General features: G+C 34.7%; 12 protein-coding genes and 5 pseudogenes across 12 annotated transcripts; 9 read left to right on the top strand and 8 right to left on the bottom strand.

Annotated features, from left to right (window-relative positions):
* The first annotated feature begins 11,520 nt into the window (after positions 1-11,520).
* LOC120194046 (protein NRT1/ PTR FAMILY 1.2-like) lies at positions 11,521-16,543 on the top strand. The gene is made up of 4 exons (XM_039196448.1): positions 11,521-11,679; positions 11,916-12,133; positions 14,868-15,418; positions 15,518-16,543. The coding sequence occupies exons 1-4, from the start codon at positions 11,574-11,576 to the stop codon at positions 16,380-16,382; spliced, it is 1,740 nt and encodes a 579-aa protein (XP_039052379.1). The 5' UTR covers positions 11,521-11,573; the 3' UTR covers positions 16,383-16,543.
* Positions 16,544-18,463: 1,920 nt separating this feature from the next.
* LOC120194476 lies at positions 18,464-19,713 on the bottom strand (annotated as a pseudogene).
* Positions 19,714-20,812: 1,099 nt separating this feature from the next.
* Positions 20,813-42,059, bottom strand: LOC120193952 (annotated as a pseudogene).
* An 8,157-nt stretch (positions 42,060-50,216) lies between these two features.
* Positions 50,217-55,198, top strand: LOC120193981 (homeobox-leucine zipper protein GLABRA 2-like). Its single transcript, XM_039196390.1, is given in 12 exon segments — positions 50,217-50,413; positions 50,501-50,781; positions 51,366-51,483; positions 51,597-51,791; positions 51,889-52,266; positions 52,353-52,454; positions 53,157-53,366; positions 53,725-53,899; positions 54,000-54,271; positions 54,352-54,438; positions 54,514-54,831; positions 54,833-55,198. Coding segments are annotated over 12 exon segments (2,271 nt in total). The 5' UTR covers positions 50,217-50,341; the 3' UTR covers positions 54,896-55,198.
* A 646-nt stretch (positions 55,199-55,844) lies between these two features.
* On the bottom strand, positions 55,845-56,503 carry LOC120193989 (30S ribosomal protein S17, chloroplastic-like). The gene has a single exon (XM_039196396.1). It carries the CDS (start codon positions 56,443-56,445, stop codon positions 55,987-55,989), a length of 459 nt encoding a protein of 152 aa, XP_039052327.1. The 5' UTR covers positions 56,446-56,503; the 3' UTR covers positions 55,845-55,986.
* A 653-nt stretch (positions 56,504-57,156) lies between these two features.
* Positions 57,157-58,142, top strand: LOC120193990 (photosystem I reaction center subunit VI, chloroplastic-like). Its single transcript, XM_039196397.1, has 3 exons — positions 57,157-57,350; positions 57,452-57,578; positions 57,850-58,142. Exons 1-3 carry the CDS (start codon positions 57,223-57,225, stop codon positions 58,027-58,029), a joined length of 435 nt encoding a protein of 144 aa, XP_039052328.1. The 5' UTR covers positions 57,157-57,222; the 3' UTR covers positions 58,030-58,142.
* A 496-nt stretch (positions 58,143-58,638) lies between these two features.
* On the bottom strand, positions 58,639-60,777 carry LOC120193984 (annotated as a pseudogene).
* Positions 60,778-69,167: 8,390 nt separating this feature from the next.
* On the top strand, positions 69,168-71,090 carry LOC120193985 (hydroxyphenylpyruvate reductase-like). Its single transcript, XM_039196393.1, has 2 exons — positions 69,168-69,652; positions 70,422-71,090. The coding sequence occupies exons 1-2, from the start codon at positions 69,230-69,232 to the stop codon at positions 70,938-70,940; spliced, it is 942 nt and encodes a 313-aa protein (XP_039052324.1). The 5' UTR covers positions 69,168-69,229; the 3' UTR covers positions 70,941-71,090.
* Positions 71,091-71,723: 633 nt separating this feature from the next.
* LOC120193983 (protein disulfide isomerase-like 1-6) lies at positions 71,724-77,154 on the top strand (the record flags this gene model as incomplete). The annotated part of the gene is made up of 12 exons (XM_039196392.1): positions 71,724-72,247; positions 72,370-72,499; positions 73,352-73,514; positions 74,146-74,264; positions 74,779-74,859; positions 74,938-75,027; positions 75,144-75,215; positions 75,300-75,368; positions 75,768-75,848; positions 76,176-76,310; positions 76,700-76,753; positions 76,837-77,154. Coding segments are annotated over 12 exons (1,614 nt in total), but the record flags the coding sequence as incomplete, so codon positions are not given.
* A 365-nt stretch (positions 77,155-77,519) lies between these two features.
* LOC120194475 lies at positions 77,520-78,051 on the bottom strand. The gene is made up of 2 exons (XM_039196777.1): positions 77,700-78,051; positions 77,520-77,635 (listed from the first exon to the last, which is right to left on the bottom strand). The coding sequence occupies exons 1-2, from the start codon at positions 78,049-78,051 to the stop codon at positions 77,520-77,522; spliced, it is 468 nt and encodes a 155-aa protein (XP_039052708.1).
* A 3,128-nt stretch (positions 78,052-81,179) lies between these two features.
* On the bottom strand, positions 81,180-83,034 carry LOC120193991 (60S ribosomal protein L37-3). The gene is made up of 4 exons (XM_039196398.1): positions 82,950-83,034; positions 82,718-82,853; positions 81,564-81,665; positions 81,180-81,429 (listed from the first exon to the last, which is right to left on the bottom strand). The coding sequence occupies exons 1-4, from the start codon at positions 82,950-82,952 to the stop codon at positions 81,383-81,385; spliced, it is 288 nt and encodes a 95-aa protein (XP_039052329.1). The 5' UTR covers positions 82,953-83,034; the 3' UTR covers positions 81,180-81,382.
* Positions 83,035-84,554: 1,520 nt separating this feature from the next.
* Positions 84,555-85,493, top strand: LOC120193988. Its single transcript, XM_039196395.1, has one exon. The coding sequence runs from the start codon at positions 84,614-84,616 to the stop codon at positions 85,262-85,264; it is 651 nt and encodes a 216-aa protein (XP_039052326.1). The 5' UTR covers positions 84,555-84,613; the 3' UTR covers positions 85,265-85,493.
* A 1,345-nt stretch (positions 85,494-86,838) lies between these two features.
* Positions 86,839-88,599, bottom strand: LOC120193982. The gene has a single exon (XM_039196391.1). It carries the CDS (start codon positions 88,529-88,531, stop codon positions 86,999-87,001), a length of 1,533 nt encoding a protein of 510 aa, XP_039052322.1. The 5' UTR covers positions 88,532-88,599; the 3' UTR covers positions 86,839-86,998.
* LOC120194474 (transcription repressor OFP14-like) lies at positions 88,389-102,364 on the top strand. The gene is made up of 4 exons (XM_039196776.1): positions 88,389-88,396; positions 99,350-99,736; positions 99,946-100,485; positions 102,157-102,364. Exons 2-4 carry the CDS (start codon positions 99,354-99,356, stop codon positions 102,362-102,364), a joined length of 1,131 nt encoding a protein of 376 aa, XP_039052707.1. The 5' UTR covers positions 88,389-88,396; positions 99,350-99,353.
* Positions 91,354-92,632, top strand: LOC120193986 (pyridoxal 5'-phosphate synthase-like subunit PDX1.2). The gene has a single exon (XM_039196394.1). It carries the CDS (start codon positions 91,546-91,548, stop codon positions 92,428-92,430), a length of 885 nt encoding a protein of 294 aa, XP_039052325.1. The 5' UTR covers positions 91,354-91,545; the 3' UTR covers positions 92,431-92,632.
* A 142-nt stretch (positions 102,365-102,506) lies between the features above and the next one.
* LOC120194473 lies at positions 102,507-104,244 on the top strand (annotated as a pseudogene).
* A 1,014-nt stretch (positions 104,245-105,258) lies between these two features.
* Positions 105,259-106,273, bottom strand: LOC120194471 (annotated as a pseudogene).
* Between the last annotated feature and the right edge of the window lie 4,297 nt (positions 106,274-110,570).

The raw sequence follows: 110,570 nt of genomic DNA, 5'->3' as shown, positions 1-110,570 counted from the left end.
CCAGATTAGTGAGAATGCGAAATAAAAGCGGAAAAATAATACCCGAAAATTGATAACGGAGTTCAGCCAATTGTGCTTACGTCTCCGGGCTGCTGCAGATCTTTTACTAAGAGAGAAAATTTACAGGTGTTTACAAAACACTCACTACTCACAAGAAAGCTCTCTAGTATAGGAAGAAAGAAATGTTTTGGGATGATTTTGAAGCTAAATAGGTAAGGGTATTTATAGTAGAAACTTAGGGACTAATCTCCATTAAAATTCATTATATAAATTGATTTTATATAAATTGAATTTACCCATTCCTATTTTCAACAAACATCTACCAAAATTTTACCAAACTTTGAAAAACATTTTTCAAAGAAACATTTACCAAACTTTGAAAAAAACATTTTCCAAAGTTGGTTGCCAAACTTTGAAACTTTTAACAATATATACACGTACACATAAAACTAACATTAAACATGGTCAAGGTAGAGAACATGTATCTAATCTCCATTAAAATTCATTATATAAATTGATTTTATGTACAATGTCTAGCCTCATTGCCACAGTTGCATTGTCTTAATAATTTTGTGCATAACACTATGAATAAACTATTAGTTGATCATCTAATTATATAGAAATAGTTACTGATCATAGGGAAACAAGTTTATTCAGTTAATTAGTTTAATTTGCATGCTAGCATTATGTGTAGACGATCAAACTTGTATAGGCATTGTATTTTTCCCTTCTTCTTTCTCCATCAAACGTAATTGATATATTTTTCAACTCCTTGACCTTAGGGTAGCATTAATTATGGAGAAATGAATGATTTGTCTTTCGAAGAATAGCCGCAACATTCAAATAGTTTAGCTACAAGTCATAAAGGAGCTAGGGTTAAATTTCTTTAGCAGCATTTGAATGTATATATGAAATTAATATATATTTCAGACGTTTCAGTATAATCCACATATGATGATATAGTTTGAATTATTGGCATACATGTCATGATGTTATGAATGATTTTTATGGAAGAAAGAGTAAACAAGTTTCAAACACACCATCCATGATTTTTCCCTTTTCTTTTTGTTTTTGCTGTAATTTGTTGAGGCTTGAGAAGGGAACTTTCAATGAATACTCAAATCATAAAAACTGGTGGGAGAGGCAATGGCAGTGGCCGACCAGTCATGTGGTGAAGCTGACACCAATACGCCAAAGGCAAAACGGACTCCATCGCCATAGCTTTGGTGGTGTCTTAATATTTCTTCTACATTACTTTTTTGTTTAGGAAACACACAATCAAGTGTCAAATTGGGGCCACCCACTCCGCTGCCACGGCCACGGGTGCACTTCCGCCCTCGTAATCCTGACGTTGTTTCTTACATCACCACCACCGCTCCTTTTTCCTGTATTTGTAAACAAATGGACGCACTTAGATAATTTGGGCCCAACGTTTTAAAATCATGTGGAAGACCCACTGACCCTTAGCCGAAGCCCCAACGTACAATAAGCATAGACTTATTTTCTCAAAACAATAATAATAATAAGCATAGACTTGGATCATATGAAAATGAAGTAGGCCTAACCCCTGCTTTAAAACAATGCATGTGAAGTCATTGTGACTGTTTTCTCTTCACGTGACCATAATTAAATAGGAATTCAGTTTAGCATAAACAAAAATTGAATGTACATATACCATATATATGCTTATATATTATAATCTATAATATATATAGAAAGTACGAGACAAATTTTCAATTAAATCAAAATATTTTTATATTATAACTTGTTAGTTAAGATTTTTTACATGTACAATTGTTTCAACTTCAATCGCAATGTAATGACAATTTTATCCTTCAATATGTTATTTAAAAATCAATTTAAAAGATGCACAAGTTCTTTATCCTGCTTTTTTTCAAGTGTCAATATGGTTTAGTTCTTTATACGGTTTGGTCCTTATCTGAATTAATGTATAAATGAATGTAATATCATTAATTATTAAAAAAAAACTCAGAAATTTGATAAGGGGTGAATTGGATTTGGGCCATACAAAAAAGAGTAATCTCAGTCCCCAAATGAAAAATTCAAATCCGCTAGGCCAATCCCAACCTTCTACTTCGGTTAAAGGACCGAAGATCTCGGATCTAACGCTAAACTATTAAGAAAATTGAAGAAAAACTATAAGAAACATGTAAAGTTTCAAGGGTAAATTACGAGTTCAGTATTTAAATTATCAGTTTTGTCCGTTTTAATATTTAAACTTTTATTTATTTTTTCTATAATCATACCTAATGTTTAGTTTTGATTTCATTTTAGTATCTCATTGTTAAAAAACTTAATGGACGGGCTGACGGGGCATAACTCTGATAGACAGACAATCAATCCGAACAACGGACCATGAGAGAATGATGAGACAATTAACTTAGTTTAATTTCAAGCCCATCTAATGGTTGACAATGGATATTGAAGGATGAAGAAGTCAAAAAGTCAATTGTCTTTTTGGAGAGATTGACGTATTTTCTAGTTAAATGGAGGTCGGAATCACATTCAAGGGGTCCAAAAAGGTGAGGGTTGGAAAGTTTGAGCTTTACTGACCAACGGATGTGACGACCAACGACTGTAGACGCAGCGACCGATGAGCCCGTCCATTAAGTTTTTAATGGCGGATACTAAAATGAAACAAAAAACTAAATGTTAAGTATAATTTGAAAAAAAATTAAGTACTACAACATACTAATACTAATAGTTTAAATACTAAACGCACAATTTATCCAAGTTTAAATGGTATATTTCATTCAATTTTCAAAGCACAACAACCAATAATTAACGAATTATCACTTTTTTATTTTATTCGTTTAAATTTTAAAAATAATATTTTAATTATTTATATTATAGATTTATTATAAAAATGTTACTTTAATGTTAATTCTCATTATATTAATGACATCATATGTTACTAAAATGATTATTTTTAAATTTAATCATTTACTTTTATAAAATATCAAATTCATATTTTCTTTTTCTTTTTTTAAAGGAGAAGTTTTGTATTGATTCAAGAGCATAAATATACAAAATAAAACAATGACAAATGCCTTATTAAAAAAAAATTCCCTAATCTTAAGTGGAGGAAAATGATTACCTTAAGTAAATGTTGATTCAATATTTCACTAAAGATGGCAATGGGTCGAGTTAGGGTCGGGTTTTTGGTCAACCCGACCCGACCTGAAAATTTTATATCCTCCACCCGACCTGACCCGAAAAATATATACCCTCCACCTGGCTCCGACCCGACTCGACCCGATATAAAGTAAGGACTTAATTAAATAATAAAACAAATTTAAGGAAATTACATTATTATCCTTGGGTCAGGTCAGAGTTTTTATAATATCTTGAATCCTGGGTTAATAGTTCGGGTCAACCCGAGATATATAAGTTGAGCCCATTGGATCTTCTATAGCAGTTTGGACTAGTTTAGGAGAGTGTTAGGCCTAAGTTTGGCCCAAGAGTATATGATAAGTGATGGTTTTAAATGGAAATAAAAAGATGAAGGATCAAAAGTGTAGTTTACCCATAGTTTGGTTTAAAGGATAAAAATCCCTTAAGCCAATAGTTTTTTCATGTGAAACCTCAAAGCTCCTAAAATATCTTCTTTTTCTCTATTCTTTTCCTCCAAGAGCAAGAAAAAAGCTTTAAAAGTTGAAGGAATTAAAGGACTCAAGTTAGTTTTAGTAAATTTAAGTTAATTAGAGTGTTTCTAACTCAGTTCTAACCCCAAATAAGTTAGTAAATTCTAGTCTTGCTTGTGTTTAGCCAAAGAGGTAGGAAAAAGTTTTAAAGCTAGAGGTAAGGAAAAAGTAAATCTTAATTGATTCGAGAGGAGATTTAGCAGTCAAAGAAGTCAGGTAACACACTCACAACTCCTTTATACCCTTAGTGGGTCATTATAAATACAAGAGATCTTATGAGATGATATCGAACATGTTGAGTAGCTTTTCATGGTAAGATGCACGTTTTAGACTTATGAGATGATATCGAACATGTTGAGTAGATTTTCATGGTAAGATGCACGTTTTAGAGTTATGAGATGTTTTAAAGCCTTATTTATGACCCTTAATATTCACATAAGACTCAATCATCATTGGGAAACCTCAAGGTAACAAAATTAGAAGTTTAAGGGGTGAGTTTGTGCCTAAATAAGGCATTTTTTTAGGGTTGATATTGATATGGCTCAGTATCGATAAGGAAAGCATAAAATCTGAGTTTTTGAGGAGCAGTATCGATATAACTTGAAGGAGTATCAATACTGAGGGTTTGGTATCGAGACCAGAGTGCTCGGTATCGGGACCGGGATTCCAGTAAGCTATTTTGGTATCGGTACTCTAGGGAGTATTGATATCCAAGGTCCTAGTATCGATACTCCCACATGAGTATCGATACTTCCTTTTCTTTCAATGAAAATTTAGAGTTGTGGTATCGATATCTTGGGTTGGGTATCGATATTGAAGAGAGAGTATCGATACTATAAGTCTAGTATCAATTCTAAGATGATGTTTGGACCTTAAAGCAAGGGGAATTATAGAAGCAAGTGAGGTTTCCCAAAAGTTTATAATTACTTCCAAATAAGACTACAAGTGAGAACAATAACAATATTTATTTCAAATGTAGAAACGAGAATAAAGTATGATTAAATAAGACTAGCCTTGTGTGAATGCTTAGGAAACGATCAGGACACCTGAGTTCATTTATAAATGATAGCAGGGTCGAAAGTATATATGCAGTCCGAATATCTTTAGGTAGTGCACGAGGCACTTTAAATTGACTAACTAGGGAACGAGGTCCGACACATGAGAGGGGTGAGTTAGTCGAGGGGGTTGACTGATGCAGAGATTTTGAGCAACCTACCTCGGTAGACTAGAGGGGTGTGTGAGCTCCGAGATGCAAAGATCCCTCAGCCGCACCATGATGTCTATCCTAGAGTAGAGAGTGAGTATCATGAGGATACTCACTAATGATTGAGTAGCTTGATGTATTATAGTGATGCACTTTTAGTATGAGCTAGTTGTTAGTGTGGCACTGAGCTTGTTAGCTCAGCGTTTGGAATTTGTTTCCTTACACAGATTTGGTGGAGCAGTTGAGGAGACCCAGAGCAGATTAAAGTACGTCTCAAGTTTTGAAAGGGCATGTATATTGATAAACCCTAATGTAAAATTAAGTCATAAAGTCAGTCAATAGATGGTATGTATATTTTTTAGATTTATATATTATTTTCAGAGCTCTTCGATGTAAAAGTTTTAAATTTGTATTTTACGAATGATTTTCTAGTATAAAATAGTCGTATTAAGAAAAAAGAAATAAGAAAAATGTTGGTTAGCCACCCTAGTGGTTTCGTGTATCATCCTAACCGGTCGACTGTGTGTCGTACGAGTTTAGAGTGTTAGAGTTTTCACCCTCAACCCGAACTTGACCTCACCCCTAAAAAATCGACCCACACACAATAAATAATATAATACATTAGCCACAAAGGACCTTTACTCCGAAATGCTCACTCTACTAACGGAACAAATAAAACAATAAGAACCACCGAGGACAAACCAAAAACAACCACCCTACAACACTATACTCCACAACCTGCCTTGATACACCACAATCTAAACGAGTTTTAAACAGAAGATTTAATACTTACTCAACCAGAACACCCACCCATGATGCACTAAGTCGATATAGGAAATCGACGCCACTGGTGGCCACAATTACAGTCCATTTTGCTTTTTCGAACACGCCAATACCAGCCGAACAGGATTGCTGAACAACCCTTGCCAATGTACGGACTCAAAATCCCGAGATAGAGTTAGAACCAGCTTTACATCACCCCCTACATACTCAAACAGTTCTCCAGGACCTAGGATCAACTTTTTGCAACAAAGAAAAACCAACGGCCAAACCCACTCAAACAGATCAACATAACCATCAAACTGAACAAAACTCGGCAGTAGAATCAAAGGACCAAGAAACTGAAAGCAACCAATTAAACCAATTCTGAAATAATTTTAAAAATATTTTAATGAAACTTTAAGTTTTTTTTCTTCCAGCCCACATATTATCATTGTCACTTCAAATTTTCATTATTATCGAATTTCAATAATAAGTCAGATCAACCAGGATATCTATACAGTTTTCTCTTTTCTCCCCATCTTTGTCAATTTTAGTTTTTGTCTAATGAAAATACTTAGATCCTATTTTATTTTTCTATCTTGTTAACTCCTCTCTTTCTTCACATCATCATTTATTGTTGTTATGAACATCTCCCTTCCTCTAGCAACATCTATACTTAGATTTGACTGGCAATTATTTTTAAAGGGACTAGCTTTAAATCAAAAGTAAATTCTTTTTGATATATTTATGCCATTCGTCGTTTCTTCTAGGTGAGTTCAAGATAGCTTATTTCTTAGTTTTACTTTTTCATGTATTTTCACCACTCAGATTAATGATAGTAAACTTTAAAAATCGAAAGAATCCTCCACTCATTCACTTGATTTTTACAAGTCATAAATAAAAAAAGAAAAATAATATGTTTTCACTTATAGAATTATGATGGGAAAGTAGTAAATATAGAAGGTGACAAGATTATTTTTTATGAGATGAATTAAATAGTTTAATTTTAAGATTTTCTGATAACTAACGAGGGACGGACGTAAAAATTTATGTTAGAGGGTACGGATTTAAGAAGTTATATTAAAATTTTTAAAAAATATATAAAATTAGATAATTAATAAAAAATAAAAAAATCTAAAATATAAGAGAATTTTAATACATGTTCCATAATTTTTTACAAACTTTTTTGAGAAATCCAAATCCGAGAGAAAAGAGAGCGAAGGGAGTAGACCATTAGATGGACAGGCAAGTGATTGGATGGTATCAAAGAAAACACTGAGTTGTTATTTCTGATTGAGAGAAAGGGTTAATGTCTTTTCAGAAAAAAATAACCGAGTTAGAAAATAAAACCTTTTTTTAGGGGAAAATGAGTAAATTAATAATTTTAATAAAATTTTAATTAAACTGATATTTTAGCTTAAATGTAGAAGTTAAATTATCAATTATTTTTCTGATAATATATCACGTTATTAATAAAATGGTAAATAATATTTAAATAACTATTTTATAAAAATGAGAATATAATAATTAAAGTATAACTTATAGAAATTAAATAATTAAAATAAAAAAATTTCATCAATGTAATTTATCAAAAAATAAAAGAACCAGAGAGCCCAATTGCCCCAATGGTCCTACGTTTTTAGTCAAACAGAGATCGAATTAGCCTACTATAAATGTGGGTTCCCTGCCATGTCTTCAGACATTTTGTTTTCTTAACCCAATAAATAAGAGTATAACTAAGTCTACTTGTTTTCAACATGGGACCAAGTCTTTACCTACTACTATACACAACATAATTTTAAATTATAAAATAAAATGCATAATTTAGAGAGAGAAAATAAAGTTCCTTCTCCCCCCCTAATTGTCTACTTGTCTTGGAAATCATAATAAATATTTCTTTCAAGTTTTATTTTCATTCGATCTATTCAGTTAGGTTTATTTTATTAGTTTAACTATAAAATATTCAAAAAAATTATAAAAAAAAATTATGGATAAACCTAATTAAAATCGAATAAATTGTAAGTTTGTGAAGTAAATATGTTTTTTTCAATTATGGGTAAGAATTGTTTAAACTTATTGAACTGATAATAAATTTGTACAAATCTAGTCTTAAAAATGGATTTAATATTCCACAATTAAGCCCTTTCGAAACATTTTAACAATTCACCTGCTAATATAACTTCATGTGGGGATGTTTCAATTTGTTTTCAATGAAAACACCTGAAACTGCAAGATTTTCCGCAAAATTAAAGTAGTTGATGCTGACTTTTTGGTCCCTTCAGCACGTGAAATGTTCGTTCAAGGGCCCTTTTCATGTCAAAAATAGCAACATAATATTTTTCCCCAAAAATAAAATATTCTCGATTTAGAAATTAATATTTTTAAAAATATTTTTTTACTTATGACACACGACATATATATATATATTTTTAAATCCACCACTAGATTTATTTTGTTTTGTTTGAATTAACATTAAATTTAGTTACAAGTTTAAATTGTTATTTACATTTTTTTGTTTATATTACTATTTTAATTTATAATGTATTATTCATCTAAATGACCTTTTTCTTGTTTAACTAAATAATATGAGGATATAATTCAATATGCATCAATCTGAAGTCAAATTCAAAATTGAAATAACAAATTAATCTTGAATAATATATAATTCTATGTATTGTATGTGAATGATATTGTGACATATTAAGATAGTAAGATAAGATATAAGATGAAGGACCCAAATTCAGCATCATTTGAGTGGCTTTTTCCTCATCATCCCCACAAACACTTTTGTTCGTGTAAGAGCTGTATTGGAATCACTTTGTTTTGGTTTACACTTCACATGCTGTTGAAAAAACCACACCATTGAAAGAAAAAGAGAGAAAAAGGACATGACTTTAGGGGAAATAATTGCAGCACGCAAAGCCTAAATTGCTATAGAGGTATGGTTGTCCTTGTTGCCTTGTCTCCTTCATGCAATCAATGCAAGTTCCTTTGCAAAAAATAATTATGAGCCATCCCTCCTTTCAAAACCCTACATCTTATTTACTATTTCAAATATATTTAGTGGACATATGAGATTAGTTGGTTTGGGAGAAGGTGTGTATGTATAGTTAATTCCATATTTAATTCATATTCGATTGTTGCAAAACTTTCGGCTACGATTCATCCGGTTTTAGTCCTTTCTCACAATTAATACGTTTCATAACATATGAATGAATGAAGCTACATTGTAATATTGGAATCTTTAATGGTAAAGAAGAAAAGGACAGTATAAATGGAGCTGGGTGACACTCTTCCTCTGCCAGCGCTGTAGTTATTATTATTATTATTATTACTATTACTGTCAGAAGGCTAACACTCGTGCAGTTTTCATGGTAACTCCTGGCCGAAGAAATTGCTCAATCGTGTCGTGTTTGGGGTTGAGATATGGCGAAATTTGCTCTCATGTATACTTTTCACTTCCCATCTTTCATACGGCTGACAGATATCTGACAGCTGAACACTCAACGGTGGGTGAACACTTTGGATCATCTGAACTATGTTTTGTCTTTTGTTTCACTTTATTTTATTTCTGTTCTATTCTATGTTAGGTTTTTTTCTCTGTTTGTGACTTTGATTTTCTTATATTCTGTTGCTTTACTCTTTTTATAAGGAATCGGATGCTACCTTTCCAAAATACAAACAAACAGTGGGCGAAGCGCGAACTTGAATGGTGCTGTAAAAAGAAAAAACCTTTAATATATTAGAATATCCAGTAAAGTTATTTTTTGAATTATTAACTTTTTAAGATTATTTTAGATTGGTATATTGAAATTATATTTTTACTTACGTGACAACACACTTGAAAGAATCTGTAAAATAATAAAAATATAAGAAATGTAAAAAAAGGGTTAAAGAGTAGTATCCCAAAAAAACCAAATATGGTAGGCGTCAAGGATATTTATCTGAGCGAACATAAATTCAACAACAATGATAAGACGTATATGTAGATTTTGTCATCAATCACTCAATAATATAGGTATAAAATATCATATTTAAACATTTGAAAAAATTAATATCTTAACCATATGAGATTTAAGAATTTTATAGTCAAAATGTTTGATATTGAATAGTCAATGTCATGTTCTAAACTTAGGCTCATTTTAGTACAACAATGAAAGACATTTAGATAGTATTAAATTCTGAAGTATTTCTTCCCCTTCAATTTAGGCTGATATGTTCTATTTTTTTATAGACTCTCAACCATTTGACGATCAATATTGCAATCGTTGGTGCTTGAACTCATTACTTCTAAAAATAATAATTATCCCTTTAATCGTTAAGATAAATTGATGCATGCAAATATGAAATATTTCAAAAAGATAACAGTTGACATATAACTTATATTTTATAGGGTAAATTACGCGTGTAGTAATTAAACTATCCGTTTTGACCCGTTTTAGTATCTAAACTTTCAATTTTTTCAAAATCATACCTAAAGTTTAGTTTTTGTTTCATTTTAGTACCATCGTTCAAAACTTAACGTTAAGTTTTGAATTTTTTTAAAAGTTTATGTACTAAAATGGACCAAAACTGACAGTTTAGGTACTAAACGTATTAAGTTTTTAACAACGGGTACTAAAATGAAATAAAAACTAAACGTTAGGTATGATTTTGAGAAAATGGAAAGCATAGGTACTAAAATGGACAAAAACTGATTGTTCAAGTATTAAATGCGAATTTTACCTATATTATATGTTACTATGTAAATAAATTAAATTAATAACGGTAATATTTTTGTTTTCTAAAAAAATAAAATATTATAATACATTCCCGTCTTTCATTGAATTTAATTTCAATTCAATCTGTTGAGAAAATAATAATTTCAGTTCAAATTAACCAATCCTTCAAATCCATCAACTTAATATTAAGAAACAAAATCTTATAGTGCTTCAATTACCATTTTGACAACAATATAAACCACTGATTATGGAGATCTTAAAGCCAAGTATCTCGTCTCAGCATTGATAATGAAAATTTTCCTCCAAACCACCTATACTTTTAAACCTATTTTTAGGTGAGCTTTTATGGTGACATTCAAGTAAAACTGACATTTTTTTAAAGTAAGTTTTAATTTCAATATTTCGAATTCGAATTCGAACCTTTCATTAGTTTAATGTAATAATCCTAAAAATAATAAGATGATTAATTTTACTTGCTCATTCACTATGAATGTCTCGAGCCCTAAAATACTTGGTCGTTTGTATCGACTTATTTTTTTTTCAAAGTTAAAAGACTAGGTTGAGAAGAAAAGAAAATTTGTTATAAAAAAGAAATTAAAAATCAAGAAAAAATTATTGTCAAAAAGTAAGAATTGAAGTTATACATATATTTAAAAGTGTTTTAAGAGCACTTGGTTTAAATTTGATTACAATAGACCTAAATGAAGAAATAAGAAAATCAAAGACCAAATTACAAAGTTACTTAAAATTGTATGATTTTTAAAAACATTTTTGCAAAATTTTAATTTTAGAAATATATTATGAATTTCTAAAAACAAAAATATTAGATAAATATCAAAATAATATTTAAAAGACCAAATGGGATATTATCAAGTAATTTTAATGTACGACAGCATTTTTAACAAAAGGATCTTATACTCATTTTAGACAAAGATATATATCTAATTTATAGATTTTAAAAATTCGGTACCAAAAAGAACATTTTAAAATAATTAAATAACCATTTTTTAACTGTACCTCCTTTCTTATCAGCTCATTACCATATGTATATATCATGTTTTTCTTGTTTATTTATCAGACGTTACACAGTGTCAGCTCTTCCTTTTCCGGTTTAAAAACCCACAACTGGAGAGCTTTCAAAACTTGAAAACTTCATTTCATCTGTTTTCTCCATTTTTGGTCACCCTGTTTTGTAAGGAGCAAAGCTAGCAGACTTCGGCTATGGAAGATTGTAAAATGGAGGACTCTTCACATCAAAGAGAAATATCTCAACAACAAATGCCTGGAAGACACAAAGGTGGCCTCATTACAATGCCATTCATAATAGGTACTATGTGTTTGCTCAAGTGCTTGTATGAAGTTTTCCGGTGAATCCTTTTTGCTTCAGTTTTAGTTTTCAATCTTTTTTTCTTCTGGGTTTTACCATCCTTTTCTGCTTAGTGCAAAAAGCTTGGTACCCACATCAAATAGTTTTTTTGAACAAACACATCAAATAGTTAGAAGTCTTTTCAGGGCGATTTCGAAACACCTAAATGTTGAGATTTTCCACTTTCTGAAACGTAGCCAATGAATCATTTGAGAAGGTGGCAGGCTATGGGCTGGTTCCCAACATGATACTGTACCTGATCAAAGATTATCACTTGGGAGTTGCTAAAGGCACCAATATCCTCTTCTTCTGGCAAGCTGCTACCAATTTCACACCTATTGTGGGTGCTTTCGTCGCTGATTCACATCTGGGTCGTTTCCTAACCATTGGCTTCGGCTCCATTTGTAGTCTCCTGGTAACACCCCCCAATCTTTTTCTGATGTCGAGTTATAGATGGATGGTCTTATAGTTTTGTTCTAAATGGTCATTGTTTTCCATGTGTAGTGTAGTCGGAAGAGCAGCTTCAAAGTGAAACTAATCAATAATTATAATATGTTGAAGAAGTACTAAAACAATAATATTAATTAATAAGAAGATAATGGCCGGCTTTAGCTTAAGGAAGAATGTCCCTTGGGATCCTGTTTTATTTTATTCCGTTTGCTAAGTTTGCGACTGTCACCAAGGGTTTGCCCCGGCAGCCCACGTGAATATAGAAAACATCTGATTTTTTGGGGGAGGGGGATAATGGCATTCGTGCCGAATAAAGGAGTGAGGACCGTCTCTATCTATACTTATTTAGTTTAACGTTCATTCATATTTAGTGTAAGCATCTGCCACTCGAGCTAAAAACACTTGGGTAGTTGAGGTGGGTGGAGTTTGCTGCTTATTGCCTATTGGGTCTAGAGTCTAGACTCCACTAAAATAGTGCCCTTTCTTGAACCAATGACTCCTCCTCCTCCTCCTCCTCCCTCCTCCTCCTCCTCCTACTTCTCCTTCTCCTCCTTCTCCTCCTTCTTCTCCTCCTTCTCCTTCTCCTTCTCCTTCTTCTCCTTCTCCTTCTCCTTCTCCTTCTTCTGCTTCTTCTCCTTCTCCTCCTTCTTCTCCTTCTTCTCCTTCTTCTGCTCCTTCTTCTCCTTCTTCTTCTCCTTCTCCTCCTCCTCCTCCTCCTCCTCCTCCTCCTCCTCCTCCTTCTTCTTCTTCTGTAACATAGTGTCATTGAATCAATTCTTTTTCTTTCAAACAATAAGACCAAAAATAATATAATTTATTTCTTCTTCTCCTCCTCCTCCTCCTTCTTCTTCTTCTGTAACATAGTGTCATTGAATCAATTCTTTTTCTTTCAAACAATAAGACCAAAAATAATATAATTTATTTTTAAAACGTAAATTAAAAACACAAAATGATTTTTAACTCACAAATATTATTACGAAATTAAACTGTAGGTGCAAATATTTTTCTAACATTAGCTACAGTTAGTTTACATATAACACACACACACACTCTACTACTACACTTTTTTACTCGACTTATAATTCTCATAATTCACTTATACACAATTAAGATATACAAACCATATATACACACACACACACACACTAATAACTAACATGATAAAATTTCTAGTTTTTACTAAAAAAATATGAAATATCAATACATAAATATATTTTTCATGTGATTTCTATATTAAATTATCATGAAATTTTCTACCACACCCGCCCCCCTCAGTCCATCCATGCTTACACTTTACAACTTTATTTTCTTACTCAACTTACAACTCTCTTAATTCACTTTAGACACAATAAATGTAAACATATTTTTAATGTGATTTCTACACCAATATGATGAGATTTATACTTTCTACTAAGTTTTAATGAAATGCCAACACACACATATATATGTTTTTTTTCAATTTGATTTCTGCACCAAATTATGATGATATTTCTATATCGATCCAAATCATCTTGTAGCTGTGTTACCAACTTAAAAGTTCAAATTTAGTTTAAATTCTAATTAAGAATTTGAGATAAATTTAAACAGTAATACTTTATGCTATCAAATTTTACTGAAACTTTTGATAGTTTGAATTTTTACACAAGTATCTATGTTGGTAGTGAAAAATGGCATGAATTTTAGAAAATCCAATGTTAAAGATCAGTTTGCTTCTTGCTAGCTTCACAATCGAAGCACAACGATTCCTTCACTTATGTTTTAAAAGAAAGCTGGGCATGGCCCCCTTTCTGCTTCTTTATTACCCATATATACAGACTCTGCATCGTATGATTCCTTTACCACTAAATCTGTAACAATATGTATATATACACACAGGGAGAGAGTAAAAAAAAAAACTACTAAGATGAAGGGATGCTAAGCATGATTTCTAGAACCTTTTGCTGAGTTTTATGTAGGCACAAAATGGTACGAGCCTAAATCAAAGCATATTTGTTTTAAGGACCAGAGAGTGTAATTAGCTAGGCACCTTAGTTGATATGTATTGTGACTTGGACCATAGGTGCTTACCAAAACGCTTCCAAGTGGACCTACTTGGTGCAACAGTTTTCCTTATAGACACCCTGACACCAGCTGAGCTCTGACTACACTTGTCAAACCAAAACAAATTGAGACGTTGTATTCTATCAGAACTGGACAGTTTCGTGCGATAGTTACTTTTTGATTATCTGACTCAATTATTAAGGTGGGCGAAGAAAAATCTGTATGCAGAGTGTTTTTCAACACTGGTACAGCCTGGTCTCCTGGTGCAATCACATCCTCGTTAAGGGGGGTGACCTACTTGGCTTAAGAATCATATGATTAGGTTCTCCCTTGGGGCCAAAACGAAATAGTGCTGGTTTGCTTTCTTAGTTCATTTGGCTAATGGTGTTGTTTGTGGTAATGAAGACTATGGTATTGATTACAATTTTCCATTTTATTCGTCTGGTCAAATATAGTATGATCTCAATTATTTCTCTTAAGAGGTTTAGACACTTATTTATAATTCCAACAAATAGATACATTCACATTTCCAATGCATTATAAATAGTTTCCCTTAATTTTAAACATATTGATCATATAAAATAACTAGCTTCAACCACTTGTTTGTCCCATTTTATTATGCATTTTCAAGAGAATAATCCTGACCTTGTACCGTATAGGGGATGACACTTTTATGGTTAACGGCCATGGTTCCACAATCAAAGCCTTCATCATGCGACATAATGACCCAAAGCTGCAGATCTCCAACGGCGGGTCAGATGACTCTAATGTTCTCCTCATTTGTTCTCATTGCCATTGGAGCTGGTGGTGTTAGACCATGCTCCTTGGCATTTGGTGCTGACCAATTGGACCGAAGAGATGATTCAAGAAACGACAGGGTCCTAGAGAGCTTCTTTGGCTGGTATTATGCTTCTGCAGCTATTTCTGTTCTAGTTGCATTGACAGGCATTGTTTACATTCAAGATCACCTTGGATATAGAGTAGGATTTGGAGTTCCAGCAATCTTAATGTTGATCTCCGTACTTGTGTTCTTCCTTGCTTCTCCCTTATACGTTAAGCAGATGGCAAGCAAGAGTTTGCTTACTGGCTTTGCACAAGTAATTGTCGTCGCTTATAGAAACCGAAATCTGACATTTCCACTTCCAAACTCAACTGGAAGTTACCACCACGAGAGAGATTCAAATATTATTGTACCAACTGACAAACTAAGGTACAAATCATTATTGCATTATCCTTCACTATTTTAATGTTGTGCTTCAATGTTTTTGATTAACCGGTTTTTATTGCGATGTTGATGTTCTGCTCTTAGATTTTTAAACAAAGCTTGCATCATCAAAAATCCAGAACAAGACATTGCCCTGGACGGCTCAGCCTCCAATCCATGGAGTCTGTGTACAGTGGAGCAAGTAGAAGAGCTGAAAGCACTTATTAAGGTCTTACCATTGTGGTCTACAGGGATTATAATGTCAATAAATTTAAGCCAAAATACATTTCCCGTGCTTCAAGCTAGCTCTATGGACAGACACCTCACAAAAAAGTTTCAGATTCCCGCTGGCTCGTACGGAATGTTCAACGTCATCTCCCTCGCGCTATGGGTTATTCTTTACGATCGTGCGATTCTCCCTCTGATATCAAAGATGAAGGGTAAACCAGTAAGGATTGGTGTCAAACTAAGGATGGGAATTGGACTATTTCTTACCTGCATTGCCATGGTAGTTTCTGCCATTGTCGAGAGCGCAAGACGAAGGGAAGCGATTCGGGACGGGTTTCAAAACAACCCTCAAGCAGTTGTGAAAATGTCTGCTATGTGGCTTGTGCCACAGTTTTGCTTGAATGGATTAGCTGAGGCTTTCACTGCAATAGGGCAGACAGAGTTGTTCTATTCTGAGTTGCCCAAGAGTATGTCGAGCATTGCTGCTGCCCTCTTCGGTCTCGGGTTGGCAGTGGCAAATTTGCTAGCTAGTGCTGTTGTGAGCATCATTGATGACATTACTTCAAAAGGCGGTCATGACAGCTGGGTCTCAACTAACATAAACAAAGCTCGCATCGACAACTACTACTGGGTTCTTGCCATATTGAGTTTCATCAATCTATTCTATTACTTCCTCTGTGCCTGGGCTTATGGACCGCCCGGTCAACAATCGAAAAAGGTTAATTCCTTGCCGGGAAGATGATCTGTCTAATATGGGCACCGAAGATGATTAGAGATGATCAATCGTTGTTAGTTTGACGAGTGTTTTGGAATCACCGTCGTAGTTCGAATTTGGCTACATATAAATTCAGTGTTGGTGCTTAGTAAGTAGGAAATATAGTTTTTGAAACCATACAGAAGAATCTTTTACCTGTGTGAATTTCTTCTCTGGACTCTTCCATATGCCATTCATCACCTTCTTTTACATCGTATTTATTTTATCAGTGTTTTTATCATTTCATTGCATTGTTCACTCTCCAAATGCGAGCAATTTTGTGATTTTGATCTTTCTTGTCTACAATATGCAATTAATCAGTTTAAATTCACATTCGCTTTCTAATCATAACAAGACAATGATGATCAGAGATGAATCTAAAGAGAAACAATCGTTCTTTTAAAAATTTTGAATTATTATATATTTTAGATATTTTATTTATACTTTTGGTTAAAAATCGGTTTCTACCTTCTAAAATTCTATAAATTTTATAAATTTGACGTGTGGATGATAATAGACAGAGACAAAGCGGTGGTCCTCACTATTTTCTTAGGAGCCAAACGCAAGCAAATATTATTAGTCCACGTTCTATTCTCCCTGTACTCATATGTACAATCACCATTTGATTTTTTTTTTTATCGAACGAACATCATTTGTCTGTATCTATATTTATATACTAATAACACAAAACATGCAGAACTCAACCCGAACCGTTTAATTTTATATATATAGTTGAACAAATTATTATAATTCTGAAAATTATAAAATTTGTTACCAAGTCTAAAATTATTAATAAATACATTTTAAAATATTTTAATAATTACTATTTTTATTAAAATTATATTATGCTACTATTAAATATATAAAATAATATTCCTTTAGATGTCAACAATGCTATTTTCGCCCAATGCAATATATTGTCCTTTATTGAAAATAAATACATTTTATTGACAAGGAAAACTGAAAGATGAAGAAAACATGTTTCGAAAAATGAAAAAGATAAAACAAACAAACGAATAAATTGATTTTATATTCTAAAATATATATTAGAAGTCTTCCAAATATTAGCATCTATTGATAACAAAAATAAAAATCCATTATTTCTTTATATTCTTAGACCAAGACTTTTTGCTTTTCTACCAAAGAGTAAATGAAATGAGACCAGAAGTGCACCACCTTTTTCCTTCAGGAACCACCAAAGCTAGTTCTATCTGGGACTCTATTCGGGTGAAAAGGCCTAAAGTTTCCTGGCAGAAATTAATTTGATTTCCCCTGCATATCCCTAAACACAGTTTGATAACCTGGATGACTTTTCTTGATAAACTCCCTACCAAGGAAAGGCTACATCGAATGGGGCTCATTAATGACTTATGTGTTTTTTGCAATGCTGAATTGGAAACTAGAGAGCATCTCTTTTTAAAATGTCCTACTGCTACTCTGCTGTGGGAAGCAGCTTATTCTCTTTTTGGACTGCAGTTTACTGTCTGTTCTTGGGATGTTTTTGTGGCGAGGGCTAGCGCTACATGGAGAGGAAAATCCCTGCTTACAATGGTCATGAAACTTCTCCTTAACGCTCTTGTTTACTTACTCGGGGAGGAACGGAACAAACGATTGTTCCAAGGTCGTTTAAGGTCTGTCAGTGACTTATTAAAGACTGTCAAAGAAATTGCAAGTTTTAATAGAGTAGATAGTGTGAATATTACTCTTTGCAATCATTGGGATATAGTTGATCATTGATTCTTTTTGTATGTATTGTTCTGTTTTTGAAACCTGATTGTATTTTGTAGCAATTTTGCTAATTGGATAATAAAATTCTGAATTATCCACAAAAAAAAATGAAAACATAAACAGAAATGTCCGAAAGAGAAGTTGTTGCTCGGTCCTTGTTTACCCTGTGATAAGCTTACGATGATTCAGCAACGTCATATCATAAATTCCCAAACTTCAACCCCTCTCTCCGGAAGACTGCTTAACGTCAAATGTTTCTATACATTTTAATAAATATGATGAACAAAACAAGTCTAAATATGATCGAAGTTAGGTTTAACAAAACAGATGCAAATATAACCAACCCCCGAGACTTATCATTATGTACATTATTCATCATCAAGAGATACTTGGAGGTCTAGTAAGAACGAGATGGAAAAACTGAAAAACATCACCGACCTCGCAACCGGCTCCACAAGGAGGAAGTGACACCTTGCGGGGGAGGAGGTGTGAGCAAGTCTAGCATAATTTACTTCTCCTTGGGGGTCAATGGAACATCTCTAACAAGGTCCAAAGCCATGATGTGCACATTAGTCTTTTGTCTGTGTTTCTTGTAAGCCCACACCCCTGCAGCAGCACCTGCAACAAGAAGCTGTCCCCAAAATCTTTCCGTTTGAGGTTAAATACAAAATACAGGTAAAAATTACAATAACACTGGAAGTCCTAAGATTTTACACTAACCGGTGATAGCCACAGAGCTGCTGTAGATCAAACTTCTGGGCATAAAGTACCGTCTCGCCATAATCCTCTTCAAGCTTTTTATAAATCTCTTTGTCACTCTTTCCAGCTAGAATCTCATCACGAATTAACTACAATAACAAAATAAAAGCCGGAATTTTATCTTTTCAAGGTTGCTATATGATAACCATAGACAAACAAATATGACACAGTATACTAAGAACTGAAGGAACAGAACAAGAATATCTTCGGAAAGAAAGCTAGCAAATGGTTGATTTTGCAATCAAAAGAGAGTTCACAGTTTTAATTATTCAAAGAGTAAGCAACACAAGATTTTCATGGAATGCAGAGAGTTCAGAATTTTAGAAATGTCGGAACATGTAGAAGTTCATTAACACACAGAACAAGAAATGATCCAATCGCATATATACAGATTAGAAGCACACAAAAATTATGATTAAGACAACAAGGCCTAAAATCAAGCCAGTAACTCACAAACTAATAGTTCAACTTAAGTAACAATGTCATCATGTTGACGAAAACGTGATCAGCCAGTTCCACCAACTTCTGGAAGGGAGTACTTTTATTTTATTTGATGAGATTATAACAGTTAAATTTTGTTAACAAACAGATTTCATCTTGCCGCTGAAGCAAATAACTTGGATTTTTACAAAACCATTTGAAAGAGAATAAAATAGTGTACCTTTCTGAGGAGGATTGCGATATCTGCTTGTGAATCTTCAATGGACTGACTCCCACATTCTGTACATCGCACGTTGTGGCTGATATTTCTTGCCCTGGCTTCCACAACTTGTTTTCCATTCTCAAAATAAATCACTGCAGTCTCAAACAAACTACCAAAATCACGCACAAAACGGAAACATCGGCAGCATTACAATTTGCTGGGCTTTCTTTTTCGTCAGTGAAGCATTTTATCGAACACTTCGCCTGAGGAAAATGAAGAATAAGATAGCATACCAGATCGACACCATTGTTCTTAAGCGTTTTCTTATAATCGAATGATCCAGTTTAAACCCAAAGTCAGAAACCCCTCAAAATAAATTACTTAAAAAAGGTCGATTAAGTATAAATATACAGACCTTGTTCAACTGAAGTTAATAGTTTCCTATTTCTAGAAATAAAATATATGTTTCTCGCTCACTTAGAATCGAGCACTTGGATTCCTTTGTCTTTGATATTTTCATCAATTAAATTTCTAAAGCTTTTTTCAGTATTGTTTTCCATTCTCTATTTATTTTCTGGGTCACCCAAACTAGACAACAAAAGCATATAGTATAGAAAGAAGAAGAAGAAGAAGAAGAAGAAGAAGTGAACATCAGGAAATACCTTATTGGATTGTAAACTCAGTGGCTGATGCTCAATTTTGGTGCTTGCGATTTGGATAAGAGGTTTGGCTTATCAAAGGGGTTTAAGCTGTGTCTTCGTCTTCGAACTTTTAACAATTCCTAAAATAAAATGATCTTTTATTAATTTTTTTAAAAATTATTTCCACACTTTTTATGTTGACGAAGTTAATATTATATTAAGATTATATTTTGATTTAAAATAACTATATGTACGAAATTAACTACATCTGCAGTATATTAATCTAAAATTTAGACCAAATTTCAAGTTTATTTCTCATAATTCATTGCCAGCCTCAGCAGCTCATGAGAATTAACAAAACATCAAAGTACTCAAGAACTCAAGAAAATGAGGTTCTATCATGGATTGAACTTACATTGAAATTCAAAAGTGCAAAATATTCGAAGTGAAAACCAGTGAGTAGTGTGTACCTATAAATAATGCTACATCGAAATTTCGAGCAGGAAAATGCACCAAGTATTCAACAAGGAGAAACAACAAATAATACATTGGGCTCTGGAGAGTGATCACCTGGTGAACATGTCTCATTCCATCGGTTCATCTATGACATCGTTTAGCGAAGTCGGTATCTTTGGATTTGTATCCCGAAATAAGTTTGATGCAAAACAAACGACTGCAATTAACAACTTTGATATTCAGCAGCTCCCTGCAGAGTAACATGGCCCCCTAATTCAGTTGTGGACTTTGACAGAATCCAGTTGTAAAAGCTCTCCTGTAAAACCAGTAAAAATTCTAGAATGTCTACATTCACATGTTTTCAACTTAATTCAGTGTAATTGTACCGGTGTTGAACATGAATACTTCAGAAAAATAAACAACATAATACAAAACAAATTTATAATAGAGTTCAGTTAGCTATATCTAACTTAATATACTCTGTTCACCCGGTTCTGAAAATGAGAAGAAACTGACATACCTGGTGGAAGAAGTGCAAGTTCTATCTCTTGAAGTGTTTTGCCTTTAGTTTCCAGCACATTTTTCTTTACAAATATTACTGCCAGCGAACAAAAGGTGGCAAAAATTGTATTCAGGAACAATGGTCCAAGCAGCTCCAGTAATCGTAAAAACAAAAGACCGACTAAGAAATTAAGCAATTGTTACAAACACCAAAGACAGTCACGTGCCTGTTCGCCGTACATATTAATACGAAATGCATTTGAAAAGATTGTGTGATATTGTTTGCACATTTAAGTCAAAAGCAACAACAACAAAAAAAGGTCTAACGACAAGATTTTTAAAGAGTAAGAAGGGTTAAAACTGGTTACCCAGCGGATAGCCATGCAAATTGACATCGCCTTGGCTCTAATCCGACTGGGGAACATTTCCGATAGGAGAAGACCAGGCACTGGTCCACCACCCATAGCAAAGGTGAAGACAAACCTGCATTCTCACACCAAGTTTGTGTTAAGAAGCAACCACGCCACAAAATGATGTTGCTGAATATAAATGTTTCCTTTTGTTAGGTATGGCTCATAAATATACCAGTAAACTTACAAAGAAAGTCTCGTTTGGGGTTACAAATTATGTGGGTTGGGGGTGTGGGGGCGCAGCCCCCGCGGTACGGTACAGGGTTGATTTTGTAATTATGTACCAGGGTTTTCTATTATAAATAGAGATGTAACCTAGACCTAAAACATCATTGAATAAAACTTCTAGCGCCGCCTAGGCACCGAGGACGTAAGCACATTGCCGAACCTCGTAAAATTCTCGTGTTCTTTCGTTTTCTTTACCCGTTTTCGTCAACAATTGGTATCAGATGTCAGGAGCAAAATTCGAAGTCGCGAAATTCGATGGTCAGGGTAACTTCGGATTATGGCAAACGAGGGTGAAGGATCTATTGGCGCAGCAAGGGATCTTGAAGGCTTTGCGACCTACAAAGCCGGCGTCGATGGATGAGGAAGATTGGGAAGAATTGCAGCAGCGAGCGGCAGGAACCATACGATTATGCTTGGCGGACGAGGTCATGTATCACGTCATGCATCTATCGTCTCCAGACGAAATTTGGAGGAAGTTGGAAAGTCAGTTTATGTCCAAATCCTTAACGACAAAACTGTATCTGAAGCAGCGGCTGTATGGGCTGAAGATGCAGGACGATCACGATTTGGCGCAACACGTGAATGTCTTCAATCAAATCGTTTCTGATCTGGCTCGGCTTGATGTGAAAATTGAAGATGAAGACAGAGCGATGATTCTGTTGTGTTCGTTGCCTTCCTCTTACGAACACATGGTGACTACTCTTACATATGGGAAAGAGACTATCAACGTTGAGGAGATTACTGCAGCCTTGTTGGCTCACAACCAGCGGAAGCAGAATGCAGGGGAAAGCTCTCAAGCCGATAGCTTATATGTCAAGGGTAATCGAGATCGTGGACGGAAGCCAGAGAAGGCAGGGTCCGGGAAGCGGAATTCCAGATCCAAATCCAGGGATAAGAAGACGATTCACTGTTACAAGTGCAAGGAGGCGGGACATATGAAGCGAGACTGTCCAAAGTTGAAAAAGCAGACCGATGAGAAGCGTGATGGCTCATCCAAGTCTGTGAACGTGGTCGAGGATGATACTTCTGATTGCAGTGAGGGTGATATGCTTTCTATTTCAACGACACAATTGACGGATGCTTGGATTCTTGATTCTGGATGTTCTTATCACATCACGCCAAATAGGGAATGGTTTTCGACATACAGGCCGGTTAATTCTGGTTCGGTTTATTTGGGTGATGATCGATGTTGCAATATTGTTGGTATTGGTGATGTCAGAATTAAGATGCACGATGGCTCCGTTCGGACGTTGAGTGGTGTTCGACATATCCCAGACTTGAAGAAGAATTTGATTTCCTTGGGCACTTTGCACAAGAATGGTTTTATCCCTAAGGCTGACGAGGATAGGGAAACCATTCGGATTGTTAAAGGAGCATTGACTGTGATGAAAGGCAAGATGACTGCAGGGAATATCTACAGATTGTTAGGGAGTACCGTTGCAGGTGGAGTTCACTCTGTTGAGTCCTGTGATGATACGACAAAATTGTGGCATATGCGCCTTGCTCATCTTAGTGAACGTGGTATGGCAGAATTACACAAGAGAAACTTGTTGCATGGTGTCAAAAGCTGTAAGCTCGATTTTTGCGAGTATTGTGTTCTTGGTAAACAGACTAAAGTCTGTTTCAAGACTGCGAAGCACACAACTCAAGGGATTCTTGATTATGTGCATTCTGATGTATGGGGGCCTTCCACGACATCGTCTTTGGGTGGATCTAGGTACTATGTTACTTTTATTGATGATTTTTCACGGAAAGTTTGGGTGTATTTTTTGAAACAGAAATCTGAAGTTTTTGAGAAGTTCAAGTTGTGGAAAGCTGAGGTAGAAAACCAAACAGGACGAAAAATCAAGTGTTTGCGGTCTGATAATGGTACGGAGTACACAGATTCACAGTTCCTACAATTCTGTAAGGAGCATGGGATTCAGAGGCATTTTACAGTGCGCAAGACACCACAACAGAATGGTGTTGCGGAACGAATGAACAGGTCGTTGAATGAAAGAGCCAGATGTTTGCGGTTGAATGCGGGGCTTTCCAAACACTTCTGGGTTGAGGCTGTTAACATGGCGTGTTACCTTATCAACAGATCGCCAAGGGCATCGCTGGCTGGGAAAGTTGCAGAAGAGGTATGGACTGGTCATGATGTTAGTTTTGATAACATACGGATTTTTGGTTGTCCTGCTTATGTGCATGTACCTGCTGATGAGAGATCCAAACTTGATGCAAAATCGAAGGAGTGCATTTTTCTGGGTTACAAGAAAGGTGTCAAAGGATTCAAGTTCTGGGATCCAGTTGCGAAGAAAGTTGTGATTAGTAGAGATGTCGTTTTTGATGAACAGTCTATGTTGCAGCAGAAGCAAGACACGACAGTGGTAGATTTCGAGCAGTTTCCAGTTGAGAAACCAGAAACTTCTCAACCGACTTCTGGTGGTTCCACTACGGATGATTTGCAGGATTATAGTCTCGCCAGAGACAGGGTGAGACGGACGAATATAAAGCCTCCGAACAGATTGGGTTTTGAAGACTTGGTATCTTTTGCACTTACTGTTAGCAGTGATGATCCAGTTACTTTTCATGATGCCGTTACTAGTCAGGAAAACGACAAGTGGATGGCAGCCATGATTGAGGAGATGGAGTCTTTGAATCACAATCGCACATGGGAGTTAGTTCCCCTTCCTGAGGGTAAGAAGCCGATTGGTTGCAAATGGGTGTATAAGAAGAAACCAACAGTAACAGAAAAAGAGGGGGAGAAGTTCAAGGCTCGTTTGGTAGCGAAGGGTTTTTCACAGCAGAAAGGAGTTGATTATGATGAAATCTTTTCTCCTGTGGTCAGGCACACTTCAATCCGAGCAGTACTTGCATTGGTGGCTAGTTGGGATTTGCATTTAGAGCAGATGGATGTTAAAACTGCTTTTTTGCATGGTGATTTAGAGGAGCAGATCTACATGCGACAACCTGAAGGTTTCACTCAACCTGGAAACGAGCATTTAGTTTGCAGATTGAAGAAATCTTTGTACGGGTTAAAACAGTCTCCGAGACAGTGGTATAAACGGTTTGACTCCTATATGATCAAGATTGGCTACAACCGATGTGAGTATGATTGTTGTGTCTATGTTAAGAGCCTTGATGATGGTTCTTTTATTTTTCTATTACTGTATGTTGATGATATGTTGATTGCTGCAAAGAACATGGATGATGTTATCAGTTTGAAAACTTTATTGAGTCAGGAATTTGATATGAAAGATTTAGGTGCTGCAAAGAAAATTCTTGGAATGGAAATTTGCAGGGACAGAGACTCAAGGAAACTGCGGCTATCTCAACGGGGTTATGTTGAGAAAATGCTAGAAAGGTTTGCGATGAGCAGCGCGAAACCAGTTAGCACTCCATTGGCGAATCACTTTAAGCTCTCATCATAACAGTGCCCTAAGACAGATAAGGAAGCTGAAAATATGGCAAAGGTTCCGTATTCTAATGCTGTTGGCTGCTTGATGTATGCGATGGTATGTACTCGTCCTGATTTAGCTCATGCTGTTAGTCAAGTTTGTAAGTACATGTCTAAACCTGGTAAGCAACATTGGGATGCAGTCAAGTGGATCTTTCGGTACTTAAAGGGTACTGTGGGACATGGAATTGTTTTTGGGAGTCAGCGGGATAATCCTTTGGTTGTAGGATATGTGGATTCAGATTATGCAGGTGACTTGGATAATAGAAGATCTACGACAGGGTATGTGTTTACTCTTGGTGGAGGGCCTATTTGCTGGAAGTCTACTGTTCAATCTGTCGTGGCACTATCTACAACTGAAGCTGAATACATGGCAGCGGCTGAAGCTGCAAAAGAAGCTTTATGGCTTACTGGTTTAGTGAAGGAGTTGGGTGTTCAACAAGGTGGAGTTCAGTTGCTTTGTGATAATCAAAGTGCTATTCACTTGGATAAGAATCAGGTGTATCGTGCTAGAACTAAACATATTGATGTAAGGTTCCACAAGATCAGAGAGTTGGTTGCATCTGGAGAGGTTTTGTTTCAGAAGGTACATACTGATGAGAATGCCGCTGATATGTTCACCAAGCCAGTTACGACAGACAAGTTCAAGCATTGCTTGGACTTGTTGAATGTTTCGAGTTGTTAAAGAAGCAAGGTAACCCAACCCACATTGAAGTTTCCAAGGGGCAGGATATTCGCCAAGGTGGAGATTTGTTAGGTATGGCTCATAAATATACCAGTAAACTTACAAAGAAAGTCTCGTTGTGGGGTTACAAATTATGTGGGTTGGGGGTGTGGGGGCGCAGCCCCCGCGGTACGGTACAGGGTTGATTTTGTAATTATGTACCAGGGTTTTCTATTATAAATAGAGATGTAACCTAGACCTAAAACATCATTGAATAAAACTTCTAGCGCCGCCTAGGCACCGAGGACGTAAGCACATTGCCGAACCTCGTAAAATTCCCGTGTTCTTTCGTTTTCTTTACCCGTTTTCGTCAACACCTTTGAATAGCCTTCGTGAAAGTGTATAATAAGGTCACCATAGATATCCATTCTAATGCATTCAATGGTCAGATATCCATCATGAAAAAGAAATTTTATACATCCAAAGTGACACTATGCCTCAGGGGTTTAATAAGCGTATCCCACTTTAGAATGGAACATTTAGATGTTCAAAAGGATTAACAACTTACAACATCATGCCTCCAACAGAGATATAAATTACATTGCTTCTCGCGATTAAGGAGCTAGCTGAAATTGCCTGAATACCCATTGCTACTGCCTGAAACACAAAAGCATGAAGGAAAAAATCAAATAAATTGAGTATAATACAAATTGATATGTTCAAGTTAATAGACAGAAAATATGTACCGTAACTCTTCTAAATTGTCAAAAAAGGCTACAAATTTTATTGGTACAACAAAGTCCAATAATGCTCACGCTTTCGGCGATTTTTCCAAAAAATCACCCTGACATATTTTATATACCTGTCAGATACCCTTTCATTTTTATTTACCGATCTAACACCCTTTGCAGTAAAGCGCCACTGAGGCGCGACTTACGTTGATCTGGCGCCACGTGGGGTAAGGCGCGCTCCCGCAGCGCGTCTTGAGAAACATGTAAAACAATTCGGGTGCTAGTTTTGTAAATATTTTTAAAATTATGATAAATATGTAATTAATTTCTATTAGAGTGATATTTCTATAAAACGTCAACCTTATTTATTTATTTTTGTGTGATATTATTTTTTAATAATAGTTAATAATGTTTATTGACTTTTAATATTAATTGTTTAAAAATATAAAAATATTAAAATAAACTTTTAATTACAATTGATAGATAAAATGAATTATTATTCATTTTTTTAAATAAAAAATGCAATAAAAATTAAAATTCAATAAAAAAGAATATGAAACTAAAAAATATCAACTCTTTATTTAAAAATATTCTTTATAATATTAATTTTAAAAAATATAAAATAAATATTAAATTATAATTTTATTAAAAATAAATAAACATTATTAACTATTGTTAAAAAAATTAAAAGTTTATTTTAATATTTTTTATATTTTTAAACAATTAATAATGTTTATTGAATTTTAATATTAATTGTAAAAATATAAAAATATTAAAATAAACTTTTAATTACAATTGATAGATAAAATGAATTATTATTCAATTTTCTAAAAAAATAATAAAAATGTAATAAATCAATAAAATTCAATAAAAAGAGAATATAAAGCTAAAAATATTACATCTTTATTTAAAATATTCTTTATAATATTAATTTTAAAAAATATAAAATAAATATTAAATTCTAATTTTATTAAAAATAAATAAACATTATTAACTGTTGTTAAAAAATTTAAAAGTTTATTTTAATATTTTTTATATATTTTTAAACAATTAATTTTAAAAGTCAATAAATTCTTCAAAAATATATAAAACTTATAATTTTTTAAATTATAAAATATTTATCGTCGTCGTCGTCATTATCAAAATTTGTGTGATATTATTTTTTAATAACATTGTGTAATTTCATGCAAAAATCAAAATTTGTCAAGTTATAAAATAATTTGTAAAAGATTTTAATATAGATTTTTTTTTCACACACAAAAAATAAATAAATGAAGTTGACGTTTTTACGCAAATATCACCATAATATAAATTAATTATAGAGAAAATAACCTCAGTGACCAAAAATGCCTTATAATATACGATTTTAACCAACATTTTTTTGGATTTGCCAAAATGACCAACTAAATCGCAATGCGATTAATAATTCGCAACGCGATATTCGGTATCGCAAATCAGTTTCTATATTCGCAACGCGAACTTCGACTATCGCAATGCGATTTACATATTCGCATTGCGATAGTCGAAGTTCGCGTTGCGATTTTCCAAATTCGTTGCGATAGTCCAAAATCGCAATGACTGGTGGTATTGTATTTGTTTATTAAGAATTTTCTCTAAAAAGATAGTATTCGCGCGGACGTGTCGAAGACACGTATTACCACGACCACGAGACGAACGGCGGCGGCGGCGGCGTGCGAGAGTCCCCTTGTTCTCTATCACTCAATAAGGAAGTAGGAAAACCAAGCCTTAAATATCATTCCCAATAGTGTTTCCAATACTATGTGGGATTGAGCATTACCAACACTTGTTTCCAATACAATGTGATTATTCAGGAAACAATTAACAATCATGCACCTTAAAATAACTGAATCAGCAACCAATTGCATTAGTATTATACGATTAAATATGTCATAATTAAAAGTCAATCTACAATCAATTGCAATTATTGCAATTTTAAGCAAAACATTCAAAAATAATATCACTATTTAAGGCTCAATCCCACATAGTATTGGGAACAAGTGTTGGTAATGCTCAATCCCACATAGTATTGGAAACACTATTGGGAATGGTATTTAAGGCTTGGCTTCCCCACTTCCTTATTGAGTGATAGAGAACAAGGGGGATTCTCGCGCGCAGCCGTCTCGTCTCGTCTCGTCTCGGGTCGTGGTCGTGGTCGTACGTGTCTTCGACACGTCCGCGCGAATACTATATTTTTAAAGAAAATTCTTAAGAAACAAATGCAATACCATCAGTAGTTGCGATTTTGGACTATCGCAACGAATTTGGAATAAATCGCAACGCGAACTTCGACTATCGCAACGAACTTGGAATAAATCGCAACGTGAACTTGGACTATCGCAACGAATTTGGAATAAATCGCAACGCGAACTTCGACTATCGCAACGAATTTGGAAAATCGCAACGCGAACTTCGACTATCGCAATGCGAATATGTAAATCGCATTACGATAGTCCAAGTTCGCGTTGCGAATCTGGAAACTGATTTGCGATACTGGAGATCGCGTTGCGAATTATCGATCGCATTGCGATTTAGTTGGTCATTTTGGCAAATCCAAAAAAAGTTGATTAAAATCGTATATTATAAAACATTTTTGGTCACTGGGATTATTTTCTCTTAATTATATAGTAGCCATCATGTTAAAAATATTTATCAAAGTAGCACCTGTATTTTTTACACATTTCACAATGTGTATTTCAGAGGAGCGTTTTTCTGAGAAAAAAAAGGTGTTAAATCGGTAAATAAATATGAAAAAGGTGTCTGACATTTATATAAAAATTGTCAGAGTGATTTTTTTGGAAAAATCGCCCATGCTTTCTCAAATAGAATTCAACATTTAATGCAAAATTATAAATGCCACAAACAGCTACAGAAAATAAATTATATTAGAAATTTTGACATCTTATATATGCTGCTAGTGTGTACCGAACCATAAACGACAAGCCAAATCTGTTCTCTTTACCATTCCTGAAAAACTTGCAATGAGAAGAGCCTTCCTTCCCAGTTTATCCATTGAAAGCAATGCAAAAGTGGCCCTGAAGACGTATAAGAAGCAAATTTTTAAAAAAAAATATTCCGGATGCATAAATTAGATACATGGTGAAGTAGCTACTTATACCAAACAAATTGGCAATTCCCACACATATGTTTGCAGACTGTGAGGGTACACCGGCACTTTTAAAGACAGAAGATGAGAAATAGAAAACAGCATTTATGCCAGATAGTTGTTGTAAAGCAAAAAGCAGAGATCCAATGAAAACAACTGCAAAGGAAGATGTTAAGAAGAAAAGTTTACTAAAGATCTTACCGAAAATTATTGGCATGTTCAGAGTTTACCTTTACGATGACGGCCAAAAAGTAGCTTGGAGAGCTTGACTGTATCTGACTCATCCCCTCTTTCTGACTTTGACAATTCAGCCATTGCAGCTTTGACATATGGTTCTCCCAGAAGTTTCTCAAACACAATTTCAGCATGAGCACCCCGTCCTAGCTGAAGCAAGTTTATAAAGCTTATGAGAGGCTACTGACACAGCGAAAAATCTACTTGAAGATAAACGACGAGAATTGATCATATCATTCGTCTTTTTTCATTTTTTTCCTTAATATATATAAAGGTTGAATTTCACCCATAGTATGAAGCAATGATTTCAGGATAGAGTAGCAGCCATAGCTCAGAAATGAACCTAGCTTTCATGTTAGGTTATTTGACTAAACTGACACGCCTTTAACTCATATTTATTTTTTTGGTACCGTTTAATATATATTTCTCGAAATGACACTCTTTCAGTTGAGTTGGTGAAAGGCGCGTCCTCAGGGACGTGCTTTACCCGTATTTTCGCTAAGTTAGATGCCACGTGTGGAAGGCGCATCCCCGGGGACGCGCCTTTCGCCAGCTCGAATGCCATGTATTTTGTTTAATAATAAATATTTTATTTTTATTATTATTATAAATTAATAATATATTATGTAAAGTGTTTCGATTATAATGTAAGAATTATCAAATGTATTTTGTTAATGTGTGTTAAATGTGGAGTGAATTATCTACATTAATATGATATAACAATATATGAAAACCAGTTTTGACTTTATTGTAGTTATAGGAAAAATGTATGAAATTATAATATTACACATATGGTTATATTATTATTTTTTATTTTGATTATCGATCTATTAATTTTATCAGTTAATTATTTAAATGTTATCAATTTAGACATCTCTTATCAATATTTAACGAAAATATTGATGCATAAGTTAATAAATTAGTATAATTACATATTTAATCTTCAAGACTTACATATTTTATGAAATTAGTCTTATTGAAAATTTAATTTAATAAATTTAATCCTCCAATCAGAACATGAAATGCGTCATCGTATACATAAATTTTCTAATAACTTTTAATTTGTTTAATTTAATATTTTTTCTACTTATAAGGTAGAATTCTTATTATATTTAAAAAAAATTATAACTACTAATATTAATTATTATATTAAATAAATATATTAAAAATATTTATGTATTTAAAAGTTAAAAAAAATTATTTAGGTGTACATACATTGACAAATTATATAAATGCAATAACATTAAATTATTAGAAACAAAAACATTCATTTAAATACAATATTAATTACATAAGAGTTAACGGTTATATGATGATAACAGAGCTGGACATTTTTTTCTATTGTGCCCGATGTTTCTACAATGCCCACATCGTTTTTGTTCTGTTGACTTCTCCCGAATATCCATATCACAATGTATTCTAGTAGATTTTGGACGACCTGAGTCCCTTAATAGTAATGGATCTGGTACAATTGTAAGCCAAGTTTGAATCTCATTTGGGTCTCTTTCGTTTCCTATGGGCGGAATCTCAAATTCATATACCTTGAATACTTGTGAAAGTTGGTATACGGGATCAACATAATTTTTGTAGTCCAAATGCGAATGTGAGCAAGCAGCAATGACATGAGAGCATGGATATTTGAGTGCTTGAAAGAAACCACAATCGCACCACCTCTCTTGCAGATTAACTCTGAAAGAGTTAGCTCAAATCCCTTGCAGCGGACGTGGCATTTCGGTTACACGAAACAATTCACGGATGCGAGAAAAATTTGTAACTAACATACCATTTGATGCAGCCACTTTTTTCTATAAATCAACTACTAGTCTTGGGTGGTAAATATGTCCGTTTTTCATCCAAGTAAGAGCTTGTCCACCGAGCTTTGCAAAGAGTTGAATTAAACAAAAATAAGTCGTTTTAACCAACGCCGTGACTGGTAAATGACACGCCCCCTTTAAGGTTGAATTTATTGCTTCAGCCAAGTTTGTTGTCATATGACCATAGCGATACCCCCCGTCATATGCATTTGTCCACATTTCTTTGCTGATGTCCATAATGTACTCGCACCCCTTCTTATTTTTGCCAAACAGCTCTTGTAGTATCGACTCAAACCTTTGAGGTAAGAGTTCGTAACCTAAGCCATTAGGAATATGTAATAGTTAATATGAAGTATAAATAAGTAATAAGAAATTGATAGAAAAATTGGGAAAAAGTAACATACCCATCCGCACGACTAACTGACGTTCATCGTTCTTCTTGTATTTTCCGTAATAGTTTGCAGCAATATGACAGATACAATAACGATGTTGAACATGTGGAGGTCTATACATTGTACCCAAAGAGTCCATTGTTGCTTTTATCCCGGCTCCTCGGTCTGAAATAATGCATACTCGTTCCCTGGTGACAACATGTAAACGTAAATTTTTAAGGAAAAAAGCCCAAGACTCAGTGTCTTCTCCTTGAACGAGGGCAAACGCAACAGGAAGAATATTGCGGTTTCCATCTTGGACCACAACCAAAAATAAAACTTGCTTGTATTTTCCATACAAGAAAGTACCATCAATTTGGACAACTGGTTTACAGTACTTGAGTGCATTAATACACTGAGGGTAAGTCCAAAAGACACGGTAAAATTGGCAACGATCGCGAACAATTCGATCATTCACGTAATGATGTTGAGTTTCGAACTCAACAATTGTCCCGGGATTAAGTCTTTGCACAACATGAAACCAACTGGGTAGCTCGTTGTAAGAGGAATCCCATTCACCATGAAGTTTGCAAATGGCATTCTGTTTTGCCAACCACGCTTTTTTATATGAGACAGTGTACCCATATTGTGACTGTATAGCAGAAATCAACACTGCAACAGCTATATGAGAGCTTTGCTTCACAATGGGCATGATTGCTTGACAAATAATGTTGGAGTCCAAGTTGGGATGATCCTGGTTTATACCTGTTGCACAACATGTATGAGGACCGTTGTATCTGGTTAGTTCCCATAAGTTGTTCTTCCTCTTTGATACACGGACCATCCATTGACATCCGTTGCCACGTTGGACGCAATAACAGACATATTTCTCCGTGTTAGATCGATCAACTCGGGACTTAACTGAGTTACGAATATTATAACTCTTTATTGCCATCATTGCTTCCTCCTTCGATGCGAACTCCATTCCAATATGTAAATTACCGTCATTGACTAATGATTGAAGTCCATAGTTGCCAACATCAGGAAGATCTGGAAATTCAGGCTCATACATTGCATCATAATCAACCTCATACATATGTGTAGGAAGTTCAGCTGGTGTTGTATTTATCGGAACGTCATCCTCGTCATCATCAGAATGTATGTTAAATTGTGGTGAGTCAGGTTCAACGAATAATCTCGTTTCAGCACCACCTGCACCTGGCTCCCGAAAAGGTTCTTCTGGTGGAGATGAGGGTTCATCCGATAATCCAATGTTGAGGTCAAATAAGTTCCCGCTTGTGTGCCCTCCCCTTGAACTTGAGGTCATTGTATCATGTGGGATGTGAATAGACTGTCGTCTCGTTGGCATTTCCATATGTAAGTCGAAAACATTGGCAGATGAATGCCTGCCCCTTGAAGTAGAAGAGATGTTGCCATATAGATTATTGGTGAAGCCACGTGGGTTGAGATCATAAGCAGTTGCAGATGAATGTCTTCCTATTGAACTTGATGGCATGGTATCTGGTGTTGGATCCGCCATTAATGATATGAAATCATTACAGATCAGTTGTGTCGGGCTATCAACTTGATCAGTTTGATATGCAATGCCAAAGTAAGAGGAATATGAGAGACCACGAGTTGCACGAACCTCAATAAAAGTGGCATACATTTCAATAAGAGATTGTGAACTCCCTATATGAGCATCAACCATCATAGAAACATCATCATCGTTTGAAAGCTGAAATGATGTATACGTGAGTGGAAAAAGTTCAGTAGGAAATCTGTACTGAAGTGAAGATAGTCTTATCTGGCCTGCTACACGAATCTTTAACGAAATTTTTGTGATTAACTCCTCAATTATGATGTTTCTCTTTAAGGTTAAGGGGATAAAATGAGCTGACTCAAAAACAACCCCCTCTTCAGCTTCCTTAATTTCTCCATCATACAAAACAACAGCAGAAAGACGACTCATTTTCAGAGATTTTGAGAATTTGAAAGCTTGTGAACTGAAGTTTGTTTTGAAAGTTTATAATATGTTGCATATAATATTGTCTATAATCGGAGTACTATTCACATGAAGGCGCATTCCCGGGGGCACGCCTTCCATTATTTTGTCAGAGAATATGTTATCATTGCCTTATTATGTCACTCATGTCCCTCGGGGACACTAGATATATCAGTACCTATAATCGGAGTACTATTCACATGAATGCGCGTTCCCGGGGGCTCGCCTTCCATTATTTTGTCAGAGAATATGTTATCATTGCCCTATTATGTCTCTCATGTCCCTCGGGGACACTAGATATATCAGTACCTATTATTTCTCAGGGGACTTGAAGGCGCGTTCCCGGGGGCGCGCCTTCCATTATTTTGTCAGAGAATATGTTATCATTTCCCTATTATGTCACTCATGTCCCTCGGGGACACTATATATATTAGTACCTATTATTTCTCAGGGGACTTGAAGGCGCATTCCTGGGGGCGCGCCTTCCATTATTTTGTCAGATAATATGTTATCATTGCCCTATTATGTCACTCATGTCCCTCGGGGACACTAGATATATCAGTAAATCAGGTAAATTATAACCAAAATTTAACTTCTTTTGAAAGTTCAGCAAGTTAAGAATAACTTAAATTAAAACGTTATGTGAAGTTTGAATAAATTAGATAAAATGTTATGGATAAATTGAATAAATGTGAAGTGATAAGTTGATTGTGACATTGAAATTGTATGGAATGAGCATCAAGATGTTTTTACGAATAAATGTGAAGTCATAAGTTGATTTTAATGTATACGTTTTAGTGTGAAAACAATTAATAAAACAGCTTTGAGCGTGGGGGGAATCGGTACCCCCTATGGGGAATCGGTTCCCTAAGTGTAAAATTTAAATATTTCGACCGTTATACAAGGGGGAATCGGTACCCCCTATGGGAGAATCGGTTCCCTCCGAGCATTCTGGAAATCTCGAAGCCAAACCATTCAGGGGGAATCGGTTCCCTCTTAGCAATATGGAATTTTTGGCTTTGAAATGGTTCGAAATACTTTGAAAGATTATTTTGAAATTGTTTTAAGATTAAAACTTAATTTTACACTTAAGTAAGGATTAAAAATGATTTTTGAAATATTTGGAGTAATGTTTTGATATTCGAATAATTATATCGAATATACTTAGAAAAACATTTGGAAAATCTTAAAATTCATTTAACTTAATTTGTTATATCGAAATATCAAAATGTTTTCAACAAAAATGTTTTCAACATATATGTTAATGATAAAATCATATGTATGGATAAATTTAATTTCAATTTAAGTATTGTGAACTATAATTGGAATATAACTTTTAATTTCGAATACAATTGGAATATTAAGTTGAAATTTAATGTTAAATTTCGAATACTATAATTTATATTTTAAATTTAATGTTCGAATAATATTATTTTTATTTTAAATTTTGAATAATATAATTTGTATTTTAAAAACATTTATCAAACATTTAATGTTAAATGTGAACTAGATATAACATTAAAAATATGTATGTAACAACCATGAAACATTTAAATAACATAACCAAATTACATAAAATTCTGAAATATAACTATTTAAATAACATTAAATACAACTGGATCACCGATGTCGTCTTCTCGAATGAGTTCCACATGGCGGTGGTTGTCTATTTCGTGGAGGATTTATTCGTGGAACTTGTTCTTCAGTCTCCTCATCTTCACTATCATCATCATCAACATTTTCTTCATTTGGTGTAGATGACGCTGAAGGGGCTGAAGGGCCTGTATAAAATAACGACCCTGGAGGAGTGCTAGTAACAATCCCACCGCTCCCCAAGAACTGTGAAAATTGTGGAAACATTGGCATCGATGTCTGTGATCCAGATGGAAATTGAGGTGTCTGCGGAGAAGCACCACCAGCCAAATAAGATGCATATGAACCATATGTTGGATCATTAAACATAGTCGTATATGTACCTCCATATGGTATAAAACCCTGCGGGCTAGGCATGTAACCTGGCGGGCTAGGAATGTAACCCTGCGGGCTCGGAATGTAACCCTGCGGAGATGGCATATAAACTGGTGGGCTTGGCATATGAAGTGGAGGGCTGGGCATGTACCCCTGCGGCATCGACGGATAAGGATGTTGTGGTGGGACTGATGCAGAACCGGTAGCGCCTTCTCTCTGTCCACGCTTCGGGGGACGATGATATTGAGACGGTTGACGTATTTCTCGACGCCTAGGAATGTTAACCCCTCGTGCTTCCGCCGAAAGTAGAAACGGCTTCCCATTTTCATTAAACTAGTCCATATAGTTATCCGTAACTATATGACTAGTTTCAGCGTAATATTGTCGAGGGGCCAACAGTGTATATCGGTTATCCCAAAGCGCAATCCAATCTATGTGTCTCACCACCCAGTTAACATCTTTCTTTCCTCGTCTATCTATGTTATGCACGTCGTCTAAATTCCTAGGTGCTCCAGGAATATATTGCGTACAACCATACTGACAGAGCACGCGATCAACTGGATGCCACTCAATAATAGCATAACATATAAGAGGTATAACCGATATCCATACCTCTAATGACCCACTAAGGTGGGGTGGGATGCAAGCTTTCACTTCATCGCTCGCATAAGGTATCCACTGAAACTGAAATATAAATATACAATTCAAATAAATAAAATATTCTAATTATATCTAGCATTTTAAATTAAAATATTAATAATTAAACAAATTTAAAAACATACCTCAGACCCAGCTTTCGTATCAATAAGTAAACGAATTTCCTCTAACCAGTAGTTATACTTTTATGGTCATTTCTTTTCATCGACCACCTATGAAATATAATATAAACTAAATATCACCCTATTTAATTGAAAATATTTAAATCAAAATTTAGTTCGAAAATTACCTCAACAATAAGGGGAATACGTATGGTTCATTCACGATCGGGCATAAGAAAGACATGCGGAACCACGCCCATGATTGTAGAAGCAGAAGACATCCACCGATAGCAGTTTTCTTATAATTCGTCGCCCGACACATTTCTCTAAAGAGAAATGCCAAAACTGCAGCGCCCTAACTATATCTTCCAGCTTCATCAAAATCGATCAGATGCCGCAACCACATACAATGCACCTGGTTGCGAGATTTGTCGGGCATCAATATTCCTCCAATTATTCGTAGAATATATGCCCGAGCACATGCCTTTGCTTGATCCTCTGAAGCATTTTCATTTAAAACCTCAAAATTAGCTTTCAACCAAGATAAAGCTATTCTACCTCCATTAAACTCTGGCGGAGCAGCTCCAAGATAATCAATGCACATTGATTGCCAATCACCATCCGCCATACCACACATATTATTCCGTCGACGGGAAGCCCCAGATGCATAGAGACATCCTCCAATGTAATTGTGGCCTCTCCACATGGAAGGTGAAAAGTGTGTCTCGGGCCTCCACCTCTCAATCAGTGCAGAAATTAGGACAGGTTCGAGTTTGCAACCGCCTATAATTGTTGCAATATACCCGAACCCGGCAGAAGCCAAATATGGCAAAATACGTTCCGGTGTCGGTATACGTGGATTTTTAATAAAAGTCTCTAAAATACGATAAGTATCCTAAATAATATATATTATAAAAAATAAAAATTAATATAAATTCATAATAACTTTAAAATAAAAATAAATTTAAATATTAACATTAATTATAAAAAATATTACTATATCACTAAAATGTCTGGAGATATGATCAATATCCAATCGCAACAGCATTTCGTTTTCCATTATAATTGTAGACAAAACAATATAATTAGCAAAAAAATTAATAATTCTAAATAAATAATAATTATATAAATATTATTTTAATAAAAATAATAATATTTACGTAAATATATTAATATAAAATATAATAACTATTTAAAAAATACTAACATAAAAATAAATTTCTTACCAATAATAACAAATTTAAAACTCAAATAGTTGGAGAATTTGAGTTATATAAGAGAAGAGAATATGATTTTGGTGTGAAGAATGAGGGAGGGTTGAGGGGGTTTATATAGGGGAGGAGGGGGGTAGTTAGGGAAAACGGATGGGGGCATTTATGACATTTAATGGAAGGCGCGTCCCCGGGGATGCGCTTTCCACATGTGGCAGTCGAGTCAGTGAAGGCGCGTCCCCAGGGATGCGCCTTCCACACATGGCAGATAACTCAGCGAAAACACGGGTAAAGCGCGTCCCCGGAGACGCGCCTTTCGCCAGCTCAGCCGAAAGATTATCATTTCAGAAAATATATATTAAACGATGTCAAAAAAGTAAATATGAGTTAAAGACGTGTCAGTTTAATCAAATAACCTTCGTGTTAGTATATTATAGATTCTCCTTTGGTCCATCAGTCAAAGTTTCAGCCTCCACGGGTCTATTTAAAATAATAAAATGCGTCTGGTATCCTATCTTAACACCTAGAGGCTAGAGCACCTGCAGGCTGCATCATAGTCACTTCTAAGATCTTACTTGACTACCTAGTCCAAACTTTGTTCAGTTGAATAATTTTTCAGAAAGCTGCTTCCATAAAACGGCTTTATATTCAGATCCTTAAATCTAACTACAATTGAAATCGAAGCTATTTTAAGTAATAGTGGTAATTCATGATACATTGATATATGTGAAGCTAACTATTTGCAGTTCCAAAGAATATAACAATATAAAATGTGAACATAATATGGACCCTTTTTTCAAGATATCATTACATCTCTAGCCGGATCCAATTTCTTTTATCACAAGATGAAGTTAAAGGATGTTGATCATGTAATGCGGGTACCTACAATTACTGTGAGTATGAAGGTAGAGCAGACAGCCTTGAAAAGCCAATGGGAACTTTCTACAGAAAATTCCATAAAAAGAACAAGTATAGCAGCAGGAGCAACAGTGCCCAAAAACATATGCGCCACCTGTGCACATAATGAAGTTATGAATTATGTTATCAGCCTATGTGTCAGAAAAGCACAATCCAAGTTGTCAAAGTATGTTTGTCAGATAACTTTTTTCTTTTGAAAACAAGAATGGAAACCAAGCACATCATCTTGTAGTGCCATCCTAAAAATTGCTTTGCTTCAAATAACAATAAACATATTAAAACAAGTTTTTTTTTTGTTGATCATCGTCTTCATAGCTACGGCTACTTCTAATTCACTCATCATTTCGACAAAAGTGATTAAATAATGTAATGGAAAAAAAATTCTTCACATAGTACATTCGAACAATTATTTGCTTAAGTAGGGTGATTGTTACAGTGACCAATATAGGTCTCCAGGAACACATGGCCACCTATGGAGTTATAATTGCGAGGGAAGAGAGAAGAGTTGCTGCAACAAAGGAGGCTTTGTCGCAAGGAGCACTTAGTGACTTATGGAGCACTTGGTGACCTATGGAGCACTTAACGACCAATAAGGTCACTGTAACAAATACCCCAGTTCAAAAAATAATTTGATTAGAGCCCATATTTTTTTTTCAACGCCCTACATGGGCGAGGAAGCCCATCATTTCTTACCAACCCTTGGTTTCCTTAGCAGGGAATCCCATAAATAGAGCACCTATCAATCCTAAACATGTAGCGATTCGACTGCAGCATCCATATGTGCCTCTTATATAAGGTGGAGAAACCTGGGCATGGGTCGCATTACTATGTGTAAAAAAGGGAAAGAAGAGAAGAAGCCTTACAATATAACAGAAAAATAGTACATTAATACCTCTGCCATATTAAGAGCTGAAACAGGAGGGCCAATACGCATTCCAGTCCCAACAAATAACCTCCCTAGAAGCATGCCCCAAAAGTTTTTTGCCGTTGCACTGCAAGAATTATACAATGCAAAATGAAGACACGATTATAATTATTAAAAGATTACAAAGCAAGATGCCAAAAAACTCCTAACTCATTCTATATAATTTAATTTGTTTTATGCGAACCAAAAGAAAAAGGTAGGAGTGACTCAGTATCTCTCAACAAAATGGCTCAGGAAATTAACTAATGAATTTTTCAGTTAAACTGAAATTTTGCCTAATTAATTTTAGCTGAACTAAAATCCAAAAAAATCAAATTCAGAACAAACCCTCCAAGACTTTCATATCGAGTATAATGGATTTCCTATTTGAGATAAATTCAAAGAACCCCCCCCCCAACAAAAAAAAAGCTAGGAATTAATATTGCAATTACCTCATAGAAGATCCAATTATCATATGTAAAGCACACAGCTGGAATGCCCTGCGACGCCCGACCCCATCTGCAATCAAACCACTGAACAACGATTCCACAAAGGCACCCCCTAAACATGTACTTACAACCAGGCCTTCGTTTCAACAAAAAGAAAACACACTACTCATTAGAGTGATTTTTCAAACAAGACGAGCTACAAAGTTCATTGCTCTAGTACCTTCAGCCTTGATATCCCCATGAAAGCCGAGGTCATGTGAAATACTTTCTAGCGTTTCACTAACTACTCTGAATCAACAGTAGTAAGCATTAACAATACATTGTCAGCAGAATGTCCAGATTAACCCAAAAAATCAAAAAATGAGCATACCCAAGATGGTAACCAAATAACAAGGAAGATAAGGTTGCCAGGAGTACATACAGATCGCTTCCAAGGAGGGTTTCCAATATCTTTGTCCACTCCATTCAGTAATCGTACTTAAAAGTCCACATAATAAAGTAGAAAACTGTCAGCACCTACTGAAACTAATAAAGACAACTTCATTAAAAAATATAAAACTATATAACTATAAGCAGAAAAAGGGGGACTTCAAGCCATTCCAAAAAGATCAAAAGCATGAGGATAGAAATGATACTAAAAACTAATAACAAAAAACTTTGAACTTCTTGCAACTTGCCTTTTTCTAAAAAGGTTATATAAATTGCTTCATGATAACTAGCCAATTTTATTAACTTGCAGCGCCAGAATTAATAGTAAAAACTCGTGCTTAATAAATTCGCTACATAAGGGAAATTGATAAAAAAAAAACATTTTTTTCTTATACGTCATAAAGAAATAAATGGAAAAATTGAAGAACCCGTGAACCTTGTTCTTTGTCATAGGCATTGATAATGTGGTATCTGCTACCACGCATGTACATGGAATAAGAATCAGCGTGTCGTCCCCGCATTTCGACGTTACTATAAACAATCTCCCCAGAACTTAACACAAAACTCTCTGATGTTAGCTGCAAAAAAAAGTTCGAAGACCAATTATAAACTAACTCGTCCAATGTTATTATTTAATCGCGAGCATTGACAAATCAGAGATCAAAGGAAAAGTTACAGAGAATCGGAATTTTATCATTTTGCTTAGCTCCAATCTTTGTACAGAGTTCTTTAAAAGACATAAAAAAACAAATTTCATTAGACTTCGTCTTTTCAGTAGCGACCGAACAAAGCTAATGGAAACGTTGTCGTTTCAGCGGGATCAGGCAATACAGAAAGAGCAGAAACAAAAATCAAAATGATAAATGAATAGAGGAGGGGTGAATTTAGCTCAAAAAACGGCAGCGTTTTCTGCAAAATAAAACGTACAGAACTCGCAATGTTTAGCATTAAAAGAAGGAAACAGATTTAAGGGAAAAAAAAGTGGGAAGGAAACATTTGTACGTGCCGAAAACTACAGAATTTAAAGATAGATAAAAGCGTTGGTGTAATATAATAAATAATACGAAAACGATACGTCGTTTAAAGAGTTAATAGATATACCTGTAAGATAGAAATGAGATGAGAGCATTCGCTATTAGCTTTGAATTTCGGAATGCCACGACAATGGCGATTTTTCCCTTCTTTTCTTGAATGTAACCAAAACATGAAGAACTTGAAAACGAGTGAAAAGACGGAAATCAAAGATGAAAAACAGACATCTACTAAACTGCAACGTGAAGGACGACGACTGGTAATTGTTGCCAACTTATACACGTCTGGTTTAACTTTTTCTCCTCCATTCTTTTTTCTTTTCTTTTCATTGGTTTAAATTTGAAAAAAAAGAGAAGAGCACCTGTGCAGTGCATATGGAGGGAGAAAACGGGAGGGAAGATCTGATAAGTTATTTTTTTCTTATAAGTTATAATTTCCAATTAATTTCTCCAATTAATATATAATATTATATTTTGATGACATATACATACATTAATTTTTTCTTAAGTTATTATTATTATTCGAATAAATTGAGTATTATTATCCAAGAAAACAGACCCCTAACAATGAACTAACTTAACTCCTACCCGTGTGACCTCATTCCCACAAATGAGATTCAACCTTTACATAAAATGCGTAAACCACCTCCTTGGTCCCTTTAACTTTGCCCTCAATTCAAAAATACCCTTTTAAATCTCTATTTGGGCTCAATTCAAGCCCAAACCAACTCAAATTTGGTCCAAGGCTTCTTACATGGCTAATGGATTTATCCAAAACCCTCTCGGTTTAGTCCGAAACTACTAACCCGATATTTGAGGTATTGCAATTCTCTTTAGTGATTTTAAGTTTGAACAATTATATCTATAGAATGTATGCATTATCAATAACGAAGAAAGATTACAATTTTTGTACACTAAATGTAGTAATCTTAATATAATGTTAAAATAAGATATAAATTAGGAAAAAGGGTACCTAAGGCCCTCATACTTAAAAAAACAATGTGACCCTCCACTTTTTTTACACCCAATGTGGCCCTCCAAGTAAAAAAAAAAACTCAATGTGGTCTATTTACTAATGTTTTTCGTCGTTGACCAATGGCTCCGTTATTTTGTGCTGACATGGCATGTTAAGCATGCCAACATCCTATTTTTCTCTCAATCTAGCCCTCCAACTGAAGAAAATAACTCAGTATGGTCCTCTTATTTTTTATCTTATATTTTGGTACTAAACTCTAAAAGTTTTCAACTTAATCACTCAACTTTTGAATTACTCATGTTTTAATCATCATGATTTTGATTTATTAATATTTATGTATAATGTGGCATTTATTATTCCTGTTTTATTAATATATTATTAAAATAATATTAATTAAATTAAAATTTTAAAATTATATTGAAACAAAAAATTATTCCCAAAATTATAATTAAATTGAAAAATATACCCTCTGCTTGATGTATTTCCAAATCTCCACTCTCCTCCTTTATCATCTCATTTCATTTTTCTTCCTTTTCAACCAAAGATTTCTTTTTTTTTTCTTTCATTACCCGATCAAGTAGCTCATTCCTAGTTTTTTCAATTTTTTTACAAGTTCAATCTGGGTTCACTGAATCTGGTAATGAAAAAAAAACAAATCTTTGGTTGAAAAGAAAAAATGCCACATCATGCATAAATATTAATAAAATAAACCATGATGATTAAATCATGAGCAATTCAAAAGTTGAGTGATTAAATTGAAAACTTTTAAAGTTTAGTGATCAAAATAGAATAACAAAAATAATAGGGATAGATTAAGTTATTTTCTTGAGTTAGAGGGCTAGATTGAGAGAAAAATATGATGTTTGTCTGCTTAACATGTCATGTCAACACAAAATAACGGAACCGTTGGTCAAAATACCACATTGAGTGTTTTTTTTTTTACTTGGAAGGCAACATTAGGTGTAAAAAAAAGTAGAGGGCCAAATTAAGTTTTTTTATTGTTTGGGTGTAAAAATAATATTAACTCCATCACTTGACACTATTTATAATGGAACATTTGGATGGACGATTGGATTAATTTTAATAGAAATAGAAATAATGATAAAGTTAAATATTACTAAAATAGAATAATATAACGATAAAATTAAAATCAGTGAAGGGAAGGGAAGGGTTGGGTTAAGATTTTTTTTTAAGACAAGTGCCACCAAACCAAAGGTAAACCCATGCACTTATGATTGTTGTAAGAAATATCCACATGAAAAATCCATCTGCCATTGCTTATCAACTTGCCTTAATAATGAATATTAGAATATAGTATATGACGGTGAGTTCGTTGTGGACTGGTGGTTGCTTTACATTTATTTTTGATGTGCCAATTAATCTGAACTGTCAAATTGTAAAGTCGCTGCTATTGTTCAAATCAAACGCAGATATCTTAAAAATACGACTAAGATATATATAGTTGATGAATCTGATTATCAGGGATAAATAGAGAAATTTATGTGTGAATTTAAGAATTTATATAAAAAAAATTTAGAAGATGTAAAATTATAAAATTTTAAGATGTGAAAAAACATACAATCAATAAAAATATAAAAAAATCTAAAATATAATTTAAAAAAAAAAAAAATTTAAGAGGTGCAATCGCACCGACCACCCGTTAGTCCATTTCTACTTATTATGATAAGATTGTCAAAACGAATAAGAAGCTTTATAGGTTTTGACCCAACTTTAAGTTTACACGTAAAACTAAGTTGGGTTTTGTCTAGTCTCATTGATCGAATTAAAATTTCTCTTATATTATTTCTCTTTCTTTTCTATACTTTATCTTGACTACTTAATTAACAATTAGTAGTTCAAAACTCAATTTTATTAGTTTTGTTGTTACATTTAACTTGTCTGTTTTATATATTTTTTTAAAAAAATACTCATGGTTTGTTAAAATAATATATATGATATTTACTTACTAACCCACCATTTTCACCTACTCTTCAACAACCGACTGTCACTAGAAATTGTATATTATAGGAACTTCGAAACTTTTTTTCTTTTCTTTTTGTTGGGTGAATCTTTCTTTTGAATATATAGAATGACAGGATTTTACGTTTACTGTATTGATTTTATACGTTTTAATGGTTTATTATTTAGTTTTTTAAAAAGTCAAATAATTTTATTTTTATTATTTATTTTTAAAAAAAGTCAAATACAATGTATTATCTTTTTAAAGATAACTCTTAATCATTTGACACTTGACGCTCATAATATTGATATTTTCGGTGCTTAAACTCGATACCTCAAGGAATAATAATAATTTTTTTTGTCACCGAAATCATTAGATTCGTACTATATATGTAATATACTAACTAATGTTTAAATTTGTTTTTTTTCTTATTTTAATAAAAATATAGAATTATAAGTTAAATTCAGATATTATCTACATATCATTAAAAAAATAAGTAATTATATTATTCAACTATTCTTACAAATTGCATGTTAGGTTTTATTTAAACGTGTCGAAATTTCACTCTTATTTAACTTGGTTCTCTATATGGTTTCTTTTTAATTATTAATGGTTCTTCGATAGCCTATACGATCTATAGTTCTGCGTAATCTTATTCCTTAGCGTGACGTATTAGGATTTATAGTTAACTTGAATTGGCGTATGATCCAACCGGTGTTAGCCTATGCAAATAACTATACGGAAGGCGTTTCGTTCATTTTTGTGCTTAATTGCAAGAGTTATTGTTTTGTTGTGATCTTAAAGTCCCAAAGAACACACGGAAAAGAAAGAAAGAATTAAATGTTCATATGGGACGAACACATAAACCACGTTAAGGGATGTGAATTTAAGAAGTTATGTTAAAAATTGTAGGACTTGCAGAGTTATAAAATTTTAGGAGTGCGAAATTAGATAATCAATAAAAAATACAAATAAAAATACCGCACTCAACCTCCTTGGTCTATCCCTGCACACCATCTACCTTTGTTTCAGCTGATTAAATTAAGGTCTTCTGCTTTTTATCTCATATCTAAAATAATTTGTTTATTTTTCAGTGAATTAGGATGTGAAAAATCGAAAATAATTATTAAGAAGAAAATCAATTTTCGTCTACCGATTTCACTTAACTTCTTGTAAAATACAATTCTGTTTAAAGCATTTAACATCTAAATACTAATTATTCTACTTTTCTGTTATTCTATAATTTTGCAAACTTTGCTCCTTTCTTTTGTAGCCTTTTCAATAACCTCATCATTCTTATATGTCTTTCCTACCATAAATATATTGAAATTGTCACACCCTTTCCCAACTTTTCTCCCCCTTAAAATTTCATTTTATTTACTCTACAAAACTTACATCGTAAGAAATCTTTCAAAGAAAAATGTCAAAATTTTTAAAAGGACCTTGTACAATTTATTTTATAAATTTAATCATTTTACTTTTTAAATGTATATCTTTATCCTAAGATCAATTTTTATTATTAATTTTTGTCAAATAATTTGACATGATTTAATTCATTAAAGCATATGACATTATGTGTACGCATTAATATTTTTTTGGTATATATTTATCAAACTGTACAAAAAATATACTATATGTTTTGTTACCTCGTGTTTTAAAAACATAAGCTACGTTAAATTATTTGAGAGAATACACATTTAAAAATAGTATGAAACAATCAACTTTAGTAATTAAGGGATTTGTTGTTACCCGTGAGGTGTCGAGTTTGAGTATCGCGTATGTCAAGGATATGAACACTCATTGTCAAAGGGTTAAGAGTATTTGAACATATATTATCTTGTATTCACCCCTAACTAGGGATGAAACCCGACGCAAACCCAACCAGAAAATTTTACATCCTCTACTCGACCCAACTTTTTGAGCTAAAATCCGAACCCGACCCGACTTGAAATAATATATTTATTAAAAATATTATTTTTATTGAATAAAAATAGGGATTTAATTGAAAAAATAATATATAGGGGGATATTAATGTAATTATCCCTAAATATATAAGGTAAAATTATTTTTTCTCGAGTTAGGTCGTGTATTTTTCACCCTACAACCGAATCTGACCCAACCTGAACACAATCTCTAAAAAAACCCGAACCGATTGGGTCGAGTTGGATTGGAACCCACCGGTTCGGGTCCTATGCCCATCCCTACCCCTAACTTATTAAAATAAATAAATAAAAATATTATAACTATTTTTTATAGAATCAACTAATTTTATTCAAAATAAGAAATATCTCAAATTATAATAAATATTTACAATCACAATCGTAAATTAAACACATAACTAGAAAAATTTCCTATAATAATTGAAACAAAACTAGCAGCTTAAGATCACATAAGGATCATACAATGAAAGATTAAATTTAACCAAGAAACTCGAAAAAAAATATATATACAAATAAATCTGATCGCATCGGCAAACGAACCACTAAAGGGAAACAAGCTATTGAAAGACCACAGACAAACTACAAATCAGATTCGAGCAATGTGAAAAGCTATCCACGAACGCATATCTGGTATCCAAATCCAATCTGAGGGTTCAAAGCAGAGAAAATCAATAAGATATCAGATAAGGGTCATCTTATTAGTCGTGGCGATGTCATATCAACCCTTGAAAAAAATGAAAAAAATGCTAAAGAACCGAATAACATGCCAAAAAGTATAAGAAAACATGCCATAAAGCATATGAAAACATACTGGCAGTCGACAACCAATCAGACTTATTGAAAATAAAAAACAAAAGAAAATAAAGATACGATATAGAAAGAAAAAGACATTAAAGAATACTGGCAGTCGACAACCAATAATAAAGTTTGTATTGTCACTGATTAATAAAGACTAAAAAAAAAGATATGAGCGGCACACCAATAAAAGAAAATTAAGTTTTTTTTAATCCAAGTACTTTTAACTATAAAAAATATTATAACTAATTAAATTGTAGAGAGACTATATTTGTCCATAACACATAATACGAGGACCTTTAATACAATTGAACGTAAAGGAAATAACTTTAAAAATTAAAAAAAGAGGATATACACCTTGGTTCTTTCTTGTAAGATATCATGGTCCTCTCCTTTTGCCTTTTCCCATTAGACGATGAAAAAATAAATAAAAAGGTGTTAAGAAATGTATGATAAAAGAGAGAGATAAATGAGAGAGAAAGAAACCCAAAATAGAACTCAAATCAACTAATAGTATGCAAATATATAATTTCTTTTCCTTATGAAGGAACCACGTGATTGCTTCATATTTCTACCACTCCCAACTACCAGTGCATCACAACTTCATATGTGTCTAAGTTGAATTGCAGATGAACTTCATCATAACCCATACGCACATAAGCACTTGAAAAAATGTTAATGATTATGGCAAATATATACTCAATGTTGTGGGAAAACATTTCATTTTTTAAATGTAGTAAATTATTACCCAAAAAAATTCTAAAAAATGATCATTGAAATTATGGTGAAGTCAAGGCCTCGTATTAATGTTTACATACAAGATTATCTCATAAAATTGTTTAGTAATATAAAACATAATTTTAATTAATTTTCAATCTAATTTATTTCTTTTCTAAAGAAGATTGCTTTGCTAAAAGCGTCATGACAACCTTAGCTAAACCCAGTTTTGTCTGATTTAAAGGGTCCATATTCTTAAAGATTAACTAATAAAATAATAGCATGGTGCTTATGAAATTCCCCTTTATTCCCGTCCATAATAACTGCTTTTCTGAGTAACAAAGACAACAAAAGCTTTTGATTTTTCCCCAGTTTAAATATCAGTGAATTGATTTTCGAATAAAAATCTTAAATAAAATACAGATCATATTATATTTATTAAATGTCTTGCATATATCATGCTATATGGTGCGCGGCACAAATTCATTCATATGCAGTTATAATTATAAAACTAGACTTTCCACAACTTTCCAAGAACTAGTAAAACCGAAAGTGGATTATCTTGCCCAATAAGATTCTAGCTTGATGCTAAAAATTGTTGTTAGGGAGAGGTCACTTTCCTCGCTACCCAAAATTCCATTTTAAACAATATTTTTTGGTTAAAATTAAAAAAATATATATCATATTTTTCGCATTTATACTTCACCACTTAATATTATCTCATTCAACAATGTAATATTATACTTTAACACTTATATCTCTCTTCCAAAAAAACATGTAAAATCAAAAACTGAAAAACATATAACTTTACTACTCAAGCATTTGAATCCTTGTCTGTTACTGAATAATAGCAGGATTTAATTATTGTACCTAGAGTCTAAAGATTACAAATTACTATTTAAAAAATAATAACATTTCACGAGAAAGGGTTATTTTGAAAATTTGAAGAAGTTTGGAGTCAAATACATTAAATGCATTTCACTTATTTCAACTCTTAAAATTGTATATATAAAGACACATAGAACCAGAATAAAAAATAATTCATAATAATTAACTAATATTATTGATGACGATAAGAATACTAATAATAAAAAAAGAGTAAGGGAGTAGCAGACAACTTACATAGCTCACAAACTTCACAAAAATACTCATAATCAAATGACTGTAGGAGTTTGACTTTTACTGATCGAGCGAAGCTACTCCTATAATAACTCAGCTCAGCGTAGCTTAGCTGATTTTTTATATAGATATTGCCAAGGAATCCTTTTATATTTATTTTATTAAATTTAAAATATTACTCAATTGAACCATTCAATTTTTTATTTCATCAATAAAAACGTGATAGAGTATTATTGCATCTGTGACTGTAACTACTTTTAATTTTTTATTAGACTTGAATCGAAAGGAAAAATAAAAATATATTGATTGGACACGTAATTTTATATTAATGTACGTATCAACTATCTATAACCTTCGTTAAAAGATATCCCTTAAATGAGCGGATTTGATTTGTAGAAGCTTGTAATATGTCAGCTTACTAAAAATTATTTTAAAAATACAAAAATGATGTTATATTAAAGTCTTATTTTAAATGTACAAGTTGTCCCATTTTAGCGACATCTTCATTGAGATTAACCAAGAATTAAATGGATCTCATTTAGATTTCTAATTACCTTTAATGATTTGATAAAACCTGAAGTTAAATCGTCCATTTTACCAAGATTCAATATCTACTACAGTGAAACAAAAATAACTGTAGCCAATTGGTTTAAGCCAGCCAACCAGCCAGCTGGAGCCAGTAGCATTATATAAACTGAAAATACCGTTGGGGAGCTCAATTCAAGCATTCAACATCTTAAAGTTAGTTGGGTTTTTTCACATTTGCATTTCTAACAGTCAACTCCTACCGGCCTTTTTATCCTCTTCTTCTCCTTCAAAACTCTAACTATGGCAGAAATTCTCAATAATTATTTTTATCCTTCAGAACAAATAAAAATATATATATGAAAAAGTGATGCTCGAGTTCATTTTTGTTTTATATCCTTAAAATCCATGAGACCCCACATTTAATTCCTCCATCTCCCCTTTCTCTCTGCACCTTAAATCAACCATTTCATCAGCTAAACCAAAATCTCACATTGCCATGGGCGTCGTCGACATGACTAACCCACCCACCAAAGATTTCTTTGCTTCTCCCGCTCTCTCCCTTAGCCTTGTAAGTAATTTTAACCCCATTTTTTTTCCATATCATGCAGATATCTCATATAATGATGTTTCTGCTTTATGTCTGTGTTTTATAAAGGCCGGGATATTCCGGGATGCCGGTGCGACGGCGGAAGCAGCTGCTAGTATGGAGGTGGAGGAAGGAGATGAAGGAAGTGGCGGCGGCGGAGAAGGAGGAGTATCAGGTAATAAAAAGGATGACACAGTGGAAATCAGTAGTGAGAACTCGGGTCCTGCAAGATCAAGATCCGAAGATGACTTTCACAACGATGACGACGACGACGATGCTGATAAAACCCAAAAGAAGAAGAGAAAGAAGTATCACCGTCACACGGTGGACCAAATCAGAGAAATGGAAGCGTAAATCTCCCATTTCATTTCTCTATTTCCCTTTTTTATGCAATTTACGTCTCAAAAACTTGAATGCAATGATATTTCGTAAATTTGAAATATTAGTTGCAATCAATATTAAGTTACTTCGGGTAATTTCAATTCGAAGTTCGTCAAACTGTTTTAATTACAGTAAAATTTATATATATGCCAAACTCTCATGTAAGTACATACACTACCATGCATGGAGCAGTTATTTGAGAAATATTTTTAATACTGAAAAAAGTTAGTGATATGCTTACAGAAGAAAACAAGATTATAAAGTTAAAGATGACCCGAAATTTTATGGTGACTTTAGTTACCTTTTCTACCTTTGTTTTTACTCGAAAGACATGCACCAAAAGCCGTATTCTTTGTTTTCTAGTTTTTCTTTTTCTTTTTCTTTTTCATGGCTGAAATAATGTTTCTCCTGTTCTCTAATTGCTTGACATTAATTGCTATCCACGTATGATCAAAGTTTATGATGGGATTTGTTGTTTTTATGTCTTTAACAAATTAAAAAGATATGTTGTTGATTTGTATGAAGATGAAATACGTATAACAAACCTTTTCAGGCTGTTTAAGGAATCACCCCATCCAGATGAGCAGCAAAGGCAGCAATTGAGTAAACAATTAGGCCTTGCTCCAAGGCAAGTCAAGTTCTGGTTTCAAAATCGTCGAACACAAATTAAAGTAATCCCAGTTATTCTCTTTTCAAGTTTTCATTTCTTAACTTCGGTTAAAATCAGAGTATTTGAATTTTGTGAATCATCTTTGCTGGTGGTAATGGAGTAGCCGATTTGCAGGCTATACAAGAGCGCCATGAAAATTCATTGTTGAAGCAAGAGATGGAGAAGCTCAGGGAGGAAAACAAAGCCATGAGGGAGATTATAAACAAAGCTTGTTGCATCAACTGTGGCATGGCTACCACTACCAAAGACGGTTCCATTATAGCTGAAGAACAACAACTACGTATCGAGAATGCTAAACTCAAAGCCGAGGTCTAGAGACCTATCGATAAAAAAATCTCTCTTTGCTTTCTCCCTTGAAAAATCTTTATTTAATGTTTACATACATTCGATTTCAAAACATTTGCAGGTAGAAAAACTAAGAAGAGTAATAGGAAAATACCCTTTAGGTGCATCAGCGACCGGTTCATGTTCAGCTGAAAATGACCAAGAAAACAGGAGCTCATTGGATTTTTACACTGGGATTTTCGGGCTCGAGAAGTCGAGAATCATGGAGATTGTAAACCAAGCCATGGAAGAGTTGCAGAAGATGGCTACCGCGGGTGAACCGCTGTGGGTTCGAAGCGTCGAGACGGGACGAGAGATACTTAACTACGATGAGTATGTCAAAGTGTTCTCCGTTGAAAATTCAAGCAATGAGAGGCTAAAAAGATCAATTGAGGCCTCTAGAGAGACTGGGGTTGTTTTTGTTGATCTCCCAAGGCTGGTTCAAAGCTTCATGGATGCCGTAAGGAATAAATATTCATGTGTAGAATCCATTTCCATAGTTGACAGTAATTTTATTTTTGTTTTTATTTCTGTTTGTGTCAATAGAATCAATGGAAGGAAATGTTCTCATGCATAATCTCTAAGGCGGCTACTGTTGATATGATTTGCCATGGCGAAGCTCCAAATAAAAATGGTGCTGTACAGTTGGTAAGTTGCCTTTGTCTGTCCGCAGTTCATGTGTTAAGTGTCCCTTTTGTGTGCTATTATTTTATATTTTTTAGGGCAATCGTACGAAGTGCTTTTCAAGGTAACGTGGAGTGGACTAGCTGTTATTTAACACTGAAACGAAAATATAATGTCTATTGAAAAATTTCTGTGTATATTTTAATATTGTTGTTCAATAAAAATGCGTTTTGGTAAATGATCAATCAAAATATTAATGCATAACGTTCATCCCTTTCTTATATAATAATATTTTATTTATTATATTAAATAAACTGCAATGAGATTATTAAGCGTTCATCGTTAAATGATTTAGAGTGTTTAGAATAAATATTATTTTATAATCACCTTAATTTAATAAAAAAATAAAATAAGCCTTTTTCTTTTCTTTTTTATGTCTCTACCCGAATAAACTCAGCGGAAGGTCAAAGCCATTGTACACCGGCTCTTCTCGTAATTAGCTATTTGTCTCGGTAATTAGATAGTCCAAAAAAATAATGATAATTTAGTCATTTTCTTAATTTTGAATTCTAAATTTAATTCAATTTATTAATAGAATTATTATGCTTAAAGATTATAATTAATAAAATTCAAATTAGACTGGAACCTTCTTTGTAAACAAAAAACATAATTTCTTAATTAAGTTTTAGACCTTGTATTAATGGTTTGGTACTCTGAATTAAGCAGATGTTTGCTGAGCTGCAAATGCTAACGCCCTTAGTACCTACCAGAGAAGTTTACTTTGTCCGGTATTGCAAGCAACTGAGTGCTGAAGGATGGGCAGTGGTCGATGTTTCTATTGACAAAGTTGAAGAAAATATTGATGCGTCCTTAGTAAAATGCAGAAAGCGTCCATCAGGTTGCATCATCCAAGATAAATCCAATGGCCATTGCAAGGTGTGTGCATATATATATGGGGCAAAATCCGTTCATACAATCAGTATAAAATTAAGAGTTTTATACCTCGGATCATTGAACGAGAGAAATCAAAGACTGAGATTAACAATAGTAAATGATAAAATATTCACTAAGAAAATAGTTAATCTCAACCTTTAATTTTCCTAAATCCAACGATCCTAAAAAGTTTAAAACTAAAAAATTTTGTAAGTGAATCATAACCTTATATATATATTGTGTGTGGGAAATTTTGACGATTTTCCAAAAAGTTTAGAACTTTATGTCTTGTTAAAACCATATGAACTGATATAATTTCATTTTGATAACAAGCTTAAGAACATTTTTTTTTTAATTTCAGGTGATTTGGGTGGAACACCTTGAGTGCCAGAAAAGTAATGTTCATACATTGTACCGTACCATTTTTAGCAATGGCTTGGTCTTTGGTGCGAGGCATTGGATGGCAACATTGCAACATCAGTGTGAAAGGCTCGTTTTCTTCATGGCAACCAATGTTCCTACTAAGGATTCAACTGGTAAGCTTAAATTTTGTCCATTTTGTTAAACAATATGCATGTTCTTTTTTTTGGTGAGCAAAGAAAATTTTCTGACTAATGCTTGTTATTAAAATTTTAGGTGTTGCGACACTGGCTGGGAGGAAGAGCATTTTGAAATTGGCCCAGAGAATGACATGGAGTTTCTGTCATGCAATTGGAGCATCGAGTTATCATACCTGGAATAAAGTCACCAGCAAAACCGGGGAAGACATTAGAGTTTCTTCCAGGAAAAACTTGAATGACCCTGGCGAACCTCTTGGGGTCATCGTCTGTGCTGTTTCTTCCGTTTGGTTGCCCGTCTCTCCGACTATTTTATTTGATTTCTTGCGAGATGAATCTCGTCGCAATGAGGTACTTTATCAATTAGAATAATAAAAAAACAAGTACTGTTGTGAATACTCATTTAACGATCTTTCCTCTGCAAACTTTAGTGGGACATCGTGTCAACCGGAGGTCCAGTGCAGTCCATCGTAAACTTGGCCAAAGGGAAAGATCGTGGCAATGCAGTAACAATTCAAGTACTTTCTTTAGGCATTGTTTCCCCCCTCTGAATCATATATAGCATTCTAAGTTGCACCATACTTTCTGTTCAGACAATGAAGTCGAAAGAGAACAGCATGTGGTTTCTCCAAGATAGCTGCACAAATGCTTTTGAATCCATGGTGGTCTTTGCTCCTGTGGACATAACTGGTATACAGTCGGTGATCACAGGATGCGACTCCAGCAACATGGCCATACTACCTTCAGGGTTCTCCATTCTTCCTGACGGGCTCGAGTCAAGGCCATTAGTGATCACTTCTAGGCACAAGAAGAGAAATGATACTGGAGGATCCTTGCTTACAATAGCTTTTCAAATCCTAACAAACAGCTCCCCAACTGCTAAATTAACCATGGAATCAGTGGAATCTGTCAACACAAATAATATCTTGCACATTGCGTAATATTAAGACAAACTTGCAATGTGAAGATGGCTGATCAAACTACCCTTCCTGGTTAGGTAGATATTAACTGTAAAAGTCATAGTTTTATTTTTTCTCTTTTCACCCCCACAACTTAGAGGTTTAAGCAGATAACCTATTTTTGTTATGTGGGTTTGTTTCTATTCCTTCTTTGGTTAAGCACAGATGGTTTGGACTTCAGGCATATTTATGGAGGGGCAAGTGGATTGACAGAGTTGGATTTCAAAATCATTTTAGATCTAAGAGAGTGAAATATTCCTGATGTATATAATTACTGTTCATTTATGCAATATTGCGGCTTTCTTTATTGCTTTACCAACTTCTTAGCCCGGAAATGTGTTGAATTATCCACTGGTTTTTACAATGGATTTATGCTAAAATGCATCTCACAGATTGCCAAAGACGCCGCAGTTACAAAGCAATACGCATTACTTAGGACTCAGTGCCAACAAACAAAAACTAAGACCTTTGAAGTTTGAACCATCATGGAGATGCTTACAGTAAGGTTTATTAGGACTACATTTTTTGTATGATCACTTAGAAAGTTTGGCACTTCCAGTTTTCATCACCGATATGAGATAGTATTGTTGGACAAGTCGGGTCGGGTTGGTTTCGGGCAAACAGTAACCCTCAAATATCCCCTCTCCTATTAATAAATTGTCAATCGTGTGATATCTTTGCATTGCTGCTTAAGTTCTCAGACCAAAACAAGAACAGAACAACTCCGTTGCAGCTTAGCTTGATGATCATTGCGATCCAAGTAAACCAATTCTAAGATAATTCATCCTTAAAGCAACACACATTATAGTACTACCATAAATTATGTCATTCACAATTTAATCACTTCCTTCGATAGTCTCTCAATCCAGGTTTTTATCACTAAAAACATCAACTTATTCATTAATTACGAAACGAAACCCAATTCAAATATACCAATCAAGATTAGAACAGAGAACAGGGGTCATGACAAACTCAAAAAGCAAGCCACATCCTTGAAAAACAACAATTGTTACATTAAGAAAAAACAGTTTTTGAAACTGTGAAAACACTTGCAAAAGATTATAAGTTTACCCAACACAAAAGAAGCCCACGCCAAAGGCTTTAATACTAAGCTTGCTGCTCTTGAGGCTGTTGAGATTCCAATGGAATCCCAAGCTCCCCCTTTTCCTCCTTCTCCTGTTTCCCAATCCTACTTGGTACAGGCACCGCAATGAAAGTCTTGGTCTTGCTAATCGGCCTGCTCTTTTCAAGCTGCACATAGTCACCAACTTTGAATTGGTTATCTGGGTCATGAGCCTGGAACTTCTTCTTCATCCTAACACGCCTCTTGTATTTTGGATGAGGGGCTAAACGCACCACTTCCACCGACACTGTCTTGTCGTTTGTAGCACAAATCACCCTACCTTGCAAGGATTTCATTGCCCTGATTGGGGGGAGAAAAGCCGGGGATTTGAGGGGTTGCTGAGAGAGAGTAGAATCGGGTTTTGAGAGGTGAGAGAGGGAAGTTGAGCCATGGAGAAATGGGGATGAAAGCTTGAGAGATTGGAGAGAAGAAGTTATCCACATTATGGAGTGTAGTCTTCGGAGCTGGAGAAGCAGCAGCTGATAAGGACTTGCGAGTTCTTCTATTCTGTGTGTTATGTATCAGACATATGGGTTGGGTTTAGGAGTTGAAAATTTTCATGGACCTACTCATGGCTGTCTTACGGCCACTCCTAAGCCTGGTCCAGTTCTAGGTTGATTCAATCATAAAAAAAGATTTTATTTTATTTTATTTAATGCTTGAATTTTAATCTTTGATTCGATTATTATGCTTGTATAAAAAATATTTTAATATTTTTTTTAAATAAACATATTGATTATCCAAATAAATTTATTAGCTAAAATTATGAATGTTCATCAATGGATACTACTAAGTGCTAGTGGGTGATGAAAATTTGCTAGGGATATTAAAAATGATTATAAGTTTTAATTGAATTAATAATATTATTTAATAACTATAAAATAAAATAAATAATCTGATAACAGAAATATAGAAATATTCAAATTGAATATTATGGAAATAGTATAATTTTTCTAAAATAGAATGATATGACAGGGCTTATTAATTGGATTTTTGAGGCGATGAACATGGCCCATCAGTTTTTTGAAGATCATAAAACGGATAGGCTTATCTAAGTTCGGCCCACGTGTCACGATCTAAATGGAAATTCATATCTCTATAGGAAAAGTCGAATTTACCACGTGTCCATTTGAGATCAACTGCAAAGATCAAAAACCCGAACAGCCACTGCCAACTGAAAGAGAAAGCAGTTAGGATAGGAAGAAGCAAAAATAAAGGCAATGGCTTCTCTTGCAACCTTAGCTGCAGTTCAACCAACGACCGTCAAGGGCCTTGGTGGAAGCTCTCTCAATGGAATCAACCTCTTGGTCAAGCCAGCTCGCCAGAGTTTCAAGCCCAAAAACTACAGGTGCTACCAACCTTAATTTCTTACTTGCAAATCAATACTGTTTAATTTCAACATATTTATACAGATTAAAAAAAAACGTCTTTATTTTTCTTATGTAATAGGGCCAGTTCTGTGGTTGCAAAGTATGGTGATAAGAGTGTGTACTTTGATTTGGAGGATATTGGCAACACAACTGGGCAATGGGACTTGTACGGGTCTGATGCACCTTCACCATACAACCCACTCCAGGTTTCACCTTTGGCCCTCATTTTGTATTTGAGAAAGATTTGCAGAGTACTTATACACAGGCTATTCTCTAAAATTTGGTTTCTTTCTTGCTATTAGTTTGTTGATATGTTAATTTCCTCTTTTTTTTCTGAGAGAAACATGGAAACACTGAAGGCAATGGTTAGGACAGTTAGGTTTGCAACTGAATTATGATGTTGAATGAAATCTGATGTCGCCAGGTAGCTTTTAGATCGAATCAACTAACAGTTTGCACGAATGTTTGGAATTGCAGAGCAAGTTCTTTGAGACATTTGCAGCTCCATTTACCAAGAGAGGACTGTTGCTCAAGTTCCTCATCCTGGGAGGCGGTACCCTCGGTCTTTACCTCAGCGCCACTGCTTCCGATGACCTGCTACCGATCAAGAAAGGTCCACAACTTCCACCAAAGCCCGGGCCCCGTGGCAAGATCTAATTCACTGCAACTTTTTTAAGCTTTTCATTGTATGTACCTTGTTTCAGTTTTCAAACATGTAATCCTAAAATGCAACCTTCATTATCGATCCAATGACATTTGTTTCACGCTTAACTGGTGCATTGCTTTCCGTCTTGAAATCTCTGCTCTTTGACATTGATCCTTTCCCTTTCTGATTACAAATAAGAACTGCTAATGAATAACTAATAGTCTAACAGTATGTCCATTGCCATTGCAATTAACAAATGCGGAAATGCCTAATTCTCTGGACAATTTGTTTATTTTGTAAGCTGATTTCTTGTAATAGATCAGAAAGCAGATCTACTGAGTGAGTGGTACACTGTTTAATAATCTGGGAAATGTTGCCAAAATTTACAATGTCACAAGAAAATAGAATAAATAACCATTAAGAAACATGAATTCTTTCAATGGATATTAAACAAGAAACCCTTTTGCTGGTTTCTAAAGGTATTAATATATGGAATGACTTTAAAGTACATAGTTTTAGTTTACTTCCCTATTTACAAAAGGAAGTCATAGAAATACAAAATGAAACTTACGGCCTACTTTAATCCCATCTAGGTCGAAACACCTTTGTGATTGGTCAGGCTTTCTCACACTTAATATTCCTATATCTATAACACTCTATCTCTCTATATCTCTATCTGCTTCTGATTTCCATTGCATACTCCGTTAATGGCGTGCTGTAGGGCTTCGTACTCCACCCAAGCTCTCAACATAGGAGACCTTGTTTGTCACTACGTTTAGTTTTTGCCCGTTTCCATTATCTTTATATATTCTGCTGCCTTTCATCAGAGTCGTTTTGATCTAAACTCCAAGTAAGTAAATCTGAGAGGATCTTTGCGCTCATTGCAGATGTATCGAAACTTGGACTTGTAGTCACTGAACTAGGCTGGCTTTCATCCTTTAAACTGCTCCGTTTGCATGGTTGTGTATTTGGATTTTGGGTCATGTTATCGGCATGGAGGACATCTTCGATTCTAGACAAGACTGTAAAGGCCAAGCTCTCCAGTATTCTTGAATAACTTGAGTTACCACCAATGTCACAGGATACTAAGAAAAAGCAATAGTACATGACAATGATTGCAGCACTCAAATGAAGAGGGTCATTCCGACATGTCATAAAGTTTCTATCTATCTGCAGTTCTGCACAAATGACTTACCCGGTTGTATTGGATCTTGCTGATGTCTAGTGAGGATTGAGGCAACCCCGGGAACCGATGTTTGATGATGAGCAAGATGGTCTCAGCTCTCTCCTCGAATTGTTCTCTCTTCTCAAAGCTAACAGCAGAACCCCAAGCTGATTTTCCATCCTTTTGGGTCATCTTCCTCTTCCATATGACTATAGATGCCTCAAGTCTATTCTTGAGGTCTATAATCTTGTGCTCGGATGATAAGTCCATAGAGGAGAAAAATTGATCAGGATCAAAGAATTCAACCGTGATGCTCCTATAAACCGCATCACCGAGACTAACTCTCCCATTCTAAGAAAACATCAATAAAGTGTGACGGTGAAGGGATTATGGTAGCATATTTTGATGCAACTATGTATTATACTAGAAGAGCGCAAGGCTTTTAACCTTGTGGTCGTGGGATCGAGTCCCACGGTGGGCAATTCATAATTCTGACTGCCGGAGGTCTTCCACGGAAGCTGCTCTCAACATGGCATTGGAGGCAGCCTACTACCTTACCTCCCCTCACCCCGGCGTTGGAGGCAGCCTACTACCTTACCTCCCCTCACCCCATTACATATGGGAATAGGGTCAGCTAATTATGTATTATACTAGAAAAAATTTCAAGCTTTACCTTTGGGAGGGCTTCAATGTAGTTTTCAGGGACCTCAATTTCTGAGAGAACTTGAGCATTTATTGACATTGCTGCTTTAAGCACTTGAGTCACAGATTCCTTTTGGCTCTGCAGATTTTTTCTGCACTTATCTGATAGTCCATCTTGGGGAACTTTAACAGTAGGCAGCCACCATTTATCATCTTTTCTCTTGTTTTTACCCTAGTCTGGAGCATCTTTTGACAAATAATAGAATTCATTTTGATCCTTGAAGTTATCTAGACTTTCCTGACCATTGCAAGTTATCATTAAATCAGGAACTAGCCTGTTGCTTAATTATAGTAACAGAGAAATTATAGCTCAAATTAGCTGAAAAAACATATATAAACGTATCCATATCCTTACAATCAGCATCGTGTCAAGTTTTCGCAGGGCTGGAATGTTCATATGGAGATCTATTCGTTGCTTTGTGACCATTATCTGCAAAAATAAGAAGCGAAAAGAAATTGCATGCATATTGAATATGTATACAGATATATCGCCTTGTAATTGCTCCGATGCAGGTAAAGGAAGAGAGCGAGAGATCAGAAACCTCCATGTTTGTTCCATCCTTGCTCTTCTGTTGGGATGGAACAAGTTCAACAACGTGATCAGCTACAGACAATAGCCAATCTATTTCCTTTCTCCACCTTGCTTTCCTGTCAGGTTTCATCGGCTCTAAGCGCGATTGTTCGCCAAACACGGAAGCTGAAAGCCATTTGGAACCGAAAATCGGATAAATTAATTCTCCATTAAGTCATCATATAGGAGAGAGTGGAAGAAGAAATACCAGCAAGGTTCGTAAAGGCGTTTGACAGTGCTAAAGCTGATGAAACTCCCTTTCCTCCACCAGACATCCTCACCCAAGAGTAATTTTGCAAACTTTTCCTTCATCTGCTCCATATCTGCATTAAAAATCAATGCAGAAGGAACTTAGAGATACATATGTCACCCAGTGGCCACTTGTACCGTAAACACACATTATATATATGAAACTTACCAGTTAATAACTGTTTTTCTCTGATTTGGAATGCAGCAATTACTTCTTCCATTGTAAGATTCATCTTGGGACACTCTTCGCTTGAAGGTTTAGATCCCTCATTGGAGCCCATCTCGTCAACTTTACACGCACTGTCAATGCTTAAACTCTTGGCATGTGTTGCTTTGTTCTCATTTGCAGACCTTAAACTAATCAAATGAGACCAAAGATTGTCTTGTTCTTTAACCATGTTCAATGGTTTTCTGTTCTGAGTTTCAACAAGAACTTGAGGCCAAAAAAAAAAAAGGAAAGGCACAGAACAAGTAGCGAAAGTGGGAAAAAACAAGAAAAGAACTAAGAGTCCCCTCTTCGAAACGATTTTAGGGACAGAGTAGGTTTGTTGGAGAATTTACAAGTGCGGGATGTGATTGTTTCGTTGATTTTTTCCATTTATGAACAACGGATTGAACGTGGGGCGTATGTGTTTGAGACCCAGTGGGGTGTTGGGTTAAAGGGAGAGAACAGATTTAGATTATTCTATATATGTTGAAGGTTCAAGTTTCGTTTGATTTATGTAAGGTGAGTGAATTGGATGGTTCATTTTCAATTTCAAAGTCAAAAGCCTGCAAAAAACGAGGAAGGATACAACAGAACGCAAGCGTTCACGTATGCATATTACTCTAATATTAGAACAAACCCCACCGAGGCCACATGGATGGTTTTGATGGGCTGAAACTTAATGGGACGGTTGAAGAAGGAATAATTCCCTAAATTAACAAATATTAATCTAATATCCTACATTTTACTTTTGTTTGTATGTTAATCCGTTGATGTGTACTTACAATAAATAATTAGTAAATTAATTACTCAAATTTGGATCCACGTCACAAACACTCGTATTTATATTGATTAAGGATGTAATTGGGGCGTTTTTACCTAAAAAAAAATCATCCTAACAATAATTAATTAACTGGCATATACCGTTTCGTCCGAGCTGACGCTACATCATGAAAGGCGTGGATGGTCATCCGCGTCTTACCCGAGCTGGTGCTACACAAGGAAAGGCGTGATTCGTCATTTGTTCCTTTCTAGGGTATCTGACACGCGCCTGTAAGGCGCGGATAACCATATTTTATTATTGGTTTCGAATTTCTCGACCTTTAAACTCTCTCTTCGCCTATAAATAACACTCTTTCAACAGTAAACATCACCACATCAATTCCTCATATATTTACTTCAAAGTTCCTTCGATCTTTTGTTGTAAGGTAATTTTTTAATTAATTATATTTATTTTATATATGATTATTTGAAAAACATTTATTGTACTAATTATTTTCTATTATTTTACGGTTATAAAATTAGAAAGTTGGATCATACGTTGAGACATTTTTACCGATACGATAACAATATACAATTATATTATTTAAATTATTGTGAAAATTTTTAAATTTTTTATTAGGTTATATTTTAATTCATATACTATATATTTAATTATGTGTATTTAAGCAATTGTTTTTTCATATATAAGACTCTCAATTTTTCAAACTCTTAGAATGACGCATATTTCAACTATTGTTTACTATGATGGAGAAATTCGGGAAGATGGAACCGGTGTCGCGATCACATCAGATCATTCTGTAAAAATATTCTTCAAGAGAAACATAACTCTTGAGGATATGATAACGTAGATTTCAAGGAATGTTCATGTTGGAAGTACTAGAAGATTGTCCTCGCTTAAGTACAGATTTCCAACATTAGTGTTTTCATTAACTTATACAGCGTTTGAACTATCAAACGATGACGATGTTGCAATGATGGTTGATTCTCAAAATCATTATTCAGACGCCGATACATAGATGTATGCGAAATTTGTTGAAGTGCGTGTTGTTCATGCTATGTCATTATGTTCCCACTATGGGCTAGCTCAACAAGCTGATCAAGTTGAGAGCCCAACTACAGTAATGTGTAATGATTTTAACGCCAAAATGGGAAATCTGTATCATGGTGCCATCCCATCAAGTTCAATGGGGAGATATTCATCAGCAACTTCTTACGATCTGTATTGAGGCGACTCCACAAACAATCCATATGGCAACATCACATCTAGTTCAAGGGGAAGTCATTCATATGCCAATTTCTTTGACCTGAATATGGAGATGCCCTCGACGTAGTAATCTGTGCAGTACTCATTTAATACAATGCCTTCAAGCTCTAGGGGAAGGCATTCAACTGCGAGCTTTTTCGACCTCAATGTCGAGATGCCTTCAAGTTCAAGGGGAAGGTATGCAACTACTAACTTGTTCGACCTAAATGTTGACAGCGTAGAAGAACCCTCATCTTCACTAGAAGAACCTCTTCGTGAGTCAGGTGCTGAGACTAGACTATTCGTTCACCCAGAATCATCGCAGTTCAACATAGACTCCGATGATGATGATGTAGATGAAGTTCCCATAAATACGATACACACTAAACCTCCAGCACATATGTATGAAGTTGACTATGATGCAACGTACAAGCGCATGTCAGTGAATATGGATTTAACTTATTAGTCAATGATTGTGAGTTATATAAAGGAAAAGATTTTTCATGCAAAGAAGAAGTGATAATGGCAATTAAGAATTACAATATTCATAATTTTGTTCAGTCCAGAGTCGATCGCTCTACCACCGAAAAATATGTCTTTCATTGTGTACAATGTGATAATGGATACAATTGGATGGTTCGTATATCGAAGAGGAAGAGGAAAAACAATATATAGGAACTAACGATATACAACGGTCCTCACACATGCTGTGCTTGAGGGATAAACCAGGATCATCCAAACTTGGACTCTGACATGATCTGCCAAGCCATCATGCCCATGGTAAAAGCAAACTCTCATTATGATTATTGCCCATGGTATACCGTCTCATAGAGAAAAAACATGAAAAGCAAAGCAGAATGTCATTAAAAAACTTCACGACGAATGGGATGCATCTTACAACGAACTACCAAGTTGGTTTAGGGTGGTGTGCATATTGAATCTTGGGATAATTATAGCCTTCTAAACTTGCCATGCATACCACAATGATTGAGTTCTTCACGATCGATGCCAATTCTACCAGTTTTTTTGGACTTACCCACAATGTATTAATGCTATGAAATACTGCAAGCTCGTAGTCCAAATCGACGGGACATTCTTGTATGGAAAATACAAGCTAATTTTACTATTGGCAGTCGTCCAAGATGGTAATCACAACATACTTCCAATTGCTTTTGCCATTGTTGAAGGAGAAGATACAGATTCTTGGACTTTTTTTTTCCAAAACTTACATTTACATGTTATCACGAGGGAAAAAATATGTGCCATATCAGATCGCGGAGTTGGGATCAAAGCATCAATGGAGTCTTTGGGTCTAATGTGACAACCACCTTATGTCCAATATCGGTACTATATCCGACACATTGATGCAAACTATCATGGAACGTTCAAGAAGAATGATGAGCATCAATTACTTGTGCGCATGGGTATGTCAAAATGCTATTTTTTTGTCAATCATTTTATTTTTTTATGGAAACAAAGTTAGTAAGTTTCACATTTGATGCTCAGGTTACGAACTATTACCTCAAACATTTTAGTCAATGCTTCAAGAGTTGTAGGGAAAGAACGAGGAATGATACAATTACATCAGCCTCATCAATAAAGAAATGTGGACAAATGCATATAATGGTGGATATCGATATGGACACATGACGACCAACTTGGCTGAGGCTATCAATTCGACCTTAAAGGGGTACATCATTTACCAATAAAGATTTTTGGTAAAAAGACATATTTTCTTTTGGGGGTGTTTTTTTGTAAAGCTCGGGAGACAAGCTCAAACTTGGATACAAAATGATCATGTCTATCACCCTAGATTAATTACAAATCTACAAAAAAAAAAAGAATTACTACATCAAATGGAATGTCTGTAACAAGCTTCTCTAGAACCCATGAATTATTTCATGTCACAGAGATTCCGCGACCTCTTCAAGGGATTTAAGCTAACTTGTTCAGAGTTAATCTACGAGACAGATGGTGCGACTGTGGGTTTTTTTAAGCTCTGAAGTATCCATGCTCTCATGTCATAGCAGCTTGATCGCATACCCGTTAAGACTATAATCTTTTTGTGGATCCCGTATACCTACTATCAGAAGTGTTTATGGTATATATGAATTTGAGTTCCCCCTCATAGGTAATGAGAAAGACCCTAATGAGGTTCATAATTGGCTTCTGATTATATCGGATCTGTCCTTATTGAGGGAGCTCGGTCGTCCAAAATCCACTCGAATTCATTGTGATATGGATATTCGGAAAACGTTTAGAGAAAACAAAAGATGTAAGCATTGTAGAAACCCAGGACACAGTAGGAAAAAATGTGCATCTCTTTTGTCATCAAGTAACCTTTGATGTTGTGCTTGATATAGTTGTTTTTTATGAATGCTAAGTTTCTGTAATTTAATTTACTTTAAGTTAATGACATTTGAGCATCATCGATTAATTAAACAAGAAAATGATACAAGAAAATGGATTAAAAAACACTAAATAATAAAAGTATTCGCTTGAATTAAGTAATAAAAAATAAACAAAATAAATTAAGTAATAAAAGGTAAATAATTAAAAAAATTCAATTGTTGGTAAATAAAAAAAGTTAAATACAAAAATAATAAAATGTATGAATCTATCGATTTCTGCATTTTGAATGTGTTCCGTAGGGCGGTGGCTGTTTGTATCAAGGAGAATTTCTTCGTATAACTTGTTCTGAATCCCCACTCTCATCATCATCATCATCAAGAGCATATACATTTTGTTGATAAGGGACGAATGACGATGTAACACCTCCATAAAATAAAGAACTGGAGGTGTATAACTAAATATCCCACCACTCATATAAAACTGAGAAAACTGTGAAAAGACCGACATCGACGAGTGAGAAAAATGTACAGAAGGTGATGTGCGGCGGCCATCGATGGTGAAGCTGGACCAGTCAAATAACCAGTATATGAACCCCAATTTGGATATGCAAACATGAAACTAAAATATCCACCAGGAGGGGTCATATAACTCTACGGTGGCGGCGGCATTTGATATGGTTAAGATGCCATCTAAAATGACTGCGGAATATACAGTGATATAAATAGTGACTGTTGTAAAGGTTTCGGTACTGAAGCTGAGGATGAACCGGAAGCGTTTGATCTTCGTCCACGAGTCAGGGGACGATGATGTTGTGACGGTGGACGTCTTTACCGACGTCGATGAATGTTCCCACCTCGTGCTTCCTCAGAAATCAGGAACGGTTTTCCGTTCCTGTTGAACCACTCGTAATAACCATCTGCAACCGTCAAATGGTCCACATAAATGGGTTCTGTACTGGAATGCACCCACGTCGATCCTCACATATCATTACCCACTCATAGTGCTTCAGTAACCATTCTACTTCTTTTTTGTCGCATCGATTGATGTTATGCAAATCGTTGAGATTTTTAGGTGCTTCCAGAATTGATTGTACAAAACCAAATTGGCGAAGCACACGATCAGTGGGATGCCACTTGACAATCACATAATATATCAAAGGGACCACCGCTATTCAGACATCTAATGGGCCCCCTTAAGTCGTGTGGGATGCTAATCCTCATCTCTTCAGTACAATAAGGGGCTCATTCAAACTAAAACATATATAAAATTCTTATCAAAATAATAATCTAATTATATAACGATAATTAAAAGTAGATTTTGTTATTTAAATATATACTTCTGTGTCAACCTTCTGATCAATACGTAGCCTAATTTCTTCTAATTCATTAGGTAAATCCCGATGATCTTCCATTGTAGTTGACCACCTATTCAATTAAATAATTTATATTATATACTAAATAAAATTATTAATATACGAAATCAATTTTGTAATTACTTCAATAATAGCAGGAAGACCAACATGTTTTTCACCATCGGACATAAAAAGGGTATGCGATGCCACGCCCAAGACTACAGTAGAAGGAGACACCCGCCAATATTTTTTTATAGTCAGTAGCTCGACATATTTCCCTATAGAGAAATGCTTAAACTGCCGAGCCCCAACTCTGTGTGCCAGCCTGATGAAAATCGGTGAGGTGACACAACCACATACAGTGAACTTGGTTGTGTGATTTGTCCAGCATCAGGAGCCCTCCTATCATCTATAGTATGCAAGCCCGTGCATTCATTTTAACCTGCTCCTCCGAGGAGTCGCTACTTAAATGTTTGAAAATTGTATCTAACCAATTTAACAGAATTCGACCACCGTTGAAATTAGGCGGGACGCCTCTAAGATACTCCTGGTACAATGAATGCCAGTCATCGTGTGACTTCCCATAAAGCACATCTCCATCTACCGGAAGCTCCAAATGAATGAAAACATCCTCCAGCGTAATTGTGTACTCTCTATACAGAAGATGGAATGTGTGTGTCTCTGGTCTCTACCGCTCGACCAATGCAGAAATCAGGTTGGATTCTAGGTTACAGTGCCCTTCGTATCTTTCTACGTAACTGAATCCAACCTCGACTAAATACGACCATATACGGGTTGGTATCCCTAACTTAAAATTACGGGTGAAGTGATATAATATACAATCTCTCCCCTAATTTAATAAATATTATAGAAATTAAAATATAAACTAATATTAAAAAACTTAAATAAATAAAATATTAACAATAATTAAAATTAAAATAGAATTTAAAAGTGTTACCGTATTAGCAAAATGCCTCGAGATATAATGTACATTTAAACGAAGTAGACCGCCTTCCATTTTATAACTGCAAAAAAAATAAAAAGTTAATATAATACAATTTAATAAAATATTAATTTATTGTAATATAGTAAAATATTTTTACATTCTAAATAGAATTTGATCAGGTTTGGGCTTTGAGAGGATTTAATAATTTGGTGTGTGTTTGAATGAAGAAGGGAGGAGGTATTTATATGGAGAGGGGAGGGGTTTGGTCGGATGGGGTAATTAATGTGGGATGTGTGAACGGTTGAAAATTAATTGGAAGGCGCACGTAAGATACCCCAGAAAGGCGCGGATGATGATCCGCGCCTTTCCTTATGTGATGTCAGCTCGGACGAAACCCTACAAAGACGCAGATAACGATCTGTGCCTTGTTATAAAGAGTGTTAGATCGATAAAATTTGGCGAAATGGTATATAACATATAATTAATTATTGTCATGGTGATTTTTGGGTAAAAACGAATATATTTGCTTAGTTTTATTATAAGAGAGAATATTAAAAGGCTATAGCACACTAACATATCAAATGACAGTAATTTTTATGATTCGAACCCACCACCCATTATGGTAAATAAAGAAAAAAAGGCTTAATATGAAAATTCAAGCTCATATTTTACTCTTTTTTTCCAAATAGGTGTTTAAACTATTTGTTGACTCATCAATGTGCCTAACGTTACAAACGATACTTATTTAGGTGTCTGGATCATAAACGGTGTTAATTTCTCCATTAAGTGGCACGTGTCACATTTTGTTAAATTTAAATTTTTTATTTAAAATTAAAAAAAATTAAAATTATATAATTTTTAAAAAATAAAACACAAAATTTGAAATAAATCCATCACTTTGAAAACCTACATTTCAACCCCTAAACCTACATCAACCGTCGCCTTTTTTCGTCGATGAAGCTCTACCCGACCTCCCCCGTGACCAAAACCCTATGAAATCGTGAGCGATCGACGATCGATTAATAACAAATCGATATTTTATACTCTGCGAACTCTAAGTTGAAAATCGCAATTCCGATAGCCAATCGACGGTAAATACGATGACATATGACTAAGAGGATGACAAGGGCTACGTCCGCGACGGTTGTTGTGGACAAAAAGGACGGCATCAGCGAGTTGAGATTAGGAGTTGAAGATTTTAAGGATTTGGGGGCTATTTTATAATTTAAGAGAAATAATTTTTTTATAAATATAATAATATTTCTAATATTTAAAAAATAACTTTCAAAATATCAAATTGTGACATATGTCACTTTACGGTGAAAATTAATGTCGTTGATGGCTCGAGCATCTAAATGGATAACGTTTGTAACGTTAGACACCTAAATAAAAAAATAATTTAGGTAACTATTAAGGAAAGTGGTATAGTGTGGTCACTTATTTTGGTATTAAGAAAAAAAAAAGTTAAATGTTGATTGAACAGTGACACCTACCCTTTTTCCATCAACGTTCTCCGCCTTTAATTTTTTTCTAGTGGTTCGCAGTCCGCAATCAATCCCCATCACTGCTCTCTTATAGTAGTAAGATTCCACGCTTATTGGGCTTTGAAATTCCGGCTTACCATCTCTCACAATTCAACCAACCATGGATTCAATTGGAGTACTCATGGCTTGTCCCATGAACTCTTACCTCGAACAACAACTCGATAAGCGTTTCAAGCTCTTCAGGTTCTGGACGGTGCCGGACAAATCATTGTTTCTGGCTTCTAACAAAGATTCAATCCAGGCGGTCGTCGGCAACGCCTCTGCCGGTGCCGATGCTGAGCTCGTCGAGGCGTTGCCCAAGCTGGAGATTGTTGCCAGCTTCAGTGTTGGGCTTGATAAGATTGATTTGGCAAAATGTAAAGAAAAGGGTATCAGAGTTACCAACACCCCTGACGTTTTGACTGAAGACGTGGCAGATTTGGCGATTGGGTTGATGTTGGCGGTGTTGAGGAAGCTTTGTGAGAGTGATCGGTACGTGAGGAGTGGCAAGTGGAAGAAAGGGGACTACGTGTTGACTACTAAGGTTCGTTCGTTAACATTTTTTCGCCTCATTGTGCAGTTTGGGTTTATTTGATAATATGTAGTTCGTTGAATTCGTCTCAATTTGTTAGTTTTTATGTTTTCGACTATTTTTTTCATGATATTAGTGTTTCTGGGTTGATCTTAGATTCTGTTGAATTCGTTTCTATTTGTTGGTTTTTATATTTTCAATTTTTTTTATGATATTGGCCTTTCTCGACTGGTCTATATTCTGTTGAATTTGTTCTAATTGATGATAAAATATTGTTGTAAAACTCAATGATACAATATGTGATATAATACATTTGATATATTGCGCTCAATGGTCATTGCTTCTGAAATTTCACCCTGTGATACTAATTTCCTCTATTTGTGTTTCAACATGATGACTATACTACATTAATTCTGAATGGTCTATTGTGATTTATACGATGAACTAAAATTTGAAGGCATGGTGAGCAAAAAGGGGAAAAAGTCTTTATAGTCCCGTTGGAAATTAGATTTGTAGCATATATATGGATTTGTTATTGTCTTATTTGGATTTTGGACATCCGTGTAAATACATGTTTGCATAAAACAATTATACACGAGTCTGTATTGTACTTCTGTGTGATCTGTGATTAGTAGAACTGGGGGAGCTAACAATCACGGTTCATATTCCCACCCAATTCTCAAATGATTGGCTCCTCACCTTTCTGCTTTTCTTGAGGTTTTAGTCTGTCGTTCATGTCATTGGGATGGTAAGTCTATAACTACTAGTTCCATTATTTCAGTTCACTGGGAAAGAAGTTGGCATTATCGGTCTGGGAAGGATTGGCATGGCAATTGCGAAGAGAGCTGAAGCATTTAGCTGCCCCATCAGTTACTACTCAAGAACCAAGAAACCCGAAATCAATTACAAATACTATCCGAGTGTTGTCGAGCTGGCTGCCCATTGTGATATCTTGGTTGTTGCTTGTCCACTGACTAAAGAGACCCACCACATTGTCAACAGGGATGTCATCAATGCATTGGGTCCAAAGGGTGTTCTCATCAACATCGGGAGAGGCCCCCATGTCGATGAACCCGAGCTGGTCTCTGCATTAGTTGAACACCGATTAGGAGGTGCAGGGCTGGACGTGTTTGAAAACGAACCCTATGTACCAGAAGAGCTTTTTGGGCTTGATAATGTGGTTCTCTTACCTCATGTGGGGAGCGGTACGGTGGAAACCCGGGAAGCTATGGCTGATCTTGTGATTGGGAACTTGGAGGCACACTTTCAGAAGAAACCACTGTTAACTCCTGTGGTTTAATGGTGCCAATGTTAGTTAATCGCCAACTTCAGATTGCTGCTCTCATTTGTATTTTCATGATTTTATGAACACTGAATGGCATAGATTATATGTAGATGATTGTAAAACCCTTCTTCCTGTGGGGTGAATGTTGTTTGGTTGCAAGTTGAAACTGGAATAAAAATTTAGGGATCCTTTTTGTTGACTCATCATTCAAATTGAATGAATCAAGTATTTACTGATCTCATATATTTTCCTTTTTATGATTAGACTAAACTTGTTCTAAGATGGAGGGATAAGTTGTTTTATCTGGGTGCGACTTAATAAATAAGAAGGATTGAATGTGTAATTACATAAATTTATTTAAGTACCATATTAACAATCCAAAATAGAGTAAATTTTCAGTTAGTTTAACCTATGTTTAAAAAGCAGCGTTGACCATAACCAAGATGTACAATGCAGTTCATTCTTTCAAAATACTCAAATCTGGACTAATTAAATTCATTTAATAAAATAAAAGACAGAAATGAAGGCCCACCGGCGTCCAAACTCCAAACAATTTTGACTGACAAAAATGTTTACACTAGCAAATCTCTCCTCAAATTTAGCGTCAGCTCCCCTTAATCCGCGTTACCAGCCTATCCTTTAAAAGCATGTTCCTCATTAAAGGGGGAAAAATGTACTCCCACAAAAAACCCAGAAAACCAAAAACATCACTTCCGCCACAGATCTGATCCAAAAACTTTCACATTTATTCAACCCCATTGCAAAATCATCCAAGAAAAAGAAAACCCTCCTTTGTAACGAGGTCACCATGCTTTCTACCAAAGACCCACTTCCAAATTCCTTCTTCTCACTCTCACCTTTGTTCTACTACTCTCTTCTACCATAAACATCAATGCCTCTGATCCCACCAGCTCTGAAGCTGATTCCGATGAACTTGAGCAGCTTTTAGCCCTGGATGAACAAGAAGATCAGCTACAACAAGACCAAGAGTCTATCAGTAGATTTTCAGAAGCAGAGGTGTTAAGTAAAGCACAAAGGATAGTTCTTGAACTCAACAGTGATATTTCCAAGAGGGTTATTGACGAGAACGAGTTTGTTTTGCTTTTGGGGTATGCTCCTTGGTGTGTGAGGAGTGCTGAGCTTATGCCCTACTTTGCTGAAGCTGCTACTTCTTTGAAGGAATTGGGAAGTCCAACTGTGATGGCCAAGCTTGATGCTGAAAGATACCCCAAGGTGGCTTCTTTGCTTGATATTAAAGGATTCCCTACTCTGCTTCTGTTTGTTAATGGCACTCCTCAAGCTTATAGGGGTGGATTTTCAGCGTAAGTTGCTCTTTTCTTTTATGTTGAGTTGTAAATTAATTTAGAGTGGATCATACGCTTTGGAGAACTCATATAATAGACAATTGTGCTTACTGTATTGTCCGGTTGATTTCTGATTTCAGGGAAGAAATAGTAATATGGGCAAGGAAGAAGACCGGTGTGCCTGTCATTAGAATAAGCACAATGAATGAGGCAGAATATTTTCTTAAGAAGTATCATATGTTTGTGATTGGTCATTTTGAGAAATTTGGGGTATGTTTACTTGAATCGTTTTACAGATCATGTATACATATAATTATAAGTCATTTTGAGAAATTTGGGGTATGTTTACTTGAATCGTTTTACAGATCATGTATAAATATAATTATAAGTTCTATGGTAAAGCCTGATTTTGGGTTATAAATTTCAATTATTGCCCAAGTTGGACACCTTAATAATGCAACCGTATTTTTTAATCCTTTGTTTGTAATTGGTCTTCTTGAAAAACTTGTTAGTTAAATCTTCATGTTTCTTGACTATTCTGTATGGCTGCGCTGTCTCTGCCTCTTCGGTAATATTGAACAACTTGCTATCTAAACTATTGACATTCTGGGTTATTCTGAAGTTATTCTGCAAGTGCAAATTCATAAATGACTGTTTAGAATATGTCGATAGCATGTAGGCACAAATATTGTGACAAGATAAGTCATCATTCAGGTTCATTGTGTTTGAATCGGAACTCTAGGTTCTTTACTATCATCTTCTTTAGTCCATTCTGTTATGTGGTATCAAAGTCTTCTTTGATGTCGAAAATAAGAGCTTGCAAGCATTCATTTATATGAATTATTCCTAAACACTTGATTCCCAAAAAACCTAGTTTCAATTCTGTTTTCAGATGATGACTACATTTACAAACACTCTTTTTGCTAAATCACTTTGATGTCAAGTGGGACCACAATTCTAGACTTCTGAATCTTTCAAATTCATATTGTTTATCCTTTGTTTTGATATATCTTCGACACCACCATCTTCTAAGGTGCATGACTAATATATTTAACATTGTCTTCTAGTGTCTTGAATTTGCTGATGCACTTGCGGAATTTAATTATCATGCTTTTTTTTCAGGGATCTGATTATGAAGAATTTGTAAAGGCAGCAATGTCTGACAATGAAATCCAGTTTTCTGAAACAAACAACATTGAGGTTGCAAAAGTTCTCTACCCTGGTATTAAAGCTACTAATTTCCTTGGGATTGTTAAAACTGAACCCGAAAGATACACCGCTTATGGTGAGTTCATAATCTGGAAAACTGCTTTTTGTGAATGATTTTTTAGTTATTTACTTTCTACTTTTCCTTCTCCTTTATTTGAGTGGCTCATATGTGAATATGCAAATTATTTTAACTTTGAAATTTTGAATCAGTGACTGTTAAGGAGTTAAAGGCTGTTAAGGAGGGTTTAAATTTCTTTCACTCAGTGAGAGGAGGTATTAAGGGTCGGTTGATTATAGAATCAGATTGTAAAATGGTAGTGGATTGGATTAAGAATGGATCTTGTTGTCCTGTTTTCTATGCCTCCATTGTTAGGGAGGTAGCTGTTAAACTCAAAGAAGTCGAGGGAGTTATTAGATGGGTGGCTAGGACAGCCAATAATGAGGCTGATGGGTTGGCTAAGTCTGGTATTGGTTAATTTTACTTTGTTGTTGGGGTATTTTATTTTGGGTTTTTAGGTTGTTTGTAAGGGTTTTATCTTGTTATTGTAAATCTTATGTATCTTTATTAATAAAGTTTAATAAATCAGTGACTGTAAACTTATGGCCTAATGACTTTCTCTGTTCTTGCCTTCTTTTTTTTTTGACTGCATATATCTCTCAACCAGAATCATTGACTAGATTAATAACTCATCTGTCTGGTTTTGCAGAAGGTACTTTTGAGATGGTGAACATTTTGCAGTTTCTGGACTACAACAAATTTCCATTGGTTACTAAATTGACTGAACTAAATTCAGTCAGAGTTTACTCCAGTCCTGTCAAGCTACAGGTTTCCATGCTTCTTGTCATTACCTTTGATTGTTTACTATGATCAGGGTTTCCATTTTCTTTTCCTTTCTGTGTATAAACATTTCATATTTCTTTTTCCAAATGCTAACTTATTCAAAGCACTGGTATAGCAGTGAAGGTATTGGTTGCAGATGGGATTGTTTGTAAAATTCTTAGGTTTTGCATAGTGATTGAAAATTTCTCCAGTGTATATGTAAAATTTTGTTTACAATTTGGTTAGTTTTACTACATCATTTATCCTGATGAGTTGATTTGGGCGTAACTGGAACAATGACTATCATTGAATTTTAGTATAATGTACTGAGAAACTAATTAAGATGAGACAATAATACAGAAGTCAATATGGGTCAACTTTCTGATATGTACCCTTTCTTTTATCTTTTATTTTCCGTTTGTGGTTGCATATTTTGGCCTTCATACAGTTGAATAAAGTTTTCACTGTATCTCTTGGAAACTAAAGTAGTATCTTGAATTTACCATGCCTTATCCATCAGGTATATGTCTTTGCAAAAGCTGATGATTTCAAGACTCTTCTTGAGCCTCTTCAAGACGTTGCTAGAAAGTTCATAACAAAGGTATTTAGATTGACTGCTTGACAGTCTGATATTTTGGTATGACTAGCTTCATGCTTTCTTTTTTCTCTTATGGTGCAGTTAATGTTTATTTATATCGACATCATGGATGAAAACCTTGCAAAGCCCTTCTTGACCTTGTTTGGGCTTGAGGAATCAAAGAACACTTTTGTGAGCTTTTCTTTCTTTTAAATGATAGTGATAGTGTTTTAACTATCTTATGTATCTATTTCGAAGAGTTTGACTGAACCTAAAATTGATGCAATTTATTTCTGTTTGCATGATAGGTGACAGCATTTGATAACAAAGGCACCTCGAAGTACTTGTTGCAGTCTGATCCAACCCCAAGCAACATTGAAGTAACGATTCAGCTCTATAGATTTCACCTTTAAGGAGCTATCTCTTCCGAAAACTAATATGGTGTTCTGAATTGGCCTTTACAGGAGTTTTGTTTGGGCCTTCTGGATGGTTCTATCTCAACATACTTTAAATCACAGCCAATACCAGATAATGTGAGTGTCAAACTTTATTTTGCCTCTCTTTTCTCTTGCATATTGTTTGACGGATATGATTTAGGCTCAGCTGCTTTGTCATTGCTGTCTTCTGTTTGAAACTATAATTTATTTCTGAATCTGCTTATACGCTTTTGAGTCTCTTCCAAAAATTTGAATGCTGTCAAAATTTTTCCATGCATTGAATGTTGTAGTTCTGTAATTCCATCAGTTCTTGTGAAAGTTGACGAAATGACAAAAATAAAATGTGAGTGTCATCGTTTGCATCATGTCGATGCAAGAAGTTCCTTTCTATGCACATCCGAAAGATATCTTCCATCTGAGCTCCTGAAATTTGAATTTAATATATATTCTAACATTTCCGACTCCTAATGAACTTTTGTGTTATGAAATTTGCAGAATAATGCAAGTGTACTAGCTGTCGTGGGAAAGACATTCGATGACTTGGTGTTGAACAGTTCCAAGAATGTTCTTTTAGAGGTATCAATCTTCTGGACCTTCCGTGCTTTTTTTAGCATATGCCAATGAGATATGCAGGCTAATTAATCCCATTAGAGCTGCATCTAAAAAAAGAAAATACAACTTTCAAGAAAAGAAAAAAGAAAATACAGGATGACTGGATTCACTGCACACGTGGCATCAATGCCCCTTACTCTTATATTTTTGGATACACGATTAGTTGATGGTAGTAATATGCAGCATTTTAACTATATCACCTGCCTATATATTAATTTAAATCAAAAGTGAAGTTTGTTGTGTAATATACCCTTCACTCTAAAAAGGTCTTATTTCATTGTTGCAAAACAGGTGTATACACCATGGTGCATCAATTGTGATACCACAAGCAAGCAGGTTGAGAAATTGGCTAAGCAATTTAAAGGTTTGGACAATCTAGTTTTTGCGAAGATTGATGCTTCTGCTAATGAACATCCCAAACTTCGGGTATGCATTTTTCTAAGCAATCAGTCAGCTTCCTATGCCTTAATTCTGAATACCCTTTTTTAGTTACCTCCAAAAGATAGCTTGATTGTCAAATGAGAGTCAGTTACCATGTTCGACATTCATTTCCGCAGTTGGACTGAAACTCCAACAAGATACTTGTGTTGTGTATCAAGTAAACATCTTTCATGCTTTTCTGATTAAATTGTTCTTTTTTTTGGGTGTGTTAGCTCTCATATACTTCATGGTTCTTAGTTTAGTGTCGGTAGAAAACCAAGGAAACGCATTAGTCACACGCGGAATCCTTTTGTTATTTTCCGTCACATTCAACATGGATTATACATTGATGACTGTAAGGTGTGATTCTTACTCGACATTGTTTATCATTCCAGATCGATGACTACCCGTCACTCTTTTTGTACAAAGCCGGTGACAAAGACAATCCGGTAACTGTTAAGAAAATTCACTTCATTTCTATTCTCTTATTTGTTTAGCACCGGATAGTAATCCATTTTTTTGTGCTTTACAGATCAAAGTTTCGACAAAATCTGGGTCAAAGGAACTAGCAGCCTTCATTAACAAACAAGTGAGACCCAGAGATCAAGCGGCCAAAGATGAATTATAGGGAATATACAGTGAAGATTACCTAAAAACTTTTATGGCAGCCCTCAAGGCCTCCCAAAATTATAGGGAATAAAGGGGCTCTTAATTTTTTACAATAGACGATAAATTTTTTAGGTCCAGATATTCTTCCATACATAGTGAGGGCGTTGGAAAGTTTTAAAACTAATAATCTGATTGTATTAATTTGACTAATTGATGCGTATGGAAATTATTGTTAAAGCAACAACACAACAAAGAACAACAACAACAAACCCTCTGTCATTTCTTTTCATAATTTAGAGAAATTTGTCATTCAAACCCCAAACCCTACTTCAGATAAATGGCAACCCATATACCATGGACTATGAAGCAATTCACATGAATTGTAAGGAAAGGAGCCCACCTAACCAAATTTTCTAGGACCATTCAAAACTACGTTCCCTAATTGCATTTTTTTTTCAAAAAAAAAAAAAACAGAAAGTAGAATTAGTGAATATAAGAACTGCTTTATTCTATTACTACAACAACGGCAGCAAGATCCGTTAAACCGTTCAAAAGGAAAGAAAAAAACTGTAAAGAAGAGGAATACATCAAGCTTGCAGGAGGATTTTACACCAGACCCTCAACCAGAATTGGTTTTTCCTCCTCCCTCTCGTCATCATCATCCTGCTTTTCACCCTTCTTTTTCTTTTCATCTCCAATCTCCAAACCCTTCAGCTCATCATCTAAACAACCCCTTCCCAACCATGGCTTCTCCGTCATCACCACCCACAATCACCACATCCTTACCTTCACCCCATCCCTTTTCCTTCACGCAGCCGTCCACCGCGTCCGAGGTTGGATCCAGTGACCCTCCGCCAACCAATACCGCATCAGGCATGTCTGTATATGGCGGCGAAATAAGAATATCGGAGAAGCACTTACCCTTGTCGGGGAGCGGGTCGTCTAGGCATCCGTGTTCAACTTCATCTTCATCATCAGAATGGAAGAAGGTGGCCGCACGTGACTTGACGACGGAAGCAGCTTTGAGGAAAGCCTCCTGAATGGAATCTGGCGGAAGAGCGCACTCCTCGAGGCCTGCGTCTTCCAGGCGTGGAGGGAGGATCTTGTCAAATAACCCCGTGGTTTCTCGTCCTTCCATGGAAATTTTCAAAATATTTCAGATATATCAATAAAAAAAAAAGCTTTTTCTGATCGAAAGAAAGTTTTATAGGAACCTCGGATTCAAGAATGGGGAACAGAAAAGGTTAAAAAATGGTTAGTTCTGCGTTATGATAAGCTAGTGTAAGGTTAAAAAATTTGCTTATCGAAAATATGATAAAAAATAATATTTTAAATTAGAGAGAATTTAAAATGTTATGATTTTTTAACATTTTTTATTAAATTTAAAATAATATCTTACAACTGAAATTGATCTTAAAATGTTATAAAAAAATATCTTCGATTGATAACTGAAATTAACTTAAAATGATATGAAAAAAAGTAATATTTTTTATTATTAATCAAAGATGTTATTAGAAGATCATATTTTTAATTTAATTGAAAATATTGTAAAAATAATATTTTAAATTATATTAAACGTAAAATATTACTATGTTCTTTATCATATCTTTTTTTCACACTTATTCCCACTCCGCCCATTTTTTAACCATGAATTAACTCCTGCTCTCACCATGAATTGCGACGTAGTAAGAGAGTCATCATTTTCTTTTACTGCTTTTAATAATCAGAACGACGCCTCGTTAAATGCCTAGAAACAAATGCTGAAGGACTATATAACGTCTACAAGTTTATTTTTTAAGAATATTTTATATCTTTCCTTTCGATAACCAAGTGAACAGTGACTAATCCTCCCACAAATGTTTCTCTTAATTCCATTAATTCTGGTGGAAGGAATGATTATATTTCAATCTCAACAGCAATTTATTTTATCGTCCAAAACTATTCCAAAACCCATTCTGGGAATCAGAGCAAGTATCAATATGGTACGTGTAAACAGAACAACGTCTAATCTAGAGTTACATACACCATTTTGAATTAACATGAGCCCGTGTACACAGAATGTATCGAATAATGGGTTACAGGGCCGCCTGTGTGAGAGAGAGAGAGAGAGAGAGAGAGAGAGAGTTAAGGGAGGAACAAAACCCTAAATAGCTAGCATATGCTTCGGTACACTTAGATCTATGGCTCCTAGGTTAGGTTAAGCTTGAATCTTTGCATCATTAGGATCATATTAGGATCATTTTAAATTTATTTTATCATATTTTACATCATTTGTGTTATGGGGTAATTAATGGAACTTGAGCTATTTTTGTTGTTTTTGTGTTGAAATATAATACGCTAATACTGTGACAATACTCTATACTGTAGGTGATGTTGTGATGCGATGTTGCGTCGAACTGCTGTGCAAAATTGGTAGCAATTGGTAGCAACTACTGAGTCATCAGACGATTATAAATTTTTTTAGAATTGTGATTCTATCAGGACAATTGTCATTTGACTATGGGAACAAGAGACAACCATTTATATTGATATTTGTGGGCTACTCCTATTGACTGAAGGATTGACTATTTCAGCCTATATAAGGAGGGGTGAAGTCACACTTTTCACAATCCTTTTTCTTGACCAATTAGTTTCTTTCATAAATTTTATCATCCAAGCCATGATTGCCTAAACCCTCTGTCGAGATATGTAGTAGAGTTGAGAGATATCTTGTAGCAGCAACGATAAAGTGGATTCTACTTTATTTTCGTTCCTTTGATTAAGAGAAGGAAGTAACGATTATTAAGTTCGAATATTTCTTCATTTTAGATATAATTTAGCTTTGAACATAACATGTTTGATGAAGTGTTTCTTATTATGTTTTATGCTTAGGCTTTATTTTTTTGTGTTGTAATTCTAAAGAGAGAATTTTAGAAATGAAGTTATCTTTATGTATGTGATTTCAATGGTTTTTACAAATAAAAATTATTGGTTTTGCAAACTATACTCTTGCAGCATTAGTATTTGCGAAAGTAAGTTTAACATATGAAAACGTATGCTGTCAATAGTCGTTTTTGTAACCTATTTAATTATTAGTGTTGGTGAAAATAGTCTAAATAATTAAGTAGTGTTCATCATAGCACGTCACATGAATACACTACCACGACGTTAACATAATAAGAACAGTCAAATGATAGCAGCATTTACTAAACTCTTGATCTATTGCTCTATTGAATGCTACTGCACTACCTGATAAGTTCATTCTGATTTTATTATTTCTCATCTTTTTGTTTCTTTATCATTTCAACCATATATCTCTTTGATACGTGTCATTACAACTCTTTTGTGACATTCACTCTCTGTGAGTTCAACATCCAATCCTTTTGTAGAATACAGTTTACTACTTGAATACTTGCTTGCGTGATTGTTGTAGCATTTATCGCAACATCAATGACTTCAGTCTGGCATTCATGGTAGACATAGCCCCAAGAGGTCACTAACTACTAGGGATGGTCAAAATACTCGAACCCTACGAGTCCCAACCTAATTAGACATGATAGGTGCGATTTTTATTTTTATTTTCGAGGCTCGGATCAGAGCGGGACTGAGTTTAAGGTGAAAAATCACCGACCCGACCTAGTTATTATATATATATATATTATAATTAATATTTAAAAAAATTATTTTTATATTATTAAAATACATTATTTAATTATTAAAAATATAAAAATATTATAAAATATATTAATTTAACAATTTAAATATAATAAACAATTATAAATATATTATGTTAAAATATATTATTTTAATCATTTTTTAAAATATTAATATATTCGGGTCGAGTTGGGGTTTTAGTCTAAAAATCGGGACAGTTTCGAGGCAGGAAAAAAATCAAAATATCTTGGCACGGGGCGGGGTCTGGTTTTACATATATGTTTTCGGGTCGGGGCGGGCGACCAAAAACCAGACCCGCCTCGCCCTGTGCCCATCCCTACTAACTACTAAGCTTGTGCAAAAGACACTAAGACATTATAGCAGATTAAGCATCATAGACAATTCATACTTTGAAGACATTGTAGCAGACTAAGCATCATACACAATTCATACTTTTCTTTGCTAGACCTCACTGTAAACAAGATACAATTCTAAAGCTTGAATCAACTGAACTGACCACAATATTTGTATACAAATGCAGCCAGATAACAATGTGCAAAATCCAATGTTCAAAAAATTTCAACTATCTTTAAACAAGATTAGGGCATCTTAACCAAAACAACACACATTAATAACTTCACCCAACAAAATGTATCGAGTAATCAAAGGGTCAAACAACAATTGGCTCGTTCATCATTGCTCAAAATTTAAAGAATCTCCTTAAAAATAAACTAAAAACAACTATAGTGTTCCACAGTAACAACACTCCTCGAGTAAAGTTCTCATAAAATGTTTCCTAACAAAGATGGCTTCATTCAAAACAACCTAGTGATACTTTAGGCAGAAGCAGCAGCAACCTTCTTCCTTGGTGCTGCTTCAGTACCTATACCATTATCCAACACAAAATTGAAAATACTGACAAAAAGAGAATACCCCAAATAGAACAGACTATGTTCACAGTTCAAAGATACATAAAATCTATATCGCAACAATAATAAGAAATTAAAATCTAGATACCTTCTCTGAAGCCAGTCTTGAACCTGCGAGGAACGTTGCGAAGATACCTCATCCTACCGGTTCCGGTGGTCTTTCTTCTGATTGCCTTCACACTCCAATTATCTGAATCCCACAACAAAGTAATTCCAGTTAGATTTACAGATTAAAACCAAATCACAATCCATTGACACTGCTCAAACAAATTTGTATAACCATATTATTCCCACATGGAAGAACCGAAGAACTCAAGCTGGATCCTAAGGAAAATCATGAAACTCCGAGCAACTGCTCGACCTCTTCTTGCATCCGGAGCTGTGACTACCAAACTGATTTGGGAAGAGGTTCGACAGAAAAACGGTAAAGTCCCATGGCATAAACTGATTTGGTTTTCATTACACATTCCCAAGTATAGCTTAATCTCTTGGATGGTTATCTTGGATCGCCTTCCTACAAAGGATAGGCTGCTACGGTTTGGAATTGAAACTAATGATATGTGCATCCTCTGTTCCGAAGCAAGGGAATCCAGAAACCATATCTTTGCTGAATGTAAAGCAACTGCTTCAATCTGGAATTCTATTCTTCAGCTCACAGGTATTCATAAACCTCTTCTTACCTGGACTAATCTGCTTACTTGGGCATATAACACATGGAAAGGCAAGTCCTTGCTTACTAGTATATTGAAGCTTTCTTGGTGCACTCTCAATTATACAATATAGGAAGAAAGGAATCGAAGACTTTTTCGAGGAACCTACAGATCCGAAGACGAGATTCTGGCCTCAATCAAAAAGACTGTAGTAATACAACTTAGCAATAGGGTTGTCAATAGATTGGATATAACTAATCTTTCTCTTTGTAATTCTTGGGGTATAGTATGATTTTTTGTGTATCTTGACACCCCTTTTTCATGCTAGTTTGTTTGTATTGGATTTGAAGCAGTTACTGCTTTCATTGGGTAATAATAATCTAATTATCCAAAAAAAAAATAAGCCTATAAATCATAAATACATATTCTTAACAAAAATGATAAAGCTAATTTAAGAAAACATAAGGAAACAAACCCAAACAATCAATCAAAGAAACGCAGTTGCAGGAGGAGACTTGATAACAAAAGTAAACAACAACAAAACCAAAACTAATGTTCTAGACATGAAAGAAAAAGTGGATGGAAAACTTACATTTCCTCTTACGAGCAGCAGGGAAAGCACAGGCACCGCAACGGCTCTTCTGGAGATGGAAGCTACGGCGGCCACATCTAACGCAGAGGGTGTGGGTCTTGTTCCTTCTTTTACCAAAACTCCCTGTTCCCTTTCCCTGCACATTGATATTTTTATTTCGTTATCAAGTTTCCCAACAGATCAAGTGTTGTAATAAAAAAGGAAACAAAATGAGTGTTCGATATCTATTTACCATTGAAACTGACGCAGGATAAACCCTAAGTGGCTCTAGAGGAAGTGAGCGGCGGAGAATATATGATTTCTAATAAAACCAATTGGAAGCAGAAGAGATGGCGCAAAACAAGGGTTTTTTTTATGGTTGAGACGTGGCGCACTTGGACTTGAATGGGCCTCTTCATCGTAAGTTTCGCGCCCTATACTCAAACCCAATAGTTAGCTTGGGTTGGTCATAATGAATATTGTTCAAATATTTTTTTTTAAAAAAAGTTTAAAGTAATTATAGTAGTATTTATTTTAAAAAATTGATTAATTGATAATAAATTAATTTCGTGAGAATTTGAAATACGTTAAAAATATTTTATGAATCATATTTTTTTATTATATTAATTAATTAAAAATAGTTTCATGGAGTCTAATATTTTAAATATAGTCCGGACATTTAAATTTACAAATCATTTAATAAGTTTAAGTTTAAAGATCAATGTGAGCTGTGTGGTTTATTCATTGTTGAACATCATTTTGTTTCTATATATTCATAATCATAATCATATTTATAAGATAGTCGGTTGTTAAAATTCAACCGATACAGATTGTCTTAAGAAATCTAACATAAAATAAATAGTTTTTTCAAGTCCGGTGAACTATTTTTCTTTTTGTTTGGAGATAACCTTTAAGATAAGAACATGAAAAGAAAAATGTCAAAGTTGAAAGATATGACGAATTTCTGTAGCCTAAGGCTTCAGCTTTAAGCATCTAAATGGGCGAATGTAAACCTTAACAAATGGGGTCAAAAGTTTTCCTTTAACCATATCTAATTGCTTTTGCTTTTCTCCTTTTGTTTATTTGGGTTTTTGCCCTCGGATTCTAGGAACCATTTGGATTTTCAAACAATTCTGGGTTTGAATTCGTAAGGTACAGGTGAAGAACATCTTACAAAGAGAACAAATGAGGAGTAAGATCAACGTACTTCTATTAAAACAAGGAAGAGCTGGTAAATGATGAAATGGTAAATTATGATCACACCAGAAACTCTTAAATTAAAGAGATGCAGCGTCAATTACGATGTTGATATGAGGTTGATTGTTGTGAAATTCAACAAAAAGAAAGAAGAAGCAATGTTCCATTTATGGGTCCTTCAGTTGGGGCATCATTGCTAACGTATAGGTTGTAGCAGTTGTAAATGTGGATTTCATCAGTTACATTTCACCCAACCGGTTACCTTTTGCTTTAAATCATATTCAATAGCACTGCCACTTTACACAACAAATTGTCAGCAACAAAAACATTTGCTATCATTAGATTCCTAAGACCTCAATTTCTTCAAACTTTAACTTTCATTCGAGTAATCTTTTTAGCCCCAAATATACGAGGGTTGAAGGAAAAAAGCAAGGAAAAGTGCTAGCAGTAAGGAACAAAGTTCCACTTTGGGCTCCATTAGCTTTGTATCGTGTTACTTGAATTCTTCACTTTTGTTTGAAGCATTCGTATCCGAATACATACCCGAGTAATATAAGCTATGTTTGTGGGTAAACTTTAAGAAACATCTCTTATATATAGGACACACGAGTTGGAGAAGAAGAAAAATACTAGAGCTGTGTCTTTAGTTGCAGATAGGGACACCAAAGAGATATACAAGCCTCTTCATACAAAAAAAAGACTACTGGCAATTGGCAAGTAATGCTGGTTATGGAATCCATACAAAATACCAAGAACTTTTTCCACAAATCAGTTGACAACCTTAAATCCTTCCTCTCCGTAGGATACCAGAAGATATCCAAACCAATTCTCCCAGACCCCTTCTCTTGCAGTGGTTGCAGCAGGAAGAAAGACCGAAAAGATCGATCATTTGGCGAATTTAGCTACAACTGGGTAGTTGGTCTTGAGGAATCAGAGGTGATGACTAACGATGCCATCATTGCTATGTCATTGAAAGAACAAATGAGGGACGAAGCTGAATGCAACGGGAGCTTGATGAACTATCCCGATACAAGTCCGGAGAAGGAGATAAAGGAAACTGGAGGAAAAGAAGGGAAAAAGAAAGTGAGAAGCTCAAAACTGAGAAAAGGGGAGGAACAGTACTATTACAAGAGGAATGGAGATGGGAGTTTTGCGTTGGCTCAAAAGTTGAAAGAACTGGAGATGATGGATGTTGATGATATGGAACATGTATTGGATGTTGAAGAAGCACTCCACTATTATTCTCGGCTTAAAAGTCCGGTCTACCTTTCCATTGTCGACAGATTCTTCATGGATATCTATTCTGAATTCTCTCCTCCACAGGCCCCTGCCAGAATCAACAGTTCGAAGCGTCGGACGATTCAGTTATAGATCCTTGACTCCCACATACATTTTCTTGTTCAAATGAATCCGTTTTCTCATCCTAAATATTCTTTTTCTTGTTTTGTGTGTGTGTGTTCACACGTCTGAATTCTTCTGCTCCTTTTTTATTGTTATAAATTTGCTTGAGCATCCCTTGTTATCAGTAAAAGCATAGAAGCTTCATATCAAGATTTAAGAAATGTATATTTGCATGTTGTTCGTAAAATATTATCAAATATTGGTTTGAATGAACTTTGCTTGAATCACACAGATTGAGTGTTTGAGTCACTAATGTCAATCAGCGCGCCTTTGGCATCATGAGATTTTTTTTTTTTTTTGAGTTTTGGATGTGAAGAACACAGTGACTGAGGCCATTAATTCCAGTAACTATAAAAACAGTTCAACTTATAGTTTATGAATGTTAATCAAATGTAGAGGGACGGAGCTCCCTTATGGAACTTATATATTTTATATAATTTTGATTTAATAGTATTTTGGTTCATGTAAAAATAAATATTTAAATTTAAAAAAAATATTTATTAAATATTTAATCAAGTATGGGTTGAATTAAAGAATGATAAGTTTGTGTTCTCAACTTTTTGGTTTAATTATAATTTAAGTCCTTGTAAGTTTAAATATTAGATGAATTAGAAGTTGTCTTTTGAGTTTTTTTTTTAATTTAGGGCGAATACAAAATAATATTTATACAAAGACTTTCAACTATTTGACAAATAACGCTCATACCCCTACATACGTGCTTGAACTCGGGACCTCAAGGATAAAACAATCTCTTAATCTCTAAGGTCGCTTGATTCATGCTGAATTTCGAATTTAAATACCTAATAAGTCTTTATATTTTTCTTAAATAGTGTAATATTTCGACCCTTATCAATATTTAATTATAGCTCCTTCCCTTAATGTAGTTAGTTTCCTGTAAGCTAATGTATAACATTACGATATTGCAATGCTGTAGAACTTTACAAAAGCATGCCGAAAGGCATGTAAATCCATCACTCCCTTTGATATTACTTGAAGGCAGTATATTGAAAAGAAACAAGGGAATGGTGTTCCATATCAATCAGTGAATCATCCAGCAAACTGCTGCGTCCTTCCTTACAAAACATAAAAATGAAGAAGGATAAAAAGGCTTCAACAAACCCATGGTTTAGCAATGTGTTTAGGGAGAAGTCGAATTACTAGTTTGACATATTATCTTCATCCTTGTAAATCAATATCCAGAACAAGATGCTATAATGTTATGCCCTTTTAAGCACTTCGGGAAATAAACCAATCGTGATTGTAAGTGAACGATGTCATCGGCCTTCTGCGAAAGAATGACATCCAATCTAGATGTTTAGTTGTCCAGTTGGGCCAGGTCGGTCTGCTTCAACCAGCAGGTCCATCTCCTGTAAATGTTACAATGTACGTTGAATAAACCCCCAAAAGATTTACAGCTCTATTCCATGTGCGTCTCAAAAGCATGGAAAACCGATTTATGCTTCAGTAAAATGGCATATAAAAAAATAAAAATAAAAAAAACAGGAAAAATAAGTAAAATAGCTGCCTTTTCTCATACCATTCCTTTTCTATGATTAACATTGTATATATACTTTGCACTTGCAGGTCTAAATGTGCAAACTATGAATACAAGCAAGCAGGAACAATGAAACAATCAACTAAATGGAAATTTTTGATTTACAGCTACATCCAATTTAAAAACGAATGACTTGCCAGTCTCACCAGTCACCACCATTGATGGACAAGAACACCGCTGTCTCGGAGTGAAGTAAAGAGTTGCAAGCATTGGCCGTAACTTTTCTTGTATTTGGGACTCCTCTGACCGGGACAACACCTTTGCCACCTATTATAATGGCATTCAAGGAAGATCTCGTCAATCAAACAGATTGCACCTGTTTCAAATAGCCGAGGAATCAAGTCGAACTCAGTTCCTTCGACGTCCATCTTCATCACCACAAAATCGTTTTCTGTCACGGTGTTCTTCAACCACTCTGCGAAATCAAACCCTTGAATCTCATCCACCTCGCCTCCGCTCGATTTAACCGGCTGTATTCTGCCCATCCCTCTTCCTTTATCCTTAAGCTCACTCACTTCTTCCTGGCCAGGATCCCGATTGATCTCAAACCGCAGCGTCTCATTCCTTACCCATGCAGCGTAAGGCAACAATGTAACCGCCTTCTTCAAATCGTATTGTTGATGGAAATGCTTGTCAGCCTCGATAGCATAGACATGAAAGGTTTTGTTCTGTTTGGGATATTGTTTCCGGAACCAGCTTCCAATACTAGAACCATAACTCCTAGCACCAACATCAATATACACATATTTATTCTTGTAACTGATATCAACCATTGATGGCAAATACTTCACATTCTTTATATTCCTTTTCAAGGTAATCCACGGCTTCAAAGGCTCCTCCTCAATAAGCGGCTCTGCCTGCTCGACTAATTCTCGTTTATGCCCCGGAACCGAGCACTTATTACCAGAAATACCATGAGGAATCTTTTTGCCCCCATGGTTAAGAAATCCAGTATCTTTTCTCAATACAATTTCTCTAACAAAAGGCATTGATGAAACGAAACCATCCATATCAAGCATTTTAACTAATTTGCAATAACTGAACAAATCAAGCAAAGAATGCATACTATATGTATCATTTGCCTTGATGTGGACTACTGCAAAGCCTTCGGGTTTCAGTGTCCGAGCGATTTCCGCTGCAAAATCAGACGGACGAGCCGATGCATCGAGGCGGTCACCACCGGTGAATATGAAGTCAAAAGTATTATCATGGAACGGCATCTTATGCCCCTCGCCTTTAATCACCAAAGGCTTGTTCGCTTTCTTGAAAATACCGATGGAATCTACCACGCCTATCTCTTTCAAGGCGAAAACTTCTTGTCCTAAAGGAGTCTCTACGCAGAGAGACTTGGAGTGAGGCGAGAGGTAACCATCGGTGATCAGATCTTGGAAAACCGAAGAGTAGAAATGGACTGCCCTGATCCACTCCTTGCTGGTGTAGAGTTCCCGGCGAGGATCGGACCGTGAAACGGCGTCATTTACAACGATGGAAGAGACTCCATCAGGGATAACGAGGTTGATACTCTGCCGCATGGAGAAGAAGCAGAAGTCACCTCGATTGCAAGACTCGCCAGTGATTGTGACCACGTATGCGAATCGGAGGACCAAGATGAAAACACCGAAAAGAAGAGCACGGCCCAGAATATTCCGGAAAAGGCTCGGCTTCCCTGTAACAGGTTCCATGATAACAATAATGATATAGACGAAAAAAATAAAAACTGCTTTTTTTCGCTGTTTGAGTTGTGAATTTTTATCAACAAAAAATGGAAAATGGAAAATGGAAAGAACAAAAATAGTTGAAAATGGAGGAGCGATTAACGGGAGCAGAAACGCGCGGAGGTATGGTTGGCGCCGACGAGAGATCTGGAAAGGAAAGGATAAGAATGAATCGGGAAATATAAATGGAAAGATAAGGCAAAAAGGGAATGCATGCTTGTTTCTGTTGCTGTTTACGGAGTGAGAAAAGGAGAGGGAGGCCATAACTATGTGATTGCAGTTGTTGTGGCGTGGAAGGCATTCCTTTCCCAAGAATGAATGGAAGGTTGAAGACTTAAAACTACATAATTAGATTGTCAGTTTATTCTTACTAAATATATCAATTCTATATGAATCAAGGACATTGCTATTTTCATATTGCGCACATTTTCCCGCGCATTATCCGGGACCAAACGTACACCAAATTAAAAAGAAGAAGAAGATAAAGACCACAAACAAAGAATCTGCGAGAACCTGAAGAGGAGGAAGACGGTTGTTAGAAGAATGAAGACGCTGAAAACCAGCAGACCGGAGCCATCTTCCATTCGACATTGTTTAGGAGAAACTATCAGAATATTGCCTCTGATGGTGCACCTGTAACTCCGCCGCAGTTGTCCGTCTCCCCAATATTCCGTTCATCTCCCAAGTCCTAACTCTTAACTTATTTATATCGCAATAAAAACTTCGACGCTTCGATCCAAAGCTTCCCCTTCCCTGCCCCTTCTTGAATAGAAATCATCAAATAAGAAAATGAATCCACCCATTATTCGAATGTTTTAGCTCATAAACTAACCAAACTAACATGAATTTGGGTTAGTTCATGTTTGTTCATTTAAGTTTAGTCGAACAAACAAAAGAACACGAACAATTAAACGAACGAAATTTATTTTTTGTGTTCATTCATTAATTAATGTAGTTTGCTTGCGTTCGTTCATGTTTGTTTGTTAAAATAATAAACGAACACAAATGCACAGACGTAAATGAACGGAAATTAACCAACAAACATAAAATTAATTAGGTTTATATTTTAGAAAAAAAATTCTTTCCAAATAATTTTGGAGTTTATATATTTTTTAATTAACTTAGATATATTTTATTTAGTTTAAAATTAATTAGATTTTAAAATATTAATAGGTTTAATATAAATTGGGTTTAATTTGAAAGTAGGCTATCAACAACAACCGTTCGGCGTAGCGCAGCCCAATCTGGGAGAATTCTAATAAGGTCCGAACATTCAATAATATTATTTTATCCTTTTATATTATATACATTTTATTTTTATAATTTATATAAATAAAATTTAAATTCTCAAATAGAACATAATTTATTTTTATAGTATATATTCTTAGATAGATCAATTAAACAATAAACTTGTAACAAAATAAATCAAACGGAATAGTATAAATAATATGCTAAATAATGAAATAAGAATAATACAACTATATATAAACAACCGGCTGATCTAGTGGGATGAGAAACTAGATCACTTAAGCAAGGTTAGGAGTTCGAATCCTGGAGATTATGAATGGAGTAAACTGGGTTGGGAGGGTAGCCTTTGTCTTTACCCGATCCGAATTAGTCGATCAATAGATAGGATAATGGTGATCATACAAAAAAATAAATAATACAACTATATAGTGGGTGAATTAAATGGTCTAATGAAGGAAAATTCTATAATGTATGTCATTCATAGCAATTCATCACTAATTTTATAGTGTAAAATTTACAAATGGTCATTAAACTAAATCAAAATTATCTTTTTGAGCATTTGACTTTTAAAAGTTATATAATGAATATTAAGTTTTAACTTTGTTACAAAACGGGCACAAAACCATTAAGAAATATCTAATATGACCATTCATATATAGCTAAAATTTAATTTTACTCCTAATTTTAATTGAAATAATTCTTATTAGATTCATTAAACTGAAAATAAAATAGATATAGACAAAATAAAAATCATCTTTTAATTTTATATTATAAATATTAAATTTGTACCATATAAATTAAAAATTATTTGATATGATATCATAAAATTATAGATGTATGATTTTTAAATTAGATTTAAATTTGTTAACTAAAAGTTAAATGTTTTAATCACATTATTAATAAAAAAATAACTTTATTATTTGATAGTAATATAAATTTGTGAACGTTGAAAATTATAAATTTTTTATTTTAAAAAAACAAAAATAATTAAATAAATAATTAGTTATAAAATAATTTTTTATTAATAAAAAAATTAATTTTATTGCTTAATAACTGATTTTTTTTGAAAATATTTTTTAATTTTAAAAATAATTTATTTTTATATAATTAAAAAAATTATTTTTTAGAATTACTACTTAAAAATGTTGAAAAATATTAGAATGAAATTTTAGCTATGATTGAGGAGTTAAATAAGATATTTTGTTTATTAATTAAGTATGTTATTCATCTTTTAATAACATTTAATACCGTTATTTATTTTTTAACAAAGTTCAAAGTTTAATGCCTATTTTATTATTTTTTAAATTTTAATAATAAGTAAAATCAATCTAAAATCTTTTGTGACTGTTTATAAATTTTACCGATGCTTTTCAATAAATGTCACTAATTATATTTTGTTTTCAAAAAAGAGAAAAGAAATCCCCGTAATTGGAAAATGTTGAAAAAAAACTAGTATTGCTGTAAATAAGAATTGGTTATTCTGAACGTGGAGCCAAAACTGGAGGAGAAGCTTCTATAAAATTCTTCACACCGACTAAAACTGAACCAACACCTACGAATCTTCATCGAAACTTCTCAAACTAACCAAACGCCAACAGCCCATCCTCTCTTTAATTTCTCATCAAATTCCGATCATCAAATCAACTTGCAGAGCTCAAAAACAAAAGGAAACCGAAATAAACTTTTCGCCTCCGCTACTTCAATTGAAGCATAGCCACAAGAATTCGGCAGCCATGGCAGAAGACGGAACCGTGACACTCTACAACAACACGGCAATCACTGACGCCAAGAAGAGCCCATTCTCTATTAAATCAGGGCTTGCTCAAATGCTCCGTGGCGGCACCATTGTCGAAGCGTCGACCATCAGCCAAGCCAAACTTGCCGAGGAAGCCGGCGCCTGTTGTGTAATTATCACCGAACCCAACCGCCGAGGCATTTCGTGCATGCCCGATCCTTCTATCATCAAACAAATAAAACGTGCCGTCTCAATCCCCGCCATGGCTCGTTCCCGCGTCGGCCACTTCGTCGAAGCCCAGATTCTCGAACGAGTAGGAGTCGATTACATTGACGAGAACGAGGTTTTAGCTATAGCCGATGAAGATAATTTCATTAACAAGCATAATTTTAGATCCCCTTTCATTTGCGGCTGCAGGAACCTCGGGGAAGCGTTAAGGAGAGTGAGGGAAGGGGCTGCCATGATTAGAACTCAGGGGGACTTGTTGGGGACTGGTAACATTGTCGAAACGGTGAAAAACGTTAGGTCCGTGATGAGTGAAATCAGGATCTTGAATAACATGGATGAAGATGAAGTTTTCGCATTTTCAAAGAAAATTGCTGCCCCTTATGATTTGGTCGCCCAAACCAAGCAAATGGGAAGACTGCCCGTTGTGCATTTTGCTGCTGGTGGAATTGTGACTCCAGCAGATGCTGCATTGATGATGCAGTTGGGTTGTGATGGTGTCTTCGTGGGATCAGAAGTGTTCAGCAACTGTTTGGATCCGTATAAGCGTCTTCGAGGAATTGTGGAAGCAGTTAGGCATTACAATGATCCTCATGTGTTGGTGGAGAATAGTTGTGGATTGGAGGAGGAAATTGCTGGCCTTAATGTCACTGAGTAAAGGATGGAACCCTTTACGGAAGGAGGAGCCTGATCAAGCAATGTATCTTCTTGCTTCTTGTTGCGCGTATGATTGTATCTTTGTTTCCCTTGCCGCTGTTGCTCTTTTACTTTTTTTTAAGATGGTGATTTAGTTATGCTATGTTTTACTTGTTGAACTCTTTGAGGATATAACTGCAGAATAAATTGATTTCCTCAGTCAACATGTCAAACTGTTCATTTAATTACATTTCTCACTTCTTATTTGTTGATGAGATTGATGCGATATTTCTTTACATTTCTCAAATTTTTAGAAGTTTTTTTTCTTATGTGGAGGGTGATACATCTATACCCAGGGATGAACAAGGGGCAGTCGCCCCTGGAATTTTAAATTTATTTATATTTTTTATTTTTTCTGTGTATTGATAATCTATTTTTATCACTTTGAAATTTTATAATTTTCCTCTTATATTTTCGCCTCGTCTATACCATGTCTAGAGATGTCAGATACGGATACTTTTGAGAGAAAAAATAGTCAAAGACAGATAGATTCCAGTCGTATAGTCATACAATGGATCATTTTCAATGGTCTATGCTTCTTAATGGAAACGATACATGCTCATGTGTTGCCCTCCCTTTTTTTTTGTTCACCTTATGGCTCCTAGCTCATTTAACAGCATCTCTGCTTCCGCTTCATCCACTGAGGCACTGAATATATATTGCTTTAATTAGGATAAATACTGAGAAATTAGCCTTGAAAACTTTACCTTTGGATCTAGCAAGTTCTTTTACCATGAGAAAAACATGATTGAGATTAAGCCATAGACCGGAACTAGTGAAGCGACAGTGAATGTTGGAATATCCCATTTTCCTACATTAACGAGAAAGTAGATTTCTCATGTTCCACAATCTAATTCCGTTTTAAAGTAATATGATGCTTGGCTTCTGTCTCAAGTCTGCAGTCCCAGCTGTTCCTAATGACCTGGAGAAGCAAAAATATGTCCTCTAATCACGATACCTTAACTAGTGTCAGACAGTACCGTATTTATTTTACTGTGTTAGCACATTGTTTAGGCCTTTATGGGTGTTATAACAAGCAACTCGACAAGATTGTGAAGTTAAATCAATATGTTTGATGAAATCGAAAAAGTTCCCTGACAACAGAACATTCCCATAAAACATCGATGCCCCAGTCCATTGGGTTTTCTACTATTCATCCAGGAGCTTGGGTTTCTCAGTCGTTGCAGCAGCCATTCTTTAACAGTTTTGCAGCGGATTTGACTCTTTAAAAATTTAGGAACGTGTTAGAGTTTAATTTAAATTGGATCTGATATAAGTTATTTAAAGAAAATAAAAATCTTGTTTAGTTAAAAGTAGGAAATATATTGTATTTTATGAAATATACTTTAAGTATAATACTTACTATACAAGTTTACTTTGTAAGCAAGTAATTATCTTTATAAATAGATAACAGAGATCATGATTAGATGTTAGATTTTTCATTGAGATTTCTCTTATATTCTCTTCTTTTCGATGTTAATGAAAATTAGCTGAAGATTGATAGCTAAGAATCAATCAATTGTTCATCAACAACCAAGATTCCCTATTCTTCTTCGATCAACCAACTTTACCGAATCTGTTTTCTTTAAATCAAACCTTCAAAATCCTTTTTATTTTTCCACAAGACAATTTTATTTATTATCTGGGTGAAAATCACGGTAATGCACTCTCCCAATCACTGTTTTTATTTGTTTTTCCTTTTTTTTATTGAATTTGAGTGAAAATCATGGTAATGTATGTACTCTCCCAATCACTGTTTTTATTCGTTTTTCCTATTTTATTTATTTATTTATTTGATTTGAGTGAAATAATTATTAAAGCTGCTCTAACAAGTGTGCATATATCTGCCATTAAAACAAGCATTCCTATTGATAATCTTATATCTATTGCAGTCTCTGATGCCATTGATGCTACGGTCAGTAGGAAGGCAAGTAATGACGCTAGCGACTGAGCCAGCAGCATCGATCACAACGTTATTTTATTTACAGTGGTCATTTACCGCGAAACCTCAACTTAGAAAGATTGGTTCGAGGGGACTTGGTGGATCCAGAAGACTACTTGTTCCATTTTCTCATTATCCTGTTGAGATGTTTTTGGTAGTGATTACCAATGTGTGATCGGTATTCACGGTTGACCTGTTCATGGATATTCTTAATATTTATGCGCTTGGCCATGGGTGATAGTAACAATGCTTTTTCGCCCTCCATTTTTCTTTCCAAAATGGGCGTTAATCATTTTTGCTGGTAAGGAATGGTATCCATTGATGGATCTTTGAGTTTCACAATCGTCTGCATGTTATAAATATGAAGAGTCAGAGAGTAGAATTAGGGCTTTAAGTTATATTGTCAATGTATAGTAAGGATTTTTTTTCAATATATATATATAGTAAGGGTTTTTTTTATAGAAAGTCACTAATTTTATTAAAACTAAAAATATCCAAAATTACAATGAAGATTTACAAGCATAACAAAAACTACATATTAACTAAAAAATATTTAAAATAATTTTCAATTTTATAATCAAAAATAAAAACTATCAATCATCCTCAATGTATGTTTAAAATAACCTACATAACAAAAACTACACATTAATAAATAATGTTCTTCCATTTTAAATCGTATACATTAGAAAAAAATATTATAACAAAGATTTTGGAATAATATATTCTAATTTTTAAAATAAAAAATATGCGTAAAATTATATATTATAAAATTATAAAAAATCCAATATAAAATATTTAATTCGGAAGTTAATATCCTTATTAAATTTTAAAAATAATATCATGTTAGATTTGAAAATATTATCCCATGTATATTAAAAAATAATATATATATATATATTTTTAAATAATTAAAACTATAATTATCAATATTTTTATCCCATATAATTATCACCAGATCTTTTAAAAATTAAATTGATAAATATCAATATTTTTATTCGGCTTAATTTTAAATGTTTTTTTTAATTAATTGTCAACATTTTTAATCCATACAATTTAAAAATTATTTGCTCAATTAAAATCTAACAAGATGTAATTTTAAAAATATTAATGATATGTGATTTTAGTTTATCAACCAAATTAAATTTTAATAGATATAATCTTTACAAAATTATGTTTTTAGGGTAATAAATTGTGAACATTTTTTTAGTATTCTTTTAAAAATGGATTTCTAATATCCATGTAATTATTATGATGCCATATAAAATTATTATTTCATTATTTTTATATAATTTAAATATGATTTTTTTTTATTTTACAATTAAATCGGTGTTAAGTCAATATAATACTATCATAGTAATAGGCTTCAAATCTTTAATAATAGTATAGATATAAATATTCGATAATTAGAAATGGCGCAAGTTCATATAGTCTTCATTCTTCCTTTTTTTTTACATTGTCTTTAAACAGAACCTTTCCTATTCTCTTCTTCAATAGAGAAAACCTCTCAAATTCCTTTCGTTTCAGCTTCTTTTTCTTCGCTATATACACTCCCATTTTACACTACCTGTCTCCTTATTATCGTCTGGCATTTTCTTTCCCTTTAACTGAATAACTTTCCTGGGAACTTTTATCTGAAAATATTGCTTTTTGCCTTTTAAAAAGAGCTTTCCTTTGCTTCTTTGGTTTTTGTTATTATAAATCTGGTCACAGATCTTCTCTTCTTTCAACACATCATTTCATTCTCCAATAAAAACGAAAAAAGAAAGCAGCCTGCCTTTCAATTTTGATTCACAAGATGTTTGACTTGGTGGTTAAGTCGAAGTTCTATTCAAAATGGTTAGGCATACAAAACCCATATTTTTTCTTGCTTATTTCATTCTTTGCATGAAATTTTGATACCTTGGTTTATTTATTTTATTGTTTTGATTGATTTTTCCATGTTTTGTTGGGTTAACAAATCGGCTATAAAGATGATTAAGATGAGACTGGAGACGATAAAGAAGAAAAGAAATGCTGGGGGGGAGTATTTGAAGAAGATGTTGCTGATCTTCTCATGAACGGTGTCGATGAAAATGCTTACAGCAGGGTAACTACTTCGACTGTAATTCGGCCTTTCCCCCTTTTCGCTCAATGATTTACGATGTTTCAAAACCTGAAACTTGAGTTTCATAATTATTATGTACGATGTTTTATGTCTATGGTCTATACTACCAACTTTAATAATTAGTATTTGATGATCTTATTGCTTTACTTTTCAAGAATAAAGTATTGTTCATCAGGCAAAGCCCCCAGAAAATATGTTTGCTTGTTTTATTTATGTTGGCATTTTCTGGAGTATACAGTTTCGGTTGCCCAACGGTGATGAACTTTTAATATTAGTTATTTTCCCCCCAGTTTTGTTTGCTAAGTTATGTTGCCTTCAGTTGTTACTTGTTTTGGCCGACTATATCGAGTTTTAATACGGTACGTTTTTTAGTATAAGAAGATTACAACGGTACGATGTTTGCTTTCAATGAGCATTAGCAATTAGGTGGTCTAACCACCTATAATTCCCAACTTGAACCATTGCATGTAATTTGACTATAGGCTTTAATTACTTGGATCAATGTGCAACTAAGTTGGAATTTAATAATTTATGCAAGATTATCGACAATTATCTTGAGTGCAGATATCTCCAAATTTAACATTTGTGGATGGTTATGCAGGTTGAAGGTCTTATGGTGGAGCAAAAGAGAACATCTTGTTACGATTTCATGGAGCAGTTCTGCGACTGCATTGTGAAACATATCTCAGTCATGCAAAAGCAGAGGTACGTTGAGACCTTTGATTTTGTAGAACTCTATAGTCTGTTCCTATTTATGGTACAAATATAATATCAAGTGCTTCATCAAATATTGTTTCAACATTTCGACACTCTAGCATAAGGATATTGGGAAATTCTTGCATTTGACTTGATTTGTAGATGACTAGGCCAAGATTTGTTGCAATGTAAATTGCCACTCTCTCTTTATTACCGAAAATAGAGGAATTACGTCTTTAATTATAACATTGTAGAGGGACTAAATGTATAATTAGACCCTTAGTCTATTATAAATTTGAATGTTTTCTTGAAGCTTTAATTTTTAGATAGCTTCTCCTCAAAGTACTAAAATGGTACCTTCCAGAAATTTGAGGTAAATTAGACTTCAAGATTTGCATCTTATCATATGTTTGGTGTAATGTTAGATTTCCCCAAAATATTTTGTTTTCTTGGTAAGACTATCATGAATCTAAACATAGACCATAAAACGGACACGAAAGATAAAAATATAATATTATTTCATCATGTTTTATGATTTTAATCTCTGAATTCTTTCCATTACGATGTTCAACAGGCAAAAGTCTTATGCGAAATTGTGATACATAGAATCAATCAAACTATCATCCGCCAAAACTGCTCTCCTCAGCCTCAGGTACGAACAGAGCTAATAAGCTAATAGTTCATGCATGCCTGATGCCTGTATCTCCTGCAATTAGTGGTGTAAGCATAAACAAATTACACATAATATGCTAATCATATTTAAACATTTAATACGTAGTTTATTTTCACCGTTATTGTGTTTAATAAAAAAGGCCGTATTTGTGTTTCCAAACCGTAATCAGAAATAATTCCCTTCCCTCTCTCGAAAAGAAAAATAATAAATCACCATGTTTCTTAAACTTGTTTTCATTTTACTAGAAACGAAGTTGGAAGCGATGGATGCTGGAAACGAGCTCGAATGCATTGGATCGGAAGAGATGAGTGAAAGCTGAAAGATTCACGTATCCCAGAGTCATGCTTGTGAATAGATATTGAAACAGTTTCGTGTGCAGCATTTCTTGTATAAGAAAAACTGGATTTTCCATTCAGCTTTGTTGGTTATTTGAGTGTAAATATATAATTACATATATATATGAATCTAGGATCCTTTTACCGTGTGAACCAGTGGCCAATTATCAAACTGCATTTTGATCATGGTCATATTGTAGTCCTATATTTTCAGTTGGAGCATCCTCGTGAATTACGTTTTCAATTCCCCTACAGAAAATTCAGCTGAGTATTTGAGATCGTATCGTTTGGTGGTTTCATCGAGAACTTTCATCTCCCATGGCTGACACTACCCATCTGGCAAAGTTTGATGAGGATTTGCCTAACAATTTATCCAACCACAGTTGGACATGTATTGGTGGACAAGATGAACACCATCATAGATCGTTCTTATTTACTCATTTTTAAAATGTACATGGAATAAACTACTCTCTCTTTTTCAAGAAGGATCAAATTTGCTCAATTTTAAAATTGGCAGGGACTTTAAGAGTGCTTGAACCAAAATACTTGAGTCTACTAGAACTTTAAATTGTGGAACCGAAATATTCACTTTTCAAATATATCGGGACTAAAAAGTCACTTCTATAGTAGAAAGACAAAATTGAATTTTTAGATATAATATAAGGATCGGAATGTTCCTCTTTTTAATAGAGGGACTAAAGTAAACTTTTAAATATAATACAAGGACTTCTATTACACTTTCACAAATGAATAACCACAAACATTAATAAGGAAACCTCCCAAATTAAATGCAGATTTTGAATGAATTGCATCTTTAAATTCCTTTCCAAATGGAAGTAAACTATAAAATCTTAATTATATATGAGAAATCCCAATTGAATGTTTTCTACTTCCCATAAAATCTATAGCCAAATCACAACCACCCAATAAAATGTCTTTCGTATCTACTATGAAATTCTGCTCTCAATCTTGAGTAGAGTAAATCTCTCATTATTTAGTAATACCCTACCTAATTTGCCAAATCTCACCAAATTTTCAAATAGAGTATATATTGTTACACTGCATCTAGTGAATATCGGGCTATGGCCTTTTATACTTGGATAAACCTAATAGCTTGAAGAAAAGGAAAAGGAAAATGTCGAAGAAACTTCAAAAATCTCTCCAGGATTACCTCTCCAAAATCAAAAGTACCTCACCAAATATTCAATTCCCTTCAAAATCAGTCTCTTCTTCCAAAAAATGGATCCTCAAAGGGTGCAGACATCCCAGAACCTTATCTTTTGCAGTCACTCCCACTAGAAATCACGTTCATCAAGGAACCAATGACGATAATAATGATGATGCAGCCACGCTTGCGGATGTTGATCGTTTTCTCTTTGAGAATTTCAGGTCGCTGTATATCGAAGAGGATGACGAGGTTAACGAAAAGAGATGTTTACAGGTTAGATCAGAAGAAGACCATGAAGGTGATCATCATCTTGTAAGAAGCTCTGGTGGGTTTTTGCTTCAGTCTCCGAGGTTTATGGATCGTCCCTCGTACCTTTTCGGTCCCAACAGGTTCTTCGTATCGACAGGATCGTTTTCTCTTTGAGAATTTCAGGTCGCTGTATATCGAAGAGGATGACGGTTAACGAAAAGAGATGTTTACAGGTTAGATCAGAAGAAGACCATGAAGGTGATCATCATCTTGTAAGAAGCTCTGGTGGGTTTTTGCTTCATTCTCCGAGGTTTATGGATCGTCCCTCGTACCTTTTCGGTCCCAACAGGTTCTTCGTATCGACAGGGTCATCGAATTCGCTTGTTGGCAAGGCTGGGAGCAACGCCGGGACCAACACCACCATGTCGATTTCGGAGAACATGGGCTCAACTTCTACCTCGTCGGCTTCAACCAACAACGCTACTGCTTCCGACGATTGTAACAGCAACGTCGGTGTTGAGGGTGATGGTGTCACAGGCCGGAACGAATGCATTGCGGTGTTAACGTATTCTCCGAGTCCGTACGATGATTTCCGACGTTCCATGCAAGAAATTGTGGAAGCGAGACTGAAACATCATTCGGAAATCGATTGGGATTTCATGGAAGAGCTCGTGTTTTGTTACTTGAACTTGAATGACAACAAGTCTCACAAGTTCATCTTAAGTGCTTTTGTTGACCTGGTCGTGGATTTGCGTCAAAAAGACATGAAGATTCCGGTCAACACTCGGCATTTTAAGGCTAATAATGTACAAGATCACAGTAAATCAAGGAGAACTAGGCGCCATGTAAGGTAAAGATTTGGCAATTGTATGTTGTGCTTTAAAATAATGAAAAATAACAGGGACATAGGTAATTTGTGTTCAATAAATAGTTTTGATCTAAAAACTGTTTTAATTTTTTCCTTTCAATCTGGAACTTGGTGTTATGGATACAAATGGGAGAGTGATTCAAGGAAGGACTTGGTTTCTTTATAATTAAAGTTACTCCATTAGATTGCTCTGGTATTCGGTAAGATTTCGCGGATATTTGTGCTTATATTCTTAGTTGTGCGTTCGCTGGTAATTGATTGCCCGGAGACACATACATATACTTAGTTCCAAGGGTGTGCAAAAATACCTGATTCGCCGACCGGGTCAAGTCTCGGTCACAAAATTAAGTTTTTCGATTACCCGAGTAACTGGTTAGTTTATATATATATAATCGAATTACTAAACCATTAACATGATAATTTGTATAAATATTGATATTATTTGTAATTGGATTATAATTGGATTAAGTTTTGATAGTCTAGGTAATTAAATTATATAAATGGGTTGTGATTATAATTTAATATCATAATTGGATTAAATTTTGATAGTTTAGTAATTGGATGTTAATGACTATCATAATTCATATTTACTCTAGTTAGCTATGAATTTTTATGTTTTATTTATATTATGGATTATTAGATTTTGTATTTCGAACTTTTAAATTTTATGTCCGGATGTTTTGGAGTATGTAATTCGAAGTTTCGAACATTTAAATATACATATATTTTTTAAAATTAATAATTTGAAAATAAAAAAAAAATCCGGGTACCCGCAAAATCCGGGTCGGGACACGGGTCGACAAATCAACTACCCGAAGACTCGAGTGGCCGACACTTCGGATACCCAGATTTGAACACCCCTAGTTCCAGCTACAGTTATTAAGAATTTGAAAATGGATTGAATATAATTTTTAAAGTTAAGTTCAAATAGAAATAAAATTAAATAATCCAAATTTATCCAATTAAATTTATCAAGTTAATAAAAAATAATTCGTATATCTATACATTTATTAAAACATTTAGGAATGTTTATAATCGGATATTTACATTTTTAAGATAATAGAAATAAGATATAATGTAAATATATGAATTGCCGAATGTAATCGGCAGGAGAACATGGCTAATCATTTAAACTGGTGGTATTGGAAACCGCAGTAAATATGTTTGATATGGTGACTGCAAAAGTAACATGAAAGATGGACTTGGTACTAAACCTACCTACCAAGTGAATAAATTTTGCAGTAAAATCCACTATTCTCATCGCGACATAAAAAGAATTCAATGCCGGCTTTTAAAGCTAAACAAGATTGTTTTGTTTATTAAAATATTTAAATTATAACTTAAATATTAGCTAAAGGGATATACATTTGAAATATATTGAAAATCAATACACATAAAAAGATCCTTTTATTATTTGATAGTGAAAGTAAAAGACGTCGAAAATTCAACCTCCTTGGTAAAACGTTTTCAAACTCTCTTTTTTCATTTTCTCTACCTCTCGCTGTTGAATGAAACAAATAGTTATTAGATGGTTAAGAATTTGTTAATGTTTATAAGCCTTACACTTGTAAAGGGTAAATCACCTTTGATTCATTCTTGATTAGTAAAAATCAGTTTCTATTCTATTTATCTTCTTGCAATTTTAATCCCAAGTTCATTAAATCTAGTTGCTGCTCTTCATCTCCGTCATGTGTCGGTCATCCCTCGGCACCATGCCACCTTGATATCATTCGCTAAAGATCCTGAAGCCTTCTTTTCTTCCGCTCCGCCTTCACCATCGTCTGCCGCTGTTTTCTTCATCCACCTGTACATCTCCCAGATTCATTTGCGTTTCTCCCAGAGTTCTTGTATTGTTTCTTGAGAATAAAAGAAGCTTCTTTTTGTGTATTGATTATTGCCATAAAAAATTGGCGCCTGCTTATCTTGAATCTGCAACGGTAAGTTTTTGTGGATAAATCTTTTTTATTTATGTTGAAAGAAAAACTACTTTCATTTGTTTTTAACTCTTGGAAGAGGAAGATGTTGGGGTTCGAGTTTCAAAAGAGCCGGCTAAGGAAGATGCTAAGATGGAAACTGATGAAGCACCTATAGATACTGCTAACCCCAATGCCTAGGAGACGGATGTTAACATGCAATACGTCAAGGGTATAGTCGATTTGGCAGGGGTTGAAAATGGTGCTCATGAGTCAGGGGACAAGCCTATGCAAACGGAAACTGATAGCAAAGTAGGTGTTTTTGATCTCCATGCTATACGCAAGAATTGTTAGAATGGTTGTGTTGCCTCTAGGGGCTTACTCCTAGTCTTCAAAACTGTAGTTGTTTCATATATGGAGTATTTTTGGAGCCTGTGTATTTTGTTTTTATATGGAATAATTTTTTTATACGTTCTGCCTGTCATATAGGTTGAGGCTCCCAAGAAGGTCAAGAAAACAAATGTCCCAGTGGCAGAGTTGGTTTATGGTGCAATGTTACCTGCAGATGTTCAAAAAGCAGTGGAGGAGTTTGAAATGACTTTGCAAGATAGGGTTATGGAAGAAACAAAGGATAAAAAGAATGCAATCGAGGCCTATGTCTATGACATGAGGAATAAGGTAAATTGTCTTCATCTAATTTTTCAAAATTGTTATTTGCCTGTTATGATCTTAGAAGTAATTAGTGTGCGATGTCCTCAGCTTAGTGACAACTAACATGATTTTGTTACTGCTCCAGAGAAGGAAGAATTCGCTGCTAAGCTTCAGGAAACAGAGGATTGCCTGTATGAAGATGGAGAGGACGAAACAAAGGGCGTCTATGTTGCCAAGCTCGAAGAGCTTAATAAGGTAATCATTCTCTTTCTGTTATCTTTTAGGTTGACTGTATGATATGCCCAACTGACAGGAGTCTTAATTTTACAGCAAGGGGATCCTATTGAAGAGCGTTACAAAGAATATGCTGCGAAGGGGAACTGTTCTTGATCAGCTTACTTACTGTATTAACAGTTATAGGGAAGCAGCCATGTCAAGTGACCCAAAGTTTGATCACATTGAACTTTAGAGAAGCAAAAGGTAATAGTCCCCCCTTATCCTCTCTATTTTGACCCCCTTCTATTGCTGAGATCTAAATTATTGTGGTACACTATAGGTTTTGAATGAGTGGGGGGAAGCTGAGGCCTGGCTAAGAAAGAAAAACATTAGCAAGATCAACTTCCTAAGTATGTCACTCTGGTTCTTTCGTCAGCCGAGTTGAGAAAGAATGACGAAGCACTAGACAGGTACCCGCTATTTCACTTTCTCAAGGTTTTGTAGATTCCTGTTTTATTCATACTTTATGCTTAGATATCGAGTTTTTCTTTAAACAGGTTTTGCAGACCAATAATGACGAAAGCGAAACTAGTTCAACCAGCCACGCCTGAAACACCACCAGCTACACCTAGTCAGGGAAGTGAGGCTCAGCCACAGGGTGCAGATGGCACGGAAGCCAATCGCAACATGAACCCGTGTGAGAGTACAGCAGCAAGCAATGGTGAAGCACCTCCAACTTCTGCAGAACCAATGGAAACTGACAAGTCAGAGACTACTTCAAGTGCTGCCTAAATTATTAGCCTACTGGTATTGTGATGATTTTTGCAGCCAAAATACGGTGTCCTTATGTATAACGACTATTTTGAAAGACCCTTAACACCAGCTCTTGGGTAGGCTGATAGAAGAGTACGTTGGTGATCCTTTTACAACTTTATAAGCCTTCTCTCTGCAATGTCGGCAAAGACTTGCTATTAAGAGCGGATCTTTAGAATCCGGGGTTTCAAGAGAGGGACTGCAATTAGTCTTGCCTGCTAATATTTGATGTTAAGGGTGGTTGAATTTTACTCTTTTTACGAGGATTTTAAGTGTTGATTCATTTCATGATTGTAGGGTCTATCTTGGGATTAGTAATCACTTCCGATTCTGGGTAATGTTGATTTTCTCAGCATTCTGTATTTTTACTGGTTTCAGTTAGGGTTTCACATTATTTCTGGGTATGAAGATTCTTCCGGTTTTGTTTTTACTTTTTACTCGCTTGCAGATAAGAATAATCGTGCTTTCATGGATAAACTCTTCAAACTGTTCTCAAATCAAGGCTATTGGACGTTTTGCCGACAATACATTTCACCTATAATGTTTTTCTTCAAACTTGTTTCTGCCTCGAGCCAAGTGACACGCTGGTATTTCGGTTACTTATTAGCACGAGTTTTTCGTCAAACTTCTGCGAGTTTGAAGATTAGAGAAATATGCATTTTTATGGGCATGAAAAGGGTTGGAGTTTGCACTACGTAATCTTCAAAGATGATATGAGAGGAGTCTAATTATGTGGGATTGTTATGATAAAAAGCAATAGTTTCACTGAATGGGCATATGCATACATCTGCCATTGATCAACTTGGTCATCGTATAAACAGTTTATATGAACAACCGTGTCAGATGACTCCAAATTTGATGTCAATGTACTAGAAAAGTACAAGGTTTAGGCCATCTTTCTACTCCAGTATATTTGCCTCATGGCCTCGCTTCACAAAAAGTAAAAAACTGACCGATAGAACTAATCATCGTACTAGTGTAGAGAAACCTTAATTCAGCTCCAAACTAGATAATGTACAAGGGACCGTGCATTGTTGACTATCACGTATTAGACTTTAGAAACCTAAACCTAATTATGAGATCTATTTGTCCTTTCCGAAAACAAAATAATGTTTTATAACTAGATTGCATATTTCAAGCTTGATCGTTGGTGACATCAACGGAGGGCAAAAAGGGTGACCAGTGAAATATAACCATGAAGGCTCAAAAATAAAAATCTAACTCACAATAGCGTTTGGCAACAGGCTCCAACATATTATACAACAACATTTAGCATTCAACATTGAATCGAAATGGTGAATATAACTGGGTTTTGCGTGCATTACCCGCTGGCATTCTCGGTGGAGTTATCCTCTTTATCGCCCTGCTGTATTTTTGTAATCTCAGCTTGTGCACTTTCCATGATCTGCCACTTCTGCATTTCCATCTCCCTATGAAAATCCATTCTCATCTTCTCTAATTCCAACATCTGCTGCCTTTTACCATTCTCAATCTTTCCATATATGTCGCTGAATTTATGGATTGAATCTGCAAGCAGCCGGAATGAAGAACCCTCATCACATAGCCTCCTGAATCTTCTCTTTTTAGGAGGCAGTCCATCTGAGATGTCCTCATCACTATCACCAGATTCTGAATTTGCTGGACTATCCCTCATTTCGTCCATATCATTTGACCGGCTCGAGTAAGGCCTAGAGTTCGTGAATACAGCCTCACCCGATTCCAAACCACAAGACAGTCCACCCTGCTGTGGAGGAGTTGACATTAACATATACATCTTCCTAAAATAAACCCATTTGCTAGTGGTAGCACAAGTCTCTGCCAGCATAGCCTTCTCCTTCTTGTACTTCTTCTTTAATGTATCCAGTCGATTGCGACACTGGGTGTCGGTCCTTACAATCTATGAAACCTCCGAAACATAATCTGTAACTTCTTTCCATTCCTCGGATCGAAGACTCTTCCTCTCACGTTGCAAGAAACGGTCACCCCAAGCATCTAGTAAAACAAATGTCTCACGTTCAGTCCAGTCCGTGAGAGAGTTCCTCCCACCATGAGAGGGCTTTGGCACCGACGGAAAATTCCTACACTTTGGAGAAAAATTAAATCCTGAAGGTTCTAAAATCCTTCTGAATTTTTTCTCTTTATAAAAGGAAATAAATTCAAAACCTAGCTTCCTCCATTATTATCGAATTAACCAACAAATACCTTTAAAAATTACTCAAAAAAAAATTAACTTTCTCAACTGTAAATCACAGAATTCTAAATCTGACCTAATTTAACAATATGAAAACCGCCCATTATACAACGTTTCTTTTTTTGGAAAAAAGAGAGTTAAACTTCATATTCCTGTTCCTTTTTGACAGATCATTTTTACTACCCAACTCTTGATCACCTATTTATCTTTTCCAGGAATATAAAATCAGTCCCACCATCATCAAGCTCAATAAAGACCCTAAATCTTTAATTCCAAGGAACAATTGAATCAAAACTTACCTGAAAAAAGTGCTAGAATTTCCCAAACTGCTTTTGAAAATCAAATCCTAATTGAATCTCTAAGAAGCGTCGAACTCATACAAATTTAAGGCAAATTGAAGCTTTCCATTTTTATTGGATCATTTGGATGAACATTAGTAGTAGTAGTATCTACCTATAAGAAATTATTCTGTTGAATTATCGGAATATTAAAATTTATAAAATAATTATTGACTATTTATATAATTTAAATTTATCTTTTTTTTTTGGTTAAAAATTAAAGTTTATTTGAATTGGACGTTAAGATATTTATTGTCATATGATATAATTATATTTTAATAATGTCTATTAGTATCGTCGTTATTTCAAATACTGACTAGATATCCTAATGTTTCGAGCATTAACTCAACAACATAATATAAATAGAGAATTGATCCACAAAATACACTTAAAATGATTATGAGATCTGATTTTAATATATATTTAAATCAATAAGTTAACGTCAAACTTAGAGCGCCGTTAAATTTTTAATAAAAAAATAATTTAAAAATACAACAATTAAGTTATCATTTTATAATTTTTAATAGTCAAATGATTTAATTTTATAATTGAGAGATCGATTTATAACATTTAATAATTGAAGAAATCAACAAAATAAAATATTATTATCAATAAATCATTTTTATACTTTATAAATTACAAGGTCATTGTTTAAGATATTAAAAAAATATTTTATTTTCGCTATCGGTTATTAATTTTAATAAATTCTTAATATTAAATTGAAAATCGCCTCAGTGACCAAAAAAAAGTTATAATATACGATTTTAACCAACTTTTTTTGGATTTGCCAAAATGACCAACAAAATCGCAACGCGAAATAAAAATCGCAACGCGATCCCCAGAATCGCAAATCAGTTTCCAAAATCGCAACGCGATTCTTGAAAATCGCAATGCGATAGTACAAATTCGCGTTGCGATTTTCCAAAATCGCAACGCGAATATGAAAATCGCAACGCGAACACATAAATCGCAACGCGTATCCGTAAATCGCAACGCGTATCCGTAAATCGCAACGCATATGGGTAAATCGCAATGCGTATCCGTATATCGCAACGCGTATCCGTAAATCGCAACGAGAATCTGTAAATCGCAACGATAATCCGTAAATCGCAACGAGAATCTGTAAATCGCAACGATAATCCGTAAATCGCAACGAGAATCTGTAAATCACAACACTGAAATTTTGGGTATATAACACTGAAATTATAAACTAAATCCCTAAATCGCAACTCATTCCATCTCCATCTATCACTCTCTCCGGCGACATCCGTTCCTATATCGGGGACATGAAATTATGACTGACATGAATGCTCGGTTCAAGATTAGTATATCATATTCTCAAGCTTGGAGAGCCAAATGTTATGCCTTGGAATTGTTGAGGGGGTCGCCAGAAGCATCGTTTGCCCAACTGCCGGCTTATTGTCACAATTTAAAGCTGAAAAATCCTGGGTCGGTAACTCATATCAAAACAGATAGAGATGGACGCTTTGAGTTGCTGTTTATCGCCATTGGTGCTACGGTTAGTAAATCAATATAATTTTGTTGACTCATTTTTGTTAGTTACATGCATTTCACATTTAAATGATTATATTTCTTGTGTATATTATTTTGTAGATTCGTTCGTTTATTACTTGCATGCGCCCAGTTATTATAGTTGACGGAGCACATTTGAAAGGTCGATACCTTGGAGTAAACTTATTAGCAGTAGCCATGGATGCTAACAATGGGATATTGCCAATAGCTTACGGGGTTGGCAAATCTGAAACCTCTGATTCATGGACATGGTTTATGGGGCATCTTAGGGATTGCATAGGTCCTATTAGCAATCTGACAATCATATCCGATAGGGCAAACTCAATTGACAACGCTGTTAGAAGGTGTTTCCCAGATGCATTTTATGTGTGAACTTTTAACATTTTCAGTTGAATTAATGACTCAGGCCAACCATTTTGACTTAACCAACTCTTGTTATTCAGTTGTTATCACTATTAGGCATGCATTTGACTATCGCAACACGGAAATTACAATCGCAACGAGAGAATCGCAATGCGAAATGAAAATCACATTGCGATTCTCTCGTTGCGATTTTCATTTCCGCATTGCGATTTTCATTTCGCATTGCGATTCTCTCGTTGCGATTTTCATTTCGCATTGCGATTTTCATTTCGCATTGCGATAGTCAATTTTGCCTTCAACATAATGCAGATTGAAATCAACAAAATCAACCATTACATTTCGCAATGCGGAAATGAAAATCGCAACGAGAGAATCGCAATGCGAAATGAAAATCGCAACGAGAGAATCGCAATGCGAAATGAAAATCGCAATGCGAAATGAAAATCGCAACGAGATAATCGCAATGCGAAATTAAAATCGCATTGCGATTCTCCCATTGCGATTTTCATTTCCGCATTGCGATTTTCATTTCGCATTGCGATTCTCTCGTTGCGATTTTCATTTCGCATTGCGATTTTCATTTCGCATTGCGATAGTCAATTTTGCCTTCAACATAATGCAGATTGAAATCAACAAAATCAACCATTACATTTCAATCAATTAAACAAGCACAAATAAGAATTATATTCGCATCAATTACACAAATCAACTTTTACAAATCATCTTTTACAAATCAATTAAACAATCAAAAAATAAGCAATAATTCTTATTTCCGATCATCTACTATTGAATCAACTTTTACAAATCAATTAAACAATCAAAAAACAATCAATTAAACTATTGAATCAACTTTTGCAGCTCGACATCATTTTCACGCAGTTCACTTCTGAGATTAACCTGCAGAAACCAAACATTTGTTCAAACAACACTTTCTACACATCTAAAACCTACAAACAGCAAATTATTGAATTCTAGGTACTTAACCAAACATTTTCAAACCAAAAGTATATAAACTTACCAATTGTTTATGGACATTTTTATAACGCGGATGCAGTAGGCAGCGTCTCGTATATATCGATTTAGCCATATAATGCCGAAACCACAAGCCTACTGCAGCTTTATCTCTATCGGTGGGAGGTAGATACTTGATGCTTCCCGTCGTCAAACGCTCCAACGCCAAGCATACGAGAGGACCACAATCTCCTCTGGCTCCGCTCGTTTGTTGTGGCGCGGTCTCGTCTCTAATAACTGTAATATTGAGCTTCTTTGGCTTCTTGTTTCCAGAACGAGTCCAATAATTGATCGCATCCAAGAATTTAGCCAAATGAGAGCTCCATCCCTTAATAACATCTCTTAAATCAGCCAATGATATGTAATTTATCATGCTGTCATACACTATTGTCTTAAGGGATGGGAGCTGAAGCTCGACGAGAATCCAATGTTTACGTTCCAAAACAGGGATAAACACCTGCAATCATAAGTAATAATTCATTCATTTGCGCACTTATTTCATAAAACCTTTAAACTCAATCTAAAATAAATACTAACCTTATCGACCTCCCACCATGCAGGATAAAGTTTAGCTTGTCCATTGCCCAAATCAAATGATTCATTTCGTGCATTCTTCAAGTGAACGGCGTGAAAAGACGTCGGCATAATTGTATATCGTATATTTTTATTTTTCTTAAGTTTTCTTATTATTAGAAGACGTGTCACCCACGCATCGATATGTTTTACAAAAAAAGACATATATTAGTGACTTACATAAATTTAAAAAAAAATTAATCAAATTGAAATATAAGAAAAATATAAGACTTACCCCCCCATCGAAATAGCCATTGTCTTCGACCCCTAATAATACGCCCCACCAAGACCGATCAAGCAACAAATAGATATCATCGGTGAGCTTGCATATGTCAGTGAAACACCCCTGGCTCCGCTCATGTAGATAAAAATCAACAGCGGTCTTAGCCCAAAGGGTGTTATCCAGAATTGTGTCCGGTAGTTGTTCCCTCTCCTCTTCAGATACCGGTATGGTACTGGCCGGTA

This window comes from Hibiscus syriacus, unplaced genomic scaffold (assembly GCF_006381635.1).
Source record: "Hibiscus syriacus cultivar Baekdansim isolate YM2019G1 unplaced genomic scaffold, ASM638163v2 tig00116997_pilon, whole genome shotgun sequence".
NCBI classification, from domain to species: domain Eukaryota; kingdom Viridiplantae; phylum Streptophyta; class Magnoliopsida; order Malvales; family Malvaceae; genus Hibiscus; species Hibiscus syriacus.
The sequence above is the reverse complement of the archived record's forward strand: the minus strand, read 5'-3'. Positions and strand labels throughout refer to the sequence as shown.

Coding starts and splice junctions, on each gene's coding strand:
- LOC120193986 (XM_039196394.1), top strand. CDS start 91,546: ATGGCAGAAGACGGAACCGTGACACTCTACAACAACACGGCAATCACT.
- LOC120193990 (XM_039196397.1), top strand. CDS start 57,223: ATGGCTTCTCTTGCAACCTTAGCTGCAGTTCAACCAACGACCGTCAAG. Junction 57,351..57,451: donor TTCAAGCCCAAAAACTACAG/GTGCTACCAACC, acceptor CTTATGTAATAG/GGCCAGTTCTGTGGTTGCAA. Junction 57,579..57,849: donor CACCATACAACCCACTCCAG/GTTTCACCTTTG, acceptor TTGGAATTGCAG/AGCAAGTTCTTTGAGACATT.
- LOC120194475 (XM_039196777.1), bottom strand. CDS start 78,051: ATGGAAGGACGAGAAACCACGGGGTTATTTGACAAGATCCTCCCTCCA. Junction 77,636..77,699: donor GGAAAAGGGATGGGGTGAAG/GTAAGGATGTGG, acceptor GGGGTTGTTTAG/ATGATGAGCTGAAGGGTTTG.
- LOC120193985 (XM_039196393.1), top strand. CDS start 69,230: ATGGATTCAATTGGAGTACTCATGGCTTGTCCCATGAACTCTTACCTC. Junction 69,653..70,421: donor ACTACGTGTTGACTACTAAG/GTTCGTTCGTTA, acceptor CCATTATTTCAG/TTCACTGGGAAAGAAGTTGG.
- LOC120194046 (XM_039196448.1), top strand. CDS start 11,574: ATGGAAGATTGTAAAATGGAGGACTCTTCACATCAAAGAGAAATATCT. Junction 12,134..14,867: donor GCTCCATTTGTAGTCTCCTG/GTAACACCCCCC, acceptor TGTACCGTATAG/GGGATGACACTTTTATGGTT. Junction 15,419..15,517: donor GTACCAACTGACAAACTAAG/GTACAAATCATT, acceptor TTCTGCTCTTAG/ATTTTTAAACAAAGCTTGCA.
- LOC120193991 (XM_039196398.1), bottom strand. Junction 81,666..82,717: donor TGCTGCTCGTAAGAGGAAAT/GTAAGTTTTCCA, acceptor TGTGGGATTCAG/ATAATTGGAGTGTGAAGGCA. Junction 81,430..81,563: donor CAAGACTGGCTTCAGAGAAG/GTATCTAGATTT, acceptor ATAATGGTATAG/GTACTGAAGCAGCACCAAGG.
- LOC120193989 (XM_039196396.1), bottom strand. CDS start 56,445: ATGTGGATAACTTCTTCTCTCCAATCTCTCAAGCTTTCATCCCCATTT.
- LOC120193982 (XM_039196391.1), bottom strand. CDS start 88,531: ATGGAACCTGTTACAGGGAAGCCGAGCCTTTTCCGGAATATTCTGGGC.
- LOC120193988 (XM_039196395.1), top strand. CDS start 84,614: ATGCTGGTTATGGAATCCATACAAAATACCAAGAACTTTTTCCACAAA.
- LOC120194474 (XM_039196776.1), top strand. CDS start 99,354: ATGTCGAAGAAACTTCAAAAATCTCTCCAGGATTACCTCTCCAAAATC. Junction 99,737..99,945: donor TTTTTGCTTCAGTCTCCGAG/GTTTATGGATCG, acceptor TCATTCTCCGAG/GTTTATGGATCGTCCCTCGT. Junction 100,486..102,156: donor AGAACTAGGCGCCATGTAAG/GTAAAGATTTGG, acceptor TTTAATCCCAAG/TTCATTAAATCTAGTTGCTG.